This window comes from Metopolophium dirhodum, chromosome 1 (assembly GCF_019925205.1).
Source record: "Metopolophium dirhodum isolate CAU chromosome 1, ASM1992520v1, whole genome shotgun sequence".
Taxonomy (NCBI): domain Eukaryota; kingdom Metazoa; phylum Arthropoda; class Insecta; order Hemiptera; family Aphididae; genus Metopolophium; species Metopolophium dirhodum.
In genome coordinates this window covers 10,267,753-10,391,409 of record NC_083560.1, presented here as the reverse complement: position 1 = coordinate 10,391,409, position 123,657 = coordinate 10,267,753, and the positions used below count along the sequence as shown (strand labels likewise).

The window sequence follows — 123,657 nt, the reverse complement described above, 5'->3', positions numbered from 1 at the left end:
ATATGACATTAAAAATTAAATTCGAACGCTCATAAAAATGAATGTTAATTTCTAACAATTTTTTTTTTTGTTCAATGGTACAAAAACTTATGAGGAATTTTCTATTAAGATTTCAAATGTTAGCTATAAAAATAAGACTTTATGAATTTATAATTGTAAAATAATATTTGATAATTTTTACGATTTTGACGTATTTCGTCAAAATTCCAACTTCAGATAATCATAAAAAATATTATGGTTATACGCTCGACTTTTTTTTTTCAATTACTTCGCTAACTGTTTATGTGGAACTATGTATTATATTTTCAAGTTTTTAAGTTGAATAAAACATTATTTATCGATAATAATTGAAAAATAATCGATAAATTCTCATATGGATCAAAATAAAAAAGGTGACGCTCTGCTGTACATTAGGTCTATATTCTAGACTCTAGAGAGTTACTGTATTGGATATTACGAGGCCCTAAGGTGGGGGACCGAGAGAATACTACCTCAGTATCACCTGCTCGTCGTAAAAGGCGACTGAAAGGGGCAGGCCAGTCGGGGCCGGCGTCTTGGACGCGGACGTGTGTCCTACGCGCGGGGACTAGGGCGACTGTTGGGGCTTACCGTGAGCCCGCGGTACAGGGCTCAAATCTCGGGAGGACCATCGTCTGAGCATCCAGCCATTGATGTGCTTTACCTAACGGGAAGCAATAATGGTACTTCGGGATGTGGGGAGCCCCACGAAGTTGAGAAATTGGCGTCGTGCCCTCACACGTCGATCTTGCGCCGTCACGGCCGGTGCGCAGTCGATGGTGGATTGGTTTCGAAGTGTCAGGAGCAGGCATAGGCGGTCCTACGGGTACAGCCTCTGCACCCTGTGCTGCACTTGACATTTCAACCACCAGGGCCGGCTCAAGCGAAAATAGTGAACTAGGCAAAATCCAATTTCGCTGCCTCTAACTAGATAATATTATCAGTATTTTAAAAATACCGCCCTCTTACTAAAGTGCTGCTTAAATGCCATCCTAGGCGTGGGCCTATGTCGCCTACCCCTTGAGCCGGGCCTGTCAACCACCACTTTATTTTATTGGTTGAAATCATATAATTATTCATAACTCATAAGGCTTTTTATAATTTATATAATTTATATATTATATTTGTTTTTTTACGATATATTGTTCAGATCATGAACTTAGTTGTTAGTTGCAGTGTTGGGTAGTAACGTAATGAAAATTACTATTGCAGTAGCCAGTAACGCTGTAGTAATTTCATTATATTTTATTTAAATTGACGCAATTGTAACGAAATTTCTTTTAAAAGTAATTTCTATGGAGTAACGTGTTATTTTCCACGTTAATAAAATAAGTTATGAACGTAGAGTGCATGACACAAACTAAGGGTTAGAATATTCGAGAAAAATTAAAAATCTATAAAATGTATTTACTATTCTGAAAGTTTTAGATAATGATAATGAATATTATAAAATATGCAGGGATTTTACGCATTTTATTCATCACCAAAAAAATTAATGACAAATTGACAAATAATACCATAATATTATAATAATATAACAGTATAATCACTGGTTATAAATACTAGTATTTAATTACTGTTTATAATCAATGGTACCTATCATTAATAATGAAATGTATAATTCTCTAATCTGATAAACTGTAAACTAGATTAAAATAATATACTACATACGTTCACAATATTTTCGTTGTTGTTGTATTTTCAGTGCGGCCTGAGGGTATTTTTATTATTGTAATGACTCGGTGAAGTTCAAATAATTTCTGTATATCCCTGATAAATTGTAGATAAGTTTGTGTATCGCCGAATCTAATCATATTAATTTCAGTTTTGCCGTTCATATAAAAATACCATTTACTTTTATAATAATTAAAATAAATGATAACAACAATGAACAATAAATTAGGACTTTTTTTTTAAAGTCGTGGGGTGTCCAGACATGGAGGACAACCCCCCCCCCCCTCCCCCAAATACGCCACTGAATACAGTGGTATAATAGTTGCGTGTAATCATGTGTAACCTTAAAGGCTTAAAATATGGGTCGGTGGGTGTTGGTTGATCGTTGATAGAAGGAAAATAAGACATTTGATTTTTAGGTATAATAATATTTTGAGGAGAAAGTCACCTGAAATTGCCTTAACACTAATTAATTAATAAGGAAAAATGGAAATTTTTACCAGGGACGAACCGAAGGTTGGTCATGGGGGGTGTTCCCCCCCACTCCGCATTATTTGAATTTCAGTCGGCAAAATGGAATTTATTTTCACCTGAATTAAACCAATTTTTTTAAGACGAGGAAAAGCAAATTAAATAAATTGTTTAAATGCTATTATTGTTTAAACTCAATATTTCCGTATAATGAGTTATCGAGCGGATTCGCAAAAGTATAGCGAGACTGCGAGAATCGGCAGTCGGCACAAGATACAAACCTAATGAACGGCTCATAACATAACACGCATACTTATAACGATATACGGCATATACCTAATAATATTATTTCATGCATAATATTATATTCAATATAAAATCGATAAACCACCAATTTCTGTCATCCGTCATCGCATTTAAGCAATGCGGACGATCGTAATAATATGGATGGAGCCACAGCGTATTAAATCAATACAAAAAACGTCGCTGATATAGCGACGAGTCGCCGAATTAGGTGGTCGATATACGCATACGCAACGTGACTTCTCGCATATTTATCCACAGATACCTATTGTACCTACCTATTGTACCTATTGTACCTGTAGAAAATTATGCGATGAGTTGCATTGCGCTTAGTATATTATGATCCAAGCATGCGGCGACGGTTGAGGCGGGCGATTATAATATTATATAATACGTTATCAAGTGAGGGAACCTATGCATTTTTTTTTTTGGAATATCCAAAATAGGTACACGACAATCGCGTTTGGAAGAAACACTCAACAGACGAAGATTACCGATTATCTTGTATCGTATAATAATATAATGTATTAATGTGTGTGTTTGACGTCTGTACAACTGTATAGATTGACAACAGTCTGTTGTACACCTTATTCGGTATTTTAATAATTGTGCTTACCTACTTCGCGAGTTATTTTCCGGTACCACGAGTTGTAGATTGTAATTTTTCATTTAAAACCTACTCTGTTTATTTCAAGGCTTAACATAATATCTTATATCTACATTATATATTATATGATTTATCACTTTTATAATATACGAAATATAGATTATATTTATATAGATTAAATATAGATTTTAAAAATACATATTACAGATATTTCGTTTCACTCAGAATCTAATATTTTTTATTAAATTAAATGACATATTTTAATAATTAGATTAAAACCATTCGTAAATAATTAGGTAAGTACCTACATTTTATGCAAATACAATTATTAAGATTATTTTACATTTATATAGGTTATGAATTTATGATAGAAGAGGACGATTCTTATAATGTAGGTAATGATTTGGCAACAATAATAATTAGTGATGAATTATAATCATTACCTATTTCATAATATTATGTTTGTTGACGTTATTTCATTCTGATATAAATTAAAAATAATCAGTTAGGTATTTCTAAGTTTCAACTTCAAATTTAATTTAAACTAAAAATTGAAACATAAGGTAATAAAGAAATTATAAATTTATAGCATGTAACTAAAAATAACTTAATAGTTAATAGTTAACAAAAATTTGAATTTCAAATTCTAGTCGGCAATTTTGAAGATTACAACCCCCCCCCCACCATGATTTTTTTTAAGATCGTCCCTGATTTTTACGCAAAATCGGTTTTGGTTTTTGGTGTAACTCCTAAACAAATGTACGTATATGGTATATATGTTACAGCTAAAGTGTTGAATTCCGTTATTTTATGAAATAACTAGGTAGGTAGTTCATGAATTACCTACGAATGTTAGTTAAAGTATGAAATAATACATGAAAATTGTAGTTTAACTAGTTATTTCATATAATATCTAGTTATTCTATACAATTTCAGTTTGACAGGTATCCTTTAAAGTATAAAATACATTAAAATGTAAAATGCATATTAAAATATTTTATTTTACTGAATTAATTATAGTTATATTATTTATTTATTTGTATATGTAAGGCTATTATGGCATTTATAGTTGCACAATACCTCTTTTTTTCTACAAACACATCGCTTATGTCACATTTTTGGTACAAGTACACTTAAAAAAACCCTGACCAGTTCCCAGTGACTGCGCAGTTGCCGCAGATCTTAATGTAATACTTTCATTTGCAACAGCTTCTACAGCTAACAAGTTTTCTGAACATACTGTGAATTGGGATCGAGAGTATAGTAATTGTTTTAACACTCTTGTAATTATGATGTGTAAGTAGTTATCAAATAAAAAAATAAAAAAAAAAAAATAACTTGTATTATTTAAATTTATCTTACCATCATTGCATCCCAGTTGATAAAACCCATCGTCAGTTAATTTTAAAACAACTGCAATAATTGAACGAGGATCACCCCTTCCTCTATCAACATCGGGAATTTTGAAACACTGTAGAACCAAAATTAGCAACCACAAATTTAGTATTTCATAAATCTTTCATTCTTTTTGCCTGTTTTCCAAATTTTTTTTAGATTTTTTCCTCTCCTTAGATCATTTAATTATTTTTATAATTACAATATTAAAGCTAATTTAGCTTAGCTAAACGATATAATTGACCTACCATCGCAATATTTAAATGAACTATATCTTTTTCTGTGTCAACTGTTGGTCGATCTACGTCAGTAACGTCATCCTATAAATAATTTATTTATTTTTTATTTAAACTAAGTCAATTACATTAATACAACTTTAAAGACACGGATGACATATTTATCATAAACTATTGTAAATATATTATTTTATTTTAATTTTTTTTATGACATACCATATTATCCAATCGGGTTTCCGTCTCTTGCCCTGAGTTAATAGTTTGTTGACTTAGAGCTTCTTTTTCAGATTCCATTTTACGCAAGACAACTTTAGGTAGAAGACTTGAAGATAGTCCAGTTTTTGGTACACTACCAAACATTGCTTCATATGGACTACGTTTAATTCCGGAATGTAAAGCTTTGTTTTTCATAAATTGTACAAACTGAAGGCCTTCACTCCATTAGTTGGTATTATTGCTTTGCATCCAAGTAGTCAGCATATTTTCAATATCCTGGTTTGCTCTCTCTACGCTGCCCTGAGATTGGCTATGTCGTGGTTTGCCATGGACAATAGTCAATTCGGGCCACATCTCTTTTAAAGAATTTACAATTTCTCAACAAAATTCTCGGCCGTTATCCGATTACAGTACTGAGGGAGCACCAAATAAACAAAAGATATCCAAAAGCAGTAAGTATGCAATCTGTTCAGCTCTTTTACATTTCAAAGGTCTTAAAATACAAAATTTGGTCAGATGGTCTTGATAAACCAAAACAAATTTATACCCTGCGTCGGACTGAGATTGAAAATCTATTAAATCAATTTGGCAACGGCTGTTAAAATCTCCAAACACCATTGGTTTCACAACAATATCTTTTTTTTTTTTTGCTGGCAAGATATACACAAATCTAAGTATTGCTTAACATCAAATTAAGTAATATTTTTATAACGTTTATTTATTTCATGTAACATATGCGATCTCTACGCACGTGTCCAATAGAAATATGAATTTCCTGTAAATAATCAAATATTTCTTCAATCATAACATATAATTTAACACTTTCATTTTGATTACTTACGGGTAGTATTAATTTTTCAATGCCGATTATTTTTACCGTAATGTTTTTCTAACCAATAGTCACGAGAAGATTCCTTTTTTATTTTCATTTTTTTCACGTCTATCATCAAACTCGCATATTTTTCTTTTGTTAAAACTGCACTATTTGGTTTTAATGAACGGTTTTTAACACTCATATAAAACTTTTCTTTCATTAAATCAAATTCATTCATTGTGAACAATATAGTTAAAATTTAAAATAATAGTGTAGAGACAGACGAACCAACAGCGAACATGTGTGACTGTAAAACTATTACCTACTAAACTTTAAACCTGTATAATACATGTACCAAATACCAACAACGAAAATTTTATAATAACACGATAAACGTACATTGCGGTCACCGACAAAAAGGACGTCAATCTTATCTGATTTAATATGTTATATTAAATTGTTGAAAATGTTAGAACTATATTTATACATCATGATATTTTGTTATTTACAATTTGACACATTAACGAAGTAATGCTAGGAAATTTATAAAATAACTAGTTAAAGTATAAATTATATACATAACATACAAGCTTATTTCAAAGCATTTCATGTCACTGTGAGTATAAAATATAATAATATACCTACTCTATAAGTTTCAAGTACCCACGAATAATATTTTGAAATAACAACAAAATTACTGAAATATTTATTCTTGGGAATAATAGGTATGTATTTTGTCAAAATTTGAACTTAAAATAATTATAAAAAAAAAACAGTGTTTATATTTGTCTTAGATTTTTCGGTTACGGAATAAAATAATTACTTGGAACCTTGGTTTAAGTGTTCAATCCTTAGATACAAAAAAAAAGGTATTTCATACATTTTTTTTTATAAATTTAATTAAATTTCATAATTTAAACTTTAAATGTTTACACAAAAATCTTGGCTATGAATTTTTAATATTTTTAAAATTATATTGTAACAATGTGTGAGGAGCATTTTATTAATTAAGGGGGCTGGAGCAGGTACAAATTATCACGTAAAACAGGCCAAAAGCTAGACAAAACTGTGGGACTTGGGTTTGACGGATTTTAATTTTGAAAACCAATTGAAAATCTTCAACAACTCTTCTAAAGCATGGCCGTGGAAATTTATCATTATTACAAAAAATAATGGCGTACTTAAATATATAAAATACAAAAATTCTTATTTTTTTAAATTGTCAATATTTTATCGAAGAATTTTTATTAAGAAAATCCCCTCGACCATTCCCTTACTGACATAATGACTAATTAATATCCATTTTCAAAATAAAAATCCGTCTAATCCAACTCCCACAATTTTGTCTAGCTTTTTGGCATTTTTGTCATTTAAATAGTGTGGTGTTTATTTGACAAAATCTATAGCATTGACATGTGCCTGCGAGTGCGGAAATGTATCGGCTCGGCGAATTTGGCGATAGGTACTAATTGAAAATAAACTGCCATCATATTCCTGGAATATAATGTAAGATAAGAAAACGTGCGCCGGCGGCGGCGGCGGTGGGCACAATATAATAATAATTAATATCGTCTGGCTCAACTGTTTCGGTCCGCCACCGGTCGTTGGTACTTATTATTCTACGGGGAGTAAAAGTAATATTCTAATTTTGATTTTCGAATTTCGAATTTCGATTAGTCAGACGTCTGCTGTTGTTTGAAGCTAATGTGCAGTCCTTATAGTGAGAGATTTTTTTTGTGAAATAAATATTTGACATCTTCGATACTATGGACAGTAAAAAAGACTGGCGTTATGGAAAAAAAAATAAAACTCTTTTATCCAAAAGAAAGAAGAACAAAGGAAATATTAACTCCCTAAATAGATTTAAAAAAGTAAGTATAAAATATATTACAAATCTACTTTATGATAAATGATAATACATATATTGTTTGTAGTTCTACGTGCAGTGAATAGGCGTGTGTTGCGATTCTGTTTTCATTTAGATTTGGTTGAGCCGGTCAGTTTTTTTTAAGAAATATTGATCATGTTGTTGATATGTTCTGTGTTGAGACCTAAAGCAGCATTTATGTTAGATGAGATGTTATGTTTTTTTTGCGTCTTCTTCGGATTTAAAGCATTCAGTTATTAGGTATTTAACTATATTAAATATTATATATATTTTACCTATAACCTATGTATATTGTAGTATTATACTATTATATATATAATTTTACGATATAGTAGGTAGTAAATTATTACTTTTATTTTTTAAATATAAACTATATAATAGGTACTATTATATAATCATAATTCATAGGCGATGTACCGTAAAAAAATGTGTGCACAACATATATTCACTATTATTGTGTATGTGTATGACTTGGCTGTGCGTATATATCTATATTTAGTATATATAATTATATTATATTGTAATACATTTAATATTTGTCATTTTTACAACAATACCATTTATTTATTAAAATTATTGATAGAAGAACAATATTATATATTTATATTGTGTATCTAATATTTAATTAGATAATAGTAAGTATATAGCGTATATAATACTATACAATTGTTACTTTTACTGGGATAAAAGAGTATTAATATATTATACAGTTAAAATAAGTACCTATATCATCATAAATAATTTAGTTTAAGCAAAATATGTATATAGGTACTCTGTTGTTAATACTCTAAGTATCATATTATATAATAAACATTTGTGCATATTATTATATATATTTAAATGTTATATGTATAATACTGTATAGTTATTTATTACCTACCTTCTATTATAATATTTTATGATTGATTATACTTATGACTTATCCAATTGATAATTTTTTATATAGGTACTCAAAAAATGTTAAAATCTTTATTGAGGAATATGGTATATCTTCAAACTGATATTAAACATATAAGTATGATACAAATTTAAATTCTCTCTAAACTAGAATATACAACAAATAACATAAAAGACAGCATTAATATGACATGTTCATCAAATGATGAATTCCTAGCAGATGATTTCAACTGGCTAATAAATGACATGCTATATCTTGAAGTTATTGAAGAAAAAATAAATGGCAAAAATATACGTAACTATTGGTAAGGCAAATAATTAATTTACATTTTTTATACATACTTAAATAATCTAAATACAATTATATATTTTAGGTAAATGATTTGTCAAATTTAGGAGGCAACAGTGTAATTATTAAAAGGATATTATATAAACTGTTTACTGACAACTTATTATCTAATTTTTCAATGACTGGTAAAAAAGGAAAAAAAAAATTTTCCAAACTGAAGTTATGTTCAGTTATTTTTGGTAAGAATAATATTTAGATTGTAGTTTTTAGTTCATAGGATCATCTTTATTTATAACTCCAGTTACATATTTTTATTTGTTTATAGATGCAGTAAAAAATCAAAAAAAGGGAAAGCATGTTGACCAAAATGAGATGGAAGAAAGGATTAAATAGGTACCATTTGGCTCAAGCACCATTTAGTGTTAAAAGACTTAACAATGAAACTAGTGAAAATCAATAAAAAATTTATTTGTTTTTATTACTTTTAATATTGTCTTTAAAGTATCCAGAGTCTGGACCATTATATATACAGTATACAATAATTAATGCATTTATTGATATGTTATTCCTAATTTATAATTATAATAAATGGTTCATATAACAAACATATATAATTAACTATAATTGTGTGTATTCCTATATTTAATTTTTAAGTAAAATGTAAAGATATGTATACAATGTAGTATAGTGTATTGTTATATTGATAATACTATATTCTATATTTTCAATATAATATTCAAATACATATAGTAAAAAATACATTATCTGAGTTTTATACAATATTTAAAATATAATATTATTTGGGTATTGAAAAGCAATTTTATATAAAATTTAACTTTTATCATTGGTCAAACATTACAAAAAGGTACAAACAATAGAATTTAAACTTTATTTAAATTTAAATTAATATTAATTCAATGAATTTCAAATGTTGATTAAATATTTCTGAATTCAAATATTTATTATTTAATATTTAGTAAGCTTCTATTAAATATATCTATGCTGTGTGGGATGTATGACATAATAACATTAAAAATATATATATTGATCATTGGTGAGAGAACGTGATGCTTTTGAGTATACAATATTAAAGAAAAAGAGTATAGATTTTGACTAATCAAGTTAATTTATATTGACATGAAATATAATAATAACATGACTCATTTTACAATATTAGACATATAATATTACAAGATAAAAATTATTTATAGTAGTGAATCAAGTGAAGACAATATAGCTAATATATTACAGGTAGGTATGACATATAATAATATTATAAATTAAGAATCACATATTTGTGTTTTTCAAATATAGTGAAATTAGGACATTTTGTTTGTTTTATATTAAATTAGGATTGGTGGGAAGATTTAGGAGATTTATATGGATAAAGCAATTTTAAAGATGATAAAGGACTCCGCGGCACCACAAAAAGGTAACAGACCTGTGGCGTAATCCATTTTTTTTAAAAAATCAAAATAGAAATGTTTTTATGAAAACTTTTAACTTAAAATATACTTAAGTTAAATTACTTATTTAGGCGAGAAGTTTGACGTTGTTTTCTTATTTTTTGCAGTTCATTACAGCGAAAAACGTGCTCTGAGTACCAGTGATGTTTCTAAAAAAATTATATAATATATTAACATTATAGTTATTTTACAAAATTTTATATTCAAATATTCTTACTTGGCACACACGAGAACAGTATTTCGCCACTTTACAATTACTGCACACTACATTTACATTCTTGTTACAACCGTTCACAAAGCACTAAAAAAATAATAATAATAAAACTGATTTTAGAATATTAAAATTGCTATTATTTTTATTAAACTTCAACACCTCTAAATCGAAATTCCTATAAGTGGTTACTGAGTTATTAAAATGTATATATTAAAAATAATAGTCTTTAAATATAGTCTTAGAAAAGTATAATATAATGTATGTAGTATTTAATATAAAACGTATTATATAGGCACTTAAATAATTTTCACAAATAAATAATAATAAAATGTTAATAGATGATTACATCTTAATTACATCTTAATTACATCATTAATAACTTCGTGAGATAATTTGTTTAAATGTACCTCCAAACGAGAAAAATTAAATGTTGACAAAATATTATCGTTAACAAAACAGGTCATTAATATTATGAAAGGTAGGTTGCATACAAATACTTTTTGAAATGTTACTGTAAAACCAGGCGAATACGTTTTGGAATGAATATTTTTATGGAAGACCAGTTTTTGACAAAATAGATTTTGATTTATGGTGTAACTCTAAAAACAAACATTTTTACCGAATGTTTATATTAACATTTTGTATACACCATCAATTTATTATTTTGAATCTTTTTGAACTATTTACTATAGGCATAAGACAATATTTCAATTTTGTATTAGATTTTTTTAATTATTGTCGATTGACTTTTCGGTGAACTTTTTATAAAGGTAGAAAAATTTGATGAAATCCACTATTAGAGTTTCTAATGTTAGCTATAAAAAGAAAACATTTTATAACTTTCCAACTAAAAAATAATTTACAAAATTTTAAAAATTTAAAAAATTTAAAAAAATTTTCATGAGTAAAAAATAGTTTAAAAATTTTACCATATATAGAAAAGGCCGATAATAAATATTTTGTGAACATTTCAAGTGTCTACGGTTATTCGTTCTGGAATTACAATAAAATATCAAAAAATCGTTTGATTGGAATTCGTTAATTTACCGATAAATGAGAATATCAAATATCGTAAACATTTTAATCGCTCATAAAAAATGTTACTTTTCTAAATAGAAAAACTCATGGGAAATTTTCTACTAAAATGTTTTATGTTAGTAATATAAGAAAAACATTTATGAATTTTTTACTGAAAAATAATGTAATGTATACTATTATGTTGCATTTTCAAATGCAATTTTTTTAGCAAAAATTAATTAAGTTATTGTATTATTAATATATGATAGTAAAATAAAATTAATTTACCTCACAATTATTATAAGAAAAAAAGCCGACTGATTCAATTAATAGTTGGTAGTCGACAAAGTCATTAGTTAGTCATACATTTAACTAATTTGGTTGGTGTGTTGGCTATAGGTATAACATCTAATCATAAACTATTCGGAGTTTAGTCAGTTAGGAAGCTAATACCTAATTTTCTTTTATATCTATTAATTTTGAAAGAAAAAACTGGATGCAATTTAAAGCATGTTTTTTGTATTTACTAGAAATATGGATTTTTAAAACCACACACATTAATAAAACAATGAATTAGTGAAGCACTCAGATGTTTTAAACACATTCAATCACAGTTTTTTAAAAAAATTATCTACTCATTCTAATGTTTTTTTTTTTATAAAAATCAATATTCTTAAGCGATTGTAAATAATTATATAACTTTTAGGAATTGTACGTACTTTGATAAGTTTTAAATTAACAAATCGGTTGTTAGTACCAACACTAGTGCTAAGTTTTTTCAATTGGCTTGATGGCCCAACTTGTTGGTCGTGAACTGCAATATTAAGACCTTCAGCTGTAGGCCGGTTTGCCACGGTATTGTTATTCTGAATTGAGTGTATCGACTTCACACGTGTTGGTTGTGTTGCTGACGATGATGTTGTTACGTGACCCGAAGGAATAATTAAATTATTTTGCGTGCCAACAATGCATTTTTTAGTTGGAATCACTTTAGGAGTATACGTTTCAGTACAGAATTCCTGGGTGCGTGATTCATGGGATAACTTCGTTAATAGCTGGTTTGTTACAGTCGACGATTTTACTGCAGTATTACCAATGGCTTGGGACTTCTTACTATTTAGTCCAGGTATATCTCTAAAAATATAACAGAACTAATTAATACTGGAATTAAAATTATAATTACAATCAATACGTATAGCAGAGGAATAAGGAATAGGAACTTATACTAGTAAGAAGTAACAAGTAGGTATGGATTTTGAATTTCAATTAAAAGTTGTTGATTTTTAAAACCAGAGATTTAATGATAATATGGATGTAAACCTATAAGTCTATAGATTTTAATAAAAACTAATATTACAGATATAATTTAAGTTACTAAAAGTTTATGCAAATAACATAACTTGAACAATTCTATTGATATTTTACTTACGACGACCTATGATTTTTTGAAGATTGTATACCTATGTAAATACTATCAAATAATGATTCTGTTGTAAGAGAAATTAAAACCCGGGAAGTAACTGAAGGATCTAGTAGGTGTCGAATGAATATCAAAATTCAGCTGACCGCTGTAATGTTTCTATATGTGTTAAAGTTTAATTTTATTATAAATCATTGGATACGGAAAACGATTCTAGCGGAGACGATCTGTCGGACTAGGATATTTTATATTATATTGATATTGTCATTATTAATATGGTACCTCGCCGGCAAGTTGAACTTTTATTGAAATAATTATCTTCTTATAACTTTCAAGTATTCACGAATAGTATTTTTAAATTACAACAAAATAGCAAAATCGTTATTCTTAGTTATTTAATAAGTAATTTCCTCAAAATTTGATCTTTAAGCAACGATAAAAAGAACTAGGTTTACATACTCTTTAGATTTTATGGTTACAGAATAACGCGGAACCTTCTTTTGAATTTTAAATACCTAACAATAAAATTTGAATATTTTATACATTTTTAACTACTAAATAATTTGTAAATGTTCAATGTAATAGATAAGTTGTCAATTCTTTAAATTGAATAATTTATAACATTTATTTATTAGGTACCTACTATAGTCTATATAATATATTTCATTTTAGAGTAGGTACATGCGTTTATTGTTTCCACCATTCAAACGTACAACGATAAAAAATATCGTTCGGTTAGTTTATTAGTTTTTACAATATTTTAATATTTAAACAAATGGAAATACATTCGTGAATTTAACATTGTGGAATTAATTTCAAAGTTGAACTAGTGCCAGTATTATATTACCCCAGTTCTGAAATTTCCCATTCTGCGGAAAATCCGATTTCTTGAACGGAGTGCCAACTTCACGCAACACCAAATCGTGAAGCTTGCACCCCGATTTTATGTAATCAAATCATTATACTAATTAATATTAACCATTATAATTAAACCAACTAAAATTGTATGGTATACAAATGATATAACAATATTATATTGCAGCACAAGTACCTAATTGTGTGAATATGGCCCCACCATTTCATGATGACTGTACTAAACTTGTACCAATCTTTTGTAACTAATTAAAATCGTTTTTCAACCAAAATAAAAAAATTATATTTTACATTACATATTTGCCGTAATCTCTATGCCAAAATTGATGAAGCTAAATTCATACAGCCCTACCACATTGTTAGGCACCAACCTCAAACATTTTTAACAATTCAGCAACTTTTGCAACCTTGATGAAAAAATGTGCAATCTTTCATAGTTACGCCGGAATTGATATTTCAGGGTATATTTCAGGGACTGGAAAAATGTATAATATCTGAATTTCTTGAGAATCGAATTTAGTTTGTGAATTCAAACAGCCCTGGTATTCTTTCTCTTGCACCATGTTTTATACCTGCCTTGGATTTGTATTTTTTTAAAGCTAGACCCGTCTAGCCTAGCTTACATTAGCTCATCCTTCATCGGTAGTAGTCGGAAGGCTATAGGTATGGGTGATATTGAATAATTTTAAAATTTGCGAAACCAATTGTTGCAAATCTGTTTTAAAATATTAGCACTGTTTAAAAGTCAATAGTTTAAAGTGGAGGCGGAAACTTACCGAACATAGTTTAAGTGAATATGTAATTAATTACAATATAAACATGCATTTCAACTTACTTGAAAACTAAAATATCGTGAAAAACTAACGTAGAAACATAAATAAAGACCTCATCTTGAAATATGTTTATAAGTCAATTCGCACTAATATTAATGCCAACACGAAATTAGGCTAAACATAAATTTTCTAAATTCAACGAAAAATAAAACATAATTTTTACAATTACCTACATAATTTTTTAAATAATTGTACATTCTTATTTTTTCAGGATCGTTATTGTCAGTGTTCAAAAAATTCGATTGACCACAAATCGTATGTTAAAAATAACACAATGTGTTACAAAACAAAATTATGGTTCCGGCTTCTGTTTTAAAATAAGAAACTGGTTGTTACGCAGAAAAACCAATTTCACAATTGGATTTCACAATATGGCCATTGCCTACTATCGCTAAACAATTATAATATTTATGGTCTATGATATAATTCCCTTATTATTAGTTAGGAATTGTGAACAGTTCATAGAAACTGTCAACATTACTGGTTATACATATTGAATATGAATGGATATTTAAGTAACTATGTTATTTATGTCCATAACAACCAGGAGGGGGAAGGGTGAGAATTTAAGTAAAAATAGGTTGGATACAAAATTACTTTTAAGGAATAAAATATACTAAAAATTTAAAATAAGTCTTAATTGTATTTTTTACGGCAATTGAACTGCCCATAATAGTAATTAAACAAAAAAAAAATTACTGGAAAGTTCCTTCTGGACTTTTAGCTATGACACTGTGTTGTTCATCAGAGTTGATAGGGGTTTGAATAGTATTTGTTACTGGTGATTCGTCAATGGATTCTTGGACAGTTGATGGCTTTATAGGATCTTTAAACATTGAATTAACGCAACATTGAAAATATGCCTCATCGATTAATATTTCTAGGTCTACTTCGGATTCACTGACGATAGCATCAACAATTTTTTGAAAATATTTCTGGTTGTTAACTGATGTCACAAAAAACAATGTTAAACGATCAGCAATTCCGGGGTCATTATCCTTACTATCTTCAATCTCCAACATCATATTGATGCAGCCTAATCGAAAATCATTTGACTGTAACATTGAAAAAACTCTGGAATCGTTTAATTCATAGTTTTTCAAACAATTCAATAAAAATTGTGACAAATTTTTGAATATGTCGCCTTTCCAGAATTTTGGCTGCTTCAAAACTCTAACTACAGTTAATAAACTTAGAAAAAACATTTTAAATGCTTTTTCAAATTCTGATTCAGAAAATAATGATATGACGTTTGTTAAATAGATCTTCACCTTTCTTTCTAAAATTTTTGTTTGTCTCTCGTGAAATAATTTGGCATCATATGTTTCTTTTAGTTTTTCAGCTTCAGATTTATCCTCTAACGATTTTTTAAGTTTTGCTACGTATTGTATATATGTTGTTGCATATATGATGTATAAATTAGCAATAACCACAATAGTATCTTGTAAGAACTTACCAAAATACTTATTATATAATTCTTCAATTTCAATCAATTTCAAATTTTCATTTAAAGCACTTTTAACTGTGTTAACATAGGTACTGACTGGTTTTTTATCAAAAAATACGTTGGTGTACCGTATATATTCATCGTCATTCATCATTTTTCTAGGATCAATGACAGAGATTTTCGCTAGTGCATTTGAAGAATTTGATGATTCAGTCGATTTTTTACAATCACTTTCTTTAGGCACCTTCTCAGTACTGGTAGAAGCAATTTCGTTTTCTGATTTTGATGAAGACATGGTATTCCTAGGATCAATCATCTGATTTTTTTTAAATACATTATTAGCTGAAGAATTTGATGAATCAGTTGATTCTTCGTCATCAATTACTATGAGTACCTCCTCAGTACTGGCAAAAGCTATTCGGTGTTTTGGTTTTGATGCAGCCATGGTTATCCTAGGATCAATGACCGAGATTTTCGCTAGTATATTTGAAGAATTTGATGATTCAGTCGATTTTTTACAATCACTTTCTTTAGGTACCTTCTCAGTACTGGTAGAAGCAATTTCGTTTTCAGATTTTGATGAAGACGTGGTTTTCCTAGGATCAATGGCCTGATTTTTTTTATATACATAATTAGCTGAAGAATATGATGATTCAGTTGATTCTTCGTCATCAATAACTATAAGTTCCTCCTCAGTACTGGTAATAGCTATTCCGTGTTTTGGTTTTGATGGAGACATGGTTATCTTAGGATCAACAACCTTGTTATTTTTAAATACATTATTAGCTGAAGAATTTGATGTTTTAGTTGATTCTTCGTCATCAATTACTATGGGTACTTCCTCAGTACTAGTAACAGCTATTCTGTGTTTTGGTTTTGATGCAGACATGGTTATCCTAGGATCAATGACCGAGATTTTCCTAGGATCAATGGCATGATTTTTTTTATATACATAATTAGCTGAAGAATATGATGATTCAGTTGATTCTTCGTCATCAATAACTATGGGTATCTCCTCAGTACTGGTAATAGCTATTCCGTGTTTTGGTTTTGATGGAGACATGGTTATCTTAGGATCAACAACCTTGTTATTTTTAAATACATTATTAGCTGAAGAATTTGATGTTTTAGTTGATTCTTCGTCATCAATTATTATGGGTACTTCCTCAGTACTAGTAACAGCTATTCTGTGTTTTGGTTTTGATGCAGACATGGTTATCCTAGGATCAATGACCGAGATTTTCGATAGTTTATTTGTAGAATTTGATGATTCAGTCGATTTTTCACAATCACTTTCTTTAGGTACCTTCTCAGTACTGGTAGAAGCAATTTCGTTTTCTGATTTTGATGAAGACAAGGTTTTCCTAGGATCAATGGCCTGATTTTTTTTATATACATAATTAGCTGAAGAATTTGATGATTCAGTCAATTTTTCACAATCACTTTCTTTAGGTACCTTCTCAGTACTGGTAGAAGCAATTTCGTCTCCTGATTTTGATGAAGACTTGGTTTTCCTAGGATCAATCACCTTATTTTTTTTGAATACATAACTAGCTGAAGAATTTGATGATTCAGTTGATTCTTCGTCATCAATTTTAATGGGTACCTCCTTAGTACTGGTAGAAGCTATTCCGTGTTTTGGTTTTGATGCAGACCTGGTTATTCTAGGATAAAGTAACTCTTTTTTTTTTAATACGTCATTAGCTGAAGAAGACTTCGTTTTCCTAGGATTAACGTTTGAGTTTTTATTAGTTGCATTATTAGCCGAAGAATTTGATGATTCAGTTGATTCTTCGTCATCAATTTTTATGGGTACCTCCTTAGTACTGGTAGAAGCTATTCCGTGTTTTCGTTTTGATGCAGACCTGGTTATTCTAAGATAAACCACCTCGTTTTGTTTAAATACGTCATTAGCTGAAGAATTTGATGATTCAGTCGATTTTTCACAATCACTTTTTTTAGGTACCTTCTCAGTACTGGTAGAAGCTATTCCGTGTTTTGTTTTTGATGCCGACCTGGTTATTCTAGGATAAAGTAACTCGTTTTTTTTAAATACGTCATTAGCTGAAGAAGACCAGGTTTTCCTAGGATTAACGTCCGGGTTTTTATTAATTACATTATTAGCTGGAGAATTTGATGATTTAGTTGATTCATCGTCATCAATTTTTATGGGTACCTCCTTGGTACTGGTAGAAGCTATTCGGTGTTTTGGTTTTGATGCAGACCTGGTTATTCTAAGATAAACCACTTTGTTTTGTTTAAATACGTCGTTAGCTGAAGAATTTGATGATTCAGTCGATTTTTCACAATCACTTTCTTTAGGTACCTTCTCAGTACTGGTAGAAGCTATTCCGTGTTTTGTTTTTGATGCCGACCTGGTTATTCTAGGATAAAGTAACTCGTTTTTTTTAAATACGTCATTAGCTGAAGAAGACCCGGTTTTCCTAGGATTAACGTCCGGGTTTTTATTAATCACATTATTAGCTGGAGAATTTGATGATTTAGTTGATTCTTCGTCAACAATTTTTATGGGTACCTCCTTAGTACTGGTAGAAGCTATTCCGTGTTTTGGTTTTGAGGCAGACCTGGTTTTTCTAGGATAAAGTAACTCGTTTTTTTTAAATACGTCATTAGCTGAAGAAGACCAGGTTTTCCTAGGATTAACGTTTGGGTTTTTATTATTTACATTATTAGCTGAAGAATTTGATGATTCAGTTGATTCTTCGTCATCAATTTTTATAGGTACCTTCTCAGTACTGGTAGAAGCTATTCCGTGTTTTCGTTTTGATGCAGACCTGGTTATTCTAGGATAAAGTAACTCGTTTCTTTTAAATACGTCATTAGCTGAAGAAGACTTCGTTTTCCTAGGATTGACGTTTGGGTTTTTATTATTTACATTATTAGCTGAAGAATTTGATGATTCAGTTGATTCTTCGTCATCAATTTTTATGGGTACCTCCTTAGTACTGGTAGAAGCTATTCCGTGTTTTGGTTTTGATGCAGACCTGGTTATTCTAGGATAAAGTAACTCGTTTTTTTTAAATACGTCATTAGCTGAAGAAGACCAGGTTTTCCTAGGATTAACGTTTGGGTTTTTATTAGTTACAATATTAGCTGAAGAATTTGATGATTCAGTTGATTCTTCGTCATCAATTTTTAAAGGTACCTTCTCAGTACTGGTAGAAGCTATTCCGTGTTTTGGTTTTGATGCAGACCTGGTTATTCTAGTACAAAGTAACTCGTTTTTTTTAAATATGTCATTAGCTGAAGAATTTGATGATTCAGTCGATTTTTCACAATCACTTTCTTTAGGTACCTTCTCAGTACTGGTAGAAGCTATTCCGTGTTTTGTTTTTGATGCAGACCTGGTTATTCTAGGATAAAGTAACTCGTTTTTTTTAAATACGCCATTAGCTGAAGAAGATTTGTTTTTCCTAGGATTAACGTCCGGGTTTTTATTAATTACATTATTAGCTGGAGAATTTGATGAATCAGTTGATTCTTCGTAATTCATTTTTATGGGTACCTCCTCAGTATCATCTTTTCTATTTGTATCCAGATTGGGTTTTTTCTTAGCCGGTCCATCGCTATAATTATCCTTATTCTTTTTTAAGCTCCTGAAAAAAATCAAAATTATAATCTTAAATGAGTAATTTAAGATTAATGTTTTTATGCAGAAAATGTCATATAATTATTTAATTTTAATTATTGTTCATAATATAAAATAATAAAAGATTATTTATAAAATATCCATGTATTCAAAAATGTATTATTATTTTTTAAATTTCTAAATTCAGTGATGTTACGATTTGTTCAAGCATTTATTGAACCAAAATAAATGGCTAATATATACGTTTTGTAGGTATATACTATTCACTACTTCCTACGCAAACATAAATCTAAAAATGAACTTACAATTTATAATTGTGAATGGCTTCTTCGTCTAATTGTACACAAGAAACCAAACATTTTTTAAAAACAGCCTTGTTGAGCATTTTATTGATTTCCTGTTTGGTATACATTATTGATCTGAAAAAAAAAATTTATCAACATGAGATTATGGTTTACCAGCTGAGGTGGTTCTAGAAGTTTTTGTTCAGGTAGGCCAATGATTTATAATGAGGACCATAATATAAAAATCAATTAACGTAGTAAATTAGGTTATTCAGCTGAATATAAAAAGAATGTTTTCAATAAAATGTATATCAATAGATTCCTTGAGACTCAGGGAAAGTTTGTCATTTCCTTATTCAACCCATAAAGGTCACGATATAGGGTAGCTCATACATGCATTTTGTTTTGGTTCACAAAAATCGAATATTTGTATGTTTGTATTTAGGTATTTATATTGGTTACAGATAATAACTAATAGTGGGTATTATTCTTCAGACCGCATTAAACTCGTTTTTCAATATTCTCAAACTTTATAATATGTCTTTAAAATTATTGAAATTTCAAGATTTTTTTTACAAACTATATTATACCTTTATTTGAAATAAAATAAAAAATCATAGTTAAATGCGGCTTGTAGGAAGTCTTCTTTCAGGTCCATATCAACCCCCCCCCCCCCTTAATCCTAGATATCGGGCCATAGATTAGTAGACAAATATTATAATTAGGGTGGCAACTAAAATAATATAAAATATCATTTTCAAATAGTATAGAACATTTTAAAAACCAGCACCGGACCTCTTAATACAGAAATTTTATTATAATAAAAATATAAATTATTAAAATATAGTGATTATAGGAGCTAATAATAATTTAAAGGATTGTAAGGAGACGACGACGTACAAATCCCAACATTTTCATCAATAGATTATAGAGCTGTAAAGCTTATATGATAGCGGCTGCCTTAGAAATAATATACATAGAATACCTTGAACTGGAATTATTACTGCGTACAAGTATTAGTTATATAATATACCTAATTTATTTTTATAACTAACTGCCCGTTTGAAAAACCAATGTCGTATATAATTACATAATATATAAGATAATAAACGCCACCACTGTACATCTTTTTTTCGTGTTTCAAATCAAATGATATTCAGTATAAATATAATTTAAATTAAAAAAAAATATTCATTATTGTTTTTAATGTAATGATAAAGTTCCTGTTGCCCCCTAACTTGGACATACCTTGGGGGCCTCAACTCAGTTGAGGCCTAACTCAGTGGCGTCATTTGGGATGGCAGTGTGGGCATTTGCCCTCCTGTCATTAACGGGCCGCTGTCGGATCGGGTATGAGCTAGTTTTGGGCCTTCGTATATCATATAGTAGCTAATAGCATTGAATGTAGATAGTATAGAGAGACCATCTTGCCTATATTATTATACGTAATGAGTTAGTTCACCAGAACTGTCAATAAAGCGCGCACCGCGTTATAATGAAAATATAAAAATAATAATTATAAATGTATTATATTATGTTATAAATGTAAATGTAATTGTGCAGTTGACACCTCTACATAATTTACGTTTCATCACCATCATAGCTTCGCGATGCAACGTTGCTTAATTTGGTCATAATTAATGTTGTAATTTACAACCTAAATGTATGAATTAATGGGCATATTTTATTTTCTGATCTGCGGCAAGCGCAAGCTGCGGCCGCCCGTCCGCCCTGGCGAATCCTGCACCTAATATAATGCACCCAAACAATATAATTCGTGATCAACTAGTTAAATTAAAATATGTATACGAATATTCGACTTTATACGAGTGATAAAGATTGTATCCGTGCAATATGTTCTTTGACGCTCGACATTAACGTCGATCGGAGGCCGGTGAACGGTGGTCACAAACGATATCGTAGTATAATGGACGACACGTGTGGCCGCCGGCCAGCATTAATGGTATATTAAGAATTGGGATGCAAATTGCAAGCTTCACGACAGGTTAGGTGATGGTATTTAATGCACAAATGCACAACACACATACTAAAAGTATAGAAAGTTTGTAAGGGACTTAAGAGGCTAAACATTTTAAAAATATGCTCGTAATAACTTTTGAAATTAGTGAAATTCTTTCATAGTATAATGTATATGATAATATAATTTTATATATTTATAAATTATAATATACAGCTATTACCGGTATCTTATTGAAACGTGGTAGTACGAATCAATAAAAGGGACACACATTTAACAACTTTCAACGCCTTTTTTTAAGAGACAAGGCACAAACATTTTAATACTTTTTTTCTAATTATTAATTATATTGTAAAAGAACAAAATTAAAAAGCGAAGATACATTTGAAAGTCAATAAAATAGGTTATTTATGTCTGGGGATAACCAGTTAGGGTCACATTTATGAATACACGTTTGGGCACAATAGGTACCTACTGACTATACTGTAACTAATAATCGAAAGTCTAATCTAATAAGTACTAAAAAAAAATTATTTTTACAAATGTACACTGTTGCGTTTTTAAAATCAAAATCAACTGAAATGTATTCTACATTTTGGAAAACAATTAAAAACTTATGTCTAGACTATTATGTCTTCTTGGTCAAAGTTGAGAAGTTAAATTTCTCCACTTGGATTTTGAAAAATTAGCTCATAATATATCCGTCAAAAATATTTTCCACATTAGACCAAAGTTGGTTTCGTAAAATATAAAGTAGCAGACATTTATTGAAGCATTACACCGAAAAAAACAGATACCTACAAGGGTTTGGCTTCAAAATTTATTTGGCTTGAATTGTTATTGTCTGATGGGGTTGTACGTGGTTTTGTTGAGGTTATGTCTATAGCCCGATGCGACAGAATTTACTGATTATATATTTGACATTTATATACCTGAAAATTCACAATTTCCACATGTTATTTGGGCTGAGGAGCAATTTTCTTACCCAAGAACAACTAATGGCCCGTAATCTCTCCATTCAAATTAAAACCAACAATTTTATAAACAACATGCAAAAAATAAAACTGAAGAAAAACAAGTTTGTTCAAAAATGATGGGAAACTTCTGAAGTTGAAAAAATATATTGAACTAATAGGTACTTAGTTTAAAAAAATAAGACTACGTTTTGCGGAAAAAATTAACTAATCACATAAAATAAATAAAAATAATCAATAGAAATAAATAAATAAAGAATAATATTAATAAATAATAAACTAATAATCAAGATTTAAATTTTAAAAAAAACATTTTTGGAAGACGTTGAGCCAACCTCAACTGGTGTCTTCCGATTCCTGGGTAACACTTAAAGGCTTAGATTTAGTATAATATATGTGCATGTATGTTAATATATGCGCCCTGAAAACGTACTATTATGAAGGGAAATATTACGCCCAAAAGTTTTATGCATTTACACCCTAAAATGTTCTGTTTTGGGTAAATGCGCCCAAACATATTCCCCCCTTTATGCCTATGATAGTAACCAGTAAGTATACAATTATGTAAGAAGGCTATTTGTAATGTAATGTAATTGTTAGTGATCGGATTTTTTCAGTTTTATTATGGGCTGATAAAAAATGTTGCTCCCCTCTCAAAAACTGAAATGACGTAATATATTTTATGGCCAAAGCGCATACGAGAATTTAATAATTATTAAATCATACTATTACACTATCATCGGATTCGTTATATAGTTATAGGCGATATATCGTATTAAAAACAAGAAACCAATATATAACATTTTGTAGTCATGAAAATAAAAACCAGCAGAGGTCAACGTACGGGAACATGTATATAACGCTAAGTAAACTTGAAACAACTCTATGAACGGAATATTTAAAAAAAATATCAATGAATTAAATAGGTAGACACGACGAGTTAAAATAAAAATATTAAAGTCAATGATAAAATACATATATTGAAAAAATTAAAATATATATATAAATTTGTATATCACGTATTCGTGCCAGGTGAATAAAATTTAAAATCGACATGTCACACAAACAATGTCCATTACATCCACAAGCTCGAAACCATTTGGAGATCTTGGCGGATTGCATGAAACTCTTTGGCCGAGTACTTATAACATTATGTAAATAAAATTTAAATAATTGGGATTATTTACTACCCGGTGCATTTTATTGTATATAATATTTCTGTACATTTATGTCGACTAACTTTCAACTATATGCAATTAGTGTACATTTGACATACATTGGAGATACCGATTAAATTGAAACTAAACCAAACCCACGATAGAATTACGATGATTATTTATATATAATTTTTAAAATAAATTATGCAGGTATCATATAAGTAATTAGAAAACAATATTGATTAAAAATAAAAAAATAAATATAAAGAGGTATGATAAAAATGAGAATCCTGTAGATATACATTCAAACAAAAATGTACTACTATCAAAAGATTTTTGTAAAATATGATGGATAATAGAGAATCAAATAAGATTTGCTGTAAGGATTTAATTGATTTTAAAAACTATATTCCCGAACCAGAGGATATAGAAATGATAAAAATATATAATATAAAAATTTCGATTCACGTGTTAGTATATAATTGTTACCCGCGTTTCTCCTTGAGATATGGCTTCGTTGATACGTGACCTCGTATAAACTAAATATTATATATAAGGTAAAATTTCGGAAAACCAATTAAAAATACACGTCATTTGCAAACTATTTAAAATGAGCGGGCACAACATAATTGTCATTACGAGACGACAGTTTCATTCACTGTGAAAATAACCACTTTTCAAACGGCTACACCCACCTCAAGGACACCTCAGGGTCCACGCACCGACCAGATCAAAGGAGCCGACATCATATAATTATTATAGGGATGCTAGAGACAGAGATGTATCAGATGTACCAGAGCCGTTAACAACAAGCGCTACTTCACTACTTGGCCATATTCTACACGACAAATGACGATATTACACATTTATTCTGTTCCAATAAACAACATTGCATTTACTGTTCTAATTCGACTACCATTTTATTTCAAATCATCATCTTTCTGGATCCCTGAAGGGGTAGCACGTAACACCAGGGTTAATAATTATAGGATATTACCAGTTTATAACCACATCAATTACACTTTGAGTTATAGGGACGTATAGCAAAGCACATACACTAATTTATTGCTGAATTTAATGCAAATAATAAAAACATATTATAAGTATTAACTGGCGAAGACGTATCTTATTTTACCAGTCAAGATAATACACATAAGAATAATAAATAATGATATAATATCAGCACGTCTAGTAAGTACTAAATAATGCATATGGACCGGATTTATATGCAAATGCATATACGTATGGGAATAAGCTTTTTTAAATCTGATGAGAATTGTCTCCGATTTAGATCATTCTTGTTAAAATAACACGAATTGTATTTTGCATATTTTACATATTTCAATATCTTTACCTATTAAATACATATGTGTAGCTTTATAGTGCACATCGTTATTTATAGGTAGCACATATATTTGTTTTTTTGTCGTATTTTCACGTTCACAGCCGCATAATATCGATAATATTATGACCAGTCTGTATTACCAAAAAAAAGATGACATACTCGTATGCGACATATATATATATATATATATATATATATATTATTACTATATTAATATAGATAAATTCATTGTTTATATAATAGGGTACAAGTGTTCGTCGGAAGCCGATCAGGGCTTATATTTTATAGATTGAAGGGCTTAGTGATGATGACAAAAATATACTTTTTATACCTTTTTTATACCTTAATTAATTAATACTTATTATTTACATAATTTTAGATAATATTTTTTCGATTCAATTTTAAGTGCATTTTACATCATTTTTAAAAGCATATTTTGAGGACTATTTGTGCATATAAATCCGATCTCTAATAATGAGTACTATAAACTAGTGTTTCACTTTTTATAGCTAAAGATCGAACATATGAAACAAGATATCTCATAAGGTATTTAATTTACTGTTACCAAAAAATCTACAAAAATATATTAAAACAGTTTTTAATTCTGAGCGGAACGATGAATGTATTGATTTTACAATGATGTCTTTTTTTTCTGTCTGTCATCACTAGGGCTAGGGACATCATGCCCTTAAAATATTTTCTGCATTCACTTATGCTCTAATAGAGAATCAATAAATATGCTATTAAGATATGCATTAAAAAAAAATCATAGTAACTATTGAATAGAACCTTTTTATTTTAATATCTAGATAATATTTTCAAAATTATAAATTGTAATTTACAATAAAAATCTTGTATATTAAAAAATAACTAATAATTTTCTTTTCCTATTTTTTTTCTTCGCACGTCGAGTTTTAGTGAATAAGTAACAATGCGAGAGATTGGCAAGGAAAACAAACACTAATTTTAAAATATATATTTTCTATACATAAAACCATCATACTATTATCTCAAGTCCAGGAAATCTATTTAAAATTAAGTTTTTTTTATTAAATTATAAAACTTATACCTATATATTATAAAAATATTGTCAAATATGAACTATAAATGAAAAATGGATAAATATGCAAAAAATACAAATATAAATTTTAAATATAAAATCACTTTGCTATAAAACAAATTTCTATATTACGACTTACCTATGTTTTTAATGATTATTTAAAAACGTATGAAAACTCCTAGAAGTCCTTAGCCCTAGGCATCACCTTTTACGTTTTACGACAGTTTACAATGGTTAGATTTTCTTCAAAAGCATCTTTTCTGATAGAAAAGCGTAGAAAAGTGAATATAGTTTAGAGGGTCAAAAGTAAAAATAAAATCTAGTAGTTTTATAATGCACCGGGAAAACAAAATAAAAATTAAGGAAAAACAGACATTTTTACGCAAAATTGGTTTTTGACAAAATAGAATTTGGTTTTGATGTACCTCTAAAACAAATGACTGTAGATACAATTTTCACTGAATGTTTATATTATCAAAATGTTTTGAGTTGTTTTGAGCTGTTTACGGAAATTTTCAGTTTCCAATAATATGTTTATTTTTTTTTTCTATACATATCAATAAAATTGTATTATTAGGACAAAATGCTTGGAAACTTTTACAATGACGGTTGAAAAATATTGAAAATACATGGTCACAATTTTTTTTTTAAAGCATTTCAAGTTAAAATGTTGACAAAATACGAACAAATCACGAAAAATTCCATATTTTAAGTTAGAAATTCATGAAATTGTTTATTTTTAAATCTAAGACTTGAAAATTTAATTCAAGACTACTCATAAGTTAGTCTTCTTTTATCAAAAAAAAAATGTCTAACGGAAAGTCAAATTCACTTTTTATGAACGTTTGATTTGAAGTTCAAATTTTTACAACATTGGATAGGTATTCGGTTTCTTATGGACCGATTTTCTTATATTGTTGTAATTCAAAATCGAATATTCGTAGATATTCGAAAATTACTCCGAATTTTAATTTTATCGATTTCTATACTTGATAAAATTTTGACTTGTTTTGAGCTGTTTACGGAAATTTTCAATTTTTAATTTTAGATTCTGAGCGGAGCGATGAATGTATTGATTTTACAACGATGTGTGTTTTTTTATTTATATTTTTGTGTCTGTCATCAGCTTTTAGGACAGTAAAAATGCTTAGATTTTCTACAACAGTATCTTTTCTTATAGGAAAGTGAATCTAGTTGGTACTTTGGGGGGTCAAAAGTAAAAATTTCCCAGTAGTTTTCAAAAGCGACGTGAAAAACAAAAGAAAAATTAAGGAAAAACGGGAATTATTTAAGCAAAATCTGTTTTTGAGAAATTCGATTTTGGTTTTTGGGGCAACTCTAAAACAAATGACTGTAGGTAAATGAAATTATGACTGAATGTTTATATTAGCATTTTCTATTCACCATAACATTTTCCAAATATTTTGATTTATTTTGAGCTGTTTACGGATATTGTCAGTTTTTAATTTTAGATTCTGAGCGAAGCGATGAATGAATTAATTTTACAATGAGCTTTATGAGCATTTGAAATTCATATTTTTACAACATTTGATATTTACTCGGTTTATCATGTAACGATTTTCTTATATTGTTGTAATTCAAAAACGTATTACTGTAGATACTCGAAAATTTCACTGAATGTTTATATTAGCATTTTCTATACACGATAAAATTTTTAAAATAATTTGACTCTGAGCGGTTTACGGACATTTTTTTAGTTTTTTTTTTTCTATTAATATCAATAAAATTGTATGCAAGGCTCCTGATATATTGTTACAATAATAGTTAAAAAATATTAAAAATACATAGGCACAATTTTTTATTTTATAAGCATTTAAAGTTCAAATTTTTACAAAATTTATCAAATTTATAATTTAATAATTATTTTGTAGTTAAAAATTTAATAATAATTTTGTAGTTAAAAATTTATAAAATGTTCAACTTTTATAGCTAAGGATTGAAAATTCAAAACAAGACTCCATGTAAATAGGTTATTTATAAAATACTTTATTCACAATAATATCATCAAATATACTTGGTAATATTATAGGCTGACTGACTGTTTTCGCTCAGAATCGTTTTTCTTATACAATGATATTATATCATTGAATTCAAATTTAACACCAGCCATTACAATGACCCACTTGTAACCTACTGTACAGCATCCACTTACCTACCTTTTTTTTTAGTTTTTTTTCTATAAATATCAATAAAATTGTATATGTTATAGAAGGCTCCTAGGTTATTGTTTCAAAGGCAGATGAAAAAAATTAAAGATCCATTTTCACAATTTTTTTTATAAGCATTTAAAGTTCAAATATTGACAAAATACGTAAAAATTACGAAAATTTGCAAATTATTTCGAGTTAGAAATTCATGAAAAATTTTAGTAATGTATTTGTTGGGTAAAAAAGCGTGAAAATGTAATGCAAGGCTCCTGATATATTGATACAATAATAGTTAAAAAATATTAAAAATACATAGGCATAATTTTTTTTTTAAAAGCATTTAAAGTTCAAATTTTGACAAAATTTATCAAATTTATAATTTAATAATTATTTTGTAGTTAAAAATTTAATAATAATTTTGTAGTTAAAAATTTATAAAATGTTCAACTTTTATAGCTAAGGATTGAAAATTTAAAACAAGGCTCCACGTAAATAGGTTATATATAGATTACTTTATTCACAATAATATCATCAAATATACTTGGTAATATCATAGGCTGACTGACCGTTTTCGTTCAGAATCGTTTTTCTTATATAATGATATGATATCATTGAATTCAAATTTAACACCATCCATTACAGTGACCCACTTGTAACCTACTGTACACCGGAGCGACATCCACTACCCACCTTTTTTAGTTTTTTTTTGTCTATAAATTTCAATACAATTTTATTGGTTGGGTAAAAAAGCTTGAAAATGTAATACAAAGCACCTAAAATATTGTAACTTTGGCAGTTAAAAAACATTAAAATTTATTATATATGCACATTTTTTTTTATAATCATTTTATGTTCAAATTTTGTCAAAATTTAACAGTTATTTTGTAGTTAAATATTTATAAAATGTTCAACTTTTATACCTAAGAAATGATAATTTAAAACAAGGTTCCACGTAAATAGGTTATAATAAATTACTTTATTTACAATAATATCATCAAATATACTAAGTAATATCATAAGCTGACCGACCGTTTTCGGTTTTATTTAAAATTTTATTAATAATATTTTCATACGTTTTTTGTCTATTGTTTTTTGATAAACAAAAAATATCTATTGTAAAAATGCCTCAGACTTGTACGCAAATCATTAATTATTAATTACATAGAATTGTTGGGAAAAAAGTTAGAACTAAGTGAATTCCCATTTCAATACTAGACTTGATATTACTAACTTGATTTTGGACAATTTCACCACGGACAAAATTGATTTCGGACATTTTTGTATTCTACTGTTATAATACCATATTATCATGTATAGGAGTACTAATAAAAGATTTTGTGCAATTCACATTTTAAAGAGGGGCTCACACACGGATTATTTTCACGAAAAACGAATAGGTATTATTTTTTATTTACGGTTTCCATATTAGTTAGCCAGTTAGGTATTATAATTTGATATAATTTTAGATGTTTACTTTATACTTGGTCAAAACCACCAAAATCACTGTGTTAACAGTTAGCAATTTGTGCATTTTACTTTTAACAGAGTTTAAGTCGTTGGTAAATCCACGGACATTATTTTATTTGTCACGGGCCACACCATGCAAGATTAGCTAGTATCAGTATTCAGTATATAAAATATATATAGGTATACAATCGTGTAAGTGACATTTTATTTTATAAAACGAACATAGATATACGTTTACATATACATGTATGTTAAATATTTGTTTGGACAATATGTTATAACGTTATAACGTAATTACAATTATTTACGAAGACACAATACTCATATCAGTCATAACATGTTTGTTATCTTGTTATCTTGAAGTGTAATCTAACATTATTTTTAAATTGTAGGTAATATTTCATAAAAGCAGGTATACTGATGTACTTTTGTAGTTACGTAATCAAACAGAAGGATGAAAAAGTTATTTTTATGTTTGATCAATTTGCCAGAATATAAATTATTAAAAATGAAAAAACCCAGATAAAAGCTAATGGATTAGGTATAGGGAATCAAACGCGATTATGCTAAATAATACGCGAGACATTATCGAAAATCGAACAACGAATTAATGTTGTGGCGTGTAACATAAAATCCAAGTGTTGCTGAGACAACACATTAAATATGGGTGTGTGGAAATTGATAGATAAAAATAGGACATTTTATAGGTCGTTATAACAGTATAATGGTAATTATTTCAATGGGATTTCAATTGATTTCGATATTACGACAAATTCGATACATCGACGTTCGACGTAATTAGATTCTACTTGCTGAAGGTAAGCACAAATTAAGAAAGGTCAACGCACAAAGATATAATGCACTAATACCTAGTTAATCAGTAGCATAAGGTTGCCAAATGGCACACCAGGACATGTCCCCAATTTATAACTTCAATCTCGGTCATCACCTGAGGACTACAAAGGTCTGTGTAACTAAAATACATACAGATTATGATTTATGTTTTAAGCGATTTCCACATCCGTTAATATAGGACTGGTTGTAGTTTATCATTATACTGATAATAATTATTATACACTGCATTATAAATATTAATTTAAAACAAATTTAATAACTTAATGAACAAAAAATGTTGTCAAGTATTATTTAATATTATTAAAATGAAGTATCATTTAGTGCCTACAAAACGTATTATTAAATTGTATGCTTAACAAAAAATTATTATATTTTTTTAAATTTTTGCTTCAATAATATGCAATATGCATTTTGAATTTTGTCAAAATATGCAGAAATATGCAATGACCATTAAATATGCAAAGTAATATAAAAAAAAAAAAATCGCCATTATAGCTTGAAACTATTAGAATTCGTATAGATTTTATTAGAACAATCCCAAAAATGTGAAAATGAATAAATCTGAGCTCAAATTATAACAAAATATATAATTTATTATTGAACATACAAAAATACTAGTGATGATACAAGAAGAACGTTGTTGAAATTATTTTGATAAATATCCCGGTTAGTACCTACTTAAACTTTCATAGCAACCTTAAAGACTATATAGTAGCACCATATTTTCGAACAAGAGACAAGTGCGGGAATATCGCAATGGACATTAGGTAACAACTTACTACTCCATATGTATAAGACACGGACTAAGATATCAACGTGACGCCAAATAACCTAACTCGCCCAATATAGAACCTATACACAAAACAAATAAGTCACGTTGCAGCACCATCAAATTCATCAGCTTGTCATCTGCATCAAGGAACACCGCTTTATTGTGAGTGAATAACTATTTTAAATTTGTTACATAGACGTATGCAACATAATTAAAACAAAAGTATTGTTAAGTAGTTGAGCATAGGTATATTGGTGTAAAACGTAATAATTTTTTGAATTTATTGAGGGCGTATTATTGAAGTTTTATTGAATTAAAGGGTATTATTGAATTATTATTGAAGTTTTATTGAATTAAAGGGTATTATTGAATTATTATTGAAGTTTTATTGAATCAAAGGGTATTATTGAATTATTATTGAAGTTTTATTGAATTAAAGGGTATTATTGAGTTATTATTGAAGTATTATTGAATTAAAGGGTATTATTGAATTATTATTATATTAAAGGGCAATTATTGAATTATTATTATTATGAGAAACGTATTAAATAAGTGGTGAAGTGATTTATGGACAAAGAAGGTACATCTCCCTTGAACGTAGCTAATTCATTGTATAACACTAGTGTAGAAGACGAGTTAAACGAAACGAATAGACAAATTGAATTATTAAGCCCGATTAGAAGCCCAGCCCAGTTGAAAACCCAGTTAGAAGCCCAGTTAAAAGATAACCCAAGTAGAAACCCAAACCCAGCACTTAAACCCATTACGCGTAGCACAGTTACAGAGAGTTTTGAATTTCAATCATTAGATTATACAACTAAAAAGCGCGCAAGGAAAATGGTGGTTATAAGATAGAAGACGCTTTTAAATTAATACCACTATGTACAGGAATAGACGATATTTATCAATTTATAAATGCATGCGACATGGCAGTAAGCTTAGTAGAGGAGGCAAATGCACCAACGCTAGTCAAATATATTACTACAAGGTTAACAGGTAGAGCATTAGAAATGATTAAATATAAAAACGTGTCGAAGTGGACATATATAAAAAGTTATTTAACAGACGCATTCGAGGTCACCGCTACGGCTTCAACCTTACAAATACAATTAAATTCTATTAGGATGCACAATAACGAAGACGTAAATGATTATTGCCATAGAGTAGAAAAATTATATTACCAACTATGTACCGCCAGTACACTAGGTAAAATAGATACAGAAGCAAAAATTATACATGAAACACTTAAGGAACAAACGCTAGCAAACTGTATTAAAGGATTAGTAGAACCGATTAGGACAATAGTAAAATCACGTAATCCAAAAACCCTTGAAATGGCTAAACAGTTATCGAAAGCTGAAGAGGTCGAATATAATACGGAAAAGGATAATTATAGGCGTAGAAATGAAAATTCAAACAGAAGTAGCTTTTCACGTAACAATAATAATAACTATCAGAGAACGACTAATACGAATTACAATAACAGAAACAACGGAAATTTTCGATCAAATAACTTTACGAAACCGAATAATTTTACGCGAACAAATAATTACCAACGAACAGATAACTTTTCGCAACCAAATAATACTAACAGGCCAGTAATAAAGTGCTATAATTGTAATGGAAATCATTATGCATCGCAGTGTAGAAACAATCCAAGGACTAACTATGCAAATAACAGTAGCAACAACCGTCCACCTAATAGAAACAATTTTACGCAATCACCAACGAACTATAATATACAAGTAGCAACATGTACATATTGCAATCGAAACGGGCATAATATTAATGCATGTTACAAAAAACGAAACGATGAAAGTAGACACGACAATAACTCGGGAAACGCCAACGTATCGAACGAAGGGCGCGGTACTCGTTCGATAAACCAGATTATCGCAGTACAACCAATGCACGATGCTACCACATCGTTACAACTATAGAAAATAACCATATAACATTTAACTCGTCCGCTGCTAAAACAAAAAAAATACACTTAATGATAGACACAGGTAGTCAGGTAAACACACTCAAAATAAATTGCTTGCGCGAAGATTTAGAAGTAGACGAAACTCAAAGAATAAAATTACGTGGGATAAACGAGGACCTCATTCAAACCATAAGGAAATTAATAATACCGATAGAATTAAACGGGAAAAATATCAGTGCAGAATTTCATATAGTAGGAACACGATTTCCAATTCCCAAGGACGGTATTCTAGGAAACGAGTTTCTCTCAGCTAATAATTTAATAGTAGATGTAGCGAAAAACAAGTTGATTATCCAAACGACCTCCCATTCACCAACAATGATTAATGAAATCGTAAAGGAAACCAGTCTATCAAATTAAAACCACGAACCGAAACTATTATAGGAATTTTGATTGCCGACCCATTAGTTGAAAACAAGAATATTCTAATACACAAACAACAATTAGTAAAGGATGTGTTTTGTAGTAATACAGTATCCATCGTTAGCAACGGTAGGGCAATAGTTAGCATGATGAACATATCAGAAGAAATAAAGACTCTAACCAAAACTGATTTAAACAAAATACTTTACGATACTGAGTACGAAATATATTCAGTTGAAACAAAAAACAATCACAACGAACGTATAGCAAGACTAAAACAAATGATAATAACTGAACACATGGACGAAACTGAAAAACAATCTATTTATGAGATATGTGAACGATACAATGATATATTTCATATGGAAGGGGATATTTTAACTTTTACAACCGCGGGTACACACTCTATTAAATTAAAACAGGACCAACCACCCATATATCGTAGACCTTATAGATTACCTCACGCACAACAAGACGAAATAAACTCGCAAATTAAAAAAATGGAAGAAAATGGAATTATTGAGAATTCTAGGAGTCCCTGGAATTCCCCTTTGCTGTTAGTACAAAAGAAAATGGATAATTCAGGCAAACAAAAATTCAGAGTAGTGGTAGATTTTAGGGCACTTAATGAGGTAACCATAAATGAATTTCACCCTTTGCCAAATATTACAGAAATACTAGATCAGCTAGGAAACAGCCAGTTATTCAGTAGTCTCGACCTTTCTTCGGGGTTTTATCAAGTGATGATGGACAAAGGCTCACGGGAGTTAACAGCCTTTTCGACTAACCAAGGTCACTGGCATTTTAAACGAATGATTCAGGGAATGAAGACGAGTCCCGGAACTTTCCAAAGAATTATGAATTCAGCCTTAGCAGGTTTAATAGGAATTAAATGCTTAATATATTTAGACGACATAATCGTATACGGGAAAAATTTGTATGATCATAACGAAAAGCTAATAGACGTTTTCGAGCGATTAAAAACTAACAATTTGAAATTACAACCAGACAAGTGTAATTTCTTAAAAAGAGAATGTATATACTTAGGTCATGTCATTACGAAAGACGGGATAAAACCAGATGAGCGTAAATTAAAAGCAGTAGTAGAATTCCCAGAACCAACAACAGTAAAAAACATAAAGTCGTTTTTAGGACTAAGCGGTTATTACAGGAAGTTCATAAATTCGTATAGCGCAATAGCAAAACCATTAACTAATCTTTAAAAAGGACACTAAATTCGTATAGAGTAACGAGTGTCAAAAATCATTCGATACCTTGAAATATATTAGTGATGAACAAGTAATAGATATACCCAGAAGGATAGTTAAATATAGACCATCAAACAGAAGTGACTACATAAGAGGGTTTGCAGAGACACCTTTCACTCCACCACCGTCACCAAGATAATAGTAAAAAAAAAATAATAATATATAGAAAATATATATAAATAAAAAAAAAAAATATATAATAATAAATAATAAGCTAATTAATTAATATTAATAATAATTATATGCAATCAAATAATATAAATTATGTTTCAGAAAATAAACAAGGGAACGTCAAAATAAAATATACGTTAACCATTAAATTAAAATTATAAACATGGGCGGAAATGCACAAATACCTTTAGATTATTTATTTACATTACATGCAATCGATTTTATTAAAGAATTAAAGGAAGTATTATTAACTAGTGCGCATATTCAATTAGTACGAAGAAACATAGTATACGTAAGCTGTTTTGAACACCATGTACTAGAAGCAAACAATAGAACTACCATTATCAGAAGAAGAATTAAATTTAGTGATGATTCCTTTGACCACTTATCTTCATCCATTTTGTAACCTTACACGTCCGAATAGATCAATTTGTTTAACTATAGGTGCAGTATTAAATCAATTAATTAATAGACGTATCATTACCACCGATTTCTTTTTATAAATAAATCCTTGTAAAAAAAAATAAATAATAATAAATAAATAAATAAGAATAAATCAAATAAAAATAAATAAATAATAATAATATTAAATAAATAATAATATAAATTATAAATACGTACAAATAGAAAAAAATAATACGTAAAAATAATATTTCATAAGTAATATTAACAGAAATTAGAATAGTAGTAATATTAACGTAACTATCGTAATAAATAATGAAATTTTAACTATTTCAGAGTATAAAAAGAAACGAAATATAAATACACGTAAAAATTTAATATATAAAAGATTTTAACAAACATGAACGAAAACATACCATTGTCGGCAGAACTACCATTGACACTACAAGCAATAGATTTTTTCAGAGAGCTGAAAAACGAATTATTAAACGGGCAGCACAACCAGTTCGTCCGGGGGGATATGATTTGTGTAGGATGTTTCAAACGACATGTCATAGAGGCTAATAGGAAAATGACTATGCCGTTTACACAACGTGTTTTAAATCAAGCTATGGTACCGGTAACTGCATTTATACACGCAGTAATTGTTAACCCTAGGGCAGATAGTTCAATCTGTGTAGAAGTCGGAATGCTTTTAGAGCAACTAATCTCACACGACGTATATTATCCACGGACCATATATTCGAAGAGTAAAACATAAGAACAACAAATCAGGAAAATTAAATATAGTAGTAATATGTAACTATAGTAATAATAATATGCATAAATTTAATATTTTATATATATATATTCTAGCTCTCAAATCCGTTTTTTCATAATGGATTTCGAATTCACTATGATCAATAGCACCGGAATATTATTGGTATCCGGCGCCATCTCCAACAGTTTAGAAAAATATAAACCGATGAAACTGGAGGGGAATCCTCTTGTACTTACACAAGACGATAAGTTAAGGAGGTTCCGGCGCCGTGACTTGGGAAAAGTTGTGCAAACAATCAAAAGGGTATTCCGGAGTAAACCAAACTTGACCACACCATTGTTGGACCAATTATACAAAAGTATAAACCATCAGGGGGAGTCGACTTTGTCAACGGTATACCTACAGAAATATTTGCACATCGATAGCAGGGAGCCAATAATAGTTTTTTGGAACGGAACCAGGGCCGGATTGGCCCATCGGGATACCGGGAAACTTCCCGGTGGGCCGGTATCCTTGAGGGCTGCTATGGACGCAAACAGTTTTTAATTTTGTTATAAATTGTCATGAATTTTTTTTTCATATTTTTTAATATTTATTATTTTTATTTATTTATTTACAAATAAATTAACGAATAACAAATTAACAAAAAAATAATAGTAATGACATAGATAAAGATAAAACTATTAGTTTTTTTTTCCATAATGTTAATGCATTGTGTATTAAAATTGCTTGTGTTTTTTTAACTCAATATTTTATTTATTGAAATATAAATATTTATGTTAAAATTATAGGAAAAAATAAGCAAAGAGGAATTAGATTTATCAATGTTTAAAAACCTGGAGTCCTTGTTTTGGATAGCTTTTTTGAGTTCCACCCTCACCAACCAGACATACAAAATCCATTTGTTTCAAAAAAAGTTTTTAAGAAGATAAAACACAACGTTTCTGACTATCATATAATTGGGAAGCACTTTTTTGTACTGTATGTTTGGCTTTTAGTAATGAAAATAATACTTTTATGTCAGGAATGTCAACATGGACGCATGTTCATCAACGCATAAATGAACATGAAAATAGTCAAATGCATAACAAAAGTATTGAGGCATATTTTTTGAACCACAATAAAAAAAATATAGATTTTTTACTTTTTTCTGATCAGATGAATAAAAGAAAGGAAATGATAAAGAAAAACAGACAAATTCTAGAACGGGTGATTGATGTTGTCAAGCTTATAGGGAAGCGAGGGCTAAGTTATCGTGGTAATAAATATGAAGCAGCTTATACTCTTGAAGACCATTCTTTAGATCATGGAAATTTTTTAGAAATTATTCTATTATTAAAAAAATTTGATATTGTTCTAAATGAGCACTTAGATTTAGTAATTAAAAAGAGTAAAGTGTCTCATGAATCTGGGAACAAAAATCGTGGTGGACTGTTTACACTAATATCAAAAACAACAATTAATATGGTTATTGAGTGTATAGGCCAAGAAATTAAGACATGTATTGCACGAGAAGTACAAGAAGCAGGAATGTTTGCTGTCGAACTTGATACCACTCAAGATATTTCTGTCAAGGATCAATGTTCAGTCGTATTAAGGTACGTCAATAAAAATGGTGTTCAGGAACGACTAATTGCTGTAATTAATTGTATAGACAGTTCTGGAAAAGGTATTTTTGAACTCTTAAAAAAAGTTCTATACAATAATAATTTAAACATTGAAAACTGTATTGCTAATGCCACAGATGGGGCGGCCTCCATGCAAGGCCAGTACAATGGGTTTTCGTCATGGTTAGGTAAAGCTTCACCTGGGCAAATGCACGTATGGTGTTAAAGCCATGTTTTGAACTTGGTTATATCAGATGTTACGAAAACACCAATATCTGCAGCAACTATGTTTAGTTTAATGAACAGTTTGGCTGTTTTTTTTAAGGAGTCCCATAAACGTATGAATGTTTGGATGACTAACAATCAAGATAATAAAAACAAAAGGCTACAAACTATAGGTGACACTAGATGGTGGTCCAAAGACTTGTCTCTTCGAAGAATATTTGGAACCCCGAATAATTCACAGAATGCTTTATATGTTGAAGTCTTAATTTCACTACATGCTATTGAGGATTCAGTTCAGTTTACTCCAGATGTAAGATATAAAGCCACAAGTTTTAAAGAATCATTGTTAAAGTACTCAACATTATTGACTGCATTTTTGTACATGAGAATATTTGAAATAACAACTCCACTGTCAAAATATTTGCAGACATCGGATATGGATATTCAAAAAGCATACATTATGGTTGAAAACACTGTAAAACAATTGAAATTATTAAGGAGAGATGAAGCTGGCCTAAAAAAGTGTGTTGATAATTTTATTAACACAGCAAATATCAAATTGGACGAAAAAACCAAGAAGAAAATAGTGATATTGACTTTATTATTGAAAGCAAATTACCCACATTAAGGTCAAGAAAAAAAAAATGCAATTCGATGATAGAGCAGAAGATGAGCCAATAATTGATCCATATAAGAAATTTGTTGTTGAAGTTTATAATGTTGTCATGGATGGTGTAATAAATAGTTTTGAAAAACGATTTTTGTCAAATTCAAAAATATATGCTGATTTATCTTGTCTATCTCCAAGCAACAAATGACATTAAAAATGGTCTTCCAGCTGAAGCACTTGATGTTCTAGTCTCAAAATTAATAAAATTTGATTCAGAAGTTACTGCTGATAAATTAAGGACAGAATTAATACACTTTTCTAATAACTGGGAGTCATTAAAAATAAATATTGCAGAGTCCTATACCTTGAATCACATTGATGATGAAGATAATGATGATAATGATGAAGACAATTTAAATAAATACAATAATTGCACAACACTGTCGACCTGTAAGAATTGTGCTACCTGTTGTTATACACTACTTAAGAAATTTAATCTTTATAGTAATGCTTATAGCACATTGACTTTAGCTTACAAATTTTTACTTACTTTGCCAACGACACAAGTAAGATCATTTTTCCTGAAGGTTTAACTTAAAATATTATAAGAATATCCTTTTCTTTTTATAGGTAGCTTGTGAGAGATCATTCTCTATACTTAAATGTATTAAGACCAGATTGAGAAGCACATTATCTGATTCATATTTAGAAGATTTTATGCTAATGGCAGTAGAGAAGAAAATGTTAAATGATATTGACACAGAAAATATCATTAATAAGCTAAAAAAAAAAAGTGCATTACTCAATAAAGAACTCTGAACTCTCATATTAAATTATTTTGCTATATTATGTATGTGCAAATTTTATTTTAATAAATATAAGTCAGTAAACAAAATTGTAATTTTTAAAACTTTATATTGTGATTTGTGGGGGGGGGGGGGGGGGAGTTGAACCACCTATAAAAACACGAGTAATATTATGTATAACATTAGATATTATAGTATAGAGGGCCAGTCTCAATAATTTTCCCGGGCCGAAAAATTCTGCCAATCCGTCCCTGAACGGAACGACAGATCTAACAATTGTAAAAAGATTAAGGTTAAGGGGTATATTAGCGTTTTTAAATATAACGGCGTACAGTGATAGGAATAATAATGAATTTAATTTAAAACTAACTAACATAGAAACAAGAGAAACCTTATATTCAGGGTACATAGGAAAACTTAATAAAAACGGCAGGATGTTAAACTTATTAGAAGCACATGGATTGGTGTGCAATACGAATCATCATATCACGCATTGTCACGATCCAATTGCTGATGTAATTTTAACCAAATGCGTTTTTGACTATGAAGTCACGAAAATAAGGCCGATATATTTGTATAGACTAGGTAGAAAATATAGGAAAAAATAAAAATATATATAGAGATTTTTAGGATAATTTCACGGTGAAGGTAATTACGTAGACTTAACACAGTTATATTATTTTAGATTTATCGAAGAATTAAAAAAAATATTAAGCACCGAAGTACATATTTATAAACTTAAGGAAAATAAGATGGAATCGGTATGCTTTAACTGGCACATATTAAAAGCAAACAAAAGATTAAACGAACGTTATGATTTCAAAAATTAAATAAGATAACCAGAAATATTGAACTCTTTATGAATGACCATTGTAACGGAGAATGTAAGGAATTACTTAAATTAATAGAGAAAACAAGAGATCCAAGCTATATACTCGAATATCCTAAGTAAATGAAATTATGTTGACATATATGTGTAACAGTTTATTATATTATTCACATAACTTATCAATTGGTGGAAGATTTATTATAACTAACAAATATTGTATTCAAAAGGGGAAATATAAACTTATATTATATAATAAACTAACATTTTAACACTTCTAATATTATAATTTCAGGTAATCAAAATTTATATTATTATGTATTCAAATTTTATCTTATTGTAAAAAAAAAAAAGAACACAATGTAATTAAATAATATTGTAAATTACATTATAAATGTAAAATGTCATAAAATATGTATAACAAATTGTAACCTATTATAACAAAATTGTAAATGTAAAACATATATATATCTATCAATTATTGTAACTTGTTATAAGCAAAATTGTAATGAAAGGTAAATATTATAACAAATTGTAAATGTAAATGTATACCAAATTGTAAAATCAACTACTGTTGACTATTGAACTTAAATAGTATTGTTAAAGATTCTTAACCTTACAGGCTAATAATCTTTTTTTTGGCAGGGAGGTGTAAAGGAATAGCTTTACGTACTCAATTCATGTATTAGTATATAAGTATTATTCTACTCGGAGAGGCAGTTCTCCTTGAGTTGTTATGGTCTCCTAGACGTAACCTCATAGTTAGAAACTACATCCTATTTTGGCAAACTAATCAAGGGGAGCGACCAACAACAAGTTACGAGCGGCGGTTGCGAGAATAACAACTTATTGAACCAGCTACATACACCGCCCCGTCCATGCGCAAGATCCATCAAAGAAACCGACATCATATATAGGAGGGCTGGGAACACAGTAAAGACAGATGTACCTGGACCAGCAACGCAGAAGCGACTTCACGCCACTAGCCATATACAGGACGACGACGACTACTACTACTATTACCACGACGATACTATACATTTTATATTTGTTCTAATAAAACATTGTATTATAAATCTAATTTGGCTACCATTATTTCCAAATCATCTACATAGTGAATCCCTGAAGGGGCAGCACGTAACATGTTCAAGCATGTATTAGAAATGTTATACCTAAGTTAATATAGAACTCTCACCTCCGCAGATGGTCTTTGGTTTTAACGATAATAATAATATTTCGTTTTCGCGTAATATTGTGGTGGTCGGAATTTTATTTATTAAACAAATAACGTTTACGTCACTGCGATTCGAACTCAACGACGAGACGAGAAATAATATTATCATCGTCGTCGGGTATCGAAAATCGAACAAAGGAATACAATAAAAATACCGTAAACATATAATATAATCAAACGCATTGTACGTTACCCGGCTTTGTTAAAATTTTGTTCTCGCGGGTCGTCAGCAGCTGAACTCCTCTCGAACTGTATGCCGTTATAAATCGGACACCGCAAACGAAAAATTATAACAACATTACACCTAGTTGTGACGACATGTTTGTAGGCAGCGGTGGAGCGGTGGAGCGGTGGAGCGGTGTCGTCGCAAAACGGATAAAACGCGAAATGCGTAAAAAAAAAAACGCGAACGGTTGATAAAGAATTGTTATATAAAAATAATATGGCGCGTAGTGCTCTGCCGACAGATTCGTATCTTGCATTCGCACGCAAACACGCAAACGCGAAACGCCCGAACTGAAACACTGAATATTGTTGTTTATATTTTTTTAGTACGCATAGTTCCGATCTAAGAGGTGTGACAACACTTCGGCGTTGGCCAACCGGGTGCAATGGTCTGAGAAGGGCTGCCAATATTGCCGTACGGGCAGCTGCGACGACGACGCCGACAGCATTGCTGTTGTCTGCCGCCGCCGCCGCCGCCGCCACCGCCGCCGCTATCATATTATCCCCAAATCGTGGTTGCAGCTGCCGCGACACGGGCGCGCGCGCTCTCGCAATCAGCTCGCATCATTGCAGGCAACAGACGCCGCGCGTCCCCGCGACCCCGCCAATCGAGACGAGTAATAACGACGTTTCACGTTTTTAAATGCTCAAGCACCGTCTTCCGACACAACATGCGGCAAATATTATATTATTGACGACAACATCGTATACTGTGTGACGTCACGTTTGGTCAATACCTTCGACCGACTATTATCGTAGTATACAATTTATATAGCAGCTATCAGAAGCTGCTGCTGATGGCCAACCACGCGCAACGCTACTGCAATCATTCGATGCTATCATTTTTTAAATGCTATAATCATTTTTCTAATTACAATATTATAGTATTGACGTGTTGTATTTCATGGATAGTAATGTAATAGATATATGAGTATAATATAGCTGGCAATGGCTATCCCGTTATCCCGATAAGGCGATAAACAATTTATAAAATATCTGGCTAAGGTACTGTCTGATCAAGGGCGTCCACAGGGGTGGGCAAGTAGGGGCAGCATATAAAAGCATATGTGCACGTTTTAATGCAAAATTTAAAACTTTAATTTAAAAAAAAAAATTCTAAAATGCAAAAAATGACCTTAAAATTTAAAATCGTCAAAAAATAAAAACTTCTTATTCTATTTGTGTATATTATAAAACGAGTATCACATAGCTAGATTCGGAAGAAAATGCAAAGCACATCGAAATCCCAACCTTAACCATTACCTATGTAATAAAAAAAACTCAAAATAAATATTTTTAAAACTAAAAATAAAATCATTTTTATTTTACAGAGCGATTTTTATTACACTCGATTATGAATGTAGGAACTAAGAACGTTGCCTTTATAGATTTATGGCATGTAGTGTCAACCAGGTTTTTACATTTTTTATAAAAAAATTGAATGTTAATAGTGGCATACCTACAATAGTTTCAACCTTTCAAGTTTGTGGTATCTATGACTGAATAAGGTAGAAACATTTAATTTTATAAACTAACTAAAACTATCAAATCAATGGTAACATTTTAATATAATTCTAATAAATTGCTTATTTTGAAATTACATAACAATTAATTAAAATTAATGCCGTAAGATTAACCTGTAACTAACTATCTACATCATAAATAATTTTTAAATTCCCTGCCTATATGAAAGAAAGCATGTCTCAAACAATACTTAATCACTAATAGAATAGTGAAACAAAAAATGGAAAAAGGAAAATATTTTGCCCTCCCCTTGACATATTTCTGTGAACGCCCTTGTGTCTGATCTTACTTTTCTTATAGGTAATTAATTATTAATATTTAGTTATTGAACATTGGACATTTATTATAATTAATGGTAAACCAGTAAATAATGCAAACAATGCAATTATATACAAATCCAATCATTTTGTTTAATTGAGCAAGTGGTTCTTGAAACATACTAGGTGAAGATATATCAGGATAAACGACATTGCTACTTGTAGTGGCATTTAAAATGTAATATGAATTACCAGTCATGTGAGTGGATATTACTATAGAAGAATAGTATTCAGATACCTATATTTTTATGAATATGTAATCACACAATACTTTTATGAAGAAGAGTAAAAGATTTATTCTGGTCAGGATTGTAGTTATTATTTTTTGCTCTTCTTTGTCGTTGAGATTTAGCCAATGCTTCAATCTTAGTATTACATTCAGAATAGTTGAATTGTATAACTATTGATAGTTTTTCAAATGCTTTTTTCATAACTGTCTATAATAGTAGGTACAACACACAATAATATTATAAATTAATTAAAATAGCATTATAGGAATTACTAATATAATATTGAAATTACCACTTGAGCTCAAGATTTTTTTAATTGACCAAACTGGGCAAAAATCTGTAGGATCTGTCATGTTTTTCACAGCTTTATTGTACTGGTTTTCAGTATGTACATCTGTACCAGGTCTTGGTAGTTTACAAGAATATTTTTCATTCTTTTTATTTTGAAACAACCAAGTCTTTGGAATACACTGGTCCCTACTATCTTCAACTATATTCTACTATATTCCACAATCAAATAATTACTAAAAAATATCAAACATAATAATTATTTGTAAAATTGTACCATAGACTGAACTAGTGGGATTTAAAATATATACAAATGGGGTTTTTAAATAAACTTACTCAGTAAGTACCTATATTCAAATGGAACTTCCCTCATTTTCACAATTATAATTACTTTTAACTATACATATTATAATATGTTTAACATGATCTTAAATTAATTTAAATGTCTTGTTTTAAAAATCAATGTATAGAAAAGTTTAATGTAACTAAATTATGACCCAATTTATTGTTAATAAAACAATAGCATATTACAAAATACACTTAAGTTAATGTTTAAAAATAAATAAAAATAACCAAAACTAATATAAACATTTTAAATCAAAAGGATATTTCTTTATTCAGTGTGATCGAGTGGAACTACAGCCATCCTGGTTGAATCCAAAGATATTGGGAAAGAGAAGTACATAAATTCAATATATTTTACTGGCCATGTCATAAATTCAGATAAGTCACCCACTTCATAAATACCCAACGTAGATGATGGGCATGGTAATTTGTACAGATCAGATTTTTTAAGGTATTCTGTTGGTCTAGTGTCAAAAGAATTACCTTCAAACTCTATACGATGGTATGAATCTCCATTATCAAGTATTTTTTTATACCTGTAATAAAGGTAAAGTGTAGACCACTCTTTATCATTCATTTCATATATATTTTCAGAAATAGTTTTAAAAAATCTATCTGGTAAAATGAGCTTATATTTACTATCCAATACAACAGATACTTTATCCTGCCCATTAATGTTAGCAAGTTCAAAAGCAGTAACTTCATATCTTTTATCAGCTACCAGTTCTGATAATTTAATAAATTTATACTTGTATCCATATTTATTTAATCGCACTTTTAAGTCTACTGAATCAATTGAATCAGACATTTTTATATTTATATATATATATTTAATAAGAAAAAAATTTAATAGGAATTTTAATTTTTAAGCTTATATTAATTTTCTATATTAAATGGATAATAATTATGAAATTAAGGTATTTAATTTAGTTAAAGATAATGATATATCAAATTCAATTTTTCCAAGACCTATGCGTTGTTTGATTATAGGTTCTTCAGGATCAGGAAAAACTAATTTATTATTTAATATTATTGTTAATTATTGGGTTCCTTTTGAAAATCTTTATATTTTTACAAAAAATATAGAGCAGCCAATTTATGAAGGTATGAAAGAAATATTTGCAAATTTGAGAAATGAGGTATATAAAGAAGTATATATAGCCAATGAAGAGATAATATCTGTTGATGATTGTAAACCAAATAGTTTAGTTGTTTTTGATGATTATATTTTAGAAAAACAGGAAAGAATAAAAGATTATTTTGTAAGATCCAGATCCAAAAATATTTCATGTATTTATATTGGCCAGAATTATACCTTATTAGAGGCAATATCAATTAGACAAAATTGTAATTTTTTAGTTTTATTTGAGGAGTCGGATTTTTATATTAAGAAAATATGGAAAGATAAGATAAGTAATTTTTTAACTTTTGATAAATTTAAATCTTTATGTTCAATTTGTTGGAAAAATAAGTTTGGTTTTATATCGATTAATTTAATAGATAAACAAATTTATAATAAATTCAACAACATAAATTCAGATAAACATAAACGCAAATCACCAAAGTAAACGTCAACTCATAGCGTCAACGCATAACGTTAACGTTAACGTATCAACGTCAACGTATAAACGCCAACGTTAACGTAAGCGTCAACGTCTATCCAAATAATGATATAAATTTGCTTATTAAAAATTTTTTCATATTAAATGGATATGAAGGAAATGAGAAATATTTTTTTAAAAGGAGTGAAAAAGGTAGAAAAATATAGAAAAAGAGGTGGATCTGCAATGAAAAAAGTGGAAATAGGAAAAGGTATAACATCAGTTAAGGAAGCAGATAAAATAATTAAACTTAAAGCTGACCTGAAGAAGCGGTATAAAAATGCAGCTTTAAGAAACATATATATTGAAGAAGAAAAAGAGAAATCATTTGGACCTGTAACAAATGAATTAAAGAATATTGTAAATGCAGTTAATGAAGTTAAAGAAATAAATATTAAAACTGATGAAGATATTCGAAAAGCGATAATACCTACTTACACAACTCCTTATAAACCACGTAATCCAGAATTACTAAGACTAATGGAAGATATGAATACACCTAAACATTCTCCAATAAAAGTAACACCACAGTCTCCTTTACCTAAAGATGTAATAATATTAGGTGAAAATGCACAGAAATATTTACCTACTTTAGAAAAAACTAATAGTTTTGGAATATATTATAATGATGATACTGAACAACATATGATCGGAAAATGTCCAATAATTTTTGATTTAGATGATATAATTATAAATGGAAAAAAACATACCATGACCCCAGGTATGTGGAGATTATTAACTCATAAAGAAGTTACAAAACCAGGCTTTTACACAACAGAAGATTTTGAAAATTATGAAAAAATATTAATTGAAACAGATTCAATATATCAAGATAATTCTAGTACCAAAACTATACCTAGACCTAAATCAAGTACATCTGCTAAATATAATGAGATGATTAAACCAATTTGGCAAAAGATTAAACCATCAACACCAACATCACCAAAAAATAAAAGTAAACCACAAATTTTAACAAGAAAAGGTTTAATGAAATATACAGAAGATCATATTGAGTATAGATATATACATAATTTAAATGAGTTATTTAAGAGATTATATTTTATCGCTAGTGAAGAAAAAGCAAGCCATAATAATTTTTATAATGAAAAAATTGATATTATACATATTTTTAGTTCTGAGTTGGAAAGATTAGCTAGTACTCCACAAGGAATTGAGTATTTAATATCTTATGTATCAAGTTTGCCTGAAAAATTTGTAGAAGGGTCAGGTCTTATGAATAATCTTTTAAATAGTAAATTTATGCCAGAAATACATTGGCCTGGTTATAATTATCTTGGCCCTTTTACTGATTTAGAAAAAAATAAGAAGCCAGTAAATAAACTAGATATGGCAGCAATGGAACATGATTATTTTTATAAAAAAAAAAAAGATATTAAAACAAGACATATTGGAGATAAAATTTTGGAAGATAAAGCATGGGGTAGACTTTTAGCCCCAGATGCATCTATAGGTGAAAAAGCAGCTGCTTATATCACCACAAATGCAATGAAAGCAAAAAGGTATTTTGGTATGGGTAATATTTAATTTTTAATAAATTTTATTTGTATTAAATGGATTTAGATTTGAGTGATTCTCAAATAAAAAATCTTGTAAGAGCTTTTGAAAAAAATAATGATGTAGTTATTCAATTAAAACACACACAGATTGGTAATGGCTAAAACAAATTTAATTTAACTGATCGACAAAATAATAAGTTAACTAAAGCTAAAAAAGATAAAAAGGGGGTGAGATTAAAAATTATAAAATCTCAATTTGGAAATAAAGATAAAGTAGGTTTTTTACCTCTTATTATAGCAGGTATAGGTGCTCTTAGCGCATTAGCAGGGGGTGCTAGTGCTATTGCAAATACTGTTATCGATGCAAAAGATAAGAAATTAAAACGAGATGAGACAGAAAGACATGATAGAGTGATGGAAGAAAATGTTAGAAAAATTAAGACTTTACAGATAGGTTCAGGTCTAAAAAAAAAACAAAAAAATAAAAAAATAAAACCATTAACTAATTATGATATTATTAAAGCAGGAAAAAATATAAAAAATGTTAGTGGTTGTTTTATGAAAGATGAGCTACCCGCAGTGCCTTGGAAAAATGAATATGGAATATTAAATTTAAATAATTCTAGTCAACCTGGTTCACATTGGGTTGCATGGTTAAAAAATGATAATAAAAAAGTATATTTTGACTCTTATGGGTTTTCTCCTTCAATTAAAGAAATTATAAATTATTTAGGAAAAGATGATTTATATTACACTACTGATCAATTACAAACCTATACTGATTCACCTATATGTGGTCATTTATGCTTAGATTTTATTAAGAATTTTAAATTATAAAACTTTATTAAATTTTTTTCCTTATAAATGGAAAATATATTTGCTAATTATGACTATGCTATTATCCGCGAACAGGATAAAGTATTTTATCCTATATCAACATCAAGTCTTAATGCTCCTAACAAAATTACTGTTTTTAACATAAATGAAGAAAATAGTTTCTTAAATGTTAAAAAAGCAAAGTTTCAAATTTCTGGCCAAGTTTTACAAACTGATGGTACCTACTAGTTATCCTAAAGGATCAAATGTAATATTAGTTGATAATTTTCCTGGATTTTTGTTTGAGTCAATTTGTGTTAAAAACATGGTAAAGAATTAGATAGAATTGATAATGTTGGTAGATGTAGTTTAATTAAATGTACAATTAGTTATTCTGCAGACCTTAGTGGGCCAACAATAAATAGTGGGTTTCAGTCAAAATGTAGTGGTGGTGGTTATTTTAGTGCTGTTGGTAAATTATCTAATTTGTGTTTAGGATTTTTTAAAGATATAGAATACCCAGTATATAAAGGTGGTTTTGAAATAAGTTTTTTAAGACGTTCTGACGATGATGCTTTATTTAAAGATAAGGATGATAAAGGGGTATTAGCTGGAGTTGGAAAAGTTGTTATTGAAGAATTACTTATTAGAATACCAATTGTGACTTATGATGATGCGAGTAAATATAAATTGATAAATGCATTAACTTTATTGTCCAAGAGAAATGAATATCTATTTAGATTCAAATCATGGCAATGTATTGAAAGTAATATTATTGGTAAAACACTAACCAAAGATATAACAAATATGTATAGAAATGTCCACAATCCTTTATTTGGTATCGTAGATTTTCAGACAGATAGATTAAATAATCAATTGAGAGACCCAATAGAGTTGAGTAATTGTAATTTGAAAAATATTTGGTTGGAAATTAATGGTATAAGGTATCCAGAAGAATTATTAAACTTAGATTTTAAAAAGGTTATTTTAATATTGCTTATGATATGTTAATGAGTTATAAGAATGTTTATAATAGAGCACATAGAGATTTATCTTTAATGTATATAACTCCAGAGGAATTTAAAAATATCAGACCATTTTTTGTAATTGATATGAGCAGGCAACCCTCAGATGTTTCTGTATCTAAAACAAGTATTATCTTACATGCAGATTTCAACGAAGATGTGCCCGCCAATACCATTTGCTATATTTGTTTAGTATCTGGTACAGAATTTTTTTATGATCTTATCAATAATACAATTAGAGAAAATATATAAAATATATATATCTTAAATAAATGAACTATTGAAAAAACTGTAAATCTCAAACTAGAAGTATAGGTATTCCTGAATTTATTAAAAAAAAATAATAAATATAGGAGGTTATCAGTATGTAAAATATGTAATGCAAATAAGAATAATATATCAAAACCACCAGAACTTATAGAAGCTTATGAATTATTTAAACCAGCTAGAAATCATTTTGAAACAAGACATTTTATACAAAGAGGTATAAATGAAACTTGGCAGGCTGATTTGTACCTACTGTTTTTATAGACCGAAATCTACAAATAGTGATCCCAATTATAATTTAAGAAATAAACATAATGAAATTAAAGTTAACGATAACCATAAAGCCTTATATAAAGCTAATAATGGTTTTAAATATATTCTTAATGTTATTGATACATTTTCTAAAAAAGTTTATTCTGTAGCTTTGAAAACAAAAAGTGGATTGGAAGTATCTGAGGCATTTTCACAAATATTTAAACATAATGTACCTAAGAAATTACATGTAGATAAGGGTAAGGAATTTTATAATAATGATTTAAAACAATTACTAAATAAATATAACATAACAATGTATAGTACAGGCACCGATAAAAAGGCATCCATAATAGAACGTTTTAACAGAACATTGGGTGATAAATTAAAGAAAGTACTTTATTTAAACAATGTATGGATTACTGAATTACCAAAGATTATTAAGGCATATAATAATACATATCATAGAACGATGAAAATGAAACCTGCTGATGTAAATAAGAAAAACGAGAAAGACTTACTTTCTACTGTTTATAATTATGATATTAGTAATTCTAAGCCTAAATTTGAAATAAATGATAGAGTTAGATTATCTTCAATAAATTATGTGTATCGAAATAAATTAAAAACAAATTGGTCTAAAGAAATATTTACAGTTGAAAAAGTTATTAAATCAAATGTTATTTATTATAAAATTTATGATATAGAAGGTACAGTTTATGAAGAAGAATTACTGTTATCTTTATTATAAAATTATGCATTTTTTCTAAAGTAAAATTAAAGAACGTTTTTTCTTTTGATTCATTATAAATTAGGTCAGGTACTCGGAGTACCTGACCTATATATTTAATAAGTTTTTAAATGATTATAATTTGTATCCATATGGTATTGTATCATAATCTGGTAATATTATTCTTTTATCATAATCAAATGAGAATTTTTTTGTAACATTTTTATTAACTAAAGTTTTAGTAATTGTATCACGTGTTATTTGTTTGTATTCTAATTCTATATTATTATTTTTATTATTTTCTTCAATTAATTTTATCATTGCTTCCCCATTAAGTTTTAATAAATTTTGATAATTTAAAGTAAAGCCCTTTATAACCGTTTTAAATTTATTATCATTTGTTTTATAATAATAACTTTTAGGGCCTGTAGATGCCCAATCTGTTATATGTACATTTTCACCTAATTCATCAGTCCTTTCGCCCAACATTGTTCCTGTTTTAATTTTATTAACACCATTATCTATATAGAAAATAGCGTCAGTGTCATAACCAACTACAGCTCTATCTAATTTATCTAACATATTATATAATCTTAATCTTGCACTTGAAGTGGTAAATAAAGTTATAAAAATATAAGTATTATGATGATTTTCAATGTAATAATCTTTATAATTATAACACATTTGTATCATATTGTCATTTAATAATTTTATATTTATATTTTCTAATCTATCATCTAATAATATTTTATAGCATTGTTGTGGGTCTATAACAAACTCAGTTTTTTTCATTTTTTGTCGCTGTCCAAATTTTCCCCATAAGCTAACTAGACATAATTTTGCTACAGCTCTTCTACCAGGATTATCACTTATTTGATTTATATCCTAACCGTAGATGCATGAATATGCAAATTTCAATGATTGTTTATATTAGAATATAATGTACACTATATACACGATAACATTTTCATAATATATTGACTTGTTTTGAGCTGTTCAAGGACATTAGTAGTTGTCAATTTACTAAACACAAAAATAGTTGTAAAAGGCGTACGATCATTAATAAATGGTGATGAACTCGTGATTAACGAGTAACGATGACCGGACGAATATCGCTGTGCCTGCCCCTGCCAGCTGCATATATGTGCTTTTTGCTAAAATAGAATCAGATTTTATATTACCTTCGTCCTTCTAAGTACAACCGTTGTGCGTTTGCGTCAGGTAATTAATACTCCGGTCATTACTAAAAAATTAAAAATAATTACATTTTATAGCTATAAGGATTGAAAATGTGATTTTCACAAGAAGTTCATTCTGTAACCAATAAATATAAATATATAAAACTCGGTTATTTTTTACAGACATTTTAAGTTAAAATTTGGACGAAATTACGATTTAAACCCAAGACTAACAATTTTAGTTATTTTGTTGTAATTTAAAAGTTTTTTCGTGGGTATTTGATGGCACTTTTAGATATATTTATATTATCTTTAATACACACAATGACATTTACAATTAATGTAATATTTTTGTAAAATTAATTTAACCTACTGTTGTACTAATGCCTAATAGTTAAGTAAATTTCATATTTTATTCACAATTATGTCATCAAAAAAACTTAGTATTATAGACTAACAGACCGTCAAATTTAACACCATCCATTACAGCAACCCATTTGGATACTTGTAACCTATGTATATAATACGAACTCTACCGTATGCAGGATTAACTGGTGACCGATACATTAATATTAAAACACACGCATAATAAATTGTAAGGCCAATACACACAATGTATTAGTAAGTTAGTTCGCTGTGCACCTTAGACGACCTCAATACACCCTACGATTACCGGAGACCGTATGACTACGATACGCTTACATAGTATAAAGGAACATCGAACATAGTTGATATATTAAGGAATTCTAGTAATTTGAATATATTTAAGTTCATGATATCTACATATCTGCCCCTGGCTACGGTATTTATATCTATAGGATCCTACGATTCTCCCTGGATATCTTATATTTAACTGGTTGTTCCCCCGACCACGTTACATATTGGTGGAGGCACCGAAGCTTGTAATAATTACAATTATATTTGGGCCCTAGGATTTTGTTTCAGTTTTAATAAATTTATAATTTAAAGTAGTTTAAAAAACATTTTTTTTTCTTTATTAAAAATTAATTATAAGCAAAGTAAAGTTTTTGAATAACAAATTTGTACGTGATTAATTCGTACTATGGGTTTTAAGAGGAATTTTAAGTTTTAAGAGAGAGACAAATGAATTTAAAGATAAAATTTAATTTATGTGAGATAAAGTTTTGATTAAAAGAAGTTTACACAACAACAAAATCAGTATCAAAACTATCAACAACTAACGTGACCTAACGTGTTATGGATGTGGCAAGGTGGGACATATTAAGGGAAATTGATACAACCAAAAAAACTAAAAGTCCTGCTGGCACCTGGGTCTGTGAAGGGTATATTTCCAAAAACCAGGAATTACAATAGTATAACCAATAAAATAAATCATGTAATATATAGTTGCTATACAAAATAAAAGAACGAATAAAACATAAAGTTGAAATATTATGAAAAATTAATGACGAACCGACATTACTACTGTTAGATACAGGAACCAGCTTGATAGTTATAGATAAAAAAAATTGGCATTGATAATATTAAGCCATATAACGATATAGTTTTGAAAACAGCCAATAATTAAAAATTAAATATTGTAGGCTCAACGATAATTTAAATACAAATAGCATCGCTCATAATACACCATCAGGCAGTAGTAGCCGATAGTTTATGCTCCCCAGTCTTATGAGGTTTAGATTCTTTGACAAAAACACAATCAGTCATGAATTTAAAAGACAATATTATATTATTCAGATACGAAATTCAAGAAGTAAAATATAAAATCTCGGGAAATAAAAAACGATGTACAGGGAACCGAAATACAAAACTTTTCCCACAAAATATTAAACGAGTAACAACAATTTTTATTCTTTAATAATTATTCACAACATTTTAACCATGGATACGAGGAAATAACTGGCGATTTGTTCAGCGATCGGTTTTGTGTTTAATTGTACTGCGTCAGCGAAGGCCAAACGATTAACCGTGGTATCGCTTTACAGTTGCGTAAGGGAAATCGAATTTATTAAAACAGAAAAACAATAGCTATTATATTTAATTAAAAAAAACCACTATTACGAAAACCAACGTAAGTTAACATATTCGCGATATTACAAAACCTGAGAACATTTTGCTTAGAACAACAAATTAAAAGTGTAGCATTACCTAAAATATGCACAGGACAAGACGGAAAAGAATGGCTCGTTATCTCCAGTATGCTGAGGTTCATATTTCGAAATACGTGCATAAGAATATCTATTTATGACATAAACCAGTCAATAATAAATAATAATGAAACCATTGACATAAACAATTCAAAATTAAATAATAATGGAACTACCGAACAAATTAATAATAATGGAATGAGATTTTTTTTTTGCCGACAATATTGACCACACACTGAGGGAAAATATTTCATTGGATGCGCCATACTTAAACAAAATCGAGGAAGTACCTTCTGACGGCGATTACGGTGCACATGCAATACGTGTTTGCTTGAGAGAAGAAGGGCTAGAGGTATCCACTATAGAAATACTAAAGAAAATTAATATACCAAATATAAAATCCGGATATCATATGACAGAGGATGATTTAGCATATTTAGCAGACCATAATATTAATAAAAATTTAACAATAATTTCAAAACACTAAAACACAGATAATAACGCATTAAATACCACTATAATATAAAGGGAAATAAAACCGACAGACGATAGGAATAATTCATGAAATTAATCACTGGAATCCAGCATTAATGTTTAATATATAATAGTCTTAATAAGAATCATTACTATTAGCATATTATTATCTATTTATTTAATATTGATCATAATAATATTATAAGGCGCTCTTTGTCGGCTGGATTGTATGCACAATATTTTGCGTTTATGGCGTTGTGTTTAATATGTATTAAGCCAGAATTGAGTGCGTTCGTCTGATATAAACCTCGGAACAATTAATAGACTTATTGTGTGAAAAAAGTACAGAAATGTTAAAAATGTTGAAAATTTAGTTTTTAAAAATTTTATTCAACAATTCGTATATATTTTTTTCTGTATAGAACTACTTTTTAGAACATGCTATTTATATTTTATAGTTTATACTATGCAATCAAGATAATTTAAATAAAAATAACTATGTTAATATTGTTTTGTATTTATTTATTTTTATAGAACTTAAATTTAAATGGACCCATTGCTATTAGTAAGTATAGTAAGTGGGCCTTAATTATATTCAATTTCCCGGTAAGAAAAATGGACCCAGTACGTGCCTAATAGCAGGAACTTGACTACAAAAATCAGAAGAAAATAAACAACTGTATCATGTTTCTTTTGTCTCCCGGCGGTTAACTACGACAGAAGAAAAATATAGAGCAATAGAATTAGTATTGTTAGCGATAGTATTTACGTTAGAATCATTCCGCACATATATGGTGTCGAAGTAGAAATTTAGACAGACCACGCCCCACTTAAATATTTAGACAACATTAAAACGCTATCAGTGCGACGACTAAATAGTAAAATAATTGATTTTGACTTCATAGTAAAATACCGAAAAGGACTTTTAAATCAAGTGTGTGATGTGATGTCAAGAAACCCGGTATTTGATCCACCAACTTATTAACAAGAATTGCAAAAGGATAGGGATTTAACCATTTGTCATGTTACCGTTATTAATTTAGAAATAGAACAACGTAATGACCCGATACTTGACAAAATAATCCAATTATTAGACAACCCGGACATTTCGGACCAAGCATGGATAAGAAAATCGAGAAATTACTTTTTAAATCAAGAAAATATTCTTAAGTACAAAGGAAACACAGTACATTTAATAGCGTTACCTAATTATCGTAAAAATGATGATAGAACGTTATTTCTGCCCTACCATGTATAAAGATATTCGCACATTTGTAACTTCATGTTTAAGTTACCAAAAACGAAAGGCTGATAAAATTGCTACATGACCGTACGACATATGTACGACAAATATTAGATGTTACATATGTAGTGGAAAGAACTAAGAATTAACGAGTAAACAACGTTAGTCAATCAAAGAAATTTAATAATCGAGAAAATAAATAAATAATATAGGTAAGAAAACGGTTAAGCGCATTATAATAAATTCTATTTGTATTTATTTCATGTTAATATAAATATATAGTTTAGATATGACTAAGTCGGTAGTAATTAGTCACTTTTGCCCATCACTAGTTAAAACACGCTTCACGACATATCCGATATATAGAACGATTTAATAATCGAAAATGAAAATGTATATACATTTGTGACAACTCGAGTCATATTGCTCATGACCCGAGAGTCATGTGGTCGAGTCACGTCACCGACCACTATCCGAGACTCAAAAATGTCGGAGCATCGTGGATTTTTTATATTTTCATACAAGCAATGAGGAAATCTTAACAATAATAATAAATAAAAAAGGTGGATAAGTGGATGTCACTCTGCTGTATAGTAGGTTACAAGTGGGTCATTGTAATGGATGGTGTGTTACATTTGAATTCAATGATATAATATCATTGTATAAGAAAAACGATTCTGAGCGAAAACGGTCAGTCAGCCTATGATATTACTTAAGTAACTATATTATTAAGTATATTTGATGATATTATTGTGAATAAAGTAATTTATATATAACCTATTTACGTGGAGCCTTGTTTTAAATTGTCAATCCTTAGCCATAAAAGTTAAACATTTTATACATTTTTAACTACAAAATAATTAATAAATTATAAATTTGATAAATGTTGTCAACATTTGAACTTTAAATGCTTATAAAAAAAAATTGTGCCTATGTATTTTTAATATTTTTTAACTGCTATTATAATGATATATCAGGAGCCTTATATTAAATATTCACGCTTTTTTACCCAACAAATACAATTTTATTGATATTTATAGAAAAAAAACTAAAAAAATTGAAAACAATGTTCGTAAACAGCTCAAAAAGAGTCAAAATATTTTTAAAATGTTATGGTGTATAGAAAATGCAAATATAAACATTCAATGAAATTTTCAAGCATCTACAGTCATTCGTTTTTTAATTACAATAAAATAAGAAAATTGTTACATGAGAAATCGAGTGAATATCAAATGTTGTAAAAATATAAATTTCGGACGGTCATAAAAATTTAACTTAAGTTTCTTGTAGACATTTTTTTTTTGACAAAGGTAGACAAACTTATGAGTAATCTTATATTACATTTTCAAATCTTAGATTTAAAAAGAAAATTTTGTATGAATTCTTAACTCAAAATAATTTGCTAATTTTCGTGATTTTTCCGTATTTTGTCAAAATTTGAACTTTAAATGCTTATAAATAAGAACTGTCACTTAGGATTTTTAATTTTTTTCATCTGCCTTTGAAACAATAACCTAGTAGCCTTCTATTAAATGTTCAAGCTTTTTTACTCAACAGATAAAATTTTATTGATATTTATAGAAAAAAAAACTAAAAAAATTGAAAACTGACAATGTCCGTAAGCAGCTCAAAAAGATATTTTCAAAAATATTTGGAAAATGTTATGGTGCATAGAAAATGCTAATATAAACATTCAGTCAAAATTTCATGTCCCTACGGTCATTTGTTTTAAAGTTACACCAAAAACCAAAATTTTCTCGTAAACAGATTTTGCGTAAAAATTCCAGTTTTTCCTTAATTTTTCTTTTGTTTTTCACGTCGATTTTGAAAACTACTGGGAAATTTTTACTTTTGACCCCCCAAAGGACCAACTAAATTCACTTTCCTATCAGAAAAGTTACTGTTGAAGAAAATTTAAGCACTTTTACTGTCCTAAAAGGTGATGACAGACACAAAAAAAAAAACAAAAAATAAAAAAAAACACACATCATTGTAAAATTAATACATTCATCGCTTCGCTCAGAATCTAATAACATGACATGCTATTTGGGTAAAAAATCATTACAATATTACTTAAGGTTGGCGCCGAGAAAGCCGTCGGCATAAAACTCGGACAAAGATATAAAAATAAACGACAAACACCGTAATAATAATAATTATCTAGCCAATATGGAAATAATAATAATCAGCTATATGGCAATAATAATTAGCCAACATGGCAATAATCATAAGTTATAAGGATACCGATGTTAAATATATATGTATGTATGAAGGTACGTTACCAATTTTAGTGCCCTGTTCCTAAACATATGCCGTCCGATGGCGCGACGGCGATCGCGGTGCTCTACTCCTCCAACATTGTGGTTGGACTGGCGTATGGAAAAGAAGTGTCATCCGTCGGCTTAGTCGGCGACAAACCATGCGTAAAAAAAAATTACAAAAAACCCGGACGTATAAGGCGTACATAGCCGTAATTGTGTGCCTGATCATTAAAGCCGTCCGCTTTGAATTCGTCTCTGACGAGGCTTGCCCACTACGATTTATTCCGACTGCGGGACAATTTTTGTTAGTGCTGACAGACAATTAATGAATAGCCCCGCCGCTCAATCTACTGTTACGTAGGAGAAGTAATATTGCGAGTGCAAGTATAATCTCCTCAGTGCACCTCATTTTGGATAGTTGTGGGACGCCGCTAAACGTTTGTTATACCAGATCATGGGTGCCCATACGTTTGCTTATGAGGAATTTACATCTGTATTGTGTCAGGCTTAAGCCATGCTGAACTAACGCCCACTTACTTCACCATCGACCGACCCTCACGACATCGGATGTTTAACACTCGGCCACTTTTTGATGAGCCAGCAGTGTCTTTTTGCATATTTCGCCCTAATTACCGCGATTGCGTAATGTCATGCATTGCGGGATCCGGTCTTCCGCCGTCAATAGTCGTCGACATCGCCGCTTACCATCGCCACCGTCGACTTCGTTGCAGCTGCAACTGGTGGTGTGTAATCCTTGTTTGTCACGGCAATTTAGAAGGGAGGGGGGAATTAAGCGATAATTTGTTATGCGAACCGGGTGATCTATTGGTTATTGCTCAAATTATTAATATATCATTCTAAACGCATATACCTTCCCCCCCCCTTCCCCACAATACAATCTTGACCGTCACATTTCATATATTAGTTTTCGCAAATGGCAGTATACATTTTTTTTTGTGAAATTTTTATGTCACATGTTGGGCATTTGATATTGGAACCCACATTGGATTCCATGACAAACAAATTCACAACAGCTCTAATACTTATGTTGTATAATTTGTACAAAACACACATATTAATATATGGTAATATAATAATAAACACGATCAATAAAAAACACAGTATAACATGATAACATGATATCATAACAAGGACTTCGTAAATCCGCAAGATATTCAAACAGCAGCTCAGATGGCGCTGTGATGCACGCGTACCAGGTAGACATTCCATCGATAGGATGACGTCATGGCCACAATTGGTAGCCGACGCGTTAAGTACGTTGCAGCTCCCTCTGCGCCTACCGACGATTGTGACGGAGGTCGGCGTCAACAAACATTTCCAATTTGCACGTCAGCCGAATAACACGTGTGTGTTTTTGATTCTGCAACTTAGAGAAATATCCAAATAGCCTACGCTGCCATTTGCCGTTTAGCGTCATATCAAACACAAGGTAAGTACTTTTCACAATAATGACAGCACTTAGAGAGAGAAGTCAGGGATACGAACAGAGTAAGCGATTAAAAGAATCAAAGTATTAAAATGTACACAGTTTCTTATGCGGACTCTTCACTATTTTATGTTCTTTCTCTCTGAGTTGTATAGTTTATAATATAATCACCTAGCATTGTGGGCAGGGTGGATTGGAATGCGCTGACCGATAGTTTATAGGTCTCTATGGTTCTCCATGCATCCTCACCGCTTTCGTCGTCAGCTCACCGAAGCCCGTAACACCGCTTCGTCCCACCTCTCGAAAATTTGCTTAAAGGACATCACAACACTTAAAACAAGTTTGCTTAGATTTGTATGTCATTATCTAAGAAATCTGGTGTGGGTCTCACAATTAAACACTAAGTATTAAATAAGATACAGGCGTATCAAGATATGTGCGTGACGTCATCTTAGAGCCGAAGTCTGAACTGTGTCTTACTTATAAAATGACCAGATTAATACAACGATTTCAATTTTTGGTGATAATAGTTTTGATATAGTTTCTAATTTTTTTTTAAGTAGATAAAACTATTATAATTTTAAATTACGTATTTTAATTACGTAAAGATTGGTTTATATGGTAATACAACGCGAGTCGCGAACTCAATAATTTTAGTAAATTAAAATAATAAAATATAAACAATTATAAGTTATAAAATTCATTGTGTGCATCAAACTACTTGTACATGTAAAACATTGGCAGCTGATCACTCATTGGCTCTAAATGAAGTCGCGTGGCTATTCACTTTTATTATCTCGTAGAATAAACATTCTTTTAACTTCGTAATTTTACCAACAATGTTTCCATTATTTAAAAAAAAAATCGGGTCGCTCGTATAAACCAGACCGACGCAACCGCAACACTCACCGTCCCGATGCATGTAAAATAAAAACTAAACTACTTTAAAAATATATACAAATGACATGAAACCAGTAAATTATGACTATAGTCGGGGACACGAAAAGTGGCGTGTGACCGACGCGATCCAAGCGGTTAAATCGTCTAATGGGTTCTTAAACGGACAATACTAATTGCCGCGCTTTTTTAAAAATATTTACATATTATCTATAATAATAAAAACCAAAACAACAAAATCGTACTATTAATATAAAAAATTTTATTTAAAAACATCTTATCATTTTATATGCTTATGTTACATATTTACAAAATGTTACGCTGCGCGCGCGAAATACGCCGCATGCGCCGCATGTTGAGAACCACCGACCGCCGGCCGGGTGTGGGTTGGGGTACAGTCGAGGTCACACGCGACTTTTCGTGTCCCCGACTATAGTTATTTCACGATGCCGCAGGTTGACAGAGACCTTGCCGTTTCACACTGTAGATGCTATGAATAGATACCTAGTATTTCCACAACAAAGGCACGAGAGGCCTGATAATAAGAAGCTTCATTTTTAAGTTAACAATTCTCGTATATTTATCTAAATTTTGAATATTTCCAATATAATTTAACGGTTGTACAATGTTACATAATATAGGAAGTTGATACGACCAAAAAAATTAAATTAAACAAAAATAGATACCTAAATACTGACTATTTTCGGCTGTATAAATACAACAATATTTTTTTATTCAAGTTATGTATTATTATTGATAAGTGATTAAGTTTGTTCATGTTTATTTCATTTGAATCATACATATATCATGTGGTTAATACCGATGATATTATTGAAGTAAGATATTTTAAATTAAAACTTCCATCATTGATATTTCACTTTCATATTTTATTTATTATACTTGTTAAAACCGTATTGGTTTATAAATTAACAAAAATTTTTTTATCCATACAAATATAATAATACTGAAGACCTTGTATGTATGAACGCACTAATCTCAGGAACACAAAATTATTTTGTATCATTATAACGGTTGCTTCTCACCAAGGTGAACATTATACATTTCGATTAAGCCATATCTTAAATAGTAGAAAGGGTGAACACTTCATTATAGATTTTCAACTTATCTTTGAAGCATTTGTTTTGGTTCAGTTTTCATAAATTGGTAACATCACTGATGAGTTAGATTTATATGTAATATTTACTTTAAATAAAAAATTTTACAGAACCGTTATAGAATCAATGTTTAAATACAAATAATACATTTTAAATCATTTTAGGAATTCAAAATATGGATACAAAATATAATGAAGAAATACCTCCCACCAAGTTCAAATCAATAATCCGGGTGAGGGATATCAAGGAAATGATGGATGAAGATCAATACAAATTGCGCATTGTAAATATATCATTTTTAAAATTTTGTCTAATGACATGAGTTAATAATATTTAAGCAAAATATATTATAACTAAGGCTCGGAAGTTGAGGCATTTTGTTGAGGAACTTTTTAGACGATGCTCTCCTGGCCACAAATGTGTTTCATTAGCATGTGAATCTGAAAAACTAAATTTTATTTTGCATATTTATGCATTTTTTGGCTTTTTTAGGTAATTTTTCGACATTTTTAGGTAATTTTTTGACATTTTAAGTCATTTTTATTGATTTCACACTAGTTCACTTCTTATCGTTTCTTGTCTATGCCGATAACTTAAAACTTGGAAATTACCACGGACTAAGATTAGCGGGATTGGTAAATTGGGTCCCATATGACCTTATCTCGGTAAATTGGGTCCCGGAAAAAAGGTAGTAGGTAAGCTGAGTCCCGGATAAAAAAAGGTTGTAGGTAAGTTGAGTCCCGGAAAAAAATATATAAATTAAAATATATGTGGTTTTTATAATATTATTTATTGTACTTCGTAGTTTAATATGTGTCTCAGACTGTATTTGTAATAGTTCGTCCACAAAATTGAAAATATTAGGATGGGGACTATAAAATCTTCGGTTTAGTACAGCATGATAGGATTCACAACTATTTGTTGTACGCACAGTGGTGGCTGCAAATTCAGACCAAATATCTGGGGGAAATGTAGTTATCTAGTACATAATCGCAAAATGTTTTTATTTGTTTGTCATTTGGTTGTATTGCCATTAAATCTTGTGCAAAACATTCGCCAACTTCTTCGGGTTTTAAAAATGGCAAACCAAAAAAACATTTTAAAAAATCGCTTTTTTCTGTGTTTAAAGAGTTGTATGTGTTTACTAAACCAAGAGCTTGAATCTTTTTCCACCAATTTTGTCCTAAGTGGAAACGACATCCCTTTATATTGATTTAAAGCCAAACAAGCTTTGCAGCCATATGTATAGCAATCTCAAAGTCTATAAATACTACATCAGGAGAAAATATTAATTGATATTGTGCACAACTATTTACAGTATGTTCAAATAAACGTACGTATGTTTCTGTTTCTTTATTAGGTAATAAAAAAAACACAAGTGGAATATATAATTCGCCAACAAGGCCATGAATGGTAAAAAATTGGTAAAAATATTTTGGACAACTTCTAAAAGTGCCATCGACAAATATTGTACTAATTTCGCATAACACTTCTAAATTACTTTTTGTTGAAAACCCAATTATACCATTATTGCAATCATTAACTAATAAAAATGATTCATTTTTATTAGAAACTAATGTCATTTCATTCATAGCAGTATGCGTTTCTGTTATGTTTTTTGGTATGTTGGGATGAACAGATAAACGTGCATTTCTTATATTTCTTTTTATTAAAGAAGTATCATTTAAAGATAAACTATTTATATCAGAGTTTTTTAACTCTCTGCAAATAAGTTTCGATGGCAACACCGATATCTCTTCTACCGCTTTTCTCTTGAGATTATTACTAAATTTTTGCCGGTTGATGTCTTGTTCGCTAGGTTTATTGTGATTGTGATAATTAAAAATCTCAGTATCAACACCATTATAAATTTTAAAAAAAACACTTACATGTACTTTTACAGCAGGTCCATCTCTGTACTTTATTTTTAAACATTCTGTGAAACCTAAACTTATGACCATATTTTATTATAACAGTTTTGTTTTTTTCGCTAGTCATTATTTCCATTTTCAAGATTTATAAAAAAAAAATAACTGTAAAATTGTGTAACTGTATATAGCTGTAAAACACGATATAGTCACAAGTTGACGTTCAGCAGGCTACTAAAAGTATAATGAAATAGCGAAGATATCGTACGTGTATCTGTACGTAATCATCATCAAAATCGATAATAACTACTATCTGATACGAATAATACTAACACTTGTATACGCTCGTATACTCGTATATATATCTATTAGGTTTAATCAAAGTTACGAGTTTACGACATTACGGTATTTAATTTTTGGAGAAAAGTGGCTACGGCCAGTGTAATAAAATCCGCGATAAGAATACCTGTATATACACACATTAACATCATGCGTAGAATTAATTGGTGTCCAGGCGGTGTACCACTGTATGCAATATGACGTATTATTGTAACATAATTATTCAAAAGTAAATTACATAAGTATGAAATATTTAAGTTTTAAGTTTTTAATATTTTAGACCTAATTGCGCCAATGATTTATAGCCGGGACCCAACTTACCTATTACCTTTTTATACCCGGGACTCAACTTACCGCTTTCAAAACGAACCCAAATTATCGCGGACCCAATTTACCTAGCTCCAAGATTAGTACCTACCTATCCTATTTTATCTCGCCGATTACATTTTATCGTTGTCGTGTTTCCTAATAATCGATTAGTATCCGATTTTATCTGGCCGATTACAGTCGTAATTTCAGATATGCCCCAATCACTTCAGTGAACGTGGATAGAAGTTTTTCAAAGTATAAATATTTATAAACAGATAATCGTCGTTCATTTACTTTTGATAACATCAAAAACGCTCTAATTATATAATGCAATGATTTTTGAGTAATTTTTACGGTTTGATAAATTTATAGAACAAATCTTTTTTATTTCATTTTTAAGGATATTATTTGTCATTTTTATGTCATATTTTAATTTATAGAACAAATATTTTTTATTTCATTTTTAAAGACATTATTTGTCATTTTTATGTCATATTTTGAGCAATTTGTAAGCTTTGATAAATGTATATAGAACTTTATAGTAAAATAGAGTAAAATATTAAAAAAAATGCATTTATAAATTTAAAACAAATATTTGTAATTTTCTTAGGTAATTTTTTAAAGACATTTTTAGTCATTTTCATGTCATATTTGCATTTTTTTTAGGTCATTTTTTGAAGTTTTTAAGGTCATCAACTTCCGAGCCCTAATTATAACCTGTTAAAGTGCAATGCTAATTTATTGTTTAGTTCGGTTGACTATTTTTTTTTTCAATAATCTGGAAGTCTAAGCTATGATATATTCATATTTCATTATTACTAACTTATTTTTTTTTGTTTAAATAAGAATCACTCTCTTTGTCTAGAAATTGTTTAGATAAAGCCATTTTTGAAAATGATGAAGTATCTGAATTGAAATTAGAATGAGAAATTTCTGGGGTATTTAACTTGGTGTACTAAGAATATTAGGTCCAAAATATTGATTTTATAATGATATGAACATTTTAGCAATTAGTATTACTTTATGATAACTTTAAAGTTTCTAAAAATGTTTTTGTTGTTATTTTTTTTTAGTGTAACTTGCAAAAATGTCGGAATTTTGTTTCCGTCATTTGTAATAAATGTAATACGGCAAGATACTGTTCAGATGATTGCCAAGTAAGAATATTTGAATTTCTTTGTTAACTAACAATACTGCTGTTTTATAATATTATCGATGTCACTTTTCTGTTTTAGAAACGTCACTGGTGGTCGACGCATTCGTTTGAATGTCATATGGTTGGGAAAGAAAATTAATTTTATTTGCTACATAATATAATGTGTGAATTTTGTAAATAAATTGTTGTTATTACTATAGGTACTTTATTATTATTTTTATGTTGGGTACCTAATTTTCTTTATAAAAAAAATGATTAAGATCATTTTGATACTTTCGATCCTCGCACAGTGTTCGATTTGAATGCAATTGTTGCATTCTATAAAAAACGATTCCGAGCAGGTGAAGCAAATGTATGAATCATAAGTATGTATTAATAAATAACTATTAATTGTATATGTCGTATCCACTTAGAGAATCATATTTTTCATAAAATGGAATATATTATTTCACACTTTGTGTAATATTTTTAATTAATTACATCAATATGTAACTTTTTGCGAAAAAAAAAATAATAACATTGATGACGGTTACATGAATCTTATATTTTTAAATTGTAACCATTAATATGACATGTTTTATATTAAACAATAAACACTGATTTGTCTTGAGAAAAATACTACCTATTAAAAATAATACACAAAATGTAAAATTAGAGTCTGCATTTCATGAATTTAAATTTGACTCACACACAGGGTTAGTATGTTTAAGACACAATGTTTTGTAAAACAATGAATTTAAAACATTTATTTTAAACGTTTTGTTCATTGATTAAAACGAATAAAACATATAAAAAACAGAGTAAAATCCAAGTGAATATTGTGTTTGTTTTTGGTTTATTATTAATAATAAATAATAATAGATAAAAATAATAGAATTTCCTTCAGAAGAAAAAAATAAAGTATTAAATAATCATATTTATAACCATCCTTCATTTTAATTTTATTGAATAAATTACCAAATTCAAAATGTTTATACTTAATAGTAAATATATACATAATTTAATGTCCACATAAAACATCCGTTCAGAAAATTCAACCAAATTTAAACTACTTTTAAGATTTAAAATAAGTAATAAATAAACAGTGAAACATATTATACATATTATAGTAGGAACCTAAAAATTTTATTCGGAGTATTTGATGACACTTTTAGATATATTTATATTATATTTTATACACACAATGAACTTTTCAAATGTAATATTTTTGTAAAATTTATTTAACCTACTGTTGTAATTATAATAATTATTTTGTAGTTAAAAATTTATAAAATGTTCAACTTTTTTCAGACAGCAATTTTTTGTTTAAAAATATTATTATAACATTATATTAACGAATAATATTAGTATAATGTTATTATAATATTATCATTACAAAATGCTGTCTGGGTTATAGTTAAGGATTTAAAATTTAAAACAAGGCTCCACGTAAATAGGTAAATATATGAATTACTTTATTCACAATAATATCATCAAAATATATACTTAGTAATATCATAGGCTGTCTGACAGTTTTCACTCAGAATCGTTTTTCTTATACAATGATATATTATATCATTGAATTCAAATTTAACACCATCCATTACAGTGAACCACTTGTAACCTACTGAACAGCAGAACGACATCCACTTACCCACTTTTTTTTACATGAGTTTATACGGGACTTTTACATTTAAATCAATGATTCACCACTAACACTAACTACTAGTGTTTTATTTTACAATGCATAAATATTAAATGAACGATCAAATTAATGTTCAGCAACTTTTGGGTACTTTCTATAGTTACATCAAACAAAAACTTACAGGCACCTAATTATGGATCTTCGGCTATAAGCTCAACTAGAGACTTCATTTGAAATTGAGTACCTAGGTCTTGATTTGGACATTGTTCAGGAAAAACACAGTAGCACGGTAGCATTGTACAAACCACAAAATACAAAAACTGAAAGGTTTATTTAAAGAAATCGTAATAACAGTTATTAAATTAGGAATTTATGTAAAAATCACTTAGTTTTCGTTGATAAAATATAAAAATTAAATATTTTTATGTTTTATAATTTGTTTAAGGTTAGATCCTAGATTTGTTGTTGTTACCTTAGTGGTTCATTCGACTTACTTTATCGCATTCAACAAGTAATAAAATCTTATCGAATTCAGTTGAAGAATACCAATTATAATATTATGTCGCATACTCGCATGCGATAAACATATTTTGTCACAGTCGATAAAATGTATGACTCTTATCACATGCGAGAAATATAGTCGTATGATTTCAAGAATAGGGCCTCGGTCGTCGCCGCCGGCGACGTGTCGCGGAATCAGCACCGCCGTCGACGTTCGACGTTTTTTGTGCTGCAGTCCGTCCACTATCAGCGCCGCCGACGTCCCGCTCCAACGTCGTCCACGAGTTTATCATCGTGGCGAACCGACGCCACATTAAGGTACGGTTTCCATGTCGCGACGACTGTTCTGCTATGGAACAGCATCATAGCCGCAGCGGCCGGCGGCAGTACTCGTCCGTGAGCAGTGCGTCGCGGCCGGCCGTGCCTAGGAAACCGTACCTTAATTCCACTCCGGAGTAGGTTCCATTGTTAAGGGGCATAGCTATAGCATTGATTCAAGGAGAATTATTTAGGCAATTTTTAATCTCGTCGTCGCCACCGAGATCTATGCGTTAGTCGTAAATGATTATTAGTGTGCAGTGGCGTAGCCAGGGGGGTTTTGGGTGTTTAAACCCTCCTCTCCCCCCCCCTCCACCATTGACATTTTCCCCTTAATAAATATATTGTTTATAGGGTTCGTACGACGTAAGGCACGACTATGACGACTATCGTCCCACAACACTGGTCACCTACTGTCGTAGTGGCGTTAGTCGTTACCAGTCTCGCGACGTACTCCTGTCGATACCTACCGTTCGCTCCTGTTGTTTCGTTTATTGTTCGCGTCCCGATGTTTTGTACCTATTATGATAATATTATTCTAAACCTTTTTTTTTGCATTTTAATTAACGCTCGTTGTAACACACGCAACAAACATTTTTTTGTGATTTGTAAAAATAAAATAATTATTTGCTTGTTGGTAACTTAGGCGTTTTGCTTACATCGTAATTCAAAGGTTCCTAGCCTCAAACCTTTCCTCTTAAATTACCACAGCACTATCACAGATATTATCTATAAAGCACAGATAATATAGATAATATGTGGGTACAACAGATTAACATATAACAGATTCAGCTGAACGTCATATACGGAAATTGCTTATTTTTGCGATTACGTTTTCGTTTTAACTTTTGAATTAACACTGAATAGTGAATAATGGATATTATATTATTATGTCTATAATATCCATTAAATTTGACTGAAAAAAATATTGTCACTGGCTACAGTAAGTTTAATTTTAAGTTATTTATACTTTAATTTTAATGTTTTTGTATTTTAGTTGATAGGAAGTAATGTAACCATCAGTGAGAATTACTCTGGGCCGGTTAGCTTTTTGAGTGACTATTGTTTGTTACTGGATCCGATAGTAAGTCTTATAAATTATAGTTAAAATGTTTATTTATTTACAACTTAAATTCTTGATGCATGTTGGTTTATGTAATTTTAATAAAGTACATGTAAAATGTGATTATTATTGGGAAAAAAGTGTTAGTTTAAATTATGAGCTTACATAGATAATTAAGAGTTGTACTCGGATGAGTTGTCTCCGTCTTACATTTTCGTTCACTAGTTTCGATAGTATGTTGTTAGTTTTTAAATTAGAGAGAATCAACCTATTATAAAATGTAAATGTAAGATTATTATCTAGGGCACGACATAGGCTTTTATTGATATTATTGTTTTTAAGTTAGTTACGACCTTTTTGAAATTATTGAGAAAACACATGCAGGTACGACGTCCTCTTAATACAAACAGACAAAACAAACTTTGAATTATGTATGATATTTAGATTTGTATACACGGATGTAATTTTTGAATGTTTTATTTTGTTTCACAGGAAGAACTTGAAAAAACTAGAGCTGAAATAAAACGTTTGAAATATGAGAATGACCTTTGAAAATAGAAATTGAACAAATTGAAAAATGTTTTATTTTGTTTCACAGGAAGAACTTGAAAAAACTAGAGCTGAAATAAAACGTTTGAAATATGAGAATGACCTTTGAAAATAGAAATTGAACAAATTGAAAAAATTGAAGAAAAGAAGTTAGCTCTGCTAGAATTTTAACACCTAAAGAGTGAAGTTCAAAAAAAGTAATGAATTATTAAATACTTTCATTTGTGATGACCAGATTCTGGTTTTAAATAAACCGCCTAGAAAGTGGGCAAACATGACTATTGTTAAGGGGACGTTATAGTGACATTTTTTGTCTCAATCTTATAAGTGCATAACATAGCAACTTTTACGCTCAGCAGACAACATTTATCTCTGTTAGTTTAAAAATTAGAGCAAATTGAGCTCTTATAAAATTATTATAATATATACAATGACATAGGTTTTTTACTTCATTTTAATTTTAAAGCGAGTTATGTGTATTTTAAAATTGTAAACTGTTTGTACACCTTAAAATACTCATTACTCGCTTTAAAATTAAAACAATAAAAAACCCAAGTCAATGTCGAAAAAACTTACCTTTAAATTTTTGTTTACTGTTAACTGTTTTGTTCATCTTATATATAAACAACTTTTGTAATTTAAGTATTGATGGTCTAATTACCACTTATGCTGATGATACCTGCTGTCTCTTCTCCAGCAACACATGGGACAATGTTCATCATAAAACAACCATAGGAGTAAATAACATTTTTTAAAAATTGATAAATATAAAACTTACTTTGATCATAAATCAAAGTGTATTTGTTGCCTTTTTAATTTATAATTCATCTATTCCGTTCAATGACATTATTATCCACTCTTGTGATACTAGATATTTCAATTTAAAATTATGTAACTGCCAAAAATTAATAAGGGTCACTCGAATGAAATATTTAGGTCTAATTATTGACTGTAATCTCCGTTGGAAATTGCTTGTCAAAAATTTGGTTATGAGGTTAAGATCTATTATTTCCAAATCGTTTAAACTGAACAAACTTTTACCCACAGAAATGTTGCGTATAGTATATAATGCACAATACAAATCAATCCACTATACAAATCAATATTCTAGTATGGTTTATTAGTTATGGGTGGCTGTACTGAAAATGCGATTAGGATCTACAAAATCTTTCTATAAGAATTATATGGTTCGACAACTATTATTTATAAAGTTTTTAAAGCTCTAACAGTCAGATATCTATACAAGCAGTTCTCTATTATGTTTCAAATCGATAAATTTAGTAACCAAAAAAATAACAGAAGAGAAAATAGGTCATATTACATGCAAGTAAGCTATACTAATAAGAGTATTGGGAAAAAGTTTGTGGACTATTTAGGTCCAACAAATTTTAACTCATTGCCGCTATACCTAAAAAAATATATTTCTAGTAATGTAAATAAGCATAATTATGTAACTAATAAAAAAGCTATTGTTAACTATTCTCTGTTTGTTACTTGAACTATAGTTGTATATTATCTAGAATTTAAGTATTTTAATATTGTTTGAAATCACAATTTTAGGTTTTTAATAAAATGTTTACTTATTGTTTTACTGATTGTTGTTTTATAGACTTACTTGTGTATCAAATAGGAGTTTAAATATTTTAAATATACCTAATTTTAAATGTACCTAATTTAAAGTTAATTAAGTTAATCTTTCTCATTTTTTATTTTTAAATATTATATTGTATACTATCAACTCATCTACAAGCACTGCTTAATGAGGTAAATTAAAAATAATAATATAATGTAACACTTCTAATTTAACTTGTAAATTTTTTTATGTATGATGTAAATTATTAGATTTTCCTTTGATAAAAAAAAATCGAATACATTTTTCAGCATATTTAGCAAGTAATTTCTTGTTTTTTTCTCGATCTCTTTCTACCCCTCCTTTTCTTTTTTTTATGCATAATTTAATAATATCGTATGATCAATTAAAACTTAAATGAGTTAAATGTTCATTAAAAAGCATACAAAATAACATTAAAAATAATTCAAAATTCTATGCTGAAGTCTGAAATTATTAAAGGAATAATGTAGGTAATTGAGGTAATGAGTTGATCTATTGTACTATCATCATCGTTCGATGTACTTGTGGATTTTGGAATAGGTTGCTAAAACTGGCTGATCATTTTATTTTAATATAATTAGTAGTCAAGTTCTAAGCAAAATAAAAAAAAGCAGGTAAGAGGATGTCTCTCTGCTGTACAATATGTTACAAGAGGGTTAATGTATAATGGATTATACTAAACTTGAATTCAATGATATAATCTCATTGTATAAGAAAAACGATTCTAAACGGAGGCGGTTTGTCAGTCTGGATTTTTTATATTGTTATTATTTATTATAGCCTTAAGTATTGAATTAATATTATAATATTATAATTTTTTATTCGTTGCTATAGTGTTAAACAAAGCGTTAGAAATTAAAATCACTGCATTTTTACCGGTTTTTTCGTAATTTGTCGGTAATAATCTATGATTATTGAGAAAATCGTAAAATTACCTTTCTAAAGTACCATCTTGATCCAATTTGCTAAAAGATAAAGTATTATATACGTTGAAATCAAAGAACTCCTTCTAGTAGAATTACTGTATACAGGATAAAAATTAAAAATTAAACACCTTTGTTAAACCACTACCTCTCTCACACCGCTCAGAATCTAAAATGTATTTAGGTTATTCTAATAATTTACACAGATAAAACGATTACCTCGATCTGCTCTGTCACTCACTAGTCACTATACGTCTACACAGTTGTACATAACGACACACAACACCCCGTAATAAATTATTAAGCGGATCGGTGGTGGTATTTAAGAGTGTTGGAGCATAGCATATTTTAAGGAGTAATATTTAGGCAGCTTATATTACATGTATATTTGAACGGTGTCATTGTGTGAGTAGTGAATGAACATAAGTATGTGTCCTTATCGATCATTAGGCTAATTTTCTACGATTCTAAAAACAGTCTCACACAAGCACGCGCACGCATAGGTCAACAAATTGCGTTTGTAACATTTTTCCGTTAATAAAATCGGTACAAAATAGGTATAAGAAAAATATTTATTTAGTTACTTCCCATGACCGGCCGATTTAATTTTTGAAAATATGTCTGTATTCGATAACTTTTTACTAGGTCATGTAGGAAAAATAATTGATGTTTTAAAACTGAATGTAAGCGAACTTTCATAATTATTTTAAAAATAAAACATATTTTTTAAGCCTTATTGAATACAAAAATCAAAAATCTGTTTCCTACATAATATAGAAATAAGGATGATGAGTTCATACGTATTTTTAAAATAATAATCGGACATCAGGTAGTAGGTACATAAACTAATCTTCCGCTTACTGGTCTAAAACTACAAAAAATACGGTGTGTTACAACCGCCCTAAGAGGGGATCGGTGGTGGTATTTAATTAAGGAGTTTGGTATAGGCAATATTTAAAGAGCTTGCGCGTGTGACTTGCGACTGTGTGTGTAGTAAATGATTATTATTAGTGTGTGTACGTATCCCGCACTCCCATAACCGGCTCAAGCGAAAATAATGAACTAGGCATAAATCAAATTTTGCCGCCCTTAACAATAAAATATTATCAGTATTTTGAAAATGCCGCCCTCTTACTAAAGTGCAGCTTAAGTGCCGCCCTAGGCGTACGGCTATGTCACATACCTACCCCTTGATCCGGGCCTGCGCACTACACAAGCAACGCCTACGCACGTGGCACTTGCAGGAAAAGTGAACGATCCAGAACGTGTGTCTTATTTGACTAAAATATGTACTTTTTGTCCATCCTAGTAATACGATAATACTTTTGAAAAATGATTTGAATTCGTCATATTGTCTACTTGAGATCGGTCAGTTCACATTTTAAGATTTTTGATTTGAAATCCGAATAATCAACGTTTGAAAATTTCGAAATTAAAAAATATTCAAACTAAATTTATAAATGTTGGGGGGTGAAATTGGGAAAAGTGGTTTTACCGATCTCAAGTAGACATAATAACTAGTTCAGATCAGTTTTAAAAATTATTATCGCATTACTAGGTCGATCAGTAGGAAACATTGGTATGTTTTGGCTAAAATAACTGTCCGCCCCCAATCTCCTTTAATACCAAAAAATAACATTTATAGGTAATCCATATTCATAATCTCATATCAACATCGTCAAATTCTTGACGATCGTCGGTGGTCAACAGCCAGTGACGAATGAATAAATAAAAATCATTTCGGGAATATAGTCTATTATTTACTAATTTAGTCGTTGCCCGATTAGCAGTAGGAACTGTGGCCACAATTATTATTCACTTAGAAGGAAAGAATTATTATAAAGTATAAACACGTATAAACGCTAACTCTGGATCGGTGAGAGGTACGCAGGGGGATGGAACTCTTCTACTATTTTTATTTTTTTTTGCGTACCCCCAGCTGTTTACTATTACTTGGACGGGGAGACGGTACAAACTAATAATTTTTATTAAAATTTGGAGGAGATCTAAACTGTTGTCTAATAGATATACATACCTAATGAATTTTACATATTTTAATAAAAAAAAAAAAAAATGTTTTTCATCCTTTCTATGGTTTTGACTAGTAATGTTCAACCTTTTTGACTCGCGATCCACTGTTTTTGTAACAATAGTTTCGTGTCAACTTTGTAGGGCATGAAAGAAAAATAGACTAGCTGCTAGTTTTGCGTGATTTCCCGTGCATAAGTGAGTCCAAAACATACCTATCCAAAACAGTTTCAAAAAACATTTGTTTAAGTTTGGGATCACAAGTACCTAAGCTCAATTTATTGATTTTTTATGTCATTAGACATTTTAACTGTCAATATATTCGCTACTGTAAAACATAGTTCTTCAATGCATTCATAATTTATAATTTTATAAAATAATTTAATTTTTTTTTACAAAAAAGACCTGTTGCTACCCATTTTTATAGGTTACGCGACCTACCGGTTGAATAATACCACTGGTTTAGATCGCCTAATAGCATTGAGTATATGGTATACTATCTATACTCAATGCTAATACCTTGCTATTTTTTTTTACTATAGTTTGTTTATATTATATCACGCTTGTTCTTTGCCTAGTTTAGTAGTTCAATTAGTTCAAAGATATTATGTAGGTAGTAGATACCTACAAACTATTGTATTATCAAACATCTGTGGACTAGTGTTCACAATTGACATAGGTATGCGTCTGAACCACAAATTATACAGTTATTAAGATATATTATCACTAATAATTCTAATTTTTTTATTTCCTACCGAAATATATAGGTATTATTTAAATCAATATAAATTTCGAATTATGATACATATTTTTTGACATGAAAACGAAATAGACTGAAATAGTGAAATATTATAAAATTAAAAACATAATAAATTAACTTAACTTACTTCTTAAAATGAAAAATTAACTCGTTAATTTCACGTTAATTAAGAAAGAAATTTATTAAGTTAACAGTTAAGTTAATGAAAAGCCAAAAGTAACTAGTTAAGTTAAAAAGTTAAAATAAAATTAATTAATTATTATAGCACTTCATTACCCGTAAAAAACGCAAATTTAAAAAAAATTATGATTGTTCAACTACTTTTGGGTGTAACATGCTGCAGCCTGCAGTAGTGCAGTAAGTGCAACTCAGCCACCTTGGTATAGGCAGACTACGTCGCATCGCGGACAAAGTCCAACTTTTTCACCAATCGCCTAGGTAGGCAATTAATTTTCAATAATTCGATTTGATGCAAGCTTATACTTGATCTGCCCAAAAAACCAATGGCAACCGATAATAAATAAACACAAATAATTTCTACTGTTGACTGTAACCAATGGAAACTATTAATAAATAAAAATAAAATTTTCAATGTAAACTTTATTGTCCCTGATTGAACACCTCTTTAAAATGCGAATTTTGGCAAATCCTTTCTTATTGCACGGTGAAAATATTATGAGAATACGTAGCGTATAGTTATTTAGTCGATCAGTGACTATAAGTGGTGTTGATTTTATATGTATAGATTACAAAAGACTATACGATTATATGTTTAGTTCAACTTCCTCCAAAAACTGCATACGGACGTAACTGCTACAAGATATCATAGTTTATATTAATTATGTATAAAATATGGATCCCCCTCCCAAAAAAAATTTTAAATACGTCAATGGTAGTAGGTACATATTATGTATAATACTAGTTTACAATAATCTCTTCAATCGACAACCCTAAATTTAATGTATTATATGCAATTAAAGTATTAAAAAACAACGACGTAATTCTAGCACATCGACATAGATCTGAAACACGTCACCACCATTATATAAATAATCTCTATCATATTAATTGTCTTGAGATATAATTAATCAGTGGCGGCTACCTATCAAACAAAATAAACGTGTATACAATTTTGAATTTAACCACCCGACCACCAACCCTGATACATAATTTAGTAACCTATAGTTAATTTTTTTAGACTACCCTCATACAAATACAAGAAAAAAAGTGGGTAAGTGGGTGTTTCTCTGATGTAACTAATAACGAATAACGACCGTATGAAAGAGAATCACTATAATAATATTTTAACGATTATTTTATTTTTCAGTCAATACTCTATAATGTATATACTATACACCTGTATAGGTGTGTAACGGGGTCAGAGGAACAACCCGTTATATATAAGATATCCAGGGAGAATCGTAGGATCCTGTAGATATAAATACCGTAGCCAAGGGCAGATATGTAGATATCAGGATCTTAAATATATTTAAATTACTAGGATTCCTTTTCAGTTATAATTATTTTTTATTGTCTACTAAACACTTACAAATAAGTATAAATACTCACAAGTACCTATATCAACTATGTTCTTTTATACTATGTAACTGTATCGTAGTCATACGGAGTCCTATAATCGTAGTGTGTATTGAGGTCGTCTAAGGTGCACAGCAAACTAACTTACTAATACATTGTGTGTATTGGCCTTACAATGTATTATGTGTGTGTTTTAATATTAATGTATCGGTCACCAATTAATCGTACATACGGTAGAGTTCGTATTATAATAATATAATATACATAGGTGTCATGTAACATATTTATATTTATAATTATTAAAGGTGCGTAAGCTACAAATACAAGAATAAAAGTGTGTTTTGCTTACTGTACAGTAGGTGGATACAAGTATCCAAGTGGGTTGCTGTAATGGATGGTGTTAAATTTGACGGTCAGTTAGCCCATAATACTAAGTTTTTTTATGACATTATTGTGAATAAAACATGAAATTTATTTTACTATTAGGCATTAGTACGACAGTAGGTAAAATTAATTTTACAAAAATATTACATTTGAAATGTCATTGTGTGTATAAAATAACCAAGTTTTAGATTTTTATATTGTTTGGTTACAGAATGGATTTCTTATGAAAATCTTTGTTTTACATTTTCAATCCTTATAGCTATAAAATGAAAACATTTTATAATTTTTTAGCTACGATAAATTTGAATATTATATCAAGAGTTTGATAAATTTTGTCAAAATTTGAACTTGAAATATCTACTTATAAAAGAAATCATGCATATAGTACTTAAATATTTATCAACTGCTATTTTAACAATTTATAAAGAATCTAGTATTTAATTTTTAACACAACAAATACAATTTTTTTAAATATATAGAATAAAAAAATTAAAAAATCGAATATTTTAAATGTATACATCAAAACGAGTAAAAATATTTGATTAAAATGTCAAGTACCTACGGTCAATGGCTTTTGAATAATGACAAATAATGATAATCATAATATGAGAATTTGTTAATTTACGGGCGAATATCCAATGTCTAACTTCAAACTTGTTAAAAATTAATTTGACTTTCCGGTAAACTTAATTTTTTTATTAAATGTAAGAAAACTTGTAGGGAGTTTTGAACATTTAAAATCTTAGATTGTTAGATATACATAGAACAATTTTTATGAATTTCTAACTCGAAATTATATGATAATTTTCGTGATTTTGATGAAATTTGTTTTAATTTTAAACTAGACGCTCATACAAAATTATAGTGGATTCCCGCTCAACATTTATTTTAATTTCCACTTAGAAAAACTCACAATGAGGACCAATATATTACGATTTCAAGTTTTTTGACCAAACGAACAATTTTTATCGACGATAATTAAATTAAAAAAACTAACAAAACTCGAAAATTTCTTATGCCTATAATTTATAAATTGCTCAAAAAGCATCAAAATATTTTATGATGCATATTAATTGGTCATATAACTAATATATATACTCTGGGAAATGTGGTGGATCTACGGTTTTTTTTTTAGAATTACAATAAAAATAAAATCGAATTTTGAAAACGGGTTTCGTGTAAAAATATCAGATTTTTGGTTTTTGGTGTAACTCTAAAACAAATGACCGTAGGTACATGCAATTATCACTGGTTGTTAATATTGGCATTTTCTAGATATGATAAAATGTAAAAACTGTTTACGGACATTTACGGTTTCCAAATTTATAATATTATAATTAAATATTAAATATCTTAATATAACATTGTTATTAAAAATCCAAAGTTACAATTGTTTTTATAAGCATTTAAATTTTGAATTTTGACAAATACGTAAAATTCACGAAAATATGCGAATTATTTTCAATTAAAAATTCCTAAAGATTTTTCTTTTGAATCTAAGATTTTAAAATGTAATACAAGATTCCTTAAAAGACTATTTACGATTATAAAAAAAAAATATCTACAAGAAAGTCAAATTAAATTTTTATGAGCGTTTGAATTTTAAATTTTTACAACATCACTCGATTTCTCAAGTAGTCATTATCTTATTCTGTCGTAATTCAAAAAAGAAAAACTGTAGATACTTGAGATTAATATCATATCAATTCCTATTTTAATAAATTATTCAAAATATTTTGACTTGTTTGGAGTTGTAGTGGACATTATCAATTTTTAATTAACTTTTTTCTATTAATATCAATAAAATTTGGACTTATTTGAGTTATATAACACAAAATTGTATTTATTGATGCTCGCTTTTACGTTTATACGTGTGGTATATGTTTATGCAACCATATACCAACATGGTACTCATACATGCGAAAACATCGCTGTAACATCACTTGCTCTGCCTTAATAGTAGGCGTCGACTGTTCAGTGTACATACCAAATGTAACTATACTACCTATTTTATGTGCTAAATTGTAATTTAACGTAGTCAACTTCTTCGATAACTATTGGTTAACGGTGTTTTAAACAAAATTAATTGTTTGAGCTTTAAACAATATATTTAAAGTAAATTAATTTAAATTGAATATGTAATTTACTTATATGCCAATATGCCGTGTAGGTACACCAGGTACCTACTCTAATATGTATAATATGTTTCACTGTTTATTTATTACTTATTTTAAATCTTAAAAGTATTTTAAATTTGGTTGAATTTTCTGAACGAATGTTTTATGTGTACATTAAATTATGTATATATATAATATTAAGTATAAACATTTTAAATTTGGTAATTTATTCAATAAAATTAAAAAAAAAATCAAAATGAAGGATGGTAAATAAATTTTGATTATTTAATACTTTATTTTTTTCTTCTGAAGGATATCTATTATTATTTATTATTAATAATAAACCAAAAACAAATACAATATTCACTTGGATTTTACTCTGTTTTTAATATATATTTTATTCGTTTTAATCAATGAACAAAACGTTTAAAATAAATGTTTTAAAATCATGTCATAAACATGTTTAAGACAAGTTACCGTGTAGGTACCTACTTTAATATGTATAATATGTTTCAGCGTTTATTTATAAATTATTTTAAACCTTAAAAGTATTTTAAATTTGGTTGATTTCTGAACGAATGTTTTATGTGGACATTAATTTATATCCATTTTTTTTTTTTTTTTTTTTATTGATCGTGAAGTCCGGCAACTATGGTCATTAGATGTTTGTTTTTGTTTGTAGGGGAGGGAACTGTAGGTGTAACACGTGTGTGTAGTTCTGGCAGATTTTTTAGTGGGCACCCGTGGGTATGTGCCATGCCGGGGTGGGGGATGGCGGCACTTATCCCCGGGCACTGTGACTTGCCCGAAGAAAAATTCCGCCCATGAACCGAGGTTCGAACCAGCTTCAGTGTGCGTCACAACAGACGCCTTAGTCCACTCGGCCACTCCGTCCCCCAATTATGTACATATTTACTATTAAGTATAAACATTTTGAATTTGGTAATTTATTCAATAAAATTAAAATGAAGAATGGTAAATAAATATGATTATTTAATACTTTATTTTTTTCTTCTGAAGGATATCTATTATTATGTATTATTAATAATAAACCAAAAACAAACACAATATTCACTTGGATTTTACTCATTTTTTTCATGTCTTAAACATGTTTAAGGCAAGTTTTACAAAACATAGTGTCTTAAACATACCAACCCTGTGTGTGAGTCAAATTTAAATTCATGAAATGCAGGCACTAATTTTACATTTTGTGTAATATTTTTAATTAATTACACCAATATTTAACATTTTGTGAAATTGAAATAATAACATTGACACAATTCCACAAATCTAATATTTTTAATATGTAGTCATGCTAACTTCTGTAATACGTAACAGTCGTTGACATAAAACTAATAATGATAATATTTGTAAAAATAAGTATTTACACATATTTAAATATATAATATATAATTAAATTAAATTTAAATTTAAATTATTACAACATGAGTAATAATAATTATATTATATAGATTAAAAATTTAACTTAATTTAAGCTGATAGTATTTTTCTCAAAACAAATCAGTGTTTATTGTTTAATATAAAACATGTTATATTAATGATTACAATTTAAAAATATAAGATTCATGTAACCGTCATCAATGTTATTATTTTTTTTTCACAAAAAGTTACATATTGATGTAATCAATTAAAAATATTACACAAAGTATGAAATAAGATATTCCATTTCATGAAAAATATGATTCTCTAAGTGGATACGACATATACAATAATTAATAGTTATTTATAAATACATACTTATGATTCATGCATTTGCTTCATTCTGCTCGAAATCTTTTTTTATAGAATGCAACAATTGCATTCAAATCAAATACTGTAATAATACACTATCCTATGTGAGTATCAAAAGGATCAAAATGATCTTAATCATTTTTTTTATAAAGAAAATTAGATACCCAACATAAAAATAATAATAATTCAAGAAAGTACCCATAGTAATAACAACAATTTATTTACAAAATTCACACATTATATAATTATATTATGTAGCAAATAAAATTAATTTTTTTTCCCTACCATATGACATTCAAATGAATACGTCGACCACCAGTGATGTTTCTAAAACAGAAAAGTGACATTGATAATATTATAAAACAACAGTATTGTTAGCTAACAAAGAAATTCAAATATTCTTACTTGGCAATCATCCGAGCAGTATTTTGCCGTATTACATTTATTACAAAAACAGATACAAAATTCCGACACTTTTCCAAGTTACACTAAAAAAAAATAACAACAAAAACATTTTTAGAAACTTTAAAGTGATAAAAAAGTAATAATAATTGCTATAATTTACATATCATTATAGCCCCGAATCTTCAGAATCAATATTTTGGACCTAATATTCTTAGTACACCAAGTTAAATACCACAGAAATTTCTCATTCAAATTTCAATTCAGATACTTATCATTTTCAAAACAGGCTTTATCTAAACAATTTCTAGACAAAGAGAGTGATTCTTATTTAAAAAAAAAAAAATAAGTTAGTAATAATGAAATATGAATATATCATAAGTTAGACTTCCAGATTATCGAGAAAAAAAAAATCAAACTTACAATAAATTAGCATAGCACTTTAACAGGTTATATAGAATGCTTAAATATTATTAACTCGTGTCATAAGACAAAATTTTAAAAATTATTTATTTACAATGCGCAATTTGTATTGATCTTCATCCATCATTTCCTTGATATCTCTCAACCGGATTATTGATTTGAACTTGGTAGGAGGTATTTCTTCATTATATTTTGTATCCATATTTTGAATTCCTAAAATGATTTAAAATAATAAGCTTAAATAAGTATTTTGATATTAATGTCATATTATATTAATTCATAATATAACTGTATTCAAAAATGTATTATTTGTATTTAAACATTGATTCTATAACGGTTCTGTAAAATTATTTATTTAAAGTAAGAATTACATATAAATCTAACTCATCAGTGATGTTACAAATTATTTGAAAACTGAACCAAAACAAATGCTTTATAGATTAGTTGAAAATCTATAATGAAATGTTCACCCTTTCTACTATTTAAGATATGGCTTAATCTAAATGTATAATGTTCACATTGGCGAGAAGCAACCGTCATAATGATACAAAATTATTGTGTGTTCCTGAGATTAGCGCGTTCATACATACAAGGTCTTCAGTTTTATAATACAAGTATAGATAAAAAAAAAATTGTTTGTTAATTTATAAAGTCATACGGTTTCAACCATATAAAAAATAAAATATGATTATGAAATATCAATGATAGAAGTTTTAATTTAAAAAAAACCTTACTTCAATAATATTATCGATATTAATCACATGATATATGTATGATTTAAATTAAATAAACATGAACAAACTTAATCACTTATCAATAATAATACATAACTTGAATAAAAAAATATTGTTGTATTTATATACAGCCGAAAATAGTCAGTATTTAGGTATCTATTTTTGTTTAATTTTAATTTTTTGGTCTTATCAACTTCCTATATTATGTAACATAGTACAATCATTAAACTAATTTGGAAATATTCAAAATTTAGATAATTATACAAGAATTGTTAGCGGCATCGTGAAATAACAAGTCGTAATGTACTGGTTTCATGTCTTTTGTATATATTATTAAAGTAGTTAAGTTATTTTTTTATATAGTTCGGGACAGTGAGTGTTGCTGTTGCGTCGGCCTGGTTTATACGAGCGACACGACACAACAATTTTTTTTTAAGTTTATTGGTTAATTATATAGTCCAAATCATGGAAACATTGTTGGTAAAATTACGAAGTTAAAAGAATGTTTATTCTACGAGATAAAAAATCACAGTTAGTTGAAAAATAATAAATAATAAATAGTTAGAAAAAACAATAACAACAAAATAAGAAAAACTGATATTTTTACACGAAACCTGTTTTTAAAATTCGATTTTATTTTTATTGTAATTCTAAAAAAAAAACCGCACATGCACCACATTTTCACATAATATATATTAGTTTATATGAGCAATTATTATGCATCATAAAATATTTTGATTCTTTTGAGCAATTTATAAATTATAGGCATAAGAAATTTTCTCTCGAGCTTGATTAAACATCCTTCAAACTAATCAAACATTTACAATATTATAAAACAACAGTATTGTTAGCTAACAAAGAAATTCAAATATTCTCACTTGGCAATCATCCGAGCAGTATCTTGCTGTATTTCATTTATTACAAATAACAGATACAAAATTCCGACACTTTTCCAAGTTACACTAAAAAAAAATAACAACAAAAACATTTTTAGAAACTTTAAAGTGATCATAAAGTAATACTAATTGCTAAAATGTTCATATCAATATAGCCCCGAATCTTCAGAATCAATATTTTGGACCTAATATTCTTAGTACACAAAGTTAAATACCCCAGAAATTTCTCATTTGAATTTCAATTCAGATACTTCATTATTTTCAAAAAGGGCTATATCTAAACAATTTTTAGACAAAGAGAGTGATTCTTATTTAAAAAAAAAAAATAGTCAACCGAACTAAACAATAAATTAGCATAGCTAACAGGTTATATAGAATGCTTAAATATTATTAACTCATGTCATAAGACAAAATTAAAAAAATTATTTATTTACAATGCGCAATTTGTATTGATCTTCATCCATCATTCCTTGATATCTCTCACCCGGATTATTGATTTGAACTTGGTAGGAAGTATTTCTTCATTATATTTTGTATCAATATTTTGAATTCCTAAAATGATTTAAAATTATAAACTTAAATAAGTATTTTGATATTAATGTCATATTTTTATGCAAAATATGTTTTTGAGAAAATCGATTTTGGTTTTTGGTGTAACTCTAAAACAGATGACCGTAAGTACATGCAATTATCACTGGTTGTTAATATTGGCATTTTCTAGACATGATAAAATTTTCAAAATATTTTGATTTTTTTACGGACATTTACGGTTTCCAATTTTGTTAGTTTTTTTTTTCTACAAATGTCAATAAAATTGTATTCGTTCGGTAAAAAAATTTAATACAAGGCTCCTTCTATATTGTTACAATGAAATTCAAAAAATATTTAAAATCCTAGGTCACAGTTTTTTTTTATAAGCATTTAAAGTTCAAATCTTGACAAAATACTGAAAAATTACGAAAATTATCTTATTATTTTAAGCCGATAATTCATGAATTTTTTTCTTTTTAAATCTAAGATTCGAAAATGTAATACAAAACTCCTAATAAGTTGGTCTAACTTTTAAAAAAAAAATGTCAACAAACAAATCAAATTACATTTTTATGAGCTTGTGAAGTGACACAAAATTGGATTTTCACTCGATTTGTTATGTAGCGATTTTATTATTTTGTTGTAATTCAAAAACGAATAACTGTAAATACATACAAATTACATTAAATGTTTATATTTTTATTTTCTATACACCATAAAATTTTGAAAATATTTTGACTCTTTTTGAGCTGTTTACGGGCATTGTCAGTTTTTAATTTTTTTGGTGTTTTTTCTACAATGTCAATAAAGTGTTATTTCTTGGGTAAAAAAGAGTGGAAATTTAATACATCTTATGTAGCGATTTTGTTATTTTGTTGTAATTCAAAAACAAATAACTATAAATACATACAAATTTCTTAAATGTTTATCTTTTTATTTTCTATACACCATAACATTTTGAATATATTTTGATTCTTTTTGAGCTGTTACGGGCATTGTCAGTTTTTAATTTTTTTGGTGTTTTTTTACATTTGTCAATAAAATGTTATTTCTTGGGTAAAAAAGAGTGGAAATTTCATACAGTGCTCCTGATATATTGCTTAAATGGCAGTTGAAAAATATTAAAAAATACATAGGCACATTTTTTTTTTATAAGCATTTAAGGTTGGCATTTTGACATAATTGATCAAATTTAAAATAAAATAATTATTTTGTGGTTTAAAATGTATAAAATGTTCAACTCTTATAGCTTAAGATTGAAAATTTAAAACAAGGTTCCACTTAAATAGGTTATATCAAAAAAAAATTTATTCATAATAAAATCATCAAATATACTTAGCAATATCAATATATCATAGGCTGACTGTCTTCGCTCAGAATCGTTTTTCTTATAAAATTATGTTTTTATTTTATTTTTATTTTTTTTATTAAAATCATCATCAATTTAAGTATAAAAATTTACATGATTATCTATCTTTTTTAAGCTAAAAGCTTGTGTTAGAGATAGAGAGTAATACATCCTAACTGCAATTTACATGCATTTATAACAGATAAACAAACAAATGATAACAACAAAAATACAAAAGTAATATTAAGTTAAATACAGCAAAAGAAGATAAAATTAAAATATTTTTAAGTTATTAGAGAGAGCAACTAATTATATACCCATTTCTTAGCATTATTTTGAAAGCCAAATATTTTTTTTATACAGATATGGCATTGTGTTGAAAAACACAGGACCTAGATAGTTGACAATTGATTGACCAAAAGATTTGCACGGGAATCAATAGGTATGTTAAACCGTCTATTTTCCCTATTGTCTACAAGATTTTGACCATCAAACTTTTACTGACATGTTTAAAAGTGAACAGAATAGCAAATTTTTTATATAGAAGTTTAACAAGTATGACATCCAATTCTCTAAAGTTATGCAAGGTACAACCTGATAAATAGTATTTATTTAAGCAAATTCTTACTATATTATTCTGATTTGTTTGTAATTGATTTAAAAACAATCTGCCGATCCTCCCCAAATTAAAATATAGATTGGTATAACGCAAAATAAACTACACGCATTGTGTATTTTGGTACCAAATTTTTTAATTTATAGAATTTATAAGTTAACTGACGTAACCAAGTTATGTAAATGTAGATTCCAACATAAATTATTAACAAATATGATACCTAAATATCGCGTGCTTGAAACTTCTTTAATCGTTTAACAACAATTTAAGTCAGTACAACTCATACTATCGATACACCTATGTATTTTAATATGATTAAGTGTTGGGAAACTTTTGTAAATTGAAAAGGTCATAAACATTGTTTTATTTTCGTTAAGCGTCAGATTTCTGCCAATAATAATTTGGTATATATTATTTAATCCAACAGTCGCTTTGTGATGAACCCCGATCCAAGTTTTATCAGAAAAAAGCAAGCAGGTATCGTCAGCGTAAGAGACTACCAACCCATCAATAATTAAATCACTTGTTGCGTTGATGAATAATAAAAATAAAATTAGTCCTAGAACGCTTCGTTAGGGGACTCCATATTCAACTGAACCAACCTGACCTGTAATTTCACTGATCCTGGCTATTTGTTTCCGGTTTGTTAAGTAATATTATATCATTGGATTCAAATTTAACACCACCCATTACAGTGACCCACTTGTAACCTGATGTACAGCAGAGCGACACTCACTTATCCACCTTACAAAATAATTTAACCTATCCTAACCGCATTTGGTTAATAATTAATAATTCATGATTAACACTCAAGGTGATTTAATAAATATTATACTGAATATTTAGGTGAAATAAACAATTTACAAAAAAGTACAATAAAATATTTTTAATAAGTTTATTTTTAATAATGTTCTAGAAGATTCACGTATAGTGTAAGTTCATTTAAATCCTTCGTACCATTTATACATTCTATATTAACATTTCAGTAATTAAGATTTATCGTTTGAAAAATAAACTAATAACATTTTAGCTTCAAGTTCAAGAACAGTTCCTAGAGCTAAGATTCAAGATTCTCTGATTTTCCAAATCGTAGAGGAAAGGGATACTTTAAAATCATCTAAAAGTATTTTAACAGCAGTTTTTTAAATGATTTCACTATTACATGTAAAGTAGCAGTACTATACTTCCTGTATTATGACAAATTTAAACAATAAACAATAATTTTCATTGTAAAAGTTCTAAACTCACTTAAATTGTTTACGCCAGTAAAACAAAAATCTTCTTCATCAAATTGAATAATCTCTGTATTTATTTTATCTAAAAAAATTTTAAGTATATCAAAAATATATTTATATGAGTAATTAACATATTATTGTTCCCAAAATTTATCCATATTTACCTGTATATTCTCGAAGATTGCGTGTATTATTGTTTCCATCTAATATTTTAGAATATTTTCTTATAATTGCAGGTACATTGTGTATACATTTTTTACTCTTAATTTTATTACCTAATGGAATATGATAAAATTAATAATTATACCTAATCAAACACAATTAATATTGACCATGCATGGTCACTCCCTTTTTTCTTTTAATTATATATTTACTCAAATAAATTCTAATCCATAACATTTTCAAGTATTCTTAAAGACCGTGTTTTCAAATAAATTAATGGAGTTTCATATAAAAACTATTGTTGATGCAGCTAAATCAAAATTTGTACAAGTAGATTTAAAGTTATTTCATAAAATATGTACTAAGGATAATAATAGTATATGTTAAAAGGTTTGACTAATATAGAGCATATGGTGATTTAAAAATTATAATAATTATTATAAATACATTAACACATACTAAATTTCAAAAACTATCTATGCATCACAATAACTAAACTAAATATTACATACATTTAATGTTATAGGTAAACCCTTTAATTTTTATTAAATACTATTATCCTTAGTTAAACATAAAGTTTAATAAATCAGAAACCTCTAATATTAATTTCAATTCATAATTAAATGATGACATACATTTTAACTTTTATAAAGTTTTTATTGAGATCGAAAAATTCTTAAATAGTATAACAAAATCTATTTGAAAATATGAACTTTAAATATACTTAAAATGTATTTATTTGTTTGAAGTTCATTATTATGAGATAAAAAAGAGAGATGGTTTTTTATTGGTAAGCTTGGTAAATTAATTAATTCTGTATTCACATAATAATATTTAGTAATTTTATTACCTACTCAATTTTATGACAATTTCTTTCAGTGCCCATGTGGCACTAAGGCAAACTTCTAAGTTTGATGGGTCCAAATTCATAATCAATTTTTGAATGAAACGAGCTAAAAAATGAATAATATATTATAGGCCTTAAGTTATTTGTTAATTTTCTATCGGGAATTTAAGTAAGTCATAAAAAAAAAACTCCCACTATGTTATTGAAATAAGAATCTTGCTCAGCAAAATTTTAATGCCTAAAAAATAAAACTTTGTTAAAAATATGTCAATGAACTATTGTTTTCTCTCTTTGAACTACGAGCAATATGCAAATGTGAGTACAGTAGATCCAATTATGTACTGTTAGCTTTAATAATAGAGTGATATGACATAATATTATAATTAAACTTAAAATCAAAAATATTTTTTAAGGAACCTTATAGAGAAGCACTTAATTATATTTTATTTTTAAAACAAGTTATGGATATTTTAAGATTGTAACATATAATTATTTATTTATTAATTTATTTTGATTAAACGGGCTGAGCCCTTTTGATACAAATAAACAATACACGCAAACAATTAGATATACAATGTGTCCTGTGAACAGGTGGGTATGTTAGTTAATGGCACAGTAAAATGGCTTTAAAATAAAAACCTATCAATAATATTCTCACCTTTAAGTTTCATAATTAATGGCTTCGTCTGAACCGGCAGAATTATCTTCAAGAAAGTCAATGTCTGAAAAATTGTCAATACATTGGATCGACTTCCTTGTATGTGGTACATCATATATTTCAGTTTTATAAGTATAATCCAATGTATGAACTAAAAACGATAAACCCGTCAGTAGCTTTTAGTTTTGGCGAACATTTAAAATAGGAGATTTGAGTAATATACTTACATAAGGGTCTGTGAATTAGACATTATTAATTTTCTAAGCCTTTTCTGGGCGAACTAAAATCATCATCGGTAATGTCTCCAAATCCTTTATTTATATGTTCATATTCTTTGAACTCATTGTTGGAGAAACACAATTTTCTGAAAATGTCAAGTTGTATAAAATATCTAAATATCAAATTCATGAATCATATTAAACGATTTTACCTCTTTCCAATTTACTGGTCCGTGCTCAGGCCTCAGAGTAGTACCAGTGTTGCTGTAAATGATTTACATCTATTTTCCTTCTCTATCCCAGACAAGTGGTTTGGATTATGTTTTGACTGGCCATTATACCTACTGATTAACCGAGCCTTGTTTATAATCACTGATTGCGAAATGATTACCGCAGATTCTATGCCGGATGAAATTGAGTAATGATTTGATTTGAAGATTTTTAGCCATTATTTCCTTTTATTTTCATTTTTTGGAATCTATATTTGTGAACAAATTAGCAAATTAGTCTGAGCCCATATTATTATGAAATATAATCAGTACAATTGGAAAATAATAATTACAAATTAAAATTAAGGTAATGTGGTGGGCCGACACTTTGGATGTTTCACTAAAAACTAAAAAGAATACACTTATGCATGGTAATTTTTTACTAAAATGTATGAATATAACTCTGTAGTCTGTACGAATGTAGTCTGCGAACAAGTAAATAATATTATGTTCTTATTTATTTGATAACAATTATTATTGCTATCTTAGTGATAAGTCAGAACGGTTATCTATTGGTGGTACTACTGGCCGATGTGGTGGGCATTCAATTTTACCGAAATCCGAAACATCGGGAAATGCTGCCTCCACGACCACGATTTAAGAAGACGTACGTCGACTGCCTTACCCAGTGGCGTCCGCAGGGGGAGAGGCTAACGGGCTGAAGCCCCCCCCCCCATTACCCGTATTATTATCTCTTAAAAAAAATAAATATTTATCAAGTTTCAACTGTCAACTATAATAAGCAAGACGTAAATTTCATATAGGTACGTCTTACCAGAATGAATTCATTTTTGAAAAAACATTGTATTTGCATACCATGTTTCCTAAAATTATCGTTATTTTTTCGGTAAAAGTATGAACTACTTGTATGAAAGACCTTGTATTAAATTTTCTAGTCTTAGCTTATACAAATTTAATATTTTATAAGTTTTGAACTACAAATTAACTGTGGTTTTGACAAAATTTGAAATTTAAATGCTTATAAAAAATAACCATACCTGTATTATTATTACTTTTACAAAAAATATTTATCAACTGTCAACTATAGTAAGTACGACGTAAATTGTATATACGTCTTACCAGAATGAATTCATTTTTGAAAAAAACATTTTATTTGTATACCAATTTTCCTAAAATTATCTGTAATTTTTCGGAAAGAGTATGGACTACTTGTATGAAAGACTTTGTATTAAATTGTCTAGCCTTAGCTATACACATTTAATATCTTATAAGTTTTGAACTACGAATTCACCGTGGTTTTGACGAAATTTGAACTTTAAATGCTTATAAAAAATAACCATGATGCCTATATTTTGGCTATAATAAAAACTTACGTATTACATAATTAAGCTTAATGACCGGATAAACAATTTTTTATTGACATTTATAGAAAAAAATTTTAATTAATCAAATACAATCCAAGTGAGGACGGTATAACCAAGCTGGTTACCAAAAATTTTTAATACATTTTCATTTTTTTTTCTCCAATTATTTTAAAAAGCACTGAGCATTTTCAATTTCGACCTCTAAAAGTACAATTTGCTTCCAAAAACATACATCAGGCATCAAAGTTTATGATCAGAGCATTTTTTCCACCAGAAAAGTTGAGAAGTTATAAACATTTTAAAATACCTCGAATAAACGTCTGAAATTATTAGACAGGTCAAAATAAAAATAAAATTGTAACTAATTTTCAAGCCCCCCCTCCATTGAAAAATCCTGCGTACGCCACTGACCTTACCGTCGACAACGCCACCTCTCCGCACGGGCATGGACCAATTGCGCCTAAAACAAAATTTGTATTTTAGGGTCAGTCTACCAATTGCGCCTCTTATATTTTACGGTTAGTACACCAATTGCGCTCTTTATATTTTACGGTCAATATACCAATTGCGCTTGTATTCAAATTAACCTAGCGGCTACCTTCAAATATAAAAATATTGTTGTTCGATCTAATTCCATCAACATCAACATAAAAACACCAAAATTCTTAAAAATTAAAAACGTATTTATTGATCAATAATTGATTACTGGTTATTATATTATATTTTATAACAGTATCGGGAATTGTATCGAACGATATTATTATTACGCACATATTTTGATTACGGAAGTATGCATTTGAGTGATGGACGAAAACAAGTTTTCATTATCATCGGATATATTTTATCAGGCTAATTGACAGCCTAATAAACTGTAATACTGTATATAGAATAACATTTTGATGATACCCAATATTTATGTCTTTTTAGTCGTTTAGTATTAGTTTGAGTTGTTTGAAGTTACAATATGGATCGTTTTAAACAAGCTCTTAGTGAAAAAGGTAAACCGTTATTAGTTCTCGATGAGTTTAAGTTTCGAAAATGCACCATCTCAAAAAATGGAATAAAATGGAGATGTACAGTTATATCGTGTACTTCGAATTTTTTATGTTATGTAAGTGAAACGGTTACTTATAGGTCATGAGTTAAGTGCTGCCCTTAATTCATGTACGGTAAGTAGTGCTAAGGTAATAAAATTAACAGAAATATTATAACCTATTTTACAGAAAAACCAAAAATAAGGAACTTCACATAGTTTGTTTTAAGAAATTACGGGTCGACATTTTTACAGTTGGCATAAATTATATTTCAGTCACCAAATACTTGATCTCAACCCCCCGTAAAAATCGTATAACTCCGGTCGAGCATTTATTATATAATTATAACTGACTAATAAGTTTTCCTTAGGTAGTGTAAAATGTATAAGCGCAATTGGTCTATCGACCCTAAACATTTTAGAGCGCAATTGGTATATCAACCCTAAAATGTTTAGAGCGCAATTGGTATATGAAAAGGTAATTTTAAGCGCAATTGGTAAACTCCCCTCCGCACAACCAGACAACACGGAAAAACACCTCTGTGCTTTACGCGTTTCGGACCTGTAAAATAATACGGTATTGTCGACATCCGATAATTATTTCGTCTTTGTATAATATAGTTACGACTTCGGTTACGACTCAGTTCGTTCTTTATTTCGCTAAACTAAACCGTGTGTGTTGTGTTATTATTTCTCCTCCAATCAACACCCGCACACACTCACAGCGACCGGCCTACCGCGGACATCATTACACGCCATCACACCGAATGCTGTTCCGTACCGACCGCTAATCCTATGAATAAGGGCTGCACTCGGGGCCGGCTCTTGACAAAATGTGTACACGGGCAAATTCAAAATTTGCCACCCTTTCGTTTTGATCTCTCTATATTTACCCCTTGTCCCCTTAACCATATCCTCAAAAATATTCACGTCAACTTCGGGTTGAAGTTGCAGTATATCTTATACGTTATAGTTATAATTACAGCTCGCGTTATAGTTATGATTTATAATTCGCAAAAAAAAATATTTTTATTCTATTATAGACAATTAATTAATATATTAAAGGATAAAGAATTTTTATTTTTTTGACTGACTGGAACCACCTTTAGGGGATATCAATTCTATACCACTTTTTCAGACTAATAGACCTATTTTAATTGTTGATATAGATTAAGGTACAATAATGTATACAATAATACAAACATCTTATTAGTATTAAAAATAATAATCTTTGTAATTACTAATAAATTAGCATCGCTGAAAAAAGTTAAGTATAACTAGATTTCATTTAATTATTGTAATAATAATAATCACGAATATTACAATTTATGATGACGGCTGGATTACGATATAATCTAAAACTACGTACGGTACGTACCTACCTACTATTGTCCGTGGAGACTCAAATAATAAGTACTTTAATCATTGCTGCCTAGTTATTATTTGTACAGCTGTACCTGTATGTCGTTCCTTAACAAAAATGCCCAAAAGAAAATTATCAGATTTTTTTTCACAAAACAAAATAACTAAGATTTCAGAGCCCCAAGATTCGCATCATGAAACGATTGACTCGGATTTAGATGAACTGCCTACGCCTACCTCTACAAAAAAAGGTAAAGAAAAAAGATTTTATAATAAAAAATGGGACTACGTATAATTTTTATACAGATATACAGTTTACAATACAATTCATAAGGTCGAATAACTTTAATTAATATTCATGCTCAATACTAATATAATATATTATGCCTATTATAACAATTATTATCAAAATTATTAATTATATAATTTATTAATATACATACTAATAAATATTAAATAATTATATAGGTACAATTTTGTTATATAAAAATATACTTATACAAATCATACAATGTGTTATAACTTATAACATGGGTACGATACCTGAAAGTTTTCAGCCATACCGTTGTTTGTAATTAACTGTAAAAAGATGGGTAAGTGGATGTCGCTCTGCTGTACAGTAGGTGACAAGTGGGTCACAGTAATGGATGGTGTTAAATTTGAATTCAATGATATAATATCATTTTATAAGAAAAACGATTTTGAGCGAAAACGTCAGTCAGCCTATGATATTACTAAGTATATATTTTGATGATATTATTGTGAATAAAGTAATTTATATATTTACTTATTTACGTGGAACCTTGTTTTAAATTTTAAATCCTTAACTATAAAAGTTGAACATTTTATAAATTTCCAACTACAAAATAATTATTAAATTTTAAATTTGATAAATTTTGTCAAAAATCGGACTTTAAATTCTTATAAAAAAAATGTTGCCTAATCATTTAAAACTTATTGAACATTTTCACGTTCGTTTACCTAGTCAACTTTTTTTTTAATTTGTGTCAGTTCATCATTATTTATTTGTATATTTAAAATATTAAAATTAAAAATTACTTTTTATTTTTTGTTATTAAATTAATAATTATAATTTTAACTAATATATATAGAGAAATAACTAACACAAAGATTGTGAACTTTAATAAGAGTTGACTTTATTTTGTTTTTTGTTGTTGATGTTATAGGCACCTAACCAAAATATTTAAATTCCAACAAAAGCACTGACGGAATAATTATATTACACCCATGCAAAATAAAATATTTACTGATATTAATTAAAAATGTAGAAACAATTATAAATTGTATATTAAATTAAAATTTGTTTTATCCTTAAAATATTAGTAGGTAATGTTAAGCTTTTGAAGTCTTTGGGGCACCGGTTAAACTTCTCTAATTATTTTTAAATGTTCCATACGACTATACATAATTTTTAGTATTTTTTACACATACTAGAACTAGAACCCCAGTCACAAAATTTAAAAAATTTAAAAATAACGACCATGAGGGTCAATTGAACACCCTACTATCAAGTAAATAAAAAAAATAAATGTTACCATAAATATAAGTTCATGAAAATGCGTCAGAGGAGGTTCTGGTGGTGTTTCTATGGTAACATACCAAAATTTACCAAATTTACGTAATTTTTTATCGGAAAATTACCAAAAAAAAAATTCACGTAAATTTTACATCTCGAATTGTAACAATAAATCAGGAACCTTGCATTTAATTTTCACGATTTTTACCCAATAAATAAAATTGTATTGCTATTTATAGAAAAAAAAACTAAAAATTGAAAACTGAGTATGTCCGTAAACAGCTCAAAAAAAGTTAAATTATTTTATAAATGTTATTGTGTACAGAAAATGCTAATATAAACATTCAGTGAAATTTTCAAGTATCTACAGTAATACGTTTTTTAATTACAACAAAATAAAAAAATCGTTACATGAGAAATCGAGTGAATATCAAATGTTGTAAAAATATGTATTTCAAACGCTTATAAAAATTTAATTTGACTTTCTTGTAGACATTTTTTTTTTTGATAAAGGTAGAGAAACTTGTGGATAATCTTGTAATACATTTTCAAATCTCAGATTTAAAAAGAAAATTTTTTATGAATTTCTAACTCGAATTCCAAATTTTTATCATTTTTACGTATTTTGTCTATATTTGAACTTTAAATGCTTATAAAAAAAAATTGTGATTATGGATTTTTAATTTTTTTCATCTGCCTTTGAAACAAAAGCCTAGGAACCGAAAAAATACGAAAAACCACCTAAAATTTGGATTTTAATTTCTAACGCTTTGTGTATCACCATAGAAACGAATAAAAAAAAAATATTTCAATATCAATTCAACTTACAGGCTATAATAAATAATAACAATATAAAATATCCAGACTGACAAACCGTCGCCGCTCAGAATCGTTTTTCTTATACAATGATATTATATCATTGAATTCAAGTTTAATACAATCCATTATACATTGACTCACTTGTAACCTACTGTACAGCAGAGCTACATCCACTTACCCGCTTTTTTAAATTTGTTTTGTACATATTATTATTTAATAATTAAAAACTCAAACATTTTATATCGTCTTATATAATTAATATGATATATTTATTTAATAAAGAGTAATTGGGCGGTAGGGCTTTGCTCTCGCGGCTCTGTTTTCGGAAAATTATCCGGACCCTCCCCATGACAAATTCCTAAATACGCCACTGACTTCGATCCGGATATGCTGATACCGCGGGCCGCGCACTCGCTACGCGTAGCTCCGCCGACGTCCACTGTTGTAACGTTTTACCAGTCATAATGTACGATTGAATTACAATTAATATGATCGTTAAACTGTTGGGCGGCGAGGTAGGGTTCATACCCACTTTGCCGAATCCCAATGCGCCGACAAATATACCAGTTTTTAATTATTTTAAAAATATTCCCATTTTGCCGACAGTCTAATTTTTGCCGACGTCTCGGTTCGCTGGCAAATTATACCGGTTTTATAATATAGATAGAGTTGTCCCAATTCGCCGATAGGTGACGATAACTTATCAAAAACGGATATGACAGCGATAATATTATAGTATGTTGTTCATAAGTTCACTGATTAAATGTTTTTCCACACATCAGATCCATGGGAGTATATAGATCATAGATGTGTGAATTCAATACATTCCAGCCGTTTTAACAGTGAAAATCGGTATTTAATAGACAATTAAAACGAGCTTTCTAAAAATTAATTAAAATGGATCCAATATTGTTTTTTTTATGTTATATTGACTAGGCAATTTTAATTTGACAATTTATATACAATAATTTTTTATAAGTTATATTGACTTTTATTATATACCTAATATATAATATAATATACTTATATTTTTTTTAGATTATTTATACATGAACAATTGAACAATTTATACTGATTCATATTTTTTTTAAATATCATATTATATAATATATAATATTTTTTTTTTTAAAGTTATATTGACTAGGCATATTTTTTTTAATTTGACAATTTATATACAATAATTTTTTTTTAAGTTATATTGACTTATTATATACCTAATAATATATAATATAATGTACTTATATTTATTTTAGATTATTTATACATGAACAATTGGACAATTTATATTGACTTTTATATCTTTTTTAAATATCATATTATATAATATAATATACAATATATTTTTTTTAATATTCGACGAACTGGAAGGTCGGTGAATCGAAAGTCGGCAAACTGGCAGGCGGTGAATTGGGATTCGGCCAATCGGTGTTTGGTGTGCGTTCGAGGTTAAGAGAGAGACTTTGTGTTTGAAGTACGTGAATTTCGCGTGATGTTTACGGATATTATATTTCGTGTTAGGTGAGCTAGCGACGGTGCCACCGTTGCGTTCCAAGAATAACGGAACCGGGTCAACAGGCTCGGCGGCGGCAAGTGCAACTGAGTACTGACTGGTTTTGGCCTGCGCGCTGCGCTGTTATCGGCGGTATTGCCGCGGCACGAAACTACGAATAGTAAGCGTTGGGCGGTGTGGCGGTACGTTATGTAACTGCTTCCCACAGCCGTATCTCGGTTAGCGCGGAATTCCCTTTTACGTACCAAAATACTTATTACGTAATCCTAAAAGACGCCACACACCGCAGCGGTAGCGGTAAAATTGTGTCCGGACTCATTTTGCCGCTACCGCCACCACCGCCACCGCTGCAGTGTGTGGGTACCTTAACTTGGGAATCCTAGCTAACTTGAAAACACACTCGTATATCTAAATACTATATTATAATAATATGGGCAATTAATCCGAGGTATGTGAAAACAAGATGACTCTTACGTTTTCGCTAGGAGATGATTCAATTTGACACGGGCTATGGTTGCTGGTGTGTCCGTCCGCGACAGTCCGGTCGCGATTGTGGAGTGGTGGTGAAAGAAGTACCTACACAAAACGATTAAGATATTTTAGTTTAAGTGACGAAACGCTAATTAAACATTCGCCGTATTTACGCAGTTGATTGCCGGTACGAGAGGAGGGCGGACAGAGTTGAACTGTACGTGACGTGGCGTCGTGTGTGATGGTCGTCGGTGACACGGTACAAAAAAAAATTACATAAGTTATCGTAACGACAGTGCGAGAGAAAAGCCGCCGGCGGCCGCTACTCGTTTTGCGCGACTGACCTTCCCATCCCGCACTGTACCTTTACGGCACGGTGACCGGTTGGAGAGTCGACGGTATCGCGCTGCCGTAACCCGTAGTGGCGGTTGACAAAAGTGTACCTACAGCAGTCGCTGCGGTACCTGAACTTTGTACTGGTTGCCGTTGCGTACCGTGCAGGGCCGTTCTTAGGGGGGGGGGACGAGCAGGGCCCTGGGCCTCGCAAATCCTAAGGACGGCCCTGGTACTGTGTCAACAGGCATTTTATTATCTCCGTTATATACAGCGAATTTACGATCAGCAAATCACATTTTAGCATCGTTCGTTTAAAAATTAGAGTGAATCGACCTAGTATGAAGCTATGATCAAATTTACGCTCTGCGTAATAAATACATGTTTTTATTTTTTTGTGATGTCTGTGTACACGATACGCAGTCATATATACGCAGTCAAAATAAAGCTCCGCTTTTCATCTTTTCTGGTGGAAAAGTGAATATAGTTGGTGCATATAGAATAAAATTAAAATTATGTAACCAAAGTTAATTGTAGTATTGAAAAATTAGGAATTGATTAAGGGGGGTGGGGGGGCAATGCCTCCCACGGGTCTGCGTTGAGTAATTTTTCACTTGGAACGCAGTTTATAAATTGTGTTGGATTGAGCTCCTCTACTTAATAGATCCCAATTCGTGCACTGTAAACGCTTCTTATAAGTGTCTAATAAATAAATAATCTTTGTTCCAAAATGATTTCATTTCGTCAAGGCTGGGCATTAACGAGTTAAAAAGTTAATTTTATTTTAACTTTTTAACTAAACTAGTTACTTTTGGCTTTTCATTAACTTAACTGTTAACTTATTAAATTTCTTTCTTAATTAACGTGAAATTAACGAGTTAATTTTTCATTTTAAGAAGTAAGTTAAGTTAATTTATTTTGTTTTTAATTTTATAATATTTCACTATTTCAATCTATTTCGTTTTCATGTCAAAAAATATGTATTGTAAATTGTTTAAAGTTAAAAATGTATATCATTCGAATCTTACTTATATTGAAATCTGTATAAAGTATTAACATTATATCCTATAATTTAGTTTTGGGTTGGAAAAAAATTAAGTACGCTAGCGTTGTATAAACAAATTAAATTTTTTTTAACTTAATTAAAAGTTAACAAAAAATGTGTATTAACTTTTAACTTAACTGAATTTACCTAACCTAACCTATAGTTAAATTAACTTTTAACTTTTAACTTTTTGTTATTGGTGCATATTAACTTAAATTAACTGAGTTAAAAAAAAATCATTAACTTGCACAGCCTTGCATTTCGTATCATTTCGAAATACGAAAAAAAACACAGTTCAGGGCCGGGCCTACCAGGGCGGTGCCACTGGGCCGTTCGCCTCCCTCTCTCCTCGTAACCGCGAACTAAGGCCGGGGCTATACACGGCGTATTCCGCCGCGTTTTCCGTCGAATTTAAAATGCATTGGTTTATATCGAAGTAGCTATACACGACGGATGTATCACGCCGCGTTTTCATCCGCGGCGGAAAACGCCGGCCGGCTTGCGTTTTGGCGGACGGACGCCGAAGTAATAAAAACGCAAACTCCAAATTTTACATTGTTTTATATTTGGACGGGCTATACTGGTGACGGAAAACTCTGCGTTTACACCATAATTTTATGAATACAATAATTTGACGAGGATATTCAATATTTCATCTATTTAATTTAACTACCTACCTACTCATAAATAATAAATAGATTGTATATTTTATATGTAGGTAGGTACAGATTTCTCTCCTTTTTCTTCCAATGCCTCATTCATGGCAATTATTAGAGCTGGTGTAATTTTTGGCATAATGATAATTTATAAACCTACTCCTACGAACTGACTAGTGAAAATGATCGATCGATGAGTGTCTATTATTAATTTGTACTATTCGATTGCGATTAATATATTTATATTATTGATACAATAATTATGGGATTTACCATTTTTTTTAAATATTGTATAGATATATGAGGCGGAATACGCTCGACGGATACGTCTTGTATAGCTTGGCCGTCGGAAAACGCGACGGAATACGCCGTGTATAGCCCCGGCCAAAGTAGGTACGCACGTATGCAACCACGTACATTCTCGATCCTTTCACACACACACACACACACACACACTGTTCGAACGCGGCTGAATTCCCGCCGAACCTACAAAGTCCAAAGGCTTTCCGAGTCGTGTGATCGGCGCGGAATGTTCGCGACGAGTCGTTCCCCTTCCACGGTGTCCACACGCCGGCCGGCGTCCACGGCTCTCTTGCCGGGTCGGACACCTTTTTTGTCTTTTGCCAACACTTGATCCAGGCGGGTTACGTATTGTGTCACAGCCCACCACCGAATTTATTATACGTGATGTCGACGTCGGGCCGTCGTTCAACTGCGCCGCGGTGTCGACTTTGGTTGTTGACGAGGAAGAACGCTGTCGCATATCCAGCAGCGAGGACCGTGCTGACCAGTGACCTGCGCCGAGGTGTCGATCAGGTCATATCGTAAAATTATTAGTATTATTTGCCGTTCAAATTATTATTGTTATTATTACCATTGGTTGTATAGTGCGTGTCGAATTGCACACGGCGCTTACGTTGATTATTATTTATTAGGGATGGGCCGATATCACTTTTTACCGATATCCGATACATACTGCCGATATCAAACCGATACCCGATAATATATGAAAATATAAAGACAACAATTTTGACAAAATAACATGATCGGGTACCACCATAAAACCGATATCATCAACCGATATAATATAATAAAACCGATACCAGATAGCACAAATATTACCTAGAAAAGTGAAAACATTGATTATTATTTAATAGTTATCACAATATGTTTGTTGCTTATTTTTCAGTCAATACTTCAATATTAATATTTCATTATTAATATTATGCTGATCTATAGGTTTTTTTCCCGTCGATTTCGGCCGATGTGTTGTATCGGTTCTAGTATCGGCCCATCCCTATTATTTATTATTGTGTAAAATATACATATTGCGCCATTGCGCCTAATCTACTTAGACACATTATCTGTATGAGGTAATACATTGTGAGTTTACCCCCCCCCCCCCCCCCTTCTTACATTACGCGAGTCGTTGTCGCTAACCACGATAGTAAAAGTAGGAGCGGCAAGGCGGCAGGCGCACACACACGCACACTCAAAAACCTCGCTGTTGTTTTTCCATTCCCTTTTGCGAAACTGTGATTTCTTTACCACATCCATTTTTAATAAAATAAATAGCTTTTAACACAATTCCTTGTTGTCCTTGTCCCTCGTCAATAATATTATCTATGGTGGGTACCCACTTCAACAGATAACAGCGATATCTCCCCACATTATCATCATCGCCGCCGCCGCCGCCGTCGTCGTATCCGCGTAAAGCCGCGTATTCACGTCTTGTCACATTTTCCGTTACGCCGTAACACCGTTCCACCAGCTGACGGTAAATATTTTGGCCGCATCAAAGGATCATTACGCGCAAATGTTCAAAGTGTGTACGCGACTTATCGTTGGTAACTAATTTTTCAAATTGTTGTCTATTATTATTGTGTATTCGATATATCGCGTATTGTAGGATTATCGTGGACTACAACAACTGTGCCCGTTGTATTCTTGTATACGTTTGACTCGAGTAAGTTCTCGTTCCAAATTATTTTCTTTATTTACAATCTTAATACACTATTATACGATCAGTGTGCTACGTACTATATATTAAGCGGTATTATACTTGTGCATCATATTATATTCGGACACGAACTGTGTATTGGTCACCCTACTCTGTTCGATTCTACCCGGTGGAGCGAGTCATCGAGGGCCAAATGGTAAGCTAAGAGCTCCGCGGCGAAACAAAAACCGTGTTGTGTATGTCAACATTGACCAAGACCCTGACGTAAATGTTGATATCCACTAGTACATGTCTATATTATTTTAATTTTTCAACATTTACCAATTTAGTAGGTGTACCTATGTCGACATTCACTAGGTGATTGTCAACACTTACCGATTGTGAACATTCGCGCAGTAACATATTACATACACATTACTCATATTTACAATTGAAACGACATTGCTTCCACAGCGTGTTTTGATAAAATGATGATGAATAATAAAAAAAAGTAATATATTACCTCCTCACAATGATGATTATGTTGTGCCCGCTCAGCTTGATTAGTTTGCAATCGTTTATTTTATTGGTTTGACAAAATGTTCCTTATATGCAATATAATATTTCACAACTACAAGGCCAACTACTCTGCGAGTAGCAATTATGTATACGTGAATCAATAACCATGTATTATATTAATGCGTAGAGACCAATTCCTTTACAATACTATTTTATTAATAGTTATTTTATCTTATTTTCTTATTTTACTTTTTTTATTCTTTTAATTCTTAATTTGTTTCTACTCGTAATTATTCTTGTTAAATGAAAATACTATGCCGTTGTGGTTTTGCTTTAACATTATAACTATATAATATTATATATTTATCATTTATGCCTTACAGACAATTCGGTATCGGTTTTCGTCGATTAAATGTTTTTTTCTCCAGGAGACAGTTTATTGTCGAAAAAGATCGAAAAGATACATCTGTAGTTGGTATCTTTATTAGCTTAAGTCAATAACAAATTATATAATAGGTAAAAAGCTTCTACTTAACAGCTATTATACTTTATATTTTTTACTTAATAATTATTTATTATATATACGAAAATATTATTACTAATTATTAGTACCTACTACCCCATTTACCAAGAAAATTGTTATTAATAATTATCATTGTTGTTTATCGTCGACGACGGTATGAGATATCCAAATACATATACATAGCTTTATATAAATTTGTAGAGAAAAGTTCATTGTTGTGGTGCAACTAACATGACTGATCAGAATTTGGACTATTGAACAAATCATGTTTTTAAAATGCAATAAACAATTTTTTGATTAATAAATTATTTCAGAATTAAAAATTAAAAAGAATTTTTTTTTGTATTTGAAGATTATTTCAAATACCTACTTTTGAAAAGTATTTGGGTTGTATTTTAAATACTTTATTTTAAGAGTATTTGAGTAATTACTTAAATACTTTTAAAAAGTATTTTTTACAACACTGTAGTTAGGTATGAAAATCTTTTTCATAATTTAAGATATAGTATAGTATTATTATGATGGTTGCTTATCGCCAAGGTGAACAATACAGATTTTGATTAAGCCATATCTTAAATAGCAGAATGGGTAATCAACTAATCTATGAAGCATTTGTTTTGGTTCAATTTTCAAATAATCTGTAACATCACTGATGAGTTAAATTTATATGTAATTTTTACTTTATATAAATAATTTTACAGAACCCTTTTAGAATCTATGAAGTACAAAGATTTGAATGATTTTTTTATGTATGCTTTTGGGTGACGCCCCAGATTTTTTAGATTCACAATTCATCCCCCTAGGTCCAACCAGAGGATGTGCTCAAATGGGGATTTAGAGATTTACGTTGGAAAATTTTGTTTATAAATGGTTGTCAATGTGTTGTCAATGTGTTCTAAAACTATTATAATAATAATTATTGGTTGCCGTGAAATCAGTGTATTCATTCAATGCATTTAATTTTTTTGTACACTGTGTTTTGATATTATATGTATCACAATTTTGTAAACATTGAGTGTATAAATAATAATGACTCATAATAAAAAAGTTTAAAATATACGTTTGTGGTTACTCATTTATATTGTTGCATATTATATTTTGTGCATATTTATAAATCGTGGTTATTACTATAGGTACTATCTTGAGTAATTATTATTTGTATGTAATATATTTATAAAAAAGCGGTGTCGAGTAGGTCAGCGGTGGGAGAAGTTTGTCTATCGTCCCTTTGGTTCTCAGACAGTATATTATTGCAGTATTAGTCTATTTTACAGTATTTAAATTGAATGAAATGATTGCATTTGATACAAAAACGATTCAGAGCGGATGAAAGAAAATGTATGAATTATAAATATGTATTAATAAATAACTATTAAATGTATATGTCGCATCAACTTAACGTAATCGTATTTTTCATGAAATGGAATATCTTAATTTACACTTCGTGTAAAATTTTTAATTAAATAAATTAATATGTAACTTTTTGTGAAAAAAATAACAACATTGATACGGTTACACGAATCTTATATTTTTAACTGTAGCCATTAATATAACATGTTTTATAGTAAACAATAAACACTGATTTGTTTTGAAAAAATACTACCAGCTTTAATTAAGTTAAATTTTTAATCAATTAAATATATTTATTATTACTCATATTATAATAATTTACATTTTCATTTTTTATTATTATATTACAACATGTGTAATACTTATTTCTACAAATATTATTATTATTAGTTTTATGTCAACTGAGTTATTTAACTTTGTGTACTAAGAATATTAGGTCCAAAATTTTGATTTTGAAGATTTGTGGCTATAATGATATGAAAATAATAGCATTTAGTATTACCTTATGATCACATTAAATTTTATAAAAATAATGACAATATTAATATTCTAAAAATGTTTTTGTTGTTAATTTTGTTTAGTGCCACAGGGAAAACTGTTACAGTTTTGTAGCAATAAATGTGAAATTGTGAGATACTGCCCGAGCACCTAAGATGATTGACAAGTAAGAATATTTGAATTTTTTTGTCAACTAACAATATTGTTGTTTTATAATATTATCTATGTCTTTTTTATTGTTTTAGAAACATCACTGGTGTCAAAACATTCATTTCAATGTCATATGGTGCGAAAAAAGAATTAATTTTGTGTAATTAATTTTATTGGGTACATATAATATTATAATGTGTGAATTTTATAAATAAATTGTGGTTATTAGTACAGGTACTTTCTTGAATGATTATTATTTTTATGTTAGGTACCTAATTTTCTTTATAAAAAAATGGCTAAGGTAAATTTGTCCATCGTCCATACAATCCTCAGATAAGATGGTGTATTATTACAGTACCTACTCAATTTGAATGCAATGATTGCATTCGATAAAAAACGATTCTAAGCAGATGAAAGAAAATTTATAAATCATAAATATGTATTAATAAATAACTATTAATTGTATTTGTTGTGTCCACTTAGAGAATCATATTTTTCATGAAATGGAATATCTTATTTCACACTTTGTGTAATATTTTTAATTAATTACATCAATATGTAACTTTTTGTGAAAAAAAAATAACATTGATGACGGTTACATGAATCTTATATTTTTAAATTGTAACCATTAATATAACATGTTGTATATTAAATAATAAACACTGATTTGTTTTGAGAAAAATACTAGCAGCTTAAATTAAGTTAAATTTTTTATGATTAGGTATATTACAATATGTGTTAATACTTATTTTTACAAGTATTATTATTATTAGTTTTATGTCAACAATTGTTACATATAACAGAAGCTGGCTTGACTACAATAAAATTTAAAAATATTAGATTCGTGCAATTGTGTCATTATTTTATTTCAATTTCACAAAATCTTACTTATTGGTGTAATTAATTAAAAATATTACACAAAATGCAAAATTAGAGTTTCCATTTCATGAACTTAAATTTGACTTCCAAGCAAGGTTATGTTTTAAACAAGTTTTTTAAAACATGAATTTAAAACGAATAAAACGTAATGCTTAAAACAGTATAAAATCCAAGTGAATATTGTATTTTTTTTTGTATATAATTAATAATAAATAATAATAGATATCATTCAGAAGAAAAGTTAAAGCATTAAATAATTATATTTATTATCATCTTTAATTTTAATTTTTTTATTTTATTGAATACATTTTTAAATTTGAAAGTTTTTTCTTAATTATTCAGAAAATATGTAATATACATTTAAAATACTTTAAAATTAAAATAAATAATAAATAAACAGTGAAACATATTATACTAGTAGGTACACAGCATTTTGGTATATAAGTAAATTACAAATTAAATTTAAATTAAGTTATTTCAAATATGCTGTTCAAAACACTGTTTAAAACTCAAATAATTAATTTTTTTTTTAAAACATCATTAACCAATAGGTATCGAATACATTGACTACATTAAATTAAAATTTAGCACCTACAATAGGTAGTAATGCTGTAGTATACCTACTTCAGTCTTTAGGTACCTACTGCACCTACTACAGCAGAGCAAGTTCCTTAGTTTTGTTGTATTCTATAAGTGAATCGATGAATGTGTTGATTTTACAATGACGTGTGTTTATTTAAAATTGTTTTTATGTCTGTTATAAGTAAAACCAATTTCTCTCACTTAACTCGCATAACATTTTATCAAGTAAAAAAAAACCAAATCAATAGATTTTCATATAAGATATAAAGTAAAAAGTTGGTTAAATTAGAATAAGATATAGTTAATAAGTAGGGTTTGGCAAGGGTATACCACCCATAGGAAATTTCTCAAGGGAGGGGGCATGATTGTAATTTATCAATCCATTTATAAATTGGAATAGTCATAAGATAGGAAGGGGTTTTCCATTTTACATTATACTATTACATTAGGTATATAATATATACAACTAGAAGATTAGGGAACAATAATTATTTAACCAATTATGAATTAATCATAAAAGTAATTTATTGAATTTTTATTTAATTAATAATAATAGTCAGTAAGTAAAAAGTAAGTACCTACACAAACATAATACAAATAACTTATATACGTATTTACTCATTCGAATATTGAGACACAATTGCGTGCATGTTTTGGGAATTTTTTAACTATCGTAAAAAAAAAACTGGCTACACATGTAAGTAGGTACTGGGTTGAGAAATAACGAATAACGTGATATGCAGTGCTCAAATTGGGAATTGTTAAGTAGGTGTGGGAGCTGAATTGCCCCCCCCCCCCCACTCCCCCCTTAATCAATTCCTAATTTTCAATACTACATTTCACCTAGGTTACTTAATTTTAACTTTATTCTATTCCAAATATAATATATTTAACTATATTGAACTGTATGTAACATGTAAGTGAATATGGATTTATATTTTATATTCACCTTATTTTTCGAAATTTATATTGATAGATAGAAATAATACCAGGGCCTAAAATTGTGTGCAGTAGCACACACTATGTGCAGTAACAAATTTAAAAGTGGGCAGTTCTTATTTTTGGATTTTATAAATTTTTATTTAATTAATATTCAATATTGATTATTGAAAATTACTAATTGGCATATTGTATTTGTTTAAAATCCATAACACTAAAAATAATACCGAGTACACCATATTCTGGGCAGTTTATAATATAATTAGTATATTAACCCAAGCTATTTCGTTTTTAATTTTAAAGTGTTTAGTCATATAGCCATATAGTTATCAAGGAATTTTATAGAAGATTGTCTTAGATTGTTTTTATTATAACTAATTATTAATAGCAAAAACCATTATGTAATGAAGTCATATGTGGCATGTGCACAACTAGGTCTATGTTCATTATTTTTAAATATTTTGGTGTGGAATTAGGTTTGCAGTAGCAAAATATCTTAATGTTAGGCCCTGAATAATACCTATGTGCGCCAGGCCAAGTTCCAGCAATGCCAGTGTATCTTTACACGAACCACTTCACCCAGTTTTTCTAACCCATATATCTCTGTTTCCTCTTAAGATAAACTGTTGAACTTTAAAACACAGATTAATCTCAAGTAGCTTAGGACCCTGTAAGAAAATAAACCCTTAATATTGTGCCATTTCAAAATGGGAGGATTATATTTTGTATCACTTTATTTTTCGAAATTTATATCGATATATAGAAATAAAAAAATATAATTATCAGTGATAATATCTTAATAACTATAATTTGTGGTTCAGACGCACAGGTACCTATTGTGTCACTTGTCAAAAATCTAAAAAAAATGTTAGGTAGCTTGGTAACATAAAGTGAATTTATGCCAAATATATTATAATATTGTATATATTTTGTATAGGTACTAAATTGTGTAGAGTTTTAAATCAAAATCTAATAAGTTTTAGGATTTTTGATAAGATAGTACCTACCTATATTCACAGCTACCACTCGCCACTGTACTTTAAAATTTTGTATTTATTATATATATTTTATTTATTTAGTATTTAGTATTTATTAGGTATGTGTTTAAAATAATGTCTATCCACTATCCCTTATACAAATTCATAAGTACGCCACTTCTGTGATATAAAACAATTGTAAAAATTATTGAATTATAAAATGTATTAAAATTGAATATATAAATAATTTAATACAAGAAGTCCTGAATCAACCCAGCCTAAGCTATTATAGCTATATAGCGACTTGAAATTTGTAATAATGGTTCTTCTAATGCTATAAATGTGCAATAACAATTTTTTTTTAAACATATATATTTCAGTGAGTTAATAACAATAATAGTACAAAAACATTTGCGGAAATCATGATTTTGGAATATAATATTTTTGTACGTTTATTTATATGTTTGTGATTTTAAGTTTATACGCAGACGCAAAACACAGTACTTTACTGCCACGCTTATAGATTATTTTTATTATTTTTATTTATTTAAGTATTTCAACGAGTTAATAATGATGGTGAAATCATAATAATTTGCACATTTAGCGAGTCATCTTATTTCTACAACACATTAAACTAGATTAGGTATTAAAAAAAAAAAACAATTTTGTCTTAATCAAAATATGATTTATTTACACACTGTAATCAGTATTATGACTAATGACTATCTTGTTTTAACTTAGGTACCTATGTAGTGAAGCGTAAAAATACGATGGTGAAGTCAGAATTTAGAGGTCAGACTTAATTTAAAAGTTTTAACTAATTAACATATATAGTAGGTACTTTCTTACACATCAGGCAAAACACACTTTTCTGATAGGAAAGTGAATCTAGTTGGTATTTTGGAGGGACAAAAGTAAAAATTCCCATTAGTTTTCAAAAGCGCCGTGAAAAACAAAAGAAAAATTAAGGAAAAACGGGAATTTTTACGCAAAATCTGTTTTCGAGAAAATCGATTTTGGTTTTTGGTGCAACTCTAAAACAAATGACCGTAGGTACATGAAATGTTGACTAAATGTTTATAATAGCACTTTCTATACACCATAACAAATTCCAAATATTTTGACTTATTTTGAGCTGTTAATGGACATTTTCAGTTTCCATTTTTTATTTTTTTTTTCTATAAATATCAAGTACCTAAATTTTATTGGTTGGTTAAAAAAGCTTGAAAATTTAATTTTTTATATTTCAACAGCAGAAAAAAAAATTAAAAATCTATTTTCACAATTTATTTTTATAAGCATTTTAAGTTCAAATATTGACAAAATACGTAAAAATTATTTTGAGATAGAAATTCATTAAAAATTTTCTTTTTAATCTAAGATTTTAAAATATTCCTCATAAATTTTTCTACACTCATCAAAAAAAAAATTTCTAGTAGTAAGTCAAATTAAATTTTTATGAGTGTTTGAAATTTATATTTTTACAACATTTGATATTCACTCGATTTCTCATGTAACGGTTTCTTATTTTGTTGTAATTAAAAAATGAATGACTGTAGTTACTTGAAAATTTCACTGAATATTTATACTAGCATTTTCTATGCATCATAACAATTTCCAAATATTTTGAGCTGTATACGGACATTGTCAGTTTTCAATTTTTTTAGTTTTTTCTTCTATAAATAACAATAAAATTTTATTTGTTGGGTAAAAAAGCATGAAAATGTAATGCAAGGCTCCTGATATAGTGTTACAATAGCAGTAGAAAATGTAAAATTTTGTAGTTAAAAATGTATAAATTGTTCAACTTTTATAGCTTAGGATTGAAAATTTAAAACAAGGTTCTACGTAATTAAGTAAATAAATAAATAACTTTATTCACAATAATATCATAAAATATACTTTAATACTTAGTAACACGAACTACTTCACAGTAGTTCGTGCCTAGCAATATCATAGGCTGACTGATCGTTTTCGCTCAGAATCGTTTTTCTTATACAATAATATTATATCATTGAATTCAAATTTAACAACATCTATTACAGTGACCCACTTGTAACCTACTGTACAGCAGAGCGACATCCACTTGTCCACATTTTTACTATAATATCCGTGCGCAAACAGATATTTAACAATATTCGATATTAATTACCAAGAAGATGAATTTAGTTTAGATTACGTCAAAACAATTACTCGTAAATATTAAATTTCATAAGCCAATTTTGTAATTAAAAAAAACTCTTGTACATTAATTGTTTAGAAAAAAGATACTCTATCCGAATATGTAAAAAAAAATTGATGTTACCATAAAAAAAAGTAAGTTGTATTGCGCGTATCGAAAATGTTAAAAATTTGAAATTTATCTGAAAATGTGTATTGAAGTACTATTTGTCATTCAGTGAAAACTCCTTTTCAATATAAGGTCATACAACTGAAATATTTAGTGGTACCTCTTAGCGTGAAAATACTGTATATTTGTAATTTAACATTAACAATGTGGTAATAACTAATAATTACACTATAATTAGCTTTTAAAAAACATATTTTGATCAATCAATTACTTGTGATTGTAAGGGGCGATTGTAAAATCGGCCTGTGTCTTTTTAAGTTAAAAATTATTTAGGTGTAAACTCGGCCCGAATAAAAATATACATATGATATTTTTGAGAACCATTTGGAATTACCCAGAGGACATTGATAGGCGATTCTCATTAACCAAAAAAAATTAATTTCATTTTCGTATTATAGTAATCATGGAAAGAAATTCAATGTCGAAAAAAAACGTTCATTGGAAACTGTACTAATAGGCAATGTTAAATTTATTGTAAGTATTTTTAGTGTTTCTACAAAAGCAGATGGAATTTTACATAGATTTGCTCCTAGTGTTAGTTAATACAATTATTTTTTAGTTTTTGTACAAGTGAATTACGACAACCTGTGAATGTTTTTGTACTAATAAAAGAATAATAATTTATTCACGTGTTTTTGTGTGATTTAACCTAACTCTGAACACTATACATTCTATATGTTGCGCCGTCGAGTTTACAAAGCTATACCTACGAGATCGATGTTTTTGGTAAACAACGGTAGTTGTAGAGTAGGTACCTAGGTATATTTTGGCTTAAGGACAAGATAGTGTTTTCGCAAGTGCGAGTACCATGTAGGTATATCATTGTTGTATAAACATATACCACACGCATATTTACACGTATAAACGCAAAATCGAGCAACAATAAATACAATTCTACACGGCAGAAAAATATATTATTATATATAATTACATTTCATTTTCATACATATTAATATAATTGTTCATCATTTGGTGGTACGCTATAAGTAAGTCTCCTTTTAAATTGAATGCATTATTATTGACATTAAATATTGTTTGGCTTATTTGATATTAATAATAATATAAATAATAATCGTGCATATTTAATTTTATTAGTATGCATTAAATGCTAATATTATATCATAATTTCGTAGTTACAAATAAAATAAAATTCAACGCATGTAAAATAACGTATACAGTGTTGTAAGCGAAAAAAAACGTTATTTGTTCAAATTTAGTGATACATGAAAATTTTCAAACAGTACAGGTGGTATGCAAATATTAAAAGGATGAGAACCGCTGGTATAATATAGTATATATGGTATAATATGTTTGTTTTTACACCGGTCGAACAGGCGGAACAGTAATTATACTTTCTTACACCGACCGATAATCCGTGGAATAAAATATTATAGTATCTACTATCTATATTATTTGGAAAAATGATTGAACTACACAATTTATGAAAATGAAATGTTTTATGTGTAATACAGTGAGGACTAATATAATTTGTTTGCTTATTAAAAACACCATCAAAAAGTATTTGAGTATCTACCTGGTATTTAATAAACTGATAAAAAATAGTATTTAAAATATTCCCCAAAAAATAATTTAATAAAAATATTATGAACAAACCTAACAACCTAACCTAACCTAACAATTATATTATGAAGGCTAATTAATCTACTATAACTATATAAAATCAAAAGATTTAGAACAAGATAGTCATAATAATGATTACGAGGTGTAAATAAATAATATTTTGATTATGTCAAAAATGTGTTATTTATTTTTTTTTAATGTTCTGATATAATTTATTGGAGAAATAATATGACTCTCCACTCTCTGAATGTGAAAATTGTGATTTTGCCATCATTATTAACTCATTAAAATACTTAAAGAAATCAAAAATCAAATTTCTCTATAACCGTGGCAGTATAAACTTAAAATCGCAAACTTCGGAATGCAAAATTCCAAAATAATGATTTCCGGAAATGTATTTTGCACTATTGTTCTTATCTCATTGAAATATATATATTTCAAAAAAATCATGCTGGATAATAAGTTATAAAGTGAATTTATTCAAAATATTAAATTAATTTTATTTGTATTATAATATTATAATGAAGGTACTTACACGGTTTATAAAAGAAAGTCTAATTTTCTTGTAAACAATTAATGTTGTAAAGGTTTTGGAGGGATCTATTCACCTCAGCCACCCATAATTTCACCACTGCCACAGGTAAACGGTCGGGGTAAGTATGTAAGATTACTGTTTGATTAGTGTAGAAACTATGTACAAAAAGCATTTGATACATGCTTTCAAAGGCGGATTGGATTAAATGTTTGATAATAAAAATAACCCCGTAATATGTCGGTTATTAAAATCTAGGTACCTTCTAATTGTGAATATAAATAGTATTTAAAATTTAAATTAGAAATGCATAAGAAAATTTTTTTGGGGAATATTTTTAATAGTTTATTAAATAATAGACAGGTACCTACTCAAATACTTTTTAAAAGTATTTTATACAACACTGCTAATAAGCAAACAAATTATATTAGTGCTCACTGTAATACAAATAATACATTTCATTTTCATACATTTTATAATACAATAATTTCTACAAAAATATCCACAGATTAACAGACGGTGTAAGAAAGTAGTTTTATTGTTTGACTGGTGTAAAAACTAACGTATTTTTATATTATATACACTATATACCAGCGGTTTTCATCCTTTTAATATACCTATTTGAATTTGGTGAGATTATTTACGACCGATTATTTATTTATTTTTTTGTACATTTTTAAGACAGAATAAAAATAATAATTCGTCATTTAAATAAATTTAATTTTTGGTTTATTTGATATTAATAATAATTGTGCTTATATAATTTTATTTTTAAGCATTAAATGCTTATAATATTCTCATAATCTAATAAAATGAAATTTCATACATGAAAAATAACGTAAGTATACAGTTTTGATAAGCAAAAAAAAACTTTTTTGTTCAAGTAGGTAGTACATGAAAATTTTCAAACTATGTAGGTGATAGCGAATATTAAAAGTATGAGAACCGCTGGTTTATTATATTATTATATAGTATATTATATATTATATATTTTGGTAGTTTTTATACCAGTCGAACAGTAACATTCCATTCTCACACCGTCCGTTAATCTGTGGAATAAAATATTATTGTATCTATATTATTTGTAAAAATTATTGAATTTTAAAATGTATTAAAATGAAATGTATTATTTTATCTATGTGTAATACCGTAAGCACTAATACAATGTGTTTGCATATTAACAGTGCCACATAATTGTATAAAAATATTTTTAAAAAGTATTTGAGTACCTATTATACAGTATATTACTACCGGTCAACGTTGGTGCCATCAGTAGTTGCCGCGTTAGTCCGCCAGCAACGTAGGTACATATGTTGTGTGAGAGGCCAGGTCTTCCAGGTCGACTTCTGCGTACAGCGTCACTTTATCACTCTAGACGTCAGAAATGTTTAGTCAATTTAAGTACTATCCCATGTTTTTGTGAGCTTTGTGGTCATTGCACCAAACCGAGTCAACCACAGAGACCATCTCCCCATAACTGGCCTGCACCATCATCATTCCTTCGGCTAGGTCATCTTCGTTCTTAGCACTAGGTACTTATTTGAATATACTGAACATTTTGATAATTGTATAAAATAAAATCTAACGTATTTATGTATATCGTATACGTACTCAAAAATAAAAATAACGGCTCGCGGCTGTGACAGTCTGTAATAGTACCTACCTACTTTGCAGTCTGCACAGAGAGTGTCACAGGAAGAAGAAGGAGAGCCTCGAACCAGTACGGTTTCCGCAGGGGAGTCTCCACGGAAACAGCCATAAAGGAGGTCCTGGACATCGCCGCGAGCGTCGCAGACGGGACAGGCACCAAGGACTTGTGTGTGCTGGTAACGCTCGACGTCAAGAATGCGTTCAACTCCCTGCGATGGCCCGTGATCGATGAGGCGCTTCGGTCATGGCTCACAGACAGAGAGCTACTAACCGGCGAGAAGTTGACCCCGAGGCGAGTCACGTGCGGCGTCCCGCAGGGGTCGGTCCTGGGTCCCGCCCTGTGGAACGTCGCGTACGACTCCTTCCTCGAGATAGAAGTTCCCAATGGCGTTCACCTGATAGGATTTGCTGACGATTTGGCTGTGGTCGGAGTGGCTAGGACGGGCCAACTACTTGAGGACGTCGTCAACCCCACCCTGGAGGCGATCGACGGGTGGATGTCCAGCAGGGGCCTGAAGCATGTAAAATGAAGCATATAAAATGTATGAAAATTAAATGTTTTTTGTGTATTACAGTGAGCACTAATACCATTTCTTTGCTTATTAAAATTACTGTCAAAAAGTATTTGAGTACCATTCTAGTATTTAATAAATTGTTAAAAAATAATATTTAAAATACTCACCAAAAAATATTTTTTCTTATGTATTTTAAATTCAAGTATTTAATACTATTTGTTTTTTATCAATTATTTCCTACATTTTATTAACCGACATATTATTGGTTTTTTTTATAAAACATTTCCTCTTCTTAATATCAGTCAAGCTTTGTTTGAGGATTTTGGCAGTGAAATTTAAATTATTTATATAATAGTATTTAAAAAATATTAATCATAAATCATATGTACAACTATAGACCAATAAATTTACAATATTTACGATGCCCTAACCTAACCGAAAAATTTCCCAATCCAATCCTGAAAGCATGCATTAAATACTATTTGCATAGTTTCCACAATAATTGAACAATAATCTTACATTCTTACACCTACCGTTTATCTGTGGGCGAGACCGTTTTCGACCAAAAACGTACCCTTCCCTTTTCGGCCGATTCACTTTTCGACCAAATTTAAAAAACGTCGATTCCCTTTTCGACCAAAACAAAAAGATTTGTAATATGATTGTAGAATAAATAATTTATATATACTTTTTGTACAATAGAATACCCATATATAACCATTTTTTTTTTTTATTACGATTATTACGATTTATTATATACGATCGGTGATCGTCGACTGTGATGGTTACTACCATATAGTTATATATATAGTTATATAGTTATATCAGTATAATATGTAGTATGTACCTGCAAGACTGATCGATATGCGTATTGTAGAGAGTCACTATATCTTTCTTAATATTATATTATACACATTACTATTAGATTTAATAATTATTGACAAAAATTGTATATTATTATGTTATTCTTTTTATAAAATATTATGCACAGTGTGACATATTAACACAAAACTAATGTTAATAATATATAGGTATTCTTATATATAAATTTTTTTTTATATTTTATTTTACAACATTTTATGTAACTTATACTTTAAATAATTTTTAAAATTATAATTGCCACAGTTTTACAAAAATTATATACCAATTATTTTAATTATTTTACATATCATATTACAAAACTTTTTGTTTTGGTCGAAAAGTGAATCGGCCGAAAAGGGTACGTTTTTGGTCGAAAACAGCTATGCCCTTATCTGTGGGGGCGAAATTAAGAGTGCGTTACGGTGGATAGATCCCCTCGCCCAGAGCCTTTATAACTTTCATTTATACAAGAAAAGTATAGTTTCTTTTATAAACCGTATAAAAAAAACCACGTAAGTACCTAGTGTCTATATTATGTTTTATTACAAACAAAATTAATTTAATATTTTGAATAATTTCACTTTATAACTACCCAGCATTTTTTTTAATTGAAACATACGTATTTCAACAAAATTAGAAAAATGGTGCAAAATAAATTTGCGGAAATCATTATTTTGGAATTTATATCAATCCTAAGTTTGCAAATCTAAGTTTATACGCATACGCACAACACTGTACTTAACTACAAAACTCAGTTCTATAAATTACAGCTACAAGCGCTGTATAAATTTGATAACCGTGATATACCAGGCAGCAATGGCACCAAAATATTGATTAACCTATGACAATTGTCATAGGTGATTTTACTAGGTAAGGGGTTACCTTTGTCATTCTATATTTATTTTATGAAAATTTTTTGAATAGACAACATAAAAACTATACTTGGTGTATGGAAAGGAATAGGTGGGTGTTAAAATTTTATGTGGAGGTGTCTAATGTCATAGGTAAAAATTTGGACTTCGGCGCCACTATTAAATATATCATTGTTTAATTATTTTTTACTCATTTATTTATTTGTTAATATTGTAGATTTTGAGTTTATTGTTTTGTTTTAAAAACGATATGTGGTGTTTTTTTTAAAATTTTTATTTGTGTCTGTCATCACCTTTTAGGACATTGTAAACCACTGTGTGACGGGGAGTATAAAACGGGAAGTATAATTCCCCCGGGGGTTGTTACACCTTTAGCCATTTTTCTCGAGTGCGGCTACTTCACGCCTTAATGACGTGGTCGCGTCCCTCCTAACCTTTTAGGACAGTAAATATGTTGATTGATGAATTTCTTCAACACCATCTTTTCTGATAGGAAAGTGAATCTAGTTAGTGCTCAGGAGTGGGGGGTGGTGTTCAAAAGTAAAAATTATAAAATTATAAAAATAATAAAATTATTCAGTAAATTCCATGACAAAGATAGTAAAATTGAAAATATATACCAATGAATGAATCCTTATGTACATTCAAATAGGAAAAACCACTGTACAATTAGAAAATAGTGGACAAGTGGTTGCCACTCTGCTGTTCATTAGGTTAAAAATGGGTGACTATAAAAGATGCTGTTAAATTTGAATTCAATGTTATAATATCATTGTATAAGAAAAACTATTTTGAGCGAAGTAGCGCTTAGTTAGCATATAATATTACTAAGTATATTCGATGTTATTATTGTGAATAAAGTAATTTATATATTATAACCTATTTACGTGGAACCTTGTTTTAATTTTTCAAACATTAAAATATAAAAATTGAACATTTTATACATTCTTAAGTACAAAATAATAAATAAATTTTAAATTTGATAAATTTTGTCTTTAAATACTTATAAGAAAAATTTTGCCTATGTAGTTTTAATATTTTTCAACTGCTATTGTAACAATTTATCAGGAGCCTTGTATTACATTTTCACGCATTTTTACCAAACAAAAAATTGTTCCCGGCGGACGGCAGTCGTGTAAGGTCGAAAGAGTGAGTAACACCCGTGTTACTGGTCAGAGCATCTTTTATAGTTTATTACAGAGTCTCATATAGTTTTAATCAGAACCTCTCTCAGTGTCAGTATTTATATAGATTCATTACATTAATTATATATACATTAATTCTTTTGTGTTTAATTGAAATATTTAGTATTAATATCAACTTATAAAAGCATTATATACATTGTTACAACAAGTGTCTAATTTAATAAATTGGTAATCTTAGTATACGTAATCTACGTGTTACTTATTTAACACCAATACCTACGGTTTAACGTCATTCGACGGTGGATCACACTTCATTGGTGGCAGCGGTGGGATCTCTAAAAGGGAAAAATTGTCATAATTTATTTTGTGACAGTGCAATTTTGGAGATCACTAAAGAACCTACGTGGACTACCGTCGTTTGGTTTCAACCGGTTTGGTGTCAGAAAATCACTACGGAAAATCAGTACAGAAAGATAAGGCAATCACGTTCAATAATCGGAGACACGAGTGTCTAAAGGTATATATATAGTATACATATTTAAAAAAAATATATAGTGTATATCGGAAAATTACGCACCGCCGTCGTCAGTGCCGTAACGGCGTGTTCCATTATATATTCGGCCGGTCGGATATAATATATATGTATATACGCCGGCGTATACTATATACATCTATACAATTCATTACCAGACGGGCGTGCTGACATCATCGTCCCGCAGCCGCCGTCGAGGCAACCCGATCATATAAAATACGATCTAAGAAATAGTGTTAATTCGTTCGATACGCGCTGCTGGCAGTTTCGTTGTTGTGCGTCATATATAATATTCATACGCGTCACCGTAGCCGCCAAGGCAAATCGTTCATACGCTGTGGGTCAGCGTCCCGTACACACGAGCGAGGAGGGGTCGGTTGTCATCGCCGTCGTCGTCGTCGTCGTCGCAGCCGTCGTCGCCGCCGCCGTGTTGAACAGTGTCATCGTCGAGGAGCAGTACGCGACGCCGCTGCAGGAGTAGGGCAAGGTCAACGCCACCGTGTCAGTGGGTCAGAGTATCAACAACATCGTGCCGCTATCTACAGAAGCGTTATCGAGAGTAAACAACAACAGTCGACTACAATTCAATATGCAACAATATTTATTAGGCACAATTTTGTAAGTTTCATTTTATTGTTACAAAGGGAATAATTACTATTGGGTAGCACGAATTTTATTTTTTTTTTTAATTACTACGGGGACAGTAATTACGTTGGATTGCTATTTCGTTTACTATTATTCTTCCTCAAACACTATTTACTACTATCCTTAATTCAAAATTATTTTCTTGGTTTTTTTTATTATTATTATTTTTAGGATTATTATTATTTTTTTTTTATTGCTTTTAATTTTTGGGAACTTTATAGCTAGTGTATGTCGAAATCAGGGTCGGACGATAATATTAGCACAGATTTAATTGATTTTGATAGCTCCAGTAGTGATCCCTCAAGTGGGGACTTGTATGAGCCGAATAGTGTATTATGCAGGGCAAGAGACACCTTAGGACGAACAGACGAACTTTTAGGTGAAGCTAGGTACTTCTTGCGTAGTCAAACGTCGGGCAGAACGTCAGAGCTTTAAACCAGTGCCAAAAATCCAAAGCATCAAAAAGTCAAAAGTTCAGAGCATCCAGAGCAACCGAAAATCAAAAGTTCAGAGCATCCAGAGCAACCGAAAATCAAAAGTCCAGAGCATCCAGAGCAACCAAAAATAAAAAGTTCAGAGCATCCAGAGCAGCAGAAAATCAAAAGTTCAGAGCATCCAGAGCAACCAAAAGTCAAAAGTTCAGAACATCAAGAATATCAAAAAGTCAAAAGTCCAGAACATCCAAAGCATCGAGAAGACAAGGAGCACACGGAACACCCAGAACCTCAACCAAATTCAGAGCATCAAAAATATTCAGGAAGTACAAAAAGGCAAAAACCGTCAGAGCAACAGATAGAAATCATGAACAACGATACCTCTAATTCTACGGAAGGACCCAAATCCGGAGTAAGCATCGAAGCAGCAATGCGGGTAGTACCGAACTTTGATGGAACAAATCCCGACCAGGCTTACCATTTCTTAAGGGCATGTGATTTTGCAGTCAGGATCGTCGATCCGGAACAGGTGGAGCTTCTAGTGCAAGGTTTAATAGTAAAGCTAACAGGAAGAGCATTTCGGTCGTTAAGGTACAAGGATATAACGACATACAAGGAGTTCCGGAAAAATATTGTAGAAATATCAGAAACGAAAAAGCTATTACCGCAACTACAAATGAAATTACTCACGTGTAAGAAGAGCCCGGATGAAGGAGTGCCAGAATACTATGATAAAATGCAACAATTATTACATGACTTGATCGATGCAACAATGGAGGCAGGAGAATATTCGAATGGAACGGATATTGACAGGCTATTACACAATCAGGTACTCAACGCCTTTATAAGTGGGTTACCAGAATCCTATCGGCTACTATTAAAGGCTCGAGGTCCGAAGAAGTTAAGTGACGCGTTAGCCTTTGCGTTGGAAGAGGAAACAGAAGAAAACTTGGCAAAGGAGACACAATTATTTAGTCTGCAGACGACCTCCAGAAGTCAGCAACCGCAGTCAGGAAAATCTAATCTCGGAACATCTAAACAAGGAAACCACAGTAGAAGCAATAACTCAAATAAGGGCTGTTTCAAGTGTGACAGGACAAATCATTTCGCCAGGGACTGCAGAGCATCACAAGGAGACCAAGCAAAATTTAAAGCCAGCCAGCAAAGTGGACAGTCGAACTCAAAAACCACCGTAAAAACGGTAATGATATGCAGGTATTGCAAGAAGGAAGGACACGAGCTTGAGGAGTGTCGGAAAAGAAAGTATGTTAACGGAAAAAAGGAACAGGGCACAAAGGGAGATACGACGGAGAATCAGAGTACAAAAAACGGAGAAGAGCCGAACCCGGTCAGCGCACGTTCGGTTCAGCAGATTCAGAGCGCTGTCATAAGTCTGCAACGACCCTGCACTTCTTGGCAAAACTCGTAAATAACTCAACTTTACTCAAAATTGTACAGTGTGTCCAAGATGAAGTAAGAGTAATAGTGGACACAGGAAGCGTAAATATAATCAAACTTTCGGAATTAAGAAAAGAGGTATTGGTAAACGAGAAAATAATATATGAGCTAAAAGGTATCAATTCGCAACCAGTACTCACTATAGGATCGGTTACTTTAAAAGTTCAACTTGGGACAAAGCAGACAGATGCCGAATTTCAAGTAGTTCACGACAACTTTCCGATTACGGAATCGGGAATTTTAGGCGTGCCATTTTTCAAGGACAATGGCATCAATATCAATTTCAGAAACTCCAGTTTATCAACAGAAGATCCAGAAAATCCAGAAAATCAAGCAAACCTCCAGAGTCCGCGGTTTCCCCAATAATCTTGACTATCCAGCCGAGATCGGAAACACTTATACCTATCTTAACGGACAAGGAAGACGGCACAGTCTTAATAATTCACGCGCAAAACATTGGTGAGGGTCGTATCCTGTTAGGAAATGCCCTCAATACGGTGGAAAATGGCCAAATATTAGTGTCGGTGATAAATCAATCAGGTGATTCCATTGATTTCACATCACCTCAGCTAGAAAGTGTACAATATAACATTTTTGAAGGGGCGAGCACACATTTATGTTCGAAATCGGAAGAGAGTGTAAATAAGGAAGATTGTATAGCGGACATATCTCAGGTAATTCACACAGACCATCTAAATCATGAAGAGCGAGCTAGCCTGCTTCGAGTATGTAGGAAGTATCATAGTTTATTCCATTTGGACGGCCAGCCTCTTCCATTCACCACAGCGATCCAACATGAGATTAAGGTTCCTGTGGAAACGGCTCCTGTAAACATCAGACCATATAGACTTCCCTACGCTCACCGTCAGGTAATAATCGAACAAATGAAAAAATCGGAAGATGATAATATTATTCAACCATCAGAATCGCCATGGAACGCACCTCTAGTCGTAGTACCTAAGAAACCTGACGCGAACGGGAAACCACAATTCAGGGTTTGCGTAGACTTCCGGCAACTTAATAAACTAACCATCGGAGACGCTTTCCCAATTCCAAGGATCGATGAGATCCTGGACCAACTAGGACGTTCCAGATATTACTCCACACTGGATCTCGCTAGTGGGTACCATCAAGTACCAATTCGACCACAAGATCGTGAGAAGACGGGATTCTCAACGGACAAAGGCCATTATGAATTTGTCCGGATGCCCTTTGGGTTGTGCGGAGCACCCAGTACGTTCCAACGTCTTATGAACACTGCATTAGCAGGACTTATTGGCATCAAGGCGTTCGTATATTTAGATGACATAATCATCTATGCAGCGGATCTTCCCGAACACGAGAGCAGATTAGAAGAAGTATTCCAACGGCTTCAAAAATTCAACCTCCAACTCCAGCCAAGCAAATGTCAATTCCTCAGGCGCGAAGTAGTTTACCTTGGACATCTGATAACGGATACCGGTGTAAAACCAGACCCGGCAAAAATCAGCTGTGTTCGAGATCACCCGGTACCAAGGAACCCAACGGAGTTAAAGCAATTTCTAGGACTCTCGGGATATTATAGAAGGTTCATAGAAGCGTACAGCCAGATAGCCAAGCCGTTAACAACCCTATTGAAGAAGGGACAACCTTTTGAGTGGACTGCAGAATGCCAGGCAGCATTCGAGGCGCTCATCCAGAAACTCATTCAGGCTCCAATACTTCAGTATCCCAACTTCGAGGAACCATTTATTCTGACAACCGATGCTAGTCAGTATGCAATCGGGAGTGTTATCTCACAAGGCCAAGAAATAGGGCAAGATCTTCCCATTGCATATGCATCTCGTACGCTGAACAAGGCCGAGCAGAATTACAGTACCACGGAAAAGGAACTACTAAGCATCGTGTGGTCAGTCAAGCACTTTAGGCCGTATCTACTGGGCAGACAGTTCAAGATCTACACAGACCATCAGCCACTTACGTGGCTATTTAATGTTAAGGACCCTGGATCCAGGCTCATGCGTTGGAGAATTAAATTGTCAGAATATCAGTACGACGTGGTTTACAAACCCGGTACCGCAAACACAAATGCAGATGCACTCAGCCGTATGGGGAGAATCACGATGAACAGAACATCCAACCCAGTTACCCGAGTCAGTTTTGATACCTACTTGGAACTAATAAAAGGCAAATCAATAGTCAATCATAGGGTAAAAGAGGAATTTAGGAAATTTATTCGAAGCACCATCAGACTACAGCCTCGCACATTGCATATCCCAGGACGTGAAAATGAGCCAGGGCACGGCCCTCATGTTTCGCAGGAAATTTGGCAATGTGGAGATTTTAAAAAGTCAACACCCCAGAGTCCATGAAGTGTTGTACATTCGTCAAGAAAATTGGTACATTCTGTATATGATAACAAAACCAAAATATTGGCAAAAACCATCTTTGGAGGATATGTTCCTGACTTTACAGAGCCTCAGATCGGTGTGCATCGAGCTCAATATCGACAAACTAGCGATGCCCCGTCTTGGCAGTGGACTAGACCAACTTGATTGGTCTACCATCCGGACCATGATCCGGTTTGTATTTAAGGAAACAGATATCGAAATCCATGTTTATTCTCTAACAGAGTTGACACATGCGGAAAAACTAGAGATCATCGCAGAGCATCATTCCAGCCTCTTAGGAGGACACCGCGGTATAAACCAAACCGTAAAGCGCATTCAAACACAATTTAACTGGGAAGGATTGGCAGATAATGTGAAGGAATATGTGTCCAAATGTCCATCATGCCAGATAAACAAAACGTGTAACAAGAACGTCAGGCAACCAATGGTCATAAGTACCACGGCCACCGAACCTTTTGAGAAGGTATTTATCGACGTGGTCGGGCCCTTACCGAGAACACATAGCAATAATGCCTACATCTTAATAATGCAGTGTGACCTCACGAAATTCTCCATGGCTAGTCCAATGGAAAATCATGAAGCCAACACTGTGGCGTATCATTTCGTGACCTCTTGTGTATGTCTCCATGGAATAACATGCTGGTTAGTGATCAAGGCACAGAGTTTTTAAGCAAGATCTTAGCCGAGACATGCAAACTGCTGAAAATAAAAAAATGCAATACATCTCCCTACCATCCACAAGCTAATGGAGCTTTGGAAAGAAGCCATAGAACGCTAGGGGAATATCTGCGGCATTTCGTTGACAAAGATCAAATGAATTAGGATACGTTCATTCCATATGCCATGTTCGTATTCAATTCCTCAGAACATCGTTCCACAGGAAAACAACCCTATGAACTACTGTATGGTCGCACTGTGACAATGCCAAACTCGTTCACAAAACCACCAGAACCTCGGTACAATTATGAAGATTTCCATGTAGAATTGAAGCAGAAACTCCAAGTGGCACATCAAATAGCCTGGGATCGTCTGTTGGAACACAAACAGAAGACGAAAGAGGCTTACGATCAGAATCAGAATCAGATCATCATTCACGTGGGAGATCGTGTACTCCTCAAAGACAACGCTCGAAAAGGGAAACTTAGTCCTAAATGGTTGGGACCTTATGAGGTGATCGAG

At 29.7% G+C, this 123,657-nt stretch overlaps 3 protein-coding genes and 4 long non-coding RNA genes across 8 annotated transcripts; 3 read left to right on the top strand and 4 right to left on the bottom strand.

Annotated features, from left to right (window-relative positions):
- Nucleotides 1–5,325: 5,325 nt before the first annotated feature.
- LOC132949919 (KRAB-A domain-containing protein 2-like) lies at nt 5,326–5,972 on the bottom strand. The gene is made up of 2 exons (XM_061021077.1): nt 5,798–5,972; nt 5,326–5,600 (listed from the first exon to the last, which is right to left on the bottom strand). Exons 1-2 carry the CDS (start codon nt 5,970–5,972, stop codon nt 5,326–5,328), a joined length of 450 nt encoding a protein of 149 aa, XP_060877060.1.
- Nucleotides 5,973–9,823: 3,851 nt separating this feature from the next.
- LOC132936956 (bromodomain-containing protein DDB_G0270170-like) lies at nt 9,824–67,413 on the bottom strand. 2 transcript variants are annotated; one of them, XM_061003770.1, is made up of 6 exons: nt 67,366–67,413; nt 19,994–20,107; nt 15,331–19,695; nt 12,225–12,639; nt 10,492–10,575; nt 9,824–10,423 (listed from the first exon to the last, which is right to left on the bottom strand). In XM_061003770.1, the coding sequence occupies exons 2-6, from the start codon at nt 20,098–20,100 to the stop codon at nt 10,334–10,336; spliced, it is 5,061 nt and encodes a 1,686-aa protein (XP_060859753.1). In that variant the 5' UTR covers nt 20,101–20,107; nt 67,366–67,413; the 3' UTR covers nt 9,824–10,333. The 2 variants fall into 2 exon arrangements, with proteins under 2 accessions (XP_060859753.1, XP_060859752.1); XM_061003769.1 differs by lacking the exon at nt 67,366–67,413 and adding an exon at nt 42,201–42,503.
- On the top strand, nt 36,835–40,655 carry LOC132932835 (uncharacterized). The gene is made up of 2 exons (XM_060999187.1): nt 36,835–37,148; nt 40,201–40,655. The coding sequence occupies exons 1-2, from the start codon at nt 36,835–36,837 to the stop codon at nt 40,553–40,555; spliced, it is 669 nt and encodes a 222-aa protein (XP_060855170.1). The 3' UTR covers nt 40,556–40,655.
- Nucleotides 67,414–68,475: 1,062 nt separating the features above from the next.
- On the top strand, nt 68,476–69,889 carry LOC132936726 (uncharacterized). Its single transcript, XR_009663529.1, has 3 exons — nt 68,476–68,946; nt 69,001–69,087; nt 69,559–69,889. It is a non-coding gene; the product is annotated as an uncharacterized LOC132936726 (long non-coding RNA).
- Nucleotides 69,890–83,163: 13,274 nt separating this feature from the next.
- LOC132936727 (uncharacterized) lies at nt 83,164–87,189 on the bottom strand. The gene is made up of 4 exons (XR_009663530.1): nt 87,077–87,189; nt 86,926–86,994; nt 83,617–83,734; nt 83,164–83,248 (listed from the first exon to the last, which is right to left on the bottom strand). It is a non-coding gene; the product is annotated as an uncharacterized LOC132936727 (long non-coding RNA).
- A 1,404-nt stretch (nt 87,190–88,593) lies between these two features.
- Nucleotides 88,594–97,441, bottom strand: LOC132936725 (uncharacterized). Its single transcript, XR_009663528.1, has 5 exons — nt 97,297–97,441; nt 97,127–97,228; nt 89,010–89,275; nt 88,807–88,943; nt 88,594–88,730 (listed from the first exon to the last, which is right to left on the bottom strand). It is a non-coding gene; the product is annotated as an uncharacterized LOC132936725 (long non-coding RNA).
- Nucleotides 97,442–100,708: 3,267 nt separating this feature from the next.
- LOC132946334 (uncharacterized) lies at nt 100,709–104,368 on the top strand. The gene is made up of 3 exons (XR_009664698.1): nt 100,709–101,123; nt 104,070–104,152; nt 104,232–104,368. It is a non-coding gene; the product is annotated as an uncharacterized LOC132946334 (long non-coding RNA).
- Nucleotides 104,369–123,657: the final 19,289 nt, after the last annotated feature.

What these genes read in the sequence shown, in the direction of transcription:
- LOC132936956 (XM_061003770.1), bottom strand. Translation starts at nt 20,100, where the DNA reads ATGTATACCAAACAGGAAATCAATAAAATGCTCAACAAGGCTGTTTTT. An exon ending in AGTCCAGAAGGAACTTTCCA is followed by an intron (nt 12,640 to 15,330) that starts GTAATTTTTTTT and finishes TTATATTTTTAG; the next exon opens with AGATATACCTGGACTAAATA. An exon ending in TTAATTTAAAACTTATCAAA is followed by an intron (nt 10,576 to 12,224) that starts GTACGTACAATT and finishes TTATTTTTTTAG; the next exon opens with TGCTTTGTGAACGGTTGTAA.
- LOC132932835 (XM_060999187.1), top strand. Translation starts at nt 36,835, where the DNA reads ATGATCAATAGCACCGGAATATTATTGGTATCCGGCGCCATCTCCAAC. An exon ending in GAGCCAATAATAGTTTTTTG is followed by an intron (nt 37,149 to 40,200) that starts GAACGGAACCAG and finishes CAATCCGTCCCT; the next exon opens with GAACGGAACGACAGATCTAA.
- LOC132949919 (XM_061021077.1), bottom strand. Translation starts at nt 5,972, where the DNA reads ATGAATGAATTTGATTTAATGAAAGAAAAGTTTTATATGAGTGTTAAA. An exon ending in TTGGTTAGAAAAACATTACG is followed by an intron (nt 5,601 to 5,797) that starts GTAAAAATAATC and finishes TTTGATGTTAAG; the next exon opens with CAATACTTAGATTTGTGTAT.